Here is a 115,229-nt window from a genome sequence, read left to right on the forward strand (position 1 = left end):
GCTCCCAAGCACTGAGGATGTCACCTAGACAGGGGACGAAACGTCTGCAACACCCATTCCCAGCTCGGCGAACAGAACCACAACAGGAAGATGTGTAAGCTGAGAGAGGGCACAGAGGAGATTTACCTCGATGCTGCCTGGAATGGAGGGTATGTCTTAGGTTGAGGGAGCTAGGGCCTTTCTCATTGGAACAAAGAAGGATGAGAGGTGACTTTATAGAGGTATACAAGATGTTGAGAGGCATAGATAGAATGAATAGCTAGAGACTTTTTCCCCAGGTCAGAAATGTCTGTCATGACGGGGCATAATTTTAAGGTAATTGGAAGAAGGTTTAGGGGAGATGTCAGAGGTAGGTTTTTTACTCAGAATGATGAGTGCATGGAATGCACTTCCAGGGTTGGAATGAGAGTCAGATACATTTAAGGACATTTAAGCGACTGCTGAACAAGCACATGGACGGCAGTAAATTGAGGGGTGTGCAGGCTCTTCTCATCTTCAAGTTGGATAAAAGGCTGGTACAACAGCGAGGGCTGAAGGGTCTGAACTGTGCTGTATTGTTCTATGTTCTCGCTCCAGAACGATGCAGCAGCAGTATTGGAAGAACAAAATTGCATCAAACCCCTTGACACTTCCAGAGATGGGCACTGTCGCTGGAAACTCAGTTAAATTCTGCAGGCAATCAGGTGATAGCCAGGGTGGCGGCGGTGCGGGGGGGGCGGGGGAGGCAACAATCGGGGAAAAGGGTTTGAAACATTTTTTTATAAAACGCTTGGACAATGAAAGGACGGGTCTCCTTTTTGTTAACCCTGATTTGGTTTGAGTTTTAGCGAGCAGTCTGTCTGAAGCTACTGGGGCAAGAAAGGTTCCCTGATTCAACAAATGTTTCTGGCTGACTGTTTCTCACTTACAATTCCTGAAGAAGGGCTTATGCCCGAAACGTCAAATCTCCTGTTCCTTGGATGCTGCCTGACCTGCTGCGCTTTTCCAGCAACACATTTTCAGCTCTCTCACTAATGTCTCTCCTGTAAGAACCTGTGTTTGAACTGACCGTTCTTTTTTGCTGTAGGGGTGTGTTTATGAGAATGCTTCAGGAAATCTGAACAGCTCCTTTTTAAGTTGCGGGAAGGTTGTGACGGTTGGGTTTATAAATGGATGCTATTCTAAATTCTGTTTTCTTTTGCTTGTGTTTTCATGCAGAGGGTGGTGTATGGATGTAGTGAGCTGCCAAAAGAAGTAGTGGATGCTGGGACAGTGGCAATATGCAAAACCCTTGGGCGGCATGGTGGCTCAGTGGTTAGCACTGCTGCCTCACAGCACTAGGGTTCCCACGTTCGATTCCAGCCTCTGGCAACTGTGTGTGGAGTTTGCACATTCTCCCCATGTCTGCACGGGTTTCCTCCGACAGTCCAAAGATGTGCAGGTTCGGAGAAATTGGCCATGTTAAGTTGCCTGTAGTGTTAGGGTGGGTTACTCTTCGGAGGGTCGGTGAGAACTTGTTGGGCCGCAGGGCCTGTTTCCACGCTGTAGGGAATCTCATCAATAGGCACCTGGATGGGTGTATGAACAGGAAGGGTTTAGAGGGGTACAAGCCAAGTGCTGGCAAACTGGACGCGATTAATTTCGGATATCTGGTCAGCATGAATGAGTTGGACCAAAGGGTCAGTTTCCAGCACTTGGCCTATATCCCTCTCAACCATTCCTATTCATGTCCCCATCCAGATGCCAATTAAAAGCTGTCATTGTACCAGCCTCCACCACTTCTGGCAGCTCATTCCATACATGCATCACCCTCTGTATGAAAAGGTTGCCCTTTAGATCCCATTTAATTCTTTCCCCTCTCACCATAAACCCTCTGGTTCTGGACTGTGCAACCTCCAGGGAGATTATTTACCCTATCCATACCCCTCATGATTTTATAAGCCCATATAAGGTCACCCCTCAACCTCTGACACTCCAGGGAAAACAGCCCCAGTCTACTCAACCTCTCGGCAACATCCTCGTAAATCATTTCTGGTAGAGAAGTCAATGATTTGGGTTAATACCTGAAACACTGACTTCACTGCTGGTGCTGCCTGGCTTGCTGTGTTCTCCCAGCCTCCTGCTTGCCTACTCTGGATTCCAGCATCTGCAGTTTATTTTTGTCTCTAACGAACGGCAGAGCAGACTCGATGGGCTGAATGGCCTAACTTCTGCTCCAATGGCCTTGCAGGCTTAGGTTTGTGCAGATTGTTTCAGTGGGAACGTGCAGTCCTGGGCTCAACGAGCAGCAGCGCCCAATGGATCAAAGTTCATGGAATCACAGAATCCCTACAGTGTGGACACAGGCCCTTCAGCCCAACAAGTTCAAACTGACCCTCTGAAGAGTAACCCACCCAAACCCATTTCCCTACCCTATTACTTGACATTTCCCCTGACTAATACACCACACCTACACATCCCTGAACACTGGGAAAATTTAGCATCGCCAATCCATCCTACCTGCACACCTTTGGACTGTGGGAGGAAACCGGAACACCCAGAGAAAACCCACACAGGCACAGGAGGAGAATGTGCAAACTCCACACAGATAGTTGCCCCAATAGTGGAATCAAAGCTGAGTCCCTGGCACTGGGAGGCAATGCTACTCACCACTGAGCCACTGTGGGAGTGGGTGCAGTCCAACAGAAAACAAAACAAGCCCACCAACTCTCCCACTATCAGACTGGGCAGGAGGTTCAGTCCTGGGGGTGACCCACAGAATCCGATTGTTGGGAGCACTGGTGCCCCCGCTGGTGCCTCTGCAAGTTGCAGGACTGGGTGAAGGCCTTCCCACACACAGGGCAGCTGAAGGGCCGCTCGCCGGTGTGAACCCGCTGGTGCTTCAGTAAGTCAGAGGAATTGCTGAAGGCCTTTGCGCACTCAGGACAAGTGAATGGCCTCTCCCCGGAGTGGACCCGCCGGTGGATCACCACGTGGGAGAAATTGCTGAAGGCCTTACCACACTCGGGGCAACTGAAGGGCCTCTCCCTGGTGTGGACCCACCGGTGGGTCAGCAGGTTGGAGGCATGGGTGAAGGCCTTCCCACACTCAGGGCAGCTGAAAGGCCTCTCCCCAGTGTGGACCCGCCGGTGGGTCAGCAGGGCAGAGGAATCGCTGAACCCCTTCCCGCACTCTGGGCAAGTGAATGGCCTCTCCCCTGTGTGGACACTCTGGTGCCTCAGCAGGGAAAAGGCCTGGGTGAAGGCCTTCCCACACTTGGGGCAGCTGAAGGGCTTCTCCCCTGTGTGGACCCTCTGGTGGGTCAGCAAGGCGGAGGAACTGCTGAACCCCTTCCCGCACTCTGGGCAGGCGAACGGTCTCTCCCCGGTGTGGACACGCTGGTGCTTCAGTAGGTCAGAGGAATTGCTGAAGGCCTTCCCGCACTCGGAGCAGCTGAAGGGCCTCTCCCCTGTGTGGACCCGTTGGTGCCTCAGCAGGGTGTAGGAACTGCTGAATCCCTTCCCACACTCAGGGCAGGAGAATGGCCTGACCCCAGTGTGACTGCGCCGATGAGCATCCAGGACAGACGGGACATGGAAGCCTTTCCCACAGTCGCCACACTTCCAAGATTTCTCCACGGGGAGGGATTCCTCGGGTTTCTCCATGGCTGAAGCTTCAGCGGTACACAAACACATGTACAGTCCCTCCCCACCGTGAATTCCTCTTTCCAGGCTGGATAACTGTTTTAGGTTCCACACTCAGTGCGCTGTAACAGTAGGATCTCTCATTCCGTCCCACTGATGCTGAAAACGTACTGAAACAGGGACCAAAAAACTTTGCTCCTTCTCACAGAATCTTAGTCAAAACTCGTTACAGGCCCAATGGACTGAACGACTGTCAGACATTGACGTGAAATTGAGGACAGCAGACGCTGGAGAGTCAGAGTCAAAAAGCGTGGAAAAGCACAGCAGGTCAGGCAGCATCTGAGGAGCAGGAGAGTCGGTGTTTTGGGCATAAGCCCTTCATCTGTTGATTTTTAAACTTCAGTTTTCAGATCAAATACTCTGTAAAAAGAGATTACAAAAGTCATCATTGTCACTGAGACGGTCTATAGCCTTAAAACTTGTCTTTAAACATTTAGACTAAATGTAATGCTGAATTATAGAACACATTTATTGCACTAGAAAATAGACAGACAGCAAGGCTCAGAAAAGGGGGAATCTTAAAGAATGCAAAAGACAGGGACACCTGGACTTACCAAGTGCTGTAAGACAATTAAGAATGTTTGCCTTAGCATTGGTGAATCTGTATGAACAGGACACCAAGTGATAACATTCACAGCCGTCCCCTTGTGAAATTAATGAGAGTGTTTGATTCTGACCCTGAAACGAAACTTGGTACTATCAAAAGCTTTGTAATTAACGGTCAGTTGCTGTCAGTTATAATGGATTCTTATACCCCTTGCAAACAGGGCAGTCACAGAGAAAATAAATCTTTGCTGTTACAAAACCCTGACCTGAGAGTTCAAAAGGACACCAGTTTTGTGCTGAGGCTGTTGAATCCAGTAGAAAATTAACTCTTAGTGCTTAGCTGCTATGGATTGAATTTAATTGCGCTTCGAGACTTTTTGGTGCTTTTGAGTAGCCAATTCTGGTTCTGAAATGCAAACTCTGTAAAAGGAAATATTGATAAAGCTTTAACTTACTTGCTGTTTTTCCAGACCTTACAGACTGCCCCACTGTCAATTCTAACTAATCAGATCTTATGTCTTACTTGAATTTCAATCACAAACTTGAAAAGAAGGCATGTTTCATTCGAAGACGAATGAATCAGTTTAAATGAAACCTCACGGTAACATCTCAGCCTCAGGGACAGAATGATTTAGGGCTTAAAAAGCAGGAGTCTGCTCCCAGCTTAGAAATTTATTCTAGGTTGAATATTGAAGAGATTCTTGCACAATGTGTCGGGAAGCCATTTTATGATTGAACATTTGCCCTCCTTACTAAGAAGCTGTTTTATAAAACAACTGTATCTGACATGTGAGCTGTGCGAGGTTACCTTGTGAACTCTCCAATTAGCTGAGACTGGTACCTCTTCATGAGAGGAGTTTATCTCGCTCGCAGGCGCCTAACTCAGCTGTTTTTCCCACCTGACGAATGGCTTCGGGCCTGTAGGAGTGATTAGTCAAGCTTCACAGATCTGTCAATGAGCTTTTCTTCCTTATGAATTATTGTCTTTCACTGTTATCTGTCTAATTAAGAACATGCAATTCCTTTTTCAAATTTTTGTAGAAAGGAAGCCACTTTGTATCAATACATTGGAGTCGCCTGCTGGGCATCTGGACAGCTGGTAACCTACTCTCTTAGATTATTAGAACCTAGTTAGTGTAGTTTATAGGTATCAATGTTATGTTGTCACAGTGATGCTATTAGTGAATAAAGGGGATAACTAAAATTATACTAAACTGTCCATAACAGGTTTTTATTCCAGACTTCCAAACAGTATGATTTCCGGGACGAACCAAGAGAGAGGCTTTACAGATCTGAGTCCACAAGGGATTCCGTGGGCGGTCTCAAATCTTCACTTTGACATCAGTCCAGGGTAGAAATTCACAACAAGCAATTCTTTTTCTGCAGAACAAATCTTTTCTTTTGTTATTCCACAAAATTGAAAGCACCATCCCACTCTCTTTCCCCCCCCCCCCCCCCACCCCCCATCCATTCTCACTCCACTCTAATTCTCCTGAAGGGTGCTAATTCAGGATCTTACAGGGCCAAAAAAGTAAAAACATCTCTTTAGAATAACTCTACCTGAAAGTTAACATCTTTCACAACATTGGGATACTGCTCAGTGTGAGCAGATCTGATTTTGGGAAGCAAAGAAAAACTGTATAAATTCAGGATAAACCTGCAATACAGCGTCTTTAGAAACGACCAGGCACGGGGTCAAGGCATTGACACCAACACCAGAGAGAAACTAAACATACAGACATGGCAAACCATCAGGCTTTAATCTTTCAGAATGGGTTGTAAGTATCATTAATATGTAAATCTCAGAACTTCTTACAAATCACCTTCTCGAGATAACTTAAGGTTTGTAACGAAAGGTGACATCTCAACTCAGACAATGCATTAAAGGTATGAGGTCACAGTCAGTCTGTATCCCAATTTTGAATCTGACAGGTTCTGTTTCCAAAGTGAAATTTACAAAATATTATATGCATGTACTGCCTGCATTGACTGCCAGCAGATTGCGCATTTTTTGAACAAAATCAAATTTTTGGATCAGAAATTGGCTAGCTGAAAGAAGACAGAGGGTGGTGGTTGATGGGAAATATTCATCCTGGAGTTCAGTTACTAGTGAGGTACCACAAGGATCTGTTTTGGGTCCACTGCTCTTCGTCACTTTATAAATGACCTGGATGAGGGCATAGAAGGTGGGTTCGTAAATTCGCGGATGATACTAAAGTCGGTAGAGTTGTGCATACTGACTAACGATGTTGCCAGTTACAGAGGGACATAGATAAGCTGCAGAGCTGGGCTGAGAGTTGGAGTTTAATGTGGAAAAGTGTGAGGTGATTCACTTTGGAAAGAGCAACAGGAATGCAGAGTACTGGGCTAATGGTCAGATTCTTGGTAGTGTAGATGAGCAGAGAGATCTCTGTTTCCAAGTACGTAGATCCTTGAAAGTTACCCAGGTTGATAGGGCTGTTAAGAAGGCATACGGTGTGTTAGCTTTTGTTGGTAGAGGGATTGAGTTTAGAAACCATGAGATCATGCTGCAGCTGTCCAAAACTCTGGTGCGGCCAGATTTGGAGTATTGCGTACAGTTCTGGTCACCGCATTATAGAAAGGATGTGGAAGCTTTGGGAAAGGTTCAGAGGAGATTTACTCGGATGTTACCTGGTATGGAGGGAAGGTCTTAGGAGGAAAGGCTGAGGGGCGTGCGGCTGTTTTCTTTAGGGAGCAGGTTGAAAGATGACTTAAGTGACTCAAGATAATCAGAGAGTTAGATAGGCTGGACAGTGAATGCCTTTTTCCTTGGGTGGCAATGGCTAGCACGAGGGGATATAACTTTAAATTGAGGGGTGATAGATATAGGACAGATGATCAGAGGTAGTTTCTTTACTCAGAGTAGTAGAGGTGTGGAACGTACTGCCTGCAATAGTAGTAGACTCGCCAACTTTAAGGGCATTTAAATGGTCATTGGATAGGCATATGAATGAGAATGGAATAGTGTCGGTTAGATGAGCTTCAGATTGGTCCCACAGGTCGATGCAATATTGAAGGCCAAAGGGTCTGCACTGTGCTGTAATGTTCTATGTATCTCTAAATATAATTCTGCAAATACAAATTCACCCTCTACACTTGTATGCATGTGTGCGTGCATGAGAGAAAGCAAATGTCGATGTCTATGCTGTTTGTCTCTATGTCTATTTTGATAACAAATGCTTTATTTCTGTAAATGTTGTTATAAATCAGAGTTGGGTACTAATAGTTAGATGTAAGGGAGAGAGAATTCCTCAAGTTAGGTACCATAAGAATCCAATCCATCTGAAACTGCAGATGTTTGGACTGTGGGAGGAAACCGGAGCACCCAGAGGTAAACCGCACAGACAGAAGGGGGAGAACATACCAAAATTCACACAGACAGTCACGAGAAGATGGAATCAAATCGCTTCTAACAATTCTCCCACACCTGCAAAACCCTGAACACTGTGGGTAATTTAGCAGGGCCAATTCACCCTAACCTGGGCAAAGATAAAAATCACATGACACCAGTCCAACAGGTTTATTTGGAAGCACTAGCTTTTGGAGCGCTGCTCCTTCATCAGGTGGTTGTGGAGTATAAGATCATAAGACACTGAGTTTACAGCAAAACACTACAGAGTCACGCCACTGAAATTATACATTGAAGCACCCTGGATTGTAAAGTCTTTCATCCTTTAGAATGAGTTGCTGGTGTCATTAATATGTAAATCCCAGAACTTCTGATAAGACACCTACTCGAGATAACTTAAGGTTTTATTAGAAAAGATGACAACTCAACTCAGACAATGCATTAAAGGTGTGAGGCCAGAGTCTGTCTGTATCCCAGTTTTTGAGTCAGACTGATTCTATTTCCAAAGTGGAATTTATAAAATATTCTATGTATTGTCTGCCTGCAGATTGTGCATTTTGCTCAAAAAATGCACCATGTATCTGCAAATACAAATTCACCCCATAGACCTGTGTGTGTGTGTCGCGCACATGAGAGAGAGAAAAAGTCTCGTTCCATACTGTATTGCACAACAGATGCTTTATTTCTGTTGATGTAAATATTGTTATAAATCACAGCTGGGTACAAATACTTAGATGTAAGGGAGAGAGAATTCTTCAATTAGGGCACTATAAGAATCCTGGCAGACCCCTATTTCTAGTTTACTTGCCAATGAACAGACACAAGCACCTATTTAATTCTAATTTTTCGCCTTTTCTGTTATATTTTCTGGTATGATGATATTCTGTGTGTGGATGATCTACAGGCTGGGAGATTGTAGGTTGGACTTTGATTGAATGAATGATTTATTGTTCCAGAAGGTGTCAAAGGAGGTTAAAGCTTCAGCAGAAATGAAGCACAGCTGAGAACAGACAACAACTGTGTGGGAACAGGAAGATCAACCAAGGACAAAGAAACCAGGACCTGAAATCCGAGCTGACACCAGACTGCCCTGTGGTCAGTGCTTTGATTAGCAGTGTCACCACTCTACCTTTACCTAGCTTCCCATTCGACTTGAATGCCACATCTCCCCTCAATATTTAGGATCCACTCCTTGTCACCCTGAAGCTATGTCTCTGTAAGGAGTCTCAGATCATAATTATTCTCTTCAATGTGAGTAGTCAATTCATTCATTTTTGTTACGTTGCAGCGCTATTACGACACGGGTAACCCCCTCTGCTAAATTAAACCAGCAGTATAGAGATAATTCACCCCATGCAGTAATATGTTAACGTTCGAGAGGCAAAGAACTATCCCAAAGGTAAATATTTAAAGTGAAAATTTAACAACTTTACTCTTTACGTCCAACAGAGAATTTTAAAACTCACAAAAATGCCCGGTTTTATAGTCCAAACATCGGATCATTTTATTGGTGTTAATATTATCAAAATACTTAATTCAAACTTGATTGGACTTTGGTATTTTGGGCAAAATTTAAACTGATTGGCCAAATTTAAATTTGTTTGTGCCTCATGGCGACCCAGTTGCTCTATTTGTGTTGACCAAATATTACATTCCCATCTTGTTTAGAACATTTTGTTCTGCTCGATTTGTTAACTCTCTTCAAGGTACAGTACCTCTACCCCTTCATAACAAGCACACAGTCAGATACTGACCTTTTAGTTTTATTGTTTGTAATGTTTTGAATCCAGTTTTAATTGCTGGTACATTTAGTCTCCTTGTTCCTTTCTATTGTTCTCTGATGTCCATTTTCCACATCACTAGATTGCTTATCTACCTTGATTCGGATTGGCCTTACTAAATTGCCCATAGTGCCCAGGGATGTACAGGTTAGGTGGCTTAGCCAATGGGAAAGGCAGGGTTATAGTTTTGTCATAATAGAAGCAGGAGTAGGCCATTTGGCCTGTTGAGCTGCTTCACCATTTATTAAAATCGTGGCTGATCTATCCATCATCTCAGCTCTTCTTACTTGCATTATCCCGACTACCCTTGATTCCCTGATGGGTGGGGGCGGGAGCAGGATGCTCTCTGGAGGGGTCAGAATGGACTTGATGGGCTGAGTGGCCTGCTTCCACACTGTAGAACTTCTATGATTTACCGCAGTTGTGTTTGCCTCAGATCACAGCTCCCAGAATCTCCCACCTTCTGCAAATCAAAAGACAAGTCCCCCCCGCCCTCTTGTATGTATGTTATCTAAACATACGCTTAATCATTTCTAGTGAACACAGCCCACGCCTCCCGCTGCTGCCTGTAACCTTTACAATGCTGATGTAACAATGCTATTCCTGCAGTACTGAAAACTGTAAGGCTTCTAACAATACCAGTTACTCATTCACCGCTCCTGATGGACAGCATTGGAAACAAAACATCGAAGGCTGACAGAAATGAGCAGTTTAACTCAAAATTCCACCTAGCCCTTCACTGGGCACCCCAATCAGCACACTGTCCTTACTGCTGGTAAGCCTTAAAGCTCTTCACCCCCACAGTGCAATGAATTCCCACATTCCACCAAAATCCTAGAAGTACTCATGTACTCAGTTGCTGTCTCACCAATTAAATATTTCATTGTAACTTCTTCTGCTTCCAGTAAAGGCAAAACATCTTTGAAAGCTGCTCTGAAAGTCCACTCTTCACAACAACACTTCTGTTTTCATGCAAGATGATTAAAGTCATACAGCACAGAAACACAGCCTTCGGTCCAACTCATCCTTGCTGACCAGATATCCTAAACTCATCTAATCCCATTTGCTAGTATTTGGCCTGTATCCCTCTAAATCCTTCTTATTCACATACAACGTTTAAAAGGCATCTGGATGGGTAATTGTAGCAGCCTCCCCACTTCCTCTGGCAGCTCATTCCAAACATGCATTACCCCGTGTGAAAAAGTTGCCCCTCAGGTCCGTTTTAGATCTTTCCCCTTTCACGTGAAACCTATGCCCTCTAGGTTTGGAGTCACCTACCATGGGGAAAAGAGTTTGGTTGTCCAATCTATCCATACCCCTTATAAACTTCTTTAAGGCCACCCATCAGCCTCCAATGCTCCAGGGAAATTATCCCTGGCGTATTCAGCATCTTCCTATCGCTCAAACCCTCCAACTCTGCCTACATCTTTGTAAAGCTTTTCTGAATCCTTTTAAGTTTCACAACATTCTTCCAGAGGGCGGCAACTGGAATTGCACACAGTTTTCTAAAAGCGGCCTAACATGACCTCCCAACCCCTGTACTCAATGCTCTGACCAATAAAGGAAAGTGTACCAAATGCCTTCTTCATTATCCTGTCTCCCTGCAATTCCACTTTCAAGGAATTATGAACCTGCAAGGACACTTTGTTTAGCAACACTCCCCTTTAACTATGTAGGTCGTGCCCTGATTTGCCTTACAAAATGAAACTCCTCACATTTATCTAAATTAAACTCATTTTGCCACTCCTTGGCCCATCAGCCCATCCGATCAATTCTAATTTATATTGAACTTTGTTTCCTCTCTCATCCCCTAAAAGCTGAGAATCTCCATCCCACACACACTTCCTCCATTCTGACTTTGCTGAACCTAATTCCTGCTGTAACTCATCCTGAAGGGTGTGGTTCATCCTGATTAACAGACTCTCACTCGGGGAAGGTGGAGATCAAATTGAAACAGACAGAATTCTGACTGGCCTGGACAGAGTTCAGGGGAAGATGTTCCTATTTATAGGAGAGTCTAGGACCTGAGGGCACAGCATCAGAGTAAAAGGAATATCTTTTAGAACAAAGATAAGGTGAAACATTTTCAGCCGGTGAGTGGTGAATATGTGGAATTCATTGCTACAGAAGGCTGTGGAGGCCAGGTCACGGAGTAGATTTAAGATGGAGATAGATGGTTCTTGAGTATCAAGGGGATCGAGGGTTACAGCGAGAAAGTGGGAGAATGGGATTGAGAAACTGATCAGCCAGAACTTAATAGTGGAGCAGCCCTGATGGGCTGAGAGGCCTAATTTCTGCTCCTGTGTTTTATGGTCTCTTGCTGTCCTGGACTAGGAGTGTGCAAATTGGGAGCAGGAATAGGTCATTTAGCCTGTCGGGTTTGCACCAGCATTGAACAGATCATAAGTAGATATGATCTAAAGGGTAAAAACAAGGACTGCAGATGCTGGAAACCAGAGTCTAGATTAGAGTGGTGCTGGAAAAGCACAGCAGGTCAGGCAGCTCCTCGGATGCTGCCTGAGCTGCCATGAATATACCTACATTCAGGTTAATAGGCTGGAATTTTTTCCACTGGAGCAGAGGAGGATTATAAAATCGTGAGGGGTATAGATGAGGTGAATGTCCAAAATCCTTTCTCTAGGCTGGGGCTTCAAGACTACGGAGCAAATTTTGAAAGAAAGAGAGGAGAAAGATTATAAAAGGACATGAGGGTCTCCATTTATTCCGCCCCCAAGAGAGTGGTTTGTGTGTGGAATGAATTTCCAGACAAAGGGGAGGATGCAGATACAGTTAGAACATTTAAAAGACATTTGGATTAGTACATGAATGATGAAGTTGATTTTAAATAAATGTGAAGCACTGGATTTTGGAAAAGCAAATCAGAGCAGGACATATACAATTTATGGTAAGGTCCTGGGGCGTGTTGCTGAACAAAGCGGCCTTGGAGTGCAGGTTCATAGTTCCTTGAAGGTATGCTTTCCTTTATCGATTACAGCACTGAGTAAAGGAGTTGGGAGGTAGGTGAACCTCTAAGGGGAGCCTTTTCACACAGTAGTGTATATATGAAATGACCAGCCAGAGGAAGTGGTGGAGACTGGTATAATTACAGAATTTAAAAAGGCATTTGGATTGGTCTATAATAGAAGGGATATGGGCCCGGGGCTGGCAAATAGACTACATTAGAATAACTGGTAGGCATGGACAAATTGAACCAAAGGGTCTGTTTCTGTGCTGTACATCTCTATGATTCCAATATAAAAGATTCAGAGGGATATAGGTTTAACACAGGCAGGTGGGTCCAGTTTAGTTTGAGAACATAGTCAGCGTGGATTAGTTGGACTGAAGGGTCTGTTTCTGTAACTGATTTGTACTGGTCTTGCCTCCCCCATAACCATCACTTCTTTGTTGTTCGAAAATCAGATGAACTCAGCCTTGGATATATTCAGTTACTCCCAAACTGCAGGAAGGCGTCCCCACTTCTCAACTCAATTCCTCTTGCTAATATCCCACTTGCCTTGCTCACTACTTCCTGCACTTGTCTGACAACTTGCACTGACTGGATCAGAAGGACGCAGAGACTCCTTTGTACATCCACACATCATTTCTGATGCAAGGCTCGAGCCTGAAATGTCAATTCTCCTGTATTTTCCATTGAAAAGAGACCTGGACTAACTTTCCCAGAGTCTCTCCCCTCCCTGGATTCACTCCGTTTCCCTTCAGTTCCTGAATGGAAAAGGGGTTGAGAAAAGAGCGTGCTGTACTCACAGATGTTGGACAGAGGAAGGAAGTTGCAGTCTGGGGTGAAGCTCAATCTTCATTCAGAGAGAGAGGAGCAGCAGCAGCAGCAACTTCAGAAGTTCATGGTCCTACTTCCGCATCCAGACAATGGGTTTGCCGTGATTGGCAGGAGGACCAGTCTCCATCCGGTCCTCCAGAGCTTCTCATTGGTCCATCAAAACAAGATCACGGAGTGTTTCCGCCTTTTGCGTGAGTATGCGTAATGTTTTGCTGACACCGTGGAACATGCGCACTGGGTTGCTGACACCGAGTAGCATGCGCAGTACGGAGATATTGGCATTACTGACAGATTTTCAAAGCTAAAATTCACACAATGCCAGGTTTTAGTCCAACAGGTTTATTTGGAATCACTAGTTTTCTAAGCGCTGCATCTTCATCGGTTGGTTGTGGAGCAGAATCATAACACACAGACTTTATAGCAACAGGATTGCAGTGTCATGGGATGTAATATTAAACAACTTCAGCTGACCTCTACCACTTTTTAGAATGACCATGCTAGTTTTGATTCCTACATCTGTAAATCCCAGAACTTTTCAAAAGTTACGTTCTCAAGATAGCTTTTAACAATAGGTGTCATCTCAATCAGATAATGCATTGAAGGTGTTAAGTTAAAGTTTGTCTGTGTCCCAATGTTAGGTCAGGCGGATTCTATTTCTATCGTGGTATTACAGAATCTTACGTGTATGCGTTTTTGTGCAAAATAAAATGCGATTCTGCAAGTACAAATTCAACCCACAAACTTGTGTGTGTGTGTGTGTGTGTGTGCGCGCGCGCAGGAGAAACCGAGTGAGCATGTGTGTGAGAGAGAGTATAATGGGGTATAAGTCTGTGAGAGGGTGTGTGTGTGTGAGTGAGTGAGTGAGAGAGAGAGAGAGAGAGTAGTGGCGTCACCTGTAGTGTGACATGAACCCACCAGTCCTGGTTGAGGCCACCTCCATGGGTATTGAACTTGGCTATCAGTCTCTGCTCAGCCACTTTCCTTTTTTGCCTATCCTGAAGTCTACCTTGAAGGATGGTCACCCGAAGGTCCAAGGTTCAACTGGGAGGGAACACTCCTGGCTGGTGATTGTTGTGCAGTGTCCATTCATTTGTTGCTGTAGCCTCTGCTCGGTCTCACCAATATACCAAGACTCAGGGCATCGTTGCCTGCAACGTATGGGGTAAACAATGCTGGCTGAGTCACATGAGTACCTGCTGCACTCATGGTGGGTGGTGTCCCCATGTGTAATGGTGGTAAGCGTGTCAACACTCTGATACGTCTTTCATCATCCGCCGTGACAGAGTTGTATCGTGTTGTCCTGAAGGCTAGGTGGTTTTCTGCGAACAATTATCTGTTTAAAGTTTGGTGGTTGTTTGAAGGCGAGAAGTGGAGGCATGGGGAAGGTCTTGGCGAGGTGCTCATCCTCATCAATAATGTGTTGCAGGCTGCGAAGAACGTGGCGTAGGGTTTCGGCTCCTGAGAAGTACTGGACAACAAAGGGTACCATTTTGGTTGCAGCTCATGTCTGTCTCCTAAAGGAAGTCATTACAATTTCTTGCTGTGACACAATGGAACTGGCAGTTGATGAGTTGAGCAGTGTACTCCGTTCTAATGAGAGCACGCTTGTGTAAAGTGTCTGTCATGTTCCTCCTCACCTGAACAGATCCTGTGTATGTGAAGGGCTTGTCCAGAGGGAATGGCTGTTTTAATATGTTTCACTAGAGAAGTGTAGCACTGTCAGGTTATCCGTGGGTTTGCGGTATAGAGAAGTGCTGAGATACCCATCCTTGATAGAGCTGCATGTGTTCAAAAATGAGACAGATACTAAATAGTGTGACGAGTGTGATGGTGGGATGAAACTTGTTAATACCACAGTATTGTTGTTTCAGTGACTCCTCACCATGGGTCCAGAGGAAGAAATGTCATTCATATATCTAGTGCATAGTGTTGGTTGGAGGTCCTGTGCAGAAAAGAAGCCTTGTTCGAACCTGTGCATGAAAGCGTTGGCATACTGGAGTGCAAATTTGGTCCCCATGGCTGTTCCATGTGTCTGGATGAAGAACTGGTTGTTAAAGGTGAAAATGTTGTGGTTGAGAATGAAGCAGATGAGTTGTTGGTATTGAGTACTGAGGCTGTTACCATGATGCCATGATTGTGAGGAATGCTGTTGTAGAATACGGACATGTTCACGGATTCAACTCGTCTGTGGATGCTGAGCTTCTGGAAGGATTGCATCAGAAGTCTTGATGAATGCTGTCAGTTCACGGTTGTGCTCTTTGGTCAGATCTTCTGGTAGTTGCCTGTCGTGTTCCTGTTCAGTTGTTTGTACACTTCCTTGCAGAACTGAAAATGTGCTGCTGGAAAAGCGCAGCAGGTCAGGCAGCATCCAAAAAGCAGGGGAATCGACATTTCTGGCATGAGCCCTTCTTCAGGAATGAGGAAAGTGTGTCCAGCAGGTTAAGATAAAAGGTAGGGAGGAGGGACTTGGGGGAGGGGCATTGGAAATGCGATAGGTGGAAGGAGGTCAAGGTGAGGGTGATCGGCCGGAGAGGGGGTGGGGACGGAGATGTCAGGAAGAAGATTGCAGGTTAGGAAGGCGGTGCCGAGTTTGAGGGATTTGACTGAGACAAGGTGGGGGGAGGGGAAATGAGGAAACTGGAGAAATCTAGGTTCATCCCTTGTGGTTGGAGGGTTCCTAGGCGAAAGATGAGGTGCTCTTCCTCCAGCCGTCGTGTTGCTATGGTCTGACGATGGAGTCCCAGGACCTGCATGTCCTTGGTGGAGTGGGAGGAGGAGTTGAAGTGTTGAGCCACGGGTGGTTGGGTTGGTTAGTCCGGGTGTAGGTTAGTGGGGTGGTAGGTGAGGACCAGTGGGGTTCTGTCCTGGTGGTGATTGGAGGAGCGGGAAGTGGAGGAGATGCGGTGGAGAGCATCATCGATCACGTCTGGGGGGAAATTGCGGTCTTTGAAGAAGGAGGCCATTTGGGTTTTACTGTATTGGAACTGGTCCTCCAGGGAGCAGATGCGGCGGAGACGAAGAAATTAGAAGTATGGAATGGCGTTTTAAAAAGACATGAGGGGCACCTTTTTTATTTTAAGACAGAGAATAGTTCTCATGTGGTATCAATGTCCAGAGGAGGTGGTGGATGCAGATGTTTAAAAGGCATTGGGATAATTACATAGAGTCATAGAGATGTACAGCACGGAAACAGACCCTTCGGTCCAACCCGTGCCTGCTGACCAGATATCCCAACCCAATCTAGTCCCACCTGCCAGCACCTGGCCGATATCCCTCCAAACCCTTCCTATTCATATACCCACCCAAATGCCTCTTAAATGTTGCAATTGTAATAGGAAAGGTTCAGAGAGTCTGGACCAAACACTGGCAGGTGGGACTAGTTTAGTTTCAGAACACAGTCAGCATGGACTAGTTGGACTTAATGGTCTGTTTCTGTGCTGTATGACTCTGTAACTGTTCTATACTGGTCTTAAAACCAGTTTCTTACCTTCCCCAATACCCATCCACTTCTTTGTTCTTCAAAGTCAAATGAACTCAGCGTTGAATACATTCAATGACTGACCTAACTGCAGGAAGACATCCCCACTTGTGAACTCAACTTCTCTTGCTAATATATCACTTGCCTTGCTGATTGCTTGCTGCTCCTGTCTGACAACAGACAGTGACTGGTGTAGAAGGACGCTGAGGCCCCTCTGTCCATCCACACATCATTCCTGATGAAGGGCTCGTGCCCAAAACATTGAATCTCCTCCTCCTCAGTTGCTGACTGACCTGTGGTTTTCCAGCGCCACACTTTTCAACTCTGATCTCCATCATCTCACTTTCGCCACATCTCAACAAATCACCAGTTAAACAATGCGCCTCTTCTCTGCGTTTTTTAATATCAAAAGCTTTAGATTGTGTCAATTCATTTGCCATGTGTTTGCAAATTGAAACACAGACCTGGATCAACTTTTCTAGAGTCTGTCCCCTCCCCCACGCCTCAATTCACTCTTTCCTTTCAGTTGCTGCATGTTAACAATTGAACCCCAGAATGAAACAAAAAATAGAAAAAGTGGTCATAAACAGACTGTTGTACTTACAAAAGTTAGACAGAGGAAGGAAGTTACAGTCTGGGGTAAAGTTCACAGAGGAAGGAGCGGCAGCAGCTTCAGACCTCACGGTCCAATCGCCACATTTCGACAATGGCCGGCTCTGATTGGCAGGAGGACCAGTCTCTTTCCGGTCCTCCAAGGTTCTTCATTGGTGAATGGAAAGGAGCTGACGCACAGTTTCTGCGGGCACCAAGGAACGTGCGCAGTGTTTTGCTGACACCGGCGGTCATGCGCAGTGCTTGCTGACACCGCGGAGCATGCTCAGTATGCAGGAAGTTGTTACAAAATTTAAAGTTAAAAATCACAAAACACCTGGTTATAGTCCGACAGACTGATTTGGAAGCACTAGCTTTCAGAGCGCTGCTCCTTCACCGGGTGATTGTGGAGTGTAAGATCGTAAGACACAGAATTTATGATCTTATACTCCACACCCGCCTGATGAAGGAGCGGCGCTCCGAAAGCTAGTGCTTCCAAACAAGCCGATTGGACTGTAACTTGCTGTTGTGTGATTTTTAACTTCGTACACCCCGGTCCATCACGGGCACCTCCACATCATGACAAATTTTAAGTGTCCAACTGCGAATACGAGAGAAAAATACCAAAGCAATTTTTTGTCGAAATGTTTTTTTCCCTGCGCCTTGACATGTTATTCCTTTTGCATTTTGTCTGGCTGCTCAATGTTTCTGTCCTTTGCCCAGGGTAGAGGTATTCCAAAACTACAGGGTATAGGTTTAGGGTGAGGGAAAAAGATTTTAAAAGATTTAAAAGACTAAGAATATAACATACATCCCTTACAGTGCGAAGGTGAGGACTGCAGATGCTCGAGATTAGGGTCGAGACTGTGTGCTGGAAAAGCACAGCAGGTCAGGCAGCATCTGAGGAGCAGGATATTCGATGTTTTGGGCAAAACCCTTCATCAGAAAATAGCCATGGGGAACTGGCTTAATCGAGTTGGTCTGGGTGGGATGCTGTTGGGAAGGTCGGTGTGAATGGCCTGCAGGGATGATATGCCTTAGCCATGCTTATATTGAAAAAGGATTGCCTTAAATCTGCTATGGGACGAGTGGGTTCCAGTTCGTGGGACACTGACACCAGTCCTGGGAAAGGTGGGATTTGTGCTGTCTCTCGCTTCACATTCTGCCCCTTGTCCATTTTCTCCCCACCCACTGCCCCCTGCCCTTTCTCCCCTTTTCACACTGCACCCCGATTCTCTCCCCAACCCTCTGAACCCCGGTCATTCTCTACTCCCCAACCTCTGCCCCTCTCCATTTCTCTCCCTTCTCCACCACCACCAGTGCCCCCGCCCGTCCTTTCTCGTGCCTCAGCCCTCTTTGATCTAGTGGCCGAGCAGAGGCTGATAGCCAAGTTTAGAACACATGAGGATGGCCTCAGCCGAGACCCTGGGTTCATGTCACACTACAGGACACCCAGCTACACAATACACTCTCACACACATAAGCACACTCTCTTACATACTCACACGCTCGTGCAGACCCTCTCTGATAGACCTGCTCTCTCTCAGACACACAGTAATACATCCCCACACTCAAACCCACGCACACACCATCTCAGATGCTTATATTCCATCTCTCTCTCTCTCTCACACACACACACACATATCATACCCAGCATGCACACGCAAACTCACCCACTCTCTCTCATGCATGCACTCACATATAGAAGTCTTTGGGGTGAATCTGCGTTTGCAGGATTATATATTTGGAAGTAGAACCAGTCTCACTCAAGATAAGGATGCAGACAGACCCTACCCTCACCGCTTTCATGCATTGTCTGACCTGAGGTGTCACCACCTTTTATTGAACCTTAGGTTACCTGGAGAATGTGACTTTTAGAAAGTTCTGGGATTTACAGATGAATGAATCGAAATCTACAACCCGTTTTAAAAGATGAAAGACTCAACAGCAATCTAGGTTTCTTCAATATATCATTTATGTTGCATAACACTATAATCTTTTATTCTATATTCTGTGTCTTATGATCCTCCTCCACAGAAACACAGGTCCAAGGAGATCTGTCCCAACTTTCCAACCTACCTTCATTGCTGACACTCCTCAGGCACGGCACCATTCACGTCAACCTGTTCATACCCTGAGACCAACGAGCTACATGCCATGGGCGCAGCCAGCTCCAGAAGCAGCTGAGACTTGCTCAGCACGAAATACATTGTACATTGCTCCCAGAATTTCAAGCAGCAACGAGTTTCAAGAACATCTGCTTTTCAATCTGTCTCCCTGCTCCCAGAACACTGCTGTTTGTCCCGTCCCCAGGGACCGGGCTCTCTCCACTAGCGGATAATTAATCCATTTTGTTTCTACTTGCAAGCTGTGCTGGTGGAAGGCAGAGCCCATTCGCTCTTCTGCTCTCTCTCACTATCACATGGGGTAGGAGACGTCATTGACAGAATGCATCAAATGACAACTTTGAACTTGTTCCAAAGGTCTGTTATCGGTGATGTGATGTGATATCGGGGCAGACAGAAATGGACACCGGAGAGTCTTCCCACAGGTAAATTGATACGAGTGCCTTCTTGTGCAGCCTGTTTGCTGTTCAGAATTTGCCTTGTCACAGCAATCCTGCAGAAAGTATTTTATTACACAGGCGTCTGTTTCTTTACCGCAGGAAATGGACAAAAAACAGCAAGTCATGTGTTTCAACTTCACCAGTTCATTACCATCTGAGAGAAGAGGTTTCACACTTGAGGTCAGAACACACCGACAGAAGAGGACAAGACAACTCAGAGCTCCACAAGGGTGCCAGCGCAACTGTGTAAATCTGACCCGAACCACTCCCTGCAGGAAAACGTTCTTCATAATGTCATTTTTCCTTCCTTTCCTCAAGACTCTGCCTAATTGTTAGCGATCCTTTCAGGCGTGGTAACATTTTCACTGTATTATTTTCTCATGTCTTGGAAAACGTCAACTGGGCCAGATTTCACACTTATGTTCTCCAAGGAGAACTGTCCCAACTTTCCAATCTGCCTTCATTATTGACATTCCTCATACACGGCACAATTCACGACAACCTGTCCAGCGCTATCTCCAATCACGTCAGTTCCCCTCTTCCTGAAATTTCACTCTCAGATTTGAGCAATAACGCAGCTGGAGGATTCATTCAGACTCGGATTGTGTGGGCGAACAATCTGCAATACCTGTTCTAACTTTGAACAAGAGTTTCCCTTTGCTGTGTTCGCTGCATTGGTAGTTCAGCCCCATCCCCTACTTCTGTCAGTCCTATCTCGTATAACGAAGATGCTTATGTGGAAAAGTGATCTAGCACTTTTGCTCTTCTGCTGTCTCCCTCTCTCTGAATCCCTCGGGTGAGAGGTGTCAGTTTGACTAAACAGGTCTTGATTTTGTGGTTGCCTGCCACTTTAACACACCTCCCTGTTTCCGGGCCAACATATTTGTCTCAGGCTTGCAGCAGTGTTCTAGCTCCAGATTAAAGAACAACGCCTCAATTTCCACTTGGAGACCTCATAGCCCTCCGGTCTTCAATATCGAGTTCCATAACTTTAGGGCCTGAACTCCCCCATGTCCTTGACCCCCTATCACACAAACGACTCCTTGTTATCACCTCGTCTGCTATGACACACTACGAATTGTGAGCCACGAACAGTCTCCATTAACAGTTATTTGCCCTCTCACGCGGATCGTTATTCACTCCTACGTCCATCCTACTGTTCTCTCTCTGAGCTGGCGGCAAACACAGCAATGTACATTGGAGACTCTGAGCCAGCTGAAACTTGCTCACTATGAAATACGTTTGAGATTGCTCTAAGAACAAAGAGTTTCTCCAACAGCTGCTTCTCATTCAGTCTCCCTGCTGTTGTTTGTCACGTCCCCAGGAACCGGGCTCTCTCCACTGGCAGATAATTCAACCATTTTGTTTTGAAACTCTTCTATGACACCCGAGCGGCCAGTGACAAGCGTTACCCTCCTCACCATAGGATGCAGAGAACAGGAGAATACCACGCAGAACTCCACGAGTGTATCAACTCGACTGTGCACATTGGGCCAGTATATCACTGTGAAATATTTATGCCCAAGCTCTTTCCGGAAGCAGATGAGAAGGCGAGGTGCAGAACAGAGCGCTGTTATACGGGAAAGCTGCTAAAGACGACATTGAGTGAATAGGAGAGAATGGGTTATGGTCCCAACACGCACCCGTTATACCGGGGGTTATACTTCGGGTCCACTTTTCCTTCACTCGCAACACCCCACACCCACCTCCCATAGTGCCAAGTCGCTTTCGCCAGCAACCGCCGAATATGTGACACCTGCCCATTTACCTGCTCCCACCTGAATATCCGAGGGCTCAAACATACCTGCCAGGTGAAGCAGTACTTTTGCCACAACCTATTCCACTGCATTCGCTGCTCACAGTGTCGTTTCCCCAATGTAGCATGAAGCATAAACTGAGGAAAAAGGCCCTGACCTTGCGGTTGTCTGCCACTTTAACACATCACCCTGTTCCCTGACCAACATCTCTGTCTCAGGCTTGCAGCAGTGCCACTAACAGTCTCCATGAACAGTTATTCGCCCTCTCACGCGGATCGTTATTCACTCCTACGTCCTTCCTATTGTTCTCTCCCTGTGCTGGCGGCAAACACAGCAATGTACATTGGAGACTCTGAGCCAGCTGAAACTTGCTCAGTGTGAAGTACATTCCACATTGCTCCAAGAATTGCAAGCAGCAAAGCGTTTCCAGAACTTCTGCTTGCCATTCTGTCCCCGGGGCGCTGATGTTTGTCTCATCCCCAGGAACTGGACTATCTCCACTGCTCGATAATTAAAGCAGTTTATTTCTACTTGCACGTTGTTCTGGCGGGTGGGGAGGGATGTAGGGTTGGGGGCGGGTAGAGTCCATTCGCTCTTCTGCTCTCTCTCTCTCTCTCTCTCACTCTCTGAAACCCTTGGGGTGAGAGGTGTCAGTTGCATTAATGCGGGGAACATGAACAACTTTGATTGTGAACTTTCTCCAAAGGTCTGTTATCGGGGAGATAGAAAGATGCTGTGCTGGCAGGACAGAGAGAACTGGACACCGAGGACTCTTCGCCCAGGTCAATTCACATTGTTGTGCAGCCTTCTTGGTGTTCAGAAATCGTCTTCACGCAGCAATCTTACGGAAAATCTATTGCAAAGTGGACATCGCTTTCTTTGCTGCGACCGCGCAGCAGTTAACATCTGAGCCCCAAGTGTCCCAGATGTAGAGAATCCGAGTGAAACCTTCACTCACTGAGAGTCCTCCCCACGGCCCTGAGCTGAGGGACTGCAGGCAGTCCAACACGGAAGGGACGGTTAAAAATGAAGCAATTTTGCTCCCTCAGCCTCTCTGTCCCAGAGACAGGCAGTGGGACGGCATAAACACGTAGCACCATTCTCGCGCAGACACAAGCCGTTCAGCCCATCGAATCCACGCCGACTGCCTGTGTCTCTCTCTGAGGTTATTCACAATCGGTGGGATCCGTCCTAATCGTGAGGGAACTGTGTCTGAGTCGTGATGCGGTTTTTGACATGCTTGTCATTCACGTCTGAACCAGGGTGGCGAATTACTGCAGGGAATGGACGAAACCGCAAGACATTTGTTTCAACTTGACCAGCTGATTGGCATCGCAGAGAACTGGTTTTGCGATTCAGTTCAGAGAAAACCGCCGAAGAACAGAATGCCACTGCGACTTCTAAAACCACGGTCCTTGAATGGAGTGGATTTGGCAAGTGCATGGATATGCGACATGCCATTCAGAAGAGAGAATCGATCCAAAGGAAATCAGCTCGAAGTAGCATTAAGCAACAGCAGAGGATGGTTTTGATCCATCGACCTCTGGGGTATGGGCCCAGCACGCTCCCGCTGCGTCACTCTGCTGCCACGCTCCGGGCCCTGTCCACAGAGCACTTCAGGTTTTCATCTGGCACGCGGCTCGCACGTTCGAGACTGATGTCAAAGACCTCCGCTGCTGTCGTGTGATATGCTGTTTCGCAGACGTACGGAGGCTGTGTAAATAGAAACGTTTTCACTAAATTCCCACATTCTGTTGGTCGAACTGTGATTTCACACTGAATCACAACATGTGGCGCAGCGCAGACGGAGGCCATGCGGCCCACCTTCGCTCTGCTGGTTCTATACTTCAGTCAACGTGTGTCTATTCGTTTCATTCTCTCGCATTCTCAGCGTAAATCTGCACATCTGAACGTGACCACCGAATTCCCTTTTGTGTTCATTGAATCTTCCTCTTTGTCAATGTCCGACAGGGACTTACTGACACTAACCACTCCCTGTACGAAAACGTTCTTCCTCCTGTCACTTTTACTTGTTTTCCTGGTGACCTTAAAATTCTGCCGAATCGTTGTGGACCTTTCAGGTGTGGGAACATTTTCACAACATTATTTCCTGTTTCTAGGTCCCTCATGACTTGGAAAACTTCGGTTCTCCGAGGAGAGCTGTCCCAATTTTCCAATCTACCTTCATTGCTGACATTCCCCAAACACCGCACAGCTCACGTCAACCTGTTCGACACGACATCCAACCATTTCACTTCCCTGTTTTCTGCCTTGTCCGTACTCCAGACAGCCCAACCTCGTTTCACCAAGGTGCTTTTTGAGAAAATTAATCAGGCAGTTTTGCACAAGTCAAGTTTTAGAAAAACCTCGGGCTCGTCCGGGATTTGAACCCGGGACCTCCCGCAACTCAACACAGTAAGGCACCCTAAGCGAGAATCGTACGCCTAGACCAACGAGCCAGCGAGCCGGCGCGCGATGAATGCCCCACACCGCTTGAGTGACCTGAGACGTGCTCACTATGAAATACATTTGAGATTGCTCTAAGAATTGCTAGCGGCAAAGAGTTTCTCCAACAGCTGCTTCTCATTCAGTCTCCCTGCTGCTGTTTGTCACGTCCCCAGGAACCGGGCTCTCTCTACTGGCAGATAATTCAACCATTTTATTTTGAAACTCTTCTGTGACACCCGAGCGGCCAGTGACAAGCATTACCCTCCTCACCATGGGATACAGGGAACAGGAGAATACCACGCAGATCTCCACGAGTGTATCAACTCGACTGTGCACATTGGGCCAGTATATCACTGTGAAATATTTATGTCCAAGCTTTTTTTCGGAAGCAGATGAGAAGGCGAGGTGCAGAACAGAGCGCAGTTATAAGGGAAAGCTGCTAAAGACGACATTGAGTGAATAGGAGAGAGTGGGTTATGGTCCCAACACGCACCCGTTGTGCCAGGGGTTACACTTCGGGTCCACTCTTCCTTCACTCGCAACACCCCACACCCACCTCCCATAGTGCCAAGTCGCTTTCGCCTGCAACCGCCGAATGTGTAACACCTGCCCATTTACCTGCTCCCTCCTGAATATCCAAGGGCTCAAACATACCTGCCAGGTGAAGCAGCACTTTTGCCACAACCTAGTGCACTGCATTCGCTGCTCACAGTGTCGTTTCCCCAATGTAGCATGAAGCATAAACTGGGTGACTGCTTCGCAGAACATCCCGGTTCTGCCCGCAGGAAAAAGGCCCTGACCTGGCGGTTGTCTGCCACTTTAACGCAGCACCCTGTTCCCTGGCCAACATCTCTGTCTCAGGCTTGCAGCAGTATTCTAGCTCCATGCCAAACTTTTCCTTTGATTCTTCTCCTACGCAGACGTGTGAGAGGTCTTGCGTTCAAATCTCAGACGAGCCACCGTTTCTTATCTCGTCCAAAACTGAATGGTCAATTTTCTCAAAAAGCACCTTGGTCAAACGAGGTCGGGCTGCCTGCAGTACTAACGGGGCAGAAACCAGGGAAGTGACATCATTGGCGGTGACGTTGAACAGTTTGACGTGAGTGGTGCAGTGTTTGAAAAATGTCAGCAATGAAGTTACATTGGAAATTTGTGACAGCTCTCCTCGGAGAACGAAAGTTTTCCTAGTCATGTAGGATCTAGACTCCGGAAATAATGTTGTGAAAATGCTCCCACGCCTGTGTCAGAGATCCCGGGTGCCAATCCCAGGCAAACTTTGAGCACAAATGCCCGGACAATTTTCTCAAAAAGCCGCTTCGTTAAATAAGATCGGACTGCCTGAATTAGGGATGGGCCAGAGCTCCAATTGCAGTGAATACGCGAAGGGAAACATTTGTTGAAAGTGAACACAAGGATTGCAGATTTTTCGCCTGCGCTATCCGACTCTGAGTGAATCCTGCAGCTGCATTACTGCTTAATTCTGAGGGTGATACTTCAGGAAGCAGGGAAGTGAAGGGATTGGAGACAGCACTGAACAGGTTAAAGTGAACGAGGAATGTCAGCAATGAAGGGAGACTGGAAAGTTGGGGCAGTTCTCCTTGGAGAACAGAAGGCTGAAAGCTGGCCTGATTGAAGTTTTCCACGTCATGGAGGGGTCTAGACAGATGAAATAATGTAATGAAAATGCTCCCAGACCTGAAAGGAACGAGAACGATTTGGCAGAGATTTAAAGTCATCAGGAAAAGAAGTAGAAGTGACATTAGGACAACCGTTTTCGCACAGGGAGTGGGGTCAGTAAATCCTTGTCTGACAGTGACAAAGAGGCAGATTCAATGGACACAAAAGGGAATTCGGTGGGCATGTTCAATGTAACAATGTGCAGATTTACAGGGAGAAGTTGACGGAATGATACAAATAGGGACACTTATTTATTATGGTGTCGAACCAGAAGATCTAAGGTGGGTTGCATGGCCTCAGTTTGCGCTGTCACACATTTTGTGATTCTGAGTGAAATCGGAGTTGGACCAACAGAACGTGGGAAGTTTGACAACGGGTATATTCTGCCCAACAGGCTACTCCATCACAGCAATGAAGGTGTTTTGACATCATTCTCGAAGGTGCATGACACAATGCAGATTCAAAACCGAGTATTCCTTTGAATCACTGAATAATTTGTTTACAGTTATTCAGTTGAGGTGAGTGGAGTTGCGCATTGGGAGCCACTCCAGTTGATAGGTCGAAGCCGTTTTCTCCTGTGTGATAGTCCCACCAGCACTCCAATTTGCTGTTCTTCCAGTCAGTAGATGCAGATTACTGTCCCATACTGATACACGGGCCACGATGACCCAGCTGTGGTGACAGGCTTGTGAAGGTCTGAGTGCTATTCTCATGTTCTCTGTCGGACTCCTATGATCCGAATCATCAAACCTCTCTTCTCCGAGATCGGAATAAACTGGTGAAGGTGAAACACATCTGTTGTGGTGTGTTCCATGCGCAGGAGGCCCTGCAGTAATTCCCCACGCTGTTTCACACAGCAGCATCCTCCCGCTCAACTACACTTGGCTAAAAGCTGATTGAACCAAATCGATATCCGCCACTGGGTTTTACTGACACAGTTTATAAACTCCAGGCTAACCGAAAATGTGGAGAGGGGCCGTCAGACTGTGGTTTCCGCTCCTGCTGTTGAATAAAGATCACTTTAACTGTGTCCAGTGAGAGGAAATGATTCGTTGTTGTTGGAAAACATTTCTATCTGAACTCGCTGTCACTCTGCTATAACAGGAGGAGCTGGGATCTAGAACATAGAACATAGAACATAGAAGGATACAGCGCAGTACAGGCCCTTCGGCCCTCGATGTTGCGCCGACCGATTCCTACCTAACCTATACTAGCCCAATAACTTCCAAATGCCTATCCAATGCCCGCTTAAATGACCATAAAGAAGGAGAGTTCACCACTGATACGGACAGGGCATTCCATGAACTCACAACCCGCTGTGTAAAGAATCTACCCCTAACATCTGTCCTATACCTACCACCCCTTAATTTAAAGCTATGTCCCCTAGTAACACCTGACTCCATTAGCGGTAAAAGGTTCTTAGTATCTACCCTATCTAAACCCCTAATCATCTTATACACTTCTATCAGATCTCCCCTAAACCTTCTCTTCTCCAATGAGAACAGCCCCAAGTGCCTCAGCCTTTCCTCATAAGATTTTCCTACCATTCCAGGCAACATCCTGGTAAACCTCCTCTGCACTCGTTCTAAAGCTTCCACATCCTTCCTGTAGTATGGCGACCAAAACTGCACACAATACTCCAGATGAGGCCTCACTCATGTATCTCCTGATACATTGAAACATCAAGCTGGAAGTCTCTAGATTATGTTGTAAAGGTATCGGTATAATGTTATTCACACCACGCTGTCACCAACTGAATGAAGGGGCTGCGTGTTTAAATCCCGTGATGAACAGTTTGTGTTTGACTTCTCACACTGGGGGAGCTGAGCATTTACCCAAACACTGGGCACACCACCTCCCTGACACAGTGTTCACAAATAAGCTGACAGCAAAGCTTCACGTGTGATCGAAAGTTTCTGGAAAAAAAAATTGACTCAACAGATATCCAGAGTGAACGTACTCCTTTCCTGATTTGAAGTGCAAGAAGATGACTTCGGTGAGCGTGACGTGATTTGAACACGCAACCTTTTACTCTGGAGTCAGACGCGCTACCGTGGCGCCACAAGCTCACCGCAAGCGTCTAGCCTCTATTTCATGATTAAGGGAAATGATCGCACTACAATGATTTTACGTTATGAGTAACAACGGAGATCAACAGTTCATGTCTGTTCTGTTTCTCCCCTATCTCCTCCTGTCTGTCGAAACAATTTCCAACTCTCTTTCAATAAAAAGATGACAAGAAACAGAGCCATCATTAACTTTTGAACTGGAGAAGGTTTCTTGTGAAATTAGCTTGAGGCTTGAGGTATGCAAGGTCAAGAGAACTTAGGTAAAACACGGAAACGCTATCCTCATTAGCAGACAGTGAAAGGATTACAAGACGCAAATTAAGCATTTTCGACAAGTGATACAGGGGACTGGGAAGATAAGCATTATAAACTGTGAACGACAGTGTTCTGAAGCACAACACACACATTCAAAGACTGAAAACATTCAGGTCCTGATTAATCAGATTGCATTGTGGTGCTATTCTGCAAAACATCCACTTGCAATGTCCTACAAAAGATTAAACAAAGCCCTTCAACAACCAAAGATAATCACCGTCACTGCTTCCCTTCCACAGTCCCAACTTTGTGAAGCAGTATCTTTCACTGGCAAAGGAAGCATCCTTGTCCTCAGGCGCCTGCTTCATTTCGATCACGATTTCATGTCCCTCACTGTTCTAGTCTCATTTGCAGACACTTGGCTCATAGCCTCAAAAGAAGCTCTGCGGGTATCTGCTTGTTCCACCCGAACAGGCGGTGGGTTGCAGATTCCCACCAGTCCCAATGTGAGTGAAATAGTTTTCCCACTCCACTGACTTGAATCTTAAAGAAGAAGCCGGGGAGCAAGCTCCCTTTCTTTTCGACGACATTTCTCATTTTGTAGTCGGCAGGGGTCACACCTGCGTGGGGAAACCGCAATGGGTTTCAAGTCCATCGCATTAACCACTCAGCCCACGAATACAGAACTACACTGACAGCTTCACTTCCCAGATCTGTCTGCCTGTGGAGCTGAGAAAGAGTGAATCATCGCAGAGTTTGTTTGAATCCATTCACTTCAGTGATTCGAAAGGGTTAAATATCTGCACACGGCGAGTCTAGGTGTTTCATCGCAAAAGATGAAATGAACTTTCAGTTAAAAACAAATCTAGAAATTTCAGGAGGAACGGAGAAGGTCAGGCAACATCTATGGAAAGAGAATCAGACGCAGCATTTCAGAATTCCGTTTTCTCCGACAGGTGCTGTCAAACCTGCCGAGTTTCTCTTTTTTGTCTCGGGTTCTCAGCATCCGCAGTCCCTCACGTTAGACAATAATACAATTCAGAAACCCCATTGTGGAGAAGGTTTCCGCTCGGATAACATTTTCCTGACCCCATTAAAGTGCACACAGTCGCGAAGCCAAGGAAGAGGAAAAAAAACTAAGCGTCCCTGGGTGGGTTTGAACCACCAACCTTTCAGTTAACAGCCGAACGCGCTGACCAATTGCGCCACAGAGACAGGGGATGTCGGGCACTGCGCCATCGCTTAGGGGAGGTTATTAGTGAATTCATAATTCAGCCTGCCCCGCCTAGAATTACAATTGTCGTCTATCACTTTTACTTTTCCTGAATACTGCCTGGGACATTCATTGTGGAGACACCGGGGACAGTCTGATCACACCCTCTGCAGACACATCCATGTCACGAGGAACTAGTTTTCTTCCTCCGGGACCGTCGCCCTTCGAGCCTTTCAGTGTTTTGCCTGTTCCCGAGTTCCCTCATTGGCTCGGAGGCGAGAAGGGGTTTGAATTCCTGATGTGCACGAACGACAATTCTTTCAATGTCTCAGATCAGTTCATGTTCCGAGAACATCAGAGTCAATCTCCCGGCCTCTTCAACACGGGGACGGTGTCTGGACTGTCTCTGCTCAGTCGGACGGTTCATCTTTCATTCTCATCTAAATCCGCTTCCCAAAGACTTTCTGAAGGTTCACAAAGCTGGAGACTGGGATTTCTGTTTTGCTTCATGAACATTTTTCCATTTCCTAACTGACAATATTTTGCCAAAATCTCTTCCCAAGTGTACGCCATGCTTCATTTCCAGGGATGAGGAATTTCCAATGTGGGGAGACATTCCCAAGGTTGGGAATGTTCGCTTTGGAGCAAAGAAGTTTAACTGGAGATTTCCTGGGGCTGTTGGTAATGATGGGAGAAGAAGCGGTGGGAATGGGCAGATTAATGATCAGAAGAACCAATTGCCACTAACCAGAGTCAGTTACCAGAGGACAGAAATTGAAGTCCTTGAATGAAAAGCAGCACTTGTGCCTAATAAACACAGAGAATACTGCAGAAAGCCAACAGGTCGTGTATCATCTGTGGAAAGGTAAACAGAGCTGACGTTTTGAGTCTGGCACGCTGTTTGTTCCGAACACGAGTTTCCTGCATGGAAATCAATTCCCAGACATGAGAAAACGGGACTTTATTGAGACGGGTTTTGTGAAGTTTGAGCGATAATGCAAACAACAGGAAGTCATTTAAAATCGCCAGCGAAGAAAGCATAGTCAGCAGGTTACCACCCTGGGCGGGGGAGCCCCAAAGGATCTCCACGCCAGCACTTTAAATGTTCGGCCACAACTACACGCCCGAAGTTGTGGTCAAAAATTTCTCATGGAATTGCTCTAACCTCGTAGGATATGTGGAACAGTCGATATTCCGCAACTACACTGGCACCACCTCCCACCTTTTCCTCCGCTACATCGATGACTGTATCGGCGCTGCCTCGTGCTCCCACGAGGAGGTTGAACAGTTCATCAACTTTACCAACACCTTCCATCCCGACCTCAAATTCACCTGGACTGTCTCAGACTCCTCCCTCCCCATCCTAGACCTTTCCATCTCTATCTCGGGCGATAACCGACTGACTCCCACAGCTACCTGGACTACACCTCCTCCCACCCTGCCCCCTGCAAAAACTCCATCCCATATTCCCAATTCCTTCGTCTCCGCCGCATCTGCTCCCAGGAGGACCAGTTCCAACACCGCACAGCCCAGATGGCCTCCTTCTTCAAGGACCGCAGATTCCCCCCAGACGTGATCGACGATGCCCTCCACCGCATCTCCTCCACTTCCCGCTCCTCCGCCCTTGAGCCCCGCTCCTCCAACCGCCACCAAGACAGAACCCCACTGATTCTCACCTACCACCCCACCCAACCTCCGCATACAACGTATCATCCGCCGTCATTTCCGCCACCTCCAAACGGACCCCACCACCAAGGATATATTTCCCTCCCCTCCCCTATCAGCGTTCCGCAAGGACCACTCCCTTCGTGACTCCCGCGTCAGATCCACACCACCCCCCACCAACCCTACCTCCACCCCAGGCACCTTCCCCTGCAACCGCAGGAAATGTAAAACTTGCGCCCACACCTCCACACTCACTTCCCTCCCAGGCCGCAAGGGATCCTTCCATATCCGCCACAAGTTCACCTGTACCTCCACACACATCATCTATTGCATCCGCTGCACCCGATGTGGCCTCCTCTATATTGGGGAGACAGGCCGCTTACTTGCGGAACGCTTCAGAGAACACCTCTGGGCCGCCCGGAGCAACCAACCCAACCACCCCGCGGCTCAACACTTTAACTCTCCCTCCCACTCCACCGAGGACATGCAGGTCCTTGGACTCCTCCACCGGCAGAACACAACAACACGTCAGCTGGAGGAGGAGCGCCTCATCTTCCGCCTGGGAACCCTCCAACCACAAGGAATGAACTCAGATTTCTCCAGTTTCCTCATTTCCCCTCCCCCCACCTTGTCTCAGTCGGTTCCCTCAACTCAGCACCGCCCTCCTAACCTGCAATCTCCTTACTGACCTCTCCGCCCCCACCCCACTCCGGCCTATCACCCTCACCTTGACCTCCTTCCACCTATCCCACCTCCATCGCCCTCCCCCAAGTCCCTCCTCCCTATCTTTTATCTTAGCCTGCTTGGCTACTCTCTCTCATTCCTGATGAAGGGCTTATGCTCGAAACGTCGAATTCCCTATTCCTGAGATGCTGCCTGGCCTGCTGTGCTTTAACCAGCAACACATTTTCAGCTGTGATCTCCAGCATCTGCAGACCTCATTTTTTACTCTAATAAAAGGGACATTAACAACATCGATCTGAAATTGGATACGGTACAAGAAAAGGAGCCATCACTAACAGTTGGCTTTTGAACTGGAGAATGTTTCTCGTGAAATTAGCTTGAGGCTTCAGGTATGCAAGGTCAAGATAACTTAGGTAAAGCACTAATTAGCAGACAGTGAAAGGATTACAAGACGCAAATTAAACATTTTCGACAAGTGGTACAGGGGACTGGGCAGATTAATATTATAAACTGTGAACAACAAAGTTCTGGAGCACAACACTTACATTCAAAGACCGAAAACATCCAGATCCTGATTAATCAGATTGCATTGCGGAGCTTTTCTGCAAAACATCCACTTGCAATATCCGACAAAAGAGTGACAAAACCCATCCCTGTCAGCCCAGGATAGAAAATCCGAAGGGATGAAGGTTTGCTTATTTTCTGAAGATTCACAAAGCTAAGACTGGGTTTTGGTGATTGTTTCCTTTCCACTCCCAGGAGCCGCAGTGGTTGAGGCGTTGAGTTGGGGAAAGTAAAATGTGCCCGTGAGCAGCGTGTGAGGCTGTTTCAGCTTCCCCTTCATCTGACAGCGCTGTGACTTGACTCCGATGTTCTCAGAGATATTTATTGACGGGAGACAGTGGATACAATTTGCATTTTGGAAAACACTGATACTTTCCTCATGTTCAGAATTAAAAGTGTAATTATTCATGGGATGGAGCAGAATCTAACGGATTGGCTCGTTGATTTAACTGTAGACATATGTTGCTTCATATGGTGTATATTTGATGTTAGTCACTGTTATAAAAGCTTTGTGGCTATTGTTTTTCACATTCTAATCGAGCACTGAAGTTATATTCTGTATTTCTTGTCATCTTTTTTAATCGAATAGGACAGCAGAAAGTCATTCAGCAACTTTACTGGTTTGTTTTTCTCATGTAGCCTTGACATTTCATTGTCATTGTCCTTGATTCCTCCCACCATATCGCCTGCATATAAACCGACATTTTCCCAATCACCATCAGTTCTGTGGAAGGGTCACCGGCAACTCCTGTTTTTTGTTTCTGATATACAGCATCCGCAATTCTTTCAGATTTTCATTGAGAGTTGGAAATTGTTTCGAGAGACAGAAAGAGAGGGGGGAGAAACAGAACAGACATGAACTGTTGATCTCCGTTGTTACTCATGACGGAAAATCTTTGCAGTGTGATCACTTCCCTTAAGTATGAATAGAAGCAACGCGTGCACTGTGAGCTTGTGGCGCAATGGTAGCGCGTCTGACTCCAGATCAGAAGGTTGCGTGTTCAACTCACGTCAGGCTCACTAAAATTTGGCTTCTTACGTTTCACCTTCAAGAAAGGATTGTGCTCCCTCCATACATTTGTTGAGCTAAGTCTCCTTTGCGGAAACTTTCGATCCCACCATCAGCAAATTCTTTCCTCTCACTGGACACAGTTGAAATTATCTTTATTCAACATAAGGAGTGGAAACTACAGTCTGACGGCTCCTCTCCACATTAACGGTGAGCCAGAATTTTATAAACGGTGTCACTAAAATACTGTGGCGGACACTGATTTGGTTCAATCGTTTTTATTTGCCAAGCGTAATTCACCGAGAGGATGCTGCTGTGTGAAACAGCGTGGTGAATTACTGCAGGGCCTCCTGCACATGGGACACACCGCAACTGATGTGTTTCACCTTCACCAGTTTATTCCTACTCTCGGAGAAGAGAAGTTTGATTATTCGGATCATAGGAGGCCGACAGTGAACAGGAGAATAGCACTCAGACCTTCACAAGCCCATGTATCAGTATGGGACAGTAATCTGTATCTACTGACTGGAAGAACAGCAAATTGGAGTGCTGGTGGGACTATCACACAGGAGAAAACGGCTTCGACAGATCAACTGGAGTGGCTCCCAATCCGCAACTCCGCTCACCTCAACTGAATAACTGTAAACAAATTACTCAGTGATTCAAATGAATCCTCAGTTTTGAATCTGCATTGTGTCATGCACCTTCGAGAATGATGTCAAAACACCTTCATTGCTGTGATGGAGTATCCTGTTGGGCAGAATATATCCGTTGTCAAATTTCCTCCATTCTGTTGGTCCAACTCCGATTTCACTCGGAATCACGAAATGTGTGACAGCGCAGACTGAGGCCATGCAGCCCACCTTAGCTCTGCTGGTTCAAAACAATATGTAAATACGTGTCCCACTCTGTCGCCTGTTCTCTGTAAATCTGCACATTGTTACATTGAACATGTCCACCGAATTTCCTTTTGTGTCCATTGAATCTGCCTCTTTGTCACTGTCAGACAGGGATTTACTGGCCCCACTCCCTGTGCGAAAACGGTCTTCCTAATGTCACTTTTACTTATTTTCCTGATGACTTTAAATCTCTGCCAAATCGTTCTCGATCTTTTCAGGCCTGGGATCATTTTCACTGCATTATTTCCTCTGTCTAAAACCCTCATGATGTGGAAAACCTCAATCAGGCCAGCTATCAGCCCTCTGCTCTCCAAAGAGAGCAGCCCCAAACTTTTCAATCTCCCTTCATTGCTGACATTCCTCAGGACGGCACCATTCACTTCAACCTGGTCAGTGCTGTCTGCAATCACTTCACTTCCCCGCTTTCTGAAGTATCACCCTCAGAATTGAGCGTAATGCAGGTGGAGGATTCATTCAGACTCGGATTGCGCGGGCCAAAAATCTGCAATACTTGTTTTCACTTTCAACACGTGTTTCCCTTCGCCGTGTTCTCTGCAATGGTGGCTCCACACCGTCCCTAATTCAGGCAGTCCGATCTTATTTAAGAAGCGGCTTTTTAAGAAAATTGATCGGGCATTTTTGCTCATGTCAATTTAAGAAATGAGAGTTCGCCTGGGATTGGAACCCGGGAACTCTCACACGGCTGCATATACTAGAAGACCCAAAGCTAGAATCATATCCCACACTAACGAGCCCCTAGCCATGGGTGCAGCCACCTCCTGAAGCAGCTGTGACTTGCTCAGTACGAAATACATTGTACATTGCTCCCAGAATTGCAAGCAGGGACGAGTTTCAAGAACATCTGCTTCTCAATCTGCCTCCCTGCTCCCTGGACGCTGGTATTTGTCCCATTCCCTAGGGACCGGGCTGTCTCCACTGGTGGATAATTGAACCATTTTGTTTCTACTTACAAGCTGTGCTGGTGGAAGCCAGAGCCCATTCGCTCTTCTGCTCTCTCTCTCTCTCTCTCTCTCTCTCTCACTATTACGTGAGGCAGGAGAAGTCAGTTACAGTCATGCGGAGGAAATGGGCAACTTTGAACGTGTTCCAAAGGTCCTGTTAACGGAGAGATAGAAAGATGCTGTGCTGTCCGGACAGAGAGAAATGGACACCGGAGACTCTTCCCTCAGGGAAATTGGTATGAGTGCATTTTTGTGCAGCCTGCTTGGGGTTCAGAATTTGTCTTGACACAGCAATCCTGCAGAGTGTCTTTTGTTACACGGGCGTTGGTTTCTTTACTGCAGCAAATGCACAAAAGCAGCAAGTCATGTGTTTCAACTTCACCGGTTCATTGCCATCTGAGAGAAGAGGTTTCACACGAGATCAGAAGACAGCGACAGAGAACAGGACAAGACAACTCAGAGCTCCACCAGGGTGCCAGCGCAACTGTATAAATTTGACTTGCGGATCGATGTGACATATTTAACTCAGATACCCGAAGTTTTGGGAAGCAAGGTAAGGGAGAGAGCAGAGCGCCGTGATACGGGAAAGCTGCTAAAGATGACATTGAGTGAATAGGAGGAAATGGTTTCGCTTCTGGGTTATCATCCCAGCATGCACCCGCTGTGCCATTCTCCTGCATTGCACGGCAGCTTTTCCAGAGAAGTATTCAGCTTTTCATCTGGCGTGTGACTTGCAAGTTCGAGAATGACGTTAAAAGATCTTCACTGCTGTAGTGTCATGTGCTGTTGTGCAGACATGTCATCAATGTGCAAATATAAACTCAGAGAGCAATGTACACTAGAGACTCTGAGCCAGCCGAAACTTGCTCAGTATGAAGTAGATTCCACATTGCTCCAAGTATTGCAAGTAGCAAAGAGTTTCCAGAACTTCTGCTTGTCATTCTGTCCCCGGGGCGCTGATGTTTGTCTCATCCCCAGGAAGTGGACTATCTCCACTGGCGGATAACTAAACCAATTTGTTTCTACTTGCACGTTGTTCTGGGGGGCGGGGGTTGGAGGACAAGAGTTCATTCGCTCTTCTGTTCTCTATCTCTCAATTCCTTGGGGTGAGAGGTATCTGTTACACTAATGCGTGGGAAGTGAGCAACTTTGATTGTGAACTTGCTCCCAACGTCTATTATCAGGGAGATAGAAAGATGCTGTGCTGGCAGGACAGAGAGAAATGGACACCAAGGACTCTTCGCCCAGGTAAATTCACATTGTTGTGCAGCCTTCTTGGTGTTCAGAAATCGTCTTCACGCAGCAATCTTACAAAGTGGGCATCGCCTTCTTTGCTGCGACTGTGCAGCGGTTAACATCTGAGCCCCAAGTGTCCCAGATGAAGAGAATCCGAGTGAAACCTTCACTCACTGACAGTCATCCCCACGGCCCTGAGCTGAGGGACTGCAGGCAGTCCAACACGGAAGGGATGGTTAAAAATGAACCACTGTTGCTCCCTCAGCCTCTCTGTCCCATATAAAGGCAGTGGGACGGCATAAACACGTAGCACCATTCTCGCGCAGGCAGAAGCCGTTCAGCCCATCGAGTCCATGGTGACTCTGTCACTTGTCTCTCTTTGAGGTTATTCACAACCCGTGAAATGCGTACTAATGGTGGGGGACTATGTCTGAATGGTGATACCGTTTGTGACATACTGATCGGCTTGTCATTCACGTCCGAACAGGCGTGGCGAATTACTGCAGGGAATGGACGAAACTGCAAGGCATGTGTTTCAACTTTATCAACTCATTGGCATTTCACAGAAGTGGTTTTGCGATTTAGTTCATAGGAAACCTACGAAGAATAGGGGAAATCCACTCAGACCTCCAAAAAGCATGTTACTTGAACCGCGTGAGTTTCGGAATGATACTCCAGACCCTCAGGAAGTCGATGCAAAGGCAAGATACAAAACAAAGTTCCATGACAAGGGGCAGCTTCGATTCATCGACTGCTGGTTTAGGGGGCCAGCACACTCTCGCTGTGCCACTCTGCATCTACTCTCTCTGTCGCTTTCCACAGATCCCTCCAGCCTTTCGTCTGGCACGCGGCATGCACGTTCGAGCCTGATGTCAAAGACCTCCACTGCTGTCGTGTAATATGCTGGTGCGCAGACGTATGGAGGCTGTGCAAATAGAAACTTTTTTTCTAAATTCCCACATTCTGTTGGTCGAACTGTGCTTTCATTCTGAATCACAGCATGTGTCACAGCGCAGACGGAGGCCATGCGGCCCACCTTCGCTCTGCTGGTTCGAAACAGTAAGTAAATGTGCCTGTCTATTCGTATCATTCTCTTGCCTTCTCCATGTAATTCTACACATTGTTACTTTAAACATGACCACCAATTTCCCTTTTGCGTCTATGCCTCTGTGTAAATGTCAGATCGGGATTTTCTGACCCCAACCACTCCCTGTACGAAAGCATTCTTCCTAATGTCACTTTTAGTTCTTTTCCTCAAGACTTTCAATCCCAGCCGATCCTTTCAGGCGTGGGAGCATTTTGACTACATTACTTTCTCTGTCCAGACCCCGCATGACTTGGTAAAGTTCCTTCAGGCCAGATTTCAAACTTCCGTTCTTCGAGGAGAGCTGTTCGCATTTTCTAATCTAGCTTTATCACTGACATTCCTCAAACATCGCACCACTCACGTCAACCTGTTTAACGCTATCTCCAATCATTTCACTTCCTTGCTTTCTGCACCACCCGTACTCCAAGGAGCCCAATCTCGTTTAACGAAAGTACTTTTTGTGAAATTTTTGAAAGCACTTTGGTACAAGCCATGAAACGCGGGCTCGTCCTGGATCTCTCGCAAGTCTGTGTAGAAAAAGACCCAAAGCGAGAATCATATCCCGAGACCAACGAGCGACACATCGAACCCCCATCCATCCCCGCCCTACCTCTTGAACCAGCTGAGTCTTGCTCAGTGTGAAATACATTTGACATTGCTCTCAGAATTGCAAGCGGCAAAGAGTTTCCCGAACAGCTGCTTCTCATTCAGTCTCCCTGCTGCCGTTTGCCCGTCCCCAGGAACCGGGCCCTCTCTACCGGCAGAAAATTAAACCGTTTTGTTTCTAAACTTTTCTCTGACACCGGAGTGACCAGTGGCAAGCATTGCCCTCCTCAACATCGGATACACAGAAAAGGAGAAGACCCCGCAGACCTCCACGAGTGTGCCATCTCACCTGTGCACATTGGGCCAGTATATCAATGTGAAATAATTATGTCGAAGATCTTTGGAAAGCAGATCAGAAGACGAGGTGCTGAACAGTGCGCCGTCATACGGGAAAGCTGCTAAAGATGACATTGAGTGAATGGGACAGATAGTTTCCCTCCTGGGTTATGCTCCCATCACGCACCCGCAGACATATCTCCGACGTGCAAATCGTATAAACTCTGTCGAAGTTCCCACATTCCGTTTTTCGAACTGTGATTTCGCTCAGACTCACACAATTTCAACACTCGCAATGTTCAAACTTTAACAATATGCTTTTAGATATACCGCTGCCCAGATTCGATTTCCGGGCAGGAAAGAAATTTATAGTATAGCTGTCAGCCAGTACCGGCATCTCCCTGGTGGTCTAGTGGTTAGGATTCGGCGCTTTCACCGCCGCGGCCCGGGTTCGATTCCCGGTCAGGGAAGCCGTTTTCAATAGATTTTTCGGCTACCCATTCTCCTTAAATGTGCTGTACAGTTACTTGTTGGTCTTCGTAGTGACTGGCTGCTGCAGTGTGTATGGCTCGTTGAAATAGGGTCCTGATTCAGGCTTGTTTTTATGTTGAGGGATGATTACTCCTGTAGCTAAGTTCTTGGTTCGCGTGTGTTGTCTTCCTGTAGACGCTGTTTTGAATATTACCATTGACTGTTCGCTCTACTGTGATATCGAGAAATGGCACTTTGCTGTTGTTCTCCTATTTTGTGAATTTTATGCCAGTAAGGAGATTGTTGATGGTGTTGTAGGTTTCCTCTAATTTGTTTCAGTTTTTGATGACTGTGTCATCGCTGTAACTGACCCAAAGTTTGGGTTGGGTCGTTGGAAGGGTTGTTTGTTCGAGTCTCTGCATTGTTGCTTCTGCTAGGAATCCTGATACTGGTGGTTTCATGGGTGTTTCATTGATTTGTTTGTAGGGCTTGTTACTGAATATGAAGTGTTTGGTTAAGGCACAGTTCCATGCGCTTGACAGTGCTATCTTTGCTGATGAAGTTGGTGCTGTGTTTGTGTCTTTGGTTCTTCGAATAGTTTCTTCAGTTTTCTTTGGCCACGTTGATGTTAATGGATGTGAACCGGGCTGCTTTGTCAACCGACATCATTATTCCATCCTCTTCTATCTTCGGGTCATTGATGTTCAGGAATTCTTGGGTGGAGTAAATGGAGTGGCGTGAATCTTCGACTTGGTGTTTTAGTCTTCAGTGGAGGCCTTTGACTGGTCTGTATATTGGTGTTCCAAGTAGTGAGACTATGGCCTGAGGGGTTCTCCTGGTTTGAAGAGGAGGAGAACAACAACAAAGTGCCATTCTTAGATGTCACAGTAGAGCGAACAGTCAATGGGGAACTTCAAATAGCATCTACAGAAAAACAACACACACAAACCAAATACTTAACCACAGAAGCAATCATCCCAACACCCACAAACGAAGCTGCGTCAGGACATTATTTCAACGAGCCATGACACACTGCAGCACAGAGAAATTAGGAAGAGCACAAGCGAAATACGTATATAGTGTATTTAAGGAGAATGGGTACCCAATAAACCCAGTCCGCCGATTTCTCAGTGATGCTTCCAAGCTGACTCTCAAAAATTCGGTTTGTCCTCCATTCTTTCCTGTTTGTTTTTTGTGCGTTTTGAAAGCTTTTGGAATCCTCTGACTGAGTATTGGATTGGGAAGTTATGTTGTGGTTGTAGAGGACATTGGTTAGACCACTTTGGGTTAATATTGAGTGCAATTCTGGTCTCCCTCCTATCAGAAGGATATTGTGAAATTTGAAAGGGTTCTGAAGCACCAATGGGTCCACAGAGGGGAAAAGGCCCTTCTGCTGCCCTCAGTGTGGGAAGGCCTTCAGCAATTCCTCAGCCCTGCTGAGGCACCAGTCCGTCCACACCGGGGATAAGCTGTTCTCCTGCCCCGAATGTGGGAAGGGCTTTACCCGCTCCTCCACACAGCTGATGCACCAGCTGGTCCATACGGGGATGGGGGTGGGGTGGAGGGAGGAGGCCAATTTGCTGCCCTGAGGGCGGGAAGGCCTTCAGCAATTCCTCCTCCCTGCTGAAGCATCAGTGTGTCCACACTGGGGAGATGCCCTTCAGTTGGTCCGAGTGTGGGAAGAGATTCATGTTTTCCTGCAACTTGCAGAAGCACCTGAGCGGGCACCAGTGCTCCCAGCAATCAGATCCTACCGGTGACGCTGCCTTGGGTCACCTCCCAGGACTGAACCTTCTGGCAGTTCTGACACTGGGTGCAGTGGGAGAGTAGGTGGGCTGTTTTTGTTTTCTGCTGGACTGCAATTGCCTCCCCTGCACCCAACAACCACTAGGACTAGGTTAATTTAGGATATCAGGTCAGCATGGACAAGTTGGACCGAAAGGTCTGTTTCAATGCTGTACGTGTCTCTGCCTACTGGTCCTGATGTAAGTTTAAAATAGACTCCAAGTAACTTGGAATTTTTCAATCTTGTTGAGCTCACCTCCTGAAAAGTTTCAGATGAATGCCTCTGAGCGATACTGTTTAAACATGCTAAGTTAGACAAAATATCCCATCAAGTTCAACACAAACGCAGAGTTGAAGAAGTCAGAAGTCAGAACACCAAAACTGGTCACAACATTCCAGGTGCAGCTTCATCCACGTCCTGTATAATTACAACATAACTTGCCAACATCTATACTCAATTCCCTAACTGATGACGGCCAGTGTGCTGAAACCTTTCTTCACTGCCTTGTGTACCGATGTTGTCAGAGATATAGGATCTACTTTAAACTGATCCACAATCCAGCTGCTGGGAGCACAGAACCAGAGTAGTGCTGCGTGAGTGTGCTGGGCAGATAACCTTGAGGTCGATGGCTAAAAATCAAGTGATGTCTCTGTAAGCTGCTTTCATTTGCAAAGGTGCTCCGTTCTGTATCTTGCCTTTGCATCTGTTTCCCAAAGACTTCTTCAATGGAGGAGTGGCAGCTGGAGCCCAGGGGTTCAACAACCCCCCGGAACTGGAGGAAGGTCCAAGCTCCAAGAAGCGGGGGGTAAGGCTGGAAGCTGGATTTGCGAAAGGCTTGCATTTTTTACTCATTTAAATGGTACCTACTGTATGGGGCTATGGTTTACATTAAAACCGGAGGATCATATCAGAGTGTTTATATTTAGCTGTGGTAGTTGGTAAAATACACTCCCTGGAGGAGCACCTTCTATGATGCTGCATTTCTTGCCTTCTGCCCTTCCCCCATTTTTTTTATCTCCCATCTTGATTTTATATTGTTTTTGGTCAAATTTAATTTCATATTAATCAGACTTGGTATTCACTGTGTGCTATTAATTTGTTTGTTCGAATATTGTACGTCAAAATTGTTGGTGTAATTTCATTTCTGATGTCAGAGTTTGACATTGAATGTGTAGGTGTGAATCCCAGTAAGTTGTGAAAATAAATCAAGAACTTGCGGTTTTTAACAAAAACAGCAGTTCGCTGATATTCATGGCATTATCTCATTTGGGTGTGATGATTCAAATCTGACCAACAAACCGTTTCATGCAGTCACACAATTTAATTAAATTTTTCTTTAATTTAATGAAAGAAAATAACTCTGGCAGGCTAAGATTTGTGCGATGTATTCATAAGTTAATGGCCATTGCTCACAATATGGTCTCATCCACATTGGGGACACTGGATGCCAACAAGCGTAACGTTTCAGGGAACAGATCTGGGTCACTGACACTAAACGACCAACGGCCCTGTGGCTGAACACTTAAACTCCCCTCCCATTCCACCAAGGACATTCAAGTCCTGGGCCTCCTCCACTGCCAAACTCTTTATCCCCGACGCTTGTAGGAAAAACACCTCATCTTCTGCCTTCGGAACCTCCAACCACATGGGATCAATGTAGATTTCGTCACTTTCCTCATTTCCTCTCTCGTACCTTGTCTCAGATCCAACCTTCCAATTCGACACCAATCTCTTGACCTGTCAAACCTGTCCACTTTGCTTCTCACCTATTTGCTCCACCCTCATCTCTGACTTATCACCATCAATTGCTGCCTCCATCTATCTATTGCACTCCCAGCTACCTTCCCTCCAGCCCCACTTCCTTCCCATTTATCTCTCAGTCCCCTTGGGCCACCCTTTATTCCTGATCAAGAGCTTATGCTCGAAACCAAGACTGTGATGAAGCAACATCCTCAATAAATAGGAAATAGCTCCCATGTCAGATTTCATCCCCTCTTCTGTTTCCCAGTTCTTTCAGAAATAAGAAAATTCTTTTTCTTCCACTAGAAAATGATCTTCCACTTTGCGCTGTCTGAAGTGTTATGCCACACCATTACTTCAGCCACCTTTTAAGAATCCTTTCAACCTGTTTTTCTAACAATTGTGGAGGTGACCAAAAGCAAGCATTTCACTCCTCCTCAATGTCCCATTTCTCCTCCTATGAGCCGTTGTGTCATGTTGTCTATGTTACATGCAGCCGAGTGCACTTGGTTTCTGAATTGAAATTGGCCATTGAAGTGAACAGGATTAATGTTTATCGATGGCTAATTGTGTTTGCACTAACTGTTATTATCCACCAATACCATGTCTTTTATTCCACCAAAACTGGAAATAATGATCTGTATTTATATTGCAGTCGGATGTAGAAAATCATTCCAGCGATCTTCCCGTTATTATAGATTACTGAGGCCATAACAGCATTGCGCGGCAGTTTGATGTGACTAAAACTTGGATGGAAAGAATGTAGATTGATGAGATGTCAAAATGGCCGAGTCTCTGGCCACAATCGATCTGTCTGGCTTGGTTATATGAGTGGCGGCTCTTCAAGAGCAATTTCCACTCCATCACTTCAACCAGCAAGAGGAGATAAGTGTGAACACAACATTCCAACTGTGACATACGCGCATTGCTTCGATGTTATTGATCAAAATCCTGGAACTCGATCCTGAACCTTCATTATAGACCACATCATATTTGTGAAGCAATTTAAGAGGCAGCTCATCACCACTTTTTCAAGGACAGTTTGGGAAGACTTGCTGGCAGAGCCAATGATATTCACATGATATTGGAGACAGTCTAACCGTATGGATACATGATTGGCTAGCCAATGATGCAGCACGGATAAGAGGCATGTTCAGGATCGCAATTTGTAACTAGCAATGTGGCACAGGGATCAGGGCTGGGGCCAAAATTATTTGCAATATGTATATGGATTACTTGGAAAAGTGAAGTGAATGTACTATTGCCAAGACTGCAGTAGAGACAGTTGATGGGAATGCAGATGCTGAGGATGACATGGAGAGGGATATCGACAGGTTAAGCAAAAGGTCTGGGCCTTTTAGCTGAGGGAAGATATACTGATATTGGAGGCAGACTAGAGAAGGTTGACCAGGACGATATCAGGAATGGAAATAATGTCTTATAAGGAGAAATGAATAGGTTGGGCCTGTGGTTATTAGAAGTTAGAAGGTTTCGAGGTAACATTATTGTCACAAACAAGATTCTGAGGAGACGTGACAGGCTACATGTTGGAAAGGTTACCCTTGTGGGTGAGTTTAGAACCTGAGGGAATAACTTGCAAATAAGGGATTGCATATTCAGGACAGCTGTTGAGCCTGGATTGTTAAGTGCATTCAAAACTAACTTTTTTTTAATCAGAAAGGGAATTGAGATTATGGGGAAACAGCAGGAAAGTGAAGTTGATGTTTCCCAGAATAATAGTGGGAGACAAAGTGCGACATCCCATGAATAAATAAAGAAAAATATTCAGGAGAACACTTTCATTGAAGGGAAGACTGGGATCTAGTGATAATGATTGAGCAACCCAGAGATCAAGGTCTTCTGAGAACACAAATTGAAATCCTATCATGGCTTCTGGTAGAATTTATGTTCAACTAATTAAAAGATCTGAAAGTGAGAGTTTCTCTCGGTCTTGGCAAACAGGAAACAGTTATTCACTAAAATAATGAATTGCAGATGTTGGAGATCAGCAACAAAAGGCAAAATTGCTGGGGAAACTCAGCAGGTTTGGCAGAATCTTTCGAGAGATGTTTTGAATCCAGTCACGTTTTGAAGGACCACTGGACTCAAAGCAGTAACACTGTTGTCTCTTCATAGATGCTACCAGAACTGTTGTGTTTCTCCAGAAACTTTCTTTTTTAAGGCAGGAAACCTACCATTCATGAACCCTGCATGCATGTATGCACGTGCGTGCGCACGCGCACACACACACACACACACACACACACACACCTTGTGACTCCAGACCGACTATAATGTGGTTGACTCTCAACTGCCTTCTAGCATGTAGTCACAATTACTCTGTCCAAGGGCCATGAGGGTTAATGAGCAAATGTTGGATGTGCTCACAATTATCACATCCCACAGTATATTTTCTCATAACTGAAGAAAAACATAGATTAATGAAGGACAGCCAAAACAAACTGCTATGTGAAAGTCATGCCCAACTAACCTGATTTGCTTGTAGTTATATTTTTTTAAATCGTCTTCAGAGAGGACATTGATTACACCACTGTTGGAATACTGCATGCAATTCTGGGCTCTCTGCTACAGGAAGGACGTTGTGAAACTTGAAAGGATTCAGAAAACATTTACAAGGATACTGACAGGGTTGGAGGGTTTGAGCTACAGGAAGAGGCTGAATCGACTGGGGTCATTTTCCCAGAAGTTTTGAAGGATGAGGGGTGACTTTATAGATGTTTATAAAATCATGAGGGCATGGATAGGGTAAATTGAAAAGGTCTTTTCCCTGGGGAGGGCGAGTCCAGAACTAGATTGCATAAGTTTAAAGTTATTGGCAAATGGAGTTTAATAAAGCTAAGTATGAGGTCTTACATTTTGTATAGTCAAACCAAGGTCGGATTTACATGGTGAATGGTATGACCTTGAGTGTCGTTGAACAGAGAGATTTTGAAGTTCAGGTTTTGTCACACTGGACTTCATCAGTGATGGCATTCAGTATAAGATACCAAATTAGAGGAGAGACATGCACCAAATATTAACGCCTACCAACAAGCACCAAATCTGTTTCATATGCAACATTTTGAATCAAGAGATCTCGGGTTACGGGTTTTTAGTTCCTAGAAAATGGAGTCGTGGGTAGACAGGGTGGTGTAGAAGGCTTTTGGCATGCTTGCTTTCATTGGTCAGAACATTGAGCACAGGAGTTGGGACGTCTTGTTGCAGCTGTCACACATGCCGCACAACAACGAATCGCATGGCCCTGTCCCCCCTCTGACTGGTTGTCACTTTGAATATCTGGGGGAAGATTAGACCCACACTCCTGTGTTTGGCTCATATATACTTATCCAAATAATTTTAAACATTTTAACATTAGCTGCATCCACCACTTCCTCTGACAGTTCATTCCATACCTTCAATGTAAAAGAGGTTCCCCCGCCCTCGTCCATTTTAAATCTTCTCCCTCTCATCTTAAAAATATACTCCCAAATTTTGAACTCCCTGGTTATTCAACTTATCTTTGTCCCTTATGATGTAACAAACCTCCATAACCTCCACCCACAACCTTCTACACTCCAGTGAAAAAAAAGTCCCAGCCTATGCCGTCTATAAATCATTCTGGCAACATCATAGTTAAAAAAGGTGAGCTTTAAGAATTGACTGAAAGGGCAGTGAAGATTCAACCAGCTGACAGCGGATCTGAGATCACATGTAGATCAGATCAGATCAGGTTTGGACAGCAGGAAACCAGATAAGATTTTTACAACAAACCACAACGGTTTCATCATTAGACTTTTAATTCCAGATTTCTATTGAATTCAGATTCCACCATCTGCCGTGGCAGGTTATGAACCCAGGTCCCCAGAACATTACTTGGGTGAATAGTCTGCTGACAATAAAGGCGGCCATTGCCTCCCCTGAACACATTGGCATATTGTGTTATTGTGTTTAGAGGTAACAGAGGAGCAAGAGGTTTCAGCAGCTGCTACGTTGTTGATATTACACAAGGGAACATCAGCGCTCTCAGTAATGGCACATACTGAAGCCAGGACACTGTATCAGAGTTGAGGGCTCGGGAACCATAAGCAATAGGAATAGGAAAATGCCATTCAACCCCTTGAGCCGACTTCTCCATTCAATAGAATTGTGGCTGATCTGACATTCCCCACATGCACTCTCCTGCTCTTTTCCTGTAACTATTCATCCCCCAACTGATCATGAATCTATCGATCCTAGTTTTAAATGTAACATGAAGGCTGTCAACAGAGTTACTGGGATGGAGGAAGGGTGGCCTCAGGTCGAACTTGGGGACGAACACAATGCCTTCACACTTCACAATATATAACTAAGGGAATTTTTATAGTTTATAGTTAAAAATTCCTGAAGAAGGGCTCATGCCCGAAACGTCGATTCTCCTGCTCCTTGGATGCTGCCTGACGTGCTGCGCTTTTCCAGCAACACATTTTCAGCTCTGATCTCCAACACCTGCAGTCCTCACTTTCTCCTCGTAAATTACAAAAGAAACCTAGCACAAAATACCAAAATGTGGAGCAAAAGCTCCCATCAACACCCTCTGTCTTCTACCTTCTAGCAAGTTCTGTATCCAAATGGCTAGTTGTCCCTGCATTCCATGCGATTAAACCTTGCTCACCAGTCTCCCATGAGGACCCTTGATGAACGCCTTCCTGAAGTCCATATAGATCACGTCCATCGCTCTGCCCTCATTAGTCCACATTGTACTTCTTCAAAAACTCAATCATGTTCGTGAGACATGATTTCCCAAGCATAAAGTCATGCTGGCTATCCCTAATCAATTTTTGCCTTTCCAAATAGATGTAAACCCTATCTCTCATATTTCTCTCCAAAACCTTGCCCTTCACGGATGTCTGGCTCACTGGTCTATAGTTCCCTGGCTTTTCCTTACCACCTTTCTTAAATAGTGGCACCATGTTAGCCAACCTCTAGCCTTCTGGCACCTCACCTGTGACTATTGATGATACAAATGTCTCAGTGAGAGGCCCAGCAATCACTTCCTCAGTTTCCCACCGAGTTTTAGTGTACTCCTGATCAGGTCCTTAGGATTTATCCACTTCTATGCTTTTCAAGATATGCAGCAATTTCTCATCTGTAATATGGACATTTTTTCAACATGTCACCATCTACTTTCTCACATTCTATATCTTCCATGCCCTTGTCCATAGCAAACACTGATGCACAATATCCGTTCAGCATCCACCGCCTCCCCCCCATCTCCTGCAGCTCCACACAAAGGCCGTGTGTGGAGGGGCCCTATTCTCTCTCTTGTTATCCTTTTGTCCTCAACGTATATATTTAAAAAACCCTTTGGGTTACCCTTAACTCTATTTTCCAAAGCTATCTCATGTCCCCTTTTTGCCCTCATGATTTCCCTCTTATGTATGCTCGTACTGCCTTCATACTCTAAGGATTCACTCGATCGCTCTGTCGATACCTGACGTATGCATCCTTCTTTATCTTAACCAAAATCTCAATTTCTCTAGTCATCCAGCATTCCCTACACCTAACAGCCTTTCCTTTCACCCTAACAGGAACATACTGTGTCTGGACTCTTGTTATCTCATATTTGAAGGCTTCCCATTTTCCAGCAGTCCTTTAACCTGCGAACAACTGCCCCCAATCAGCTTTTGAAAGATCTTGTCTAATACCTGAGTCTTCATCCAATTTAGAACTTCAACTTTTAGATCGGATATATTATTTTCAATCACGATTCTAACGTTAATAGAATTATGGTTGCTGACACTTAGGTTTTGCACCCTCGCCAGTCTGTACATCCACATTTAGAATTAGAAAATTTCCTTGTACAGGCTCAACAAATTCCTCTATTTGGCGGATAATTAAATGGACAGGAGTTATACCTGGGGTCAACTCTTCCTTCATTCCCATCAACCCAACCCCATTCCCACCCCAATAGTCCAACAGCACTTTCCCCTGCAAGCGCCGAATGTGTGACACCAGCCCATTTACCTGCACCCTCCTCACTCTCCAAAGGCCCAAACTTACCTTCCAGGTGAAGCGGCACTTTACCTGCACTTACCACAACCCAGTCTACTGCATTTGCTGCTCACCTTGTGGTCTCATCTACAATGGGGAAAACGAAGCATAGGTGACTGCTGCACAGAACATCTACGTTCTGCCCGCAAAAAGGACCCTGAGATTCCAGTTGCCTGCTAATTCCACACCCCACCCTGTTCCCTGGCCGACATCTCTGTCTCAGGTTTTCTGTAGTGTCCCAGCGAAGCTCAGCACCAGCAGAACGAAGAGCACCGAATATTACACTTGGAGACAATCCATCCCTCCGGTCCCAATATCGAATTCAGTAATTCTAGGGCCTGAACTCCATAGTGTCCTCGTCCCTTCCATACAAACCAAGCCTTGTTATCACATAGTCTGTCATTACACACTACTTATTCCTAGCCACGAACAGTCTCCATTCACCCTCCCACGCGGATCGTTATCAACTCCCTTTCCTGTTCAACAGTTCTTCCCTCGCTTTAGGGTCTGTCCTAATTTATGATTTACTGCATCCGCCTTCCTCCCACAATATCTCCTGCATATAAACTAACGTTTTCCCAATCACCATCAATTCTATGGAAGGGTCATCTGCAAATACTGTTTTTTTTTGTTTCTGATCTACAGCATCCACAGTTCTTTCAGCTTTTTATTGACGTCGAGTTGGAAATTGTTTCGAGATACAGAATGAGAGGGAGGAGAGACAGAACAGACATGAACTGTTGATCTCCGTTGTTACTCATAACATAAAATCATTGTAGTGCGATCAATTCCCTTAAGCATGAATAGAGTTCCTGAGCTGTCTGTGAGTTTGTGGCGCAATGGTAGCGCATCTAACTCCAGACCAGAAAATTGCATGTTCAAATCGCATCAAGCTGATTGAAGCCTAAAATGTGTTGCTGGTTAAAGCACAGCAGGTTAGGCAGCATCCAAGGAACAGGAAATTCGACGTTTCGGGCCAGAGCCCTTCATCAGGAATGAGGAGAGGGTGCCAGGCAGGCTAAGATAAAAGGTAGGGAGGAGGGACTTGGGGGACGGGCGATGGAGATGTGATAGGAGGTCAAGGTGAGGGTGATAGGCTGGAGTGGAGTGGAGGCGGAGAGGTCAGGAAGAAGATTGCAGGTTAGGAGGGCGGTGCTGAGTTCGAGGGAATTGACTGAGACAAGGTGGGGGGAGGGGAAATGAGGAAACTGGAGAAATCTGAGTTCATCCCTTGTGGTTGGAGGGTTCCCAGGCGGAAGATGAGGCGCTCTTCCTCCAACCGTCGTGTTGTTATGTTCTGGCGATGGAGGAGTCCAAGGACCTGCATGCCCTCGGTGGAGTGGGAGGGAGAGTTAAAGTGTTGAGCCACGGGGTGGTTGGGTTGGTTGGTCCGGGCGTCCCAGAGGTGTTCCCTGAAGCGTTCCGCAAGTGGGCAGAATATAGAGGAGGCCACATCGGGTGCAGCGGACGCAATAGATGATGTGTGTGGAGGTGCAGGTGAATTTGTGGAGGATATGGAAGAATCCCTTGGGGCCTTGGAGAGAAGTAAGGGAGGAGGTGTGGGCGCAAGTTTTGCATTTCCTGTGGTTGCAGGGGAAGGTGCCGGAAGTGGAGGTTAGGTTGGTGGGGGTGTGGACCTGACGAGGGAGTCGCAAAGGGAGTGGTCTTTGCGGAACGCTGATAGGGGAGGGGAGGGAAATATATCCCTGGTGGTGGGGTCCGTTTGGAGGTGGCGGAAATGACGGCGGATGATACACTGTATACGGAGGTTGGTGGGGTGGTAGGTGAGAACCAGTGGGGTTCTGTCTTGGTGGCGGTTGGAGGGGCGGGGCTCAAGGGCGGAGGAGCGGGAAGTGGAGGAGATGCGGTGGAGGGCATCGTCGATCACGTCTGGGGGGAATCTGCGGTCCTTGAAGAAGGAGGCCATCTGGGCTGTACGGTATTGGAACTTGTCCTCTTGGGAGCAGATGCGGTGGAGACGAAGGAATTGGGAATATGGGATGGCGTTTTTACAGGGGGCAGGGTGGGAGGAGGTGTAGTCCAGGGAGCTGTGGGAGTCAGTCGGTTTATAGTAGATATCTGTGTTGAGTCGGTTGCCCGAGATAGAAATGGAAAGGTCTAGGAAGGGGAGGGAGGAGTCTGAGACAGTCCAGGTGAATTTGAGGTCGGGATGGAAGGTGTTGGTAAAGTTGATGAACTGTTCAACCTCCTCGTGGGAGCACGTGGCAGCGCCGATACAGTCATCGATGTAGCGGAGGAAAAGGTGGGGTGTGGTGCCAGTGTAGTTGCGGAAGATGGGTGACTGTCTGTGAGGAATTTGCACATTCTCCCAGTGTCTGCGTGGGCTTTCTCTGGGTGGTCCTGTCCAAAGATATGCAGGTCTGAGGTTTGATGAAGGCCTTCCTGCACTTAGAGCAACTGAACAACCTTTCCCCCATGTGGACCCACCAGTGGGCCAGCAGGTCAGAAGAAAGAGCAAAGCCCTTCCTGCACTCGGGGCAGAAGAACGGCCTCTCCTCGGTGTGGACCCACTGGTGTCTCAGCAGGTGGGAAGAACTGCTGAAAGCCATCTCACACTCAGGGCATGAGAACAGCCGTCCCGGGTGTGGACCAACTGGTGTGTCCGCATGGCAGAGGAATCACCAAAGGCCTTCCCGCACTCAGGGCAGCAGAAGGGCCTCTCCTCTCTGTGGACACATTGGTGCTTCAGAACCCTTTCTAATTTCACAATGTCCTTCTGATAGGAGGGAATCCAGAATTGCACATAATATTCCAAAAGTATTCCACAATATTCCAGTGTCCTGTCCAGCCACAACGTAACTTCCCAACTCCAATACTCAAGTCAGAAGATTGCGGAAGTTTTTAAAACTCACAAAATCAAACATGAAAAAATGGAAGGACAAACCGAATTTTTGAAGTCAACTTGGAAGCATCATTGAGAAATCGGCGGACTGGGTTTATTAGGTACCTGTTCTCCTTAAATACACTATATACATCTTTCTCATCGGCTCTTCGTTGTTCACAAAACCAAGCTGAGTATCGTTGATCACATTATTCCTATCCAGATGTTCATAAATCCTATCCCTTACAATTCTCTCTGAGACTTTGCCCACAACAGAAGTGAGACTCACTGGCCTATTGTTACTAGGGTTATCCCTACTCCCGTTCTTGAACAAGGGAACCACATTTGCTATCCTCCAGTCTTCTGGCACTATTCCTGTAGACAACGAAGTCATAAAAATCAAGGCCAGTGGCTCTGCAATCTCCTCCCTTGCTTCCCAGAGAATCCTAGGATATATGCCATCAGGCCCAGGGGACTTAACTATTTTCACCCTTCCCAGAATTTCCAATACCTCTTCCCTACATACCTCAAAGCCATCCATTAAAATTAATTGTGACTCAATATTCACATCGGCAACAATGTCCTGTTCCTGAGTGAATACTGATGAAAAGTATTCATTCAGTGTCTCCCCAATCTCTTCGGCCTCCATGCGCAACTTCCCACTACTATCCTTGACTGGACCTATTCCTCCCCGAGTCATTCTTTTATTCCTGACATTCCGATAGAAAGCCTTTGGGTTTTCCCTAAACCTACCAACCAGGGACTTTTCATGTCCCCTCCTTGCTGCTCTTAGCTCTCTCTTTAGATCCTCCCTGGCTACCTTATAACTCTCAATCGCCCCAATTGAACCTTTCACGCCTCATCTTTACATAGGCCGCCGATTTCGCTTTAACAAGGGATTCCAATTCATTATTAAACCACGGCTCCCTCGCATGACCCTTTCCTCCCCGCCTGACAGGTACATACGTATCAAGGACACTCAATAGTTGATCCTTGAACAAGCTCCACATATCGATTGTGCCCTTCCCTTGAAGCCTACTTTTCCAAGCCATGCATCCTAAGTCATGCCTCACCGCATCATAATTTCCCTGCCCCCGCTATAACTCTTGCCCTACAGTGCACACGTAACCTTCTTCACCACCAGAGTAAAAGTCACCGAATTGTGGTCACTGTCCCCAAATTGCTCACCTACCTCCAATTCTAACACCTGGCCTGATTCGTTACCCAGAACCAAATCCAGTACGGCCTCACCTCTTGTTGGCCTGTCAACATATTGTGTCAGGAAACCCTCCTGCACACATTACACAAACACCGACCCATCTAAAGTACTCGAGCTATAGCTTTCCTAGTCAATATCTGGAAAGTTAAAGTCCACCATAACAACCACCTTATTACTTTCACTCTTCTCCTGAATCACCCTCACAATCCTTTCTTCTACGTCTCTAGGACTATTAGGCCTGCAGAAAACTCCTAACAGGGTGACCTCACTTTTCCTATTTCTAACCTCAGCCCAAACTACCTCAGATGGCGAGTCTTCATCCATCGTCTTTCCACCGCTGTAATACTATCCTTGACAAGCAGTGCCACACCTCCCCCTCTTTTACCCCCACCTCTGACCCTACTAAAACATTTAAACACTGGAACCTGCAACAGCCAATTCTGTCCCTGTTCTACCCATGTCTCCGTAATAGCCACAACATCGAAATCCCAGGTCCCAACCCACGCTGCAAGTTCACCTATCTTATTTTGTATACTTCTCGCATTGAAGTATATACACTTCAAGTCACCTTCCTGTTTAGAGGCACCCTCCTTTGAGATTGATGCCATGTTCCTAACCTCCCTACACTCAAGGTCCTGCACCCTAAAGCTACAGTCTAGGTTCCCATGTCCCTGCAGAATTAGTTTAAACTCCCCCAAAGAGCACCAGCAAACGTCCCCCCAAGGATACTGGTGCCCCTCAGGTACAGGTGTAGACCATCCTGTTTATAGAGGTCCCACATTCCCCAGAAAGAACCCCAGTTATCCAGATACCGGAATCCCTCCCTCCTGCACCATCCCTGTAGCCACGCATTTAACTGTTCTCTCTCACTATTCCACGACTCGCTATCACGTGGCACAGGTAACAAACCAGAGACAACAACTCTGTTTGTTCTAACTCTGCACTTCCAACCGAGCTCCCTGAAAGCCTGCCTAACATCCTCATCCCTCTTCCTACCTATGTCGTTGGTGCCAATGTGGACCACGAATTCGGGCTGCTCCCCTCCCCTTAAGGACCTGGAAAACACGATCAGAGACGTCACTTACCCTTGCACCTGGAGGCAACATACCAATCATGAGTCTCTCTCGCCCACACAAAACCACATATCTGTGCCCCAAACTATCGAGTCCCCAATAACTCTTGCTCTGCTCTTCTCCAACCTTCCCTTCTGAGCAACGGGATCAGGCTCCGTGCCAGAGGCCTGAACCCCATTGCTTACCCCTGGTAAGTCGTCCCCCCAACAAGTATCCAAAATGGTATATTTGTTCTTGAGGGGAATGACCGCAGGGGGTCGCTGCACTGGCTGCTTTCGCCAAGTCCCCCTCACTGTCACCCATCTGTCTGCAATCTTTGGAGTTACTACTTCCCTAAAGCTCCGATCTATGACCACTCTGCCTCCCGAATGATTCTAAGTTCATCCAACCCCAGCTCCAGTTCCCGAACACGGCCTTGGAGGAGCTGGAGATGGGTGCACTTCCGGCAAGTGTAATCAGTAGGGACGACAAGCAATGCCACACCTCCCCTTCTTTTACCCCCACCTCTGACCCTACTAAAACATTTAAACACTGGAACCTGCAACAACCAATCCTGTCCCTGTTCTACCCATGTCTCTGTAATAGCCACAACATCGAAATCCCAGGTACCAACCCACGCTGCAAGTTCACCTATCTTATTTCGTATTCTTCTCACATTGAAGTACATACACTTCAAGTCACCTTCCTGTTTAGAGGCACCCTCCTTCGAGATTGATGCCATGTTCCTAACCTGCCTACACTCAAGGTCCTGCACCCTAAAGCTACAGTCTAGGTTCCCATGCCCCTGCAGAATTAGTTTAAACCCCCCCCCTCAAAGAGCACTAGCAAACGTCCCCCCAAGGATACTGGTGCCCCTCAGGTTCAGGTGTAGACCATCCTGTTTATAGAGGTCCCACCTTCCCCAGAAAGAACCCAGTTATCCAGATACCGGAATCCCTCCCTCCTGCACCATCCCTGTAGCCACGCATTTATCTGTTCTCTCTCACTATTCCTCAACTCGCGATCAAGTGGCACGGGTAACAAACCAGAGACAACAACTCTGTTTGTTCTAACTCTGCGCTTCCAACCTAACTCCCTGAAAGTATGCATAACATCCTCATCCCTCTTCCTACCTATGTCGTTGGTGCCAATGTGGACCACGACTTCGGGCTGCTCTCCGATCCTGTTAAGGACCCGGAAAACACGATCAGAGACATCACGTACCCTTGCACCTGGAGGCAACATACCAATCGTGAGTCTCTCTCGCCCCCACAAAACCACATATCTGCGCCCCAAACTATCGAGTCCCCAATAACTCTTGCTCTGCCCTTTTCCAACCTTCCCTTCGGAGCATTGGGAACAGGCTCCGTGCCAGAGGCCTGAACCCCACTGCTTACCCCTGGTAAGTCGTCCCCCTTACAAGTAGCCAAAATGATACATTTGTTCTTCAGGGGAACGACCGCAAGGGGTCGCTGCACGGGCTGCTATCTCCAAGTACCCCTCACTATCACCCATCTGTCTGCAATCTTTGGAGTTGCTACTTCCCTCAAGCTCCGATCTATGACCCCCTCTGCCTCCCGAATGATTTTAATTTCATCCAACTCCAGCTCCCGTTCCCAAAGACGGACTTGGAGATGGGTGCACTTATGGCAAGTGTAATCAGCAGGGACGACCATGGCATCCCTCACCTCAAACATGTTGCAAGAGGAACATTGCACTGTCTTCACTGCCATCCCTCTAAAAGTAACCTTTAAAAAAAACTAGATCTGAAGAATAGAACAAGCAAAATGCAGCACTTACCTGCTTACCATAACGGATCTTATTATAAGGTTAGAGGAGGAGGGCGGGTGGGAGGGACTACCACTGTAGTGCCTCGGGTTACTCTCCTGCGCGCATTTGTAGGAAGAAAAACCTACCCAGGTTAGCTTGCGCTACACCAGCTTCCGGGTCCACTCCGCGCTTTTTTGCAATAAAGGCGCGCAGGAGAGTCCCGCAGATGTGACTTGACTCTAAGTCTCCCCAATGTTCTCGAGATCGCATCGGGAGCAATGGACACAAAAAAGTTACCTTGATGGATGCACCGGTGAATGTCTTCTTCCTGCTGTAGCCCAGGTTCGATTCCCGGGCAGCGAGGCCATTTTCAGCAGAGCTACAAGGACGGCTTTGTGTCTCCCTGGTGGTCTAGTGGTTAGGATTTGGCGCTCTCACCGCCGCGGCCCGGGTTCGATTCCCGGTTAGGGAAGCTGTTTTTAGCTGGCCTACGGGCTGTCCATTCTTCTGAAATGCGCTTTACAGTTGTTTATTGATCTTCACCGTACCTGGGTGCTGCAGTGTGATGTAGCTCGTTCAAATCGCATCCTGATGCAGATTTGTTTGAATGTGTTGGGATGATTGCTCCTGCAGCTACAAACGAGTGAACAGTCTTCACTCTGTCGACGGAGCAGGTCGGGGCTGCTTGGCAGTGTCTGTTTGTAGACGCGGTTACGTGTGTTTTACAGTTTTAATTTAATTTTTCTTGTATCCATCAATGTAAGTTTCTGTGTCCATTGCTCCCGATGCGATCTCTATAACATTGGGGAGACAGGAGAGTCAAGTCACATCTGCGGGACTCTCCTGCGCGCATTTATAGGAAGAAAAACCTACCCAGGTTAGCTTGCGCTACACCAGCTTCCGGGTCCACTCCGCGCTTTTTTGCAATAAAGGCGCGCAAGAGAGTCCCGCAGATGTGACTTGACTCTAAGTCTCCCCAATGTTCTCGAGGTCGCATCGGGAGCAATGGACACAAAAAAGTTACCTTGATGGATGCACCGGTGAATGTCTTCTTCCTGCTGCAGCCCAGGTTCGATTCCCGGGCAGCGAGGCCATTTTCAGCAGAGCTACAAGGACGGCTTTGTGTCTCCCTGGTGGTCTAGTGGTTAGGATTTGGCGCTCTCACCGCCGCGGCCCGGGTTCGATTCCCGGTTAGGGAAGCTGTTTTTAGCTGGCCTACGGGCTGTCCTGCGCGCATTTGTAGGAAGAAAAACCTACCCAGGTTAGCTTGCGCTACACCAGCTTCCGGGTCCACTCCGCGCTTTTTTGCAATAAAGGCGCGCAGGAGAGTCCCGCAGATGTGACTTGACTCTAAGTCTCCCCAATGTTCTCGAGATCGCATCGGGAGCAATGGACACAAAAAAGTTACCTTGATGGATGCACCGGTGAATGTCTTCTTCCTGCTGTAGCCCAGGTTCGATTCCCGGGCAGCGAGGCCATTTTCAGCAGAGCTACAAGGACGGCTTTGTGTCTCCCTGGTGGTCTAGTGGTTAGGATTTGGCGCTCTCACCGCCGCGGCCCGGGTTCGATTCCCGGTTAGGGAAGCTGTTTTTAGCTGGCCTACGGGCTGTCCATTCTTCTGAAATGCGCTTTACAGTTGTTTATTGATCTTCACCGTACCTGGGTGCTGCAGTGTGATGTAGCTCGTTCAAATCGCATCCTGATGCAGATTTGTTTGAATGTGTTGGGATGATTGCTCCTGCAGCTACAAACGAGTGAACAGTCTTCACTCTGTCGACGGAGCAGGTCGGGGCTGCTTGGCAGTGTCTGTTTGTAGACGCGGTTACGTGTGTTTTACAGTTTTAATTTAATTTTTCTTGTATCCATCAATGTAAGTTTCTGTGTCCATTGCTCCCGATGCGATCTCTATAACATTGGGGAGACAGGAGAGTCAAGTCACATCTGCGGGACTCTCCTGCGCGCATTTATAGGAAGAAAAACCTACCCAGGTTAGCTTGCGCTACACCAGCTTCCGGGTCCACTCCGCGCTTTTTTGCAATAAAGGCGCGCAAGAGAGTCCCGCAGATGTGACTTGACTCTAAGTCTCCCCAATGTTCTCGAGGTCGCATCGGGAGCAATGGACACAAAAAAGTTACCTTGATGGATGCACCGGTGAATGTCTTCTTCCTGCTGCAGCCCAGGTTCGATTCCCGGGCAGCGAGGCCATTTTCAGCAGAGCTACAAGGACGGCTTTGTGTCTCCCTGGTGGTCTAGTGGTTAGGATTTGGCGCTCTCACCGCCGCGGCCCGGGTTCGATTCCCGGTTAGGGAAGCTGTTTTTAGCTGGCCTACGGGCTGTCCTGCGCGCATTTGTAGGAAGAAAAACCTACCCAGGTTAGCTTGCGCTACACCAGCTTCCGGGTCCACTCCGCGCTTTTTTGCAATAAAGGCGCGCAGGAGAGTCCCGCAGATGTGACTTGACTCTAAGTCTCCCCAATGTTCTCGAGATCGCATCGGGAGCAATGGACACAAAAAAGTTACCTTGATGGATGCACCGGTGAATGTCTTCTTCCTGCTGTAGCCCAGGTTCGATTCCCGGGCAGCGAGGCCATTTTCAGCAGAGCTACAAGGACGGCTTTGTGTCTCCCTGGTGGTCTAGTGGTTAGGATTTGGCGCTCTCACCGCCGCGGCCCGGGTTCGATTCCCGGTTAGGGAAGCTGTTTTTAGCTGGCCTACGGGCTGTCCATTCTTCTGAAATGCGCTTTACAGTTGTTTATTGATCTTCACCGTACCTGGGTGCTGCAGTGTGATGTAGCTCGTTCAAATCGCATCCTGATGCAGATTTGTTTGAATGTGTTGGGATGATTGCTCCTGCAGCTACAAACGAGTGAACAGTCTTCACTCTGTCGACGGAGCAGGTCGGGGCTGCTTGGCAGTGTCTGTTTGTAGACGCGGTTACGTGTGTTTTACAGTTTTAATTTAATTTTTCTTGTATCCATCAATGTAAGTTTCTGTGTCCATTGCTCCCGATGCGATCTCTATAACATTGGGGAGACAGGAGAGTCAAGTCACATCTGCGGGACTCTCCTGCGCGCATTTATAGGAAGAAAAACCTACCCAGGTTAGCTTGCGCTACACCAGCTTCCGGGTCCACTCCGCGCTTTTTTGCAATAAAGGCGCGCAGGAGAGTCCCGCAGATGTGACTTGACTCTAAGTCTCCCCAATGTTCTCGAGGTCGCATCGGGAGCAATGGACACAAAAAAGTTACCTTGATGGATGCACCGGTGAATGTCTTCTTCCTGCTGCAGCCCAGGTTCGATTCCCGGGCAGCGAGGCCATTTTCAGCAGAGCTACAAGGACGGCTTTGTGTCTCCCTGGTGGTCTAGTGGTTAGGATTTGGCGCTCTCACCGCCGCGGCCCGGGTTCGATTCCCGGTTAGGGAAGCTGTTTTTAGCTGGCCTACGGGCTGTCCATTCTTCTGAAATGCGCTTTACAGTTGTTTATTGATCTTCACCGTACCTGGGTGCTGCAGTGTGATGTAGCTCGTTCAAATCGCATCCTGATGCAGATTTGTTTGAATGTGTTGGGATGATTGCTCCTGCAGCTACAAACGAGTGAACAGTCTTCACTCTGTCGACGGAGCAGGTCGGGGCTGCTTGGCAGTGTCTGTTTGTAGACGCGGTTACGTGTGTTTTACAGTTTTAATTTAATTTTTCTTGTATCCATCAATGTAAGTTTCTGTGTCCATTGCTCCCGATGCGATCTCTATAACATTGGGGAGACAGGAGAGTCAAGTCACATCTGCGGGACTCTCCTGCGCGCATTTATAGGAAGAAAAACCTACCCAGGTTAGCTTGCGCTACACCAGCTTCCGGGTCCACTCCGCGCTTTTTTGCAATAAAGGCGCGCAGGAGAGTCCCGCAGATGTGACTTGACTCTAAGTCTCCCCAATGTTCTCGAGGTCGCATCGGGAGCAATGGACACAAAAAAGTTACCTTGATGGATGCACCGGTGAATGTCTTCTTCCTGCTGTAGCCCAGGTTCGATTCCCGGGCAGCGAGGCCATTTTCAGCAGAGCTACAAGGACGGCTTTGTGTCTCCCTGGTGGTCTAGTGGTTAGGATTTGGCGCTCTCACCGCCGCGGCCCGGGTTCGATTCCCGGTTAGGGAAGCTGTTTTTAGCTGGCCTACGGGCTGTCCATTCTTCTGAAATGCGCTTTACAGTTGTTTATTGATCTTCACCGTACCTGGGTGCTGCAGTGTGATGTAGCTCGTTCAAATCGCATCCTGATGCAGATTTGTTTGAATGTGTTGGGATGATTGCTCCTGCAGCTACAAACGAGTGAACAGTCTTCACTCTGTCGACGGAGCAGGTCGGGGCTGCTTGGCAGTGTCTGTTTGTAGACGCGGTTACGTGTGTTTTACAGTTTTAATTTAATTTTTCTTGTATCCATCAATGTAAGTTTCTGTGTCCATTGCTCCCGATGCGATCTCTATAACATTGGGGAGACAGGAGAGTCAAGTCACATCTGCGGGACTCTCCTGCGCGCATTTATAGGAAGAAAAACCTACCCAGGTTAGCTTGCGCTACACCAGCTTCCGGGTCCACTCCGCGCTTTTTTGCAATAAAGGCGCGCAAGAGAGTCCCGCAGATGTGACTTGACTCTAAGTCTCCCCAATGTTCTCGAGGTCGCATCGGGAGCAATGGACACAAAAAAGTTACCTTGATGGATGCACCGGTGAATGTCTTCTTCCTGCTGCAGCCCAGGTTCGATTCCCGGGCAGCGAGGCCATTTTCAGCAGAGCTACAAGGACGGCTTTGTGTCTCCCTGGTGGTCTAGTGGTTAGGATTTGGCGCTCTCACCGCCGCGGCCCGGGTTCGATTCCCGGTTAGGGAAGCTGTTTTTAGCTGGCCTACGGGCTGTCCATTCTTCTGAAATGCGCTTTACAGTTGTTTATTGATCTTCACCGTACCTGGGTGCTGCAGTGTGATGTAGCTCGTTCAAATCGCATCCTGATGCAGATTTGTTTGAATGTGTTGGGATGATTGCTCCTGCAGCTACAAACGAGTGAACAGTCTTCACTCTGTCGACGGAGCAGGTCGGGGCTGCTTGGCAGTGTCTGTTTGTAGACGCGGTTACGTGTGTTTTACAGTTTTAATTTAATTTTTCTTGTATCCATCAATGTAAGTTTCTGTGTCCATTGCTCCCGATGCGATCTCTATAACATTGGGGAGACAGGAGAGTCAAGTCACATCTGCGGGACTCTCCTGCGCGCATTTATAGGAAGAAAAACCTACCCAGGTTAGCTTGCGCTACACCAGCTTCCGGGTCCACTCCGCGCTTTTTTGCAATAAAGGCGCGCAGGAGAGTCCCGCAGATGTGACTTGACTCTAAGTCTCCCCAATGTTCTCGAGGTCGCATCGGGAGCAATGGACACAAAAAAGTTACCTTGATGGATGCACCGGTGAATGTCTTCTTCCTGCTGTAGCCCAGGTTCGATTCCCGGGCAGCGAGGCCATTTTCAGCAGAGCTACAAGGACGGCTTTGTGTCTCCCTGGTGGTCTAGTGGTTAGGATTTGGCGCTCTCACCGCCGCGGCCCGGGTTCGATTCCCGGTTAGGGAAGCTGTTTTTAGCTGGCCTACGGGCTGTCCATTCTTCTGAAATGCGCTTTACAGTTGTTTATTGATCTTCACCGTACCTGGGTGCTGCAGTGTGATGTAGCTCGTTCAAATCGCATCCTGATGCAGATTTGTTTGAATGTGTTGGGATGATTGCTCCTGCAGCTACAAACGAGTGAACAGTCTTCACTCTGTCGACGGAGCAGGTCGGGGCTGCTTGGCAGTGTCTGTTTGTAGACGCGGTTACGTGTGTTTTACAGTTTTAATTTAATTTTTCTTGTATCCATCAATGTAAGTTTCTGTGTCCATTGCTCCCGATGCGATCTCTATAACATTGGGGAGACAGGAGAGTCAAGTCACATCTGCGGGACTCTCCTGCGCGCATTTATAGGAAGAAAAACCTACCCAGGTTAGCTTGCGCTACACCAGCTTCCGGGTCCACTCCGCGCTTTTTTGCAATAAAGGCGCGCAAGAGAGTCCCGCAGATGTGACTTGACTCTAAGTCTCCCCAATGTTCTCGAGGTCGCATCGGGAGCAATGGACACAAAAAAGTTACCTTGATGGATGCACCGGTGAATGTCTTCTTCCTGCTGCAGCCCAGGTTCGATTCCCGGGCAGCGAGGCCATTTTCAGCAGAGCTACAAGGACGGCTTTGTGTCTCCCTGGTGGTCTAGTGGTTAGGATTTGGCGCTCTCACCGCCGCGGCCCGGGTTCGATTCCCGGTTAGGGAAGCTGTTTTTAGCTGGCCTACGGGCTGTCCATTCTTCTGAAATGCGCTTTACAGTTGTTTATTGATCTTCACCGTACCTGGGTGCTGCAGTGTGATGTAGCTCGTTCAAATCGCATCCTGATGCAGATTTGTTTGAATGTGTTGGGATGATTGCTCCTGCAGCTACAAACGAGTGAACAGTCTTCACTCTGTCGACGGAGCAGGTCGGGGCTGCTTGGCAGTGTCTGTTTGTAGACGCGGTTACGTGTGTTTTACAGTTTTAATTTAATTTTTCTTGTATCCATCAATGTAAGTTTCTGTGTCCATTGCTCCCGATGCGATCTCTATAACATTGGGGAGACAGGAGAGTCAAGTCACATCTGCGGGACTCTCCTGCGCGCATTTATAGGAAGAAAAACCTACCCAGGTTAGCTTGCGCTACACCAGCTTCCGGGTCCACTCCGCGCTTTTTTGCAATAAAGGCGCGCAAGAGAGTCCCGCAGATGTGACTTGACTCTAAGTCTCCCCAATGTTCTCGAGGTCGCATCGGGAGCAATGGACACAAAAAAGTTACCTTGATGGATGCACCGGTGAATGTCTTCTTCCTGCTGCAGCCCAGGTTCGATTCCCGGGCAGCGAGGCCATTTTCAGCAGAGCTACAAGGACGGCTTTGTGTCTCCCTGGTGGTCTAGTGGTTAGGATTTGGCGCTCTCACCGCCGCGGCCCGGGTTCGATTCCCGGTTAGGGAAGCTGTTTTTAGCTGGCCTACGGGCTGTCCATTCTTCTGAAATGCGCTTTACAGTTGTTTATTGATCTTCACCGTACCTGGGTGCTGCAGTGTGATGTAGCTCGTTCAAATCGCATCCTGATGCAGATTTGTTTGAATGTGTTGGGATGATTGCTCCTGCAGCTACAAACGAGTGAACAGTCTTCACTCTGTCGACGGAGCAGGTCGGGGCTGCTTGGCAGTGTCTGTTTGTAGACGCGGTTACGTGTGTTTTACAGTTTTAATTTAATTTTTCTTGTATCCATCAATGTAAGTTTCTGTGTCCATTGCTCCCGATGCGATCTCTATAACATTGGGGAGACAGGAGAGTCAAGTCACATCTGCGGGACTCTCCTGCGCGCATTTATAGGAAGAAAAACCTACCCAGGTTAGCTTGCGCTACACCAGCTTCCGGGTCCACTCCGCGCTTTTTTGCAATAAAGGCGCGCAAGAGAGTCCCGCAGATGTGACTTGACTCTAAGTCTCCCCAATGTTCTCGAGGTCGCATCGGGAGCAATGGACACAAAAAAGTTACCTTGATGGATGCACCGGTGAATGTCTTCTTCCTGCTGCAGCCCAGGTTCGATTCCCGGGCAGCGAGGCCATTTTCAGCAGAGCTACAAGGACGGCTTTGTGTCTCCCTGGTGGTCTAGTGGTTAGGATTTGGCGCTCTCACCGCCGCGGCCCGGGTTCGATTCCCGGTTAGGGAAGCTGTTTTTAGCTGGCCTACGGGCTGTCCATTCTTCTGAAATGCGCTTTACAGTTGTTTATTGATCTTCACCGTACCTGGGTGCTGCAGTGTGATGTAGCTCGTTCAAATCGCATCCTGATGCAGATTTGTTTGAATGTGTTGGGATGATTGCTCCTGCAGCTACAAACGAGTGAACAGTCTTCACTCTGTCGACGGAGCAGGTCGGGGCTGCTTGGCAGTGTCTGTTTGTAGACGCGGTTACGTGTGTTTTACAGTTTTAATTTAATTTTTCTTGTATCCATCAATGTAAGTTTCTGTGTCCATTGCTCCCGATGCGATCTCTATAACATTGGGGAGACAGGAGAGTCAAGTCACATCTGCGGGACTCTCCTGCGCGCATTTATAGGAAGAAAAACCTACCCAGGTTAGCTTGCGCTACACCAGCTTCCGGGTCCACTCCGCGCTTTTTTGCAATAAAGGCGCGCAAGAGAGTCCCGCAGATGTGACTTGACTCTAAGTCTCCCCAATGTTCTCGAGATCGCATCGGGAGCAATGGACACAAAAAAGTTACCTTGATGGATGCACCGGTGAATGTCTTCTTCCTGCTGTAGCCCAGGTTCGATTCCCGGGCAGCGAGGCCATTTTCAGCAGAGCTACAAGGACGGCTTTGTGTCTCCCTGGTGGTCTAGTGGTTAGGATTTGGCGCTCTCACCGCCGCGGCCCGGGTTCGATTCCCGGTTAGGGAAGCTGTTTTTAGCTGGCCTACGGGCTGTCCATTCTTCTGAAATGCGCTTTACAGTTGTTTATTGATCTTCACCGTACCTGGGTGCTGCAGTGTGATGTAGCTCGTTCAAATCGCATCCTGATGCAGATTTGTTTGAATGTGTTGGGATGATTGCTCCTGCAGCTACAAACGAGTGAACAGTCTTCACTCTGTCGACGGAGCAGGTCGGGGCTGCTTGGCAGTGTCTGTTTGTAGACGCGGTTACGTGTGTTTTACAGTTTTAATTTAATTTTTCTTGTATCCATCAATGTAAGTTTCTGTGTCCATTGCTCCCGATGCGATCTCTATAACATTGGGGAGACAGGAGAGTCAAGTCACATCTGCGGGACTCTCTTGCGCGCCTTTGTAGGAAGAAAAACCTACCCAGGTTAGCTTGCGCTACACCAGCTTCCGGGTCCACTCCGCGCTTTTTTGCAATAAAGGCGCGCAGGAGAGTCCCGCAGATGTGACTTGACTCTAAGTCTCCCCAATGTTCTCGAGATTGCATCGGGAGCAATGGACACAAAAAAGTTACCTTGATGGATGCACCGGTGAATGTCTTCTTCCTGCTGTAGCCCAGGTTCGATTCCCGGGCAGCGAGGCCATTTTCAGCAGAGCTACAAGGACGGCTTTGTGTCTCCCTGGTGGTCTAGTGGTTAGGATTTGGCGCTCTCACCGCCGCGGCCCGGGTTCGATTCCCGGTTAGGGAAGCTGTTTTTAGCTGGCCTACGGGCTGTCCATTCTTCTGAAATGCGCTTTACAGTTGTTTATTGATCTTCACCGTACCTGGGTGCTGCAGTGTGATGTAGCTCGTTCAAATCGCATCCTGATGCAGATTTGTTTGAATGTGTTGGGATGATTGCTCCTGCAGCTACAAACGAGTGAACAGTCTTCACTCTGTCGACGGAGCAGGTCGGGGCTGCTTGGCAGTGTCTGTTTGTAGACGCGGTTACGTGTGTTTTACAGTTTTAATTTAATTTTTCTTGTATCCATCAATGTAAGTTTCTGTGTCCATTGCTCCCGATGCGATCTCTATAACATTGGGGAGACAGGAGAGTCAAGTCACATCTGCGGGACTCTCCTGCGCGCATTTATAGGAAGAAAAACCTACCCAGGTTAGCTTGCGCTACACCAGCTTCCGGGTCCACTCCGCGCTTTTTTGCAATAAAGGCGCGCAAGAGAGTCCCGCAGATGTGACTTGACTCTAAGTCTCCCCAATGTTCTCGAGGTCGCATCGGGAGCAATGGACACAAAAAAGTTACCTTGATGGATGCACCGGTGAATGTCTTCTTCCTGCTGCAGCCCAGGTTCGATTCCCGGGCAGCGAGGCCATTTTCAGCAGAGCTACAAGGACGGCTTTGTGTCTCCCTGGTGGTCTAGTGGTTAGGATTTGGCGCTCTCACCGCCGCGGCCCGGGTTCGATTCCCGGTTAGGGAAGCTGTTTTTAGCTGGCCTACGGGCTGTCCATTCTTCTGAAATGCGCTTTACAGTTGTTTATTGATCTTCACCGTACCTGGGTGCTGCAGTGTGATGTAGCTCGTTCAAATCGCATCCTGATGCAGATTTGTTTGAATGTGTTGGGATGATTGCTCCTGCAGCTACAAACGAGTGAACAGTCTTCACTCTGTCGACGGAGCAGGTCGGGGCTGCTTGGCAGTGTCTGTTTGTAGACGCGGTTACGTGTGTTTTACAGTTTTAATTTAATTTTTCTTGTATCCATCAATGTAAGTTTCTGTGTCCATTGCTCCCGATGCGATCTCTATAACATTGGGGAGACAGGAGAGTCAAGTCACATCTGCGGGACTCTCCTGCGCGCATTTATAGGAAGAAAAACCTACCCAGGTTAGCTTGCGCTACACCAGCTTCCGGGTCCACTCCGCGCTTTTTTGCAATAAAGGCGCGCAAGAGAGTCCCGCAGATGTGACTTGACTCTAAGTCTCCCCAATGTTCTCGAGATCGCATCGGGAGCAATGGACACAAAAAAGTTACCTTGATGGATGCACCGGTGAATGTCTTCTTCCTGCTGTAGCCCAGGTTCGATTCCCGGGCAGCGAGGCCATTTTCAGCAGAGCTACAAGGACGGCTTTGTGTCTCCCTGGTGGTCTAGTGGTTAGGATTTGGCGCTCTCACCGCCGCGGCCCGGGTTCGATTCCCGGTTAGGGAAGCTGTTTTTAGCTGGCCTACGGGCTGTCCATTCTTCTGAAATGCGCTTTACAGTTGTTTATTGATCTTCACCGTACCTGGGTGCTGCAGTGTGATGTAGCTCGTTCAAATCGCATCCTGATGCAGATTTGTTTGAATGTGTTGGGATGATTGCTCCTGCAGCTACAAACGAGTGAACAGTCTTCACTCTGTCGACGGAGCAGGTCGGGGCTGCTTGGCAGTGTCTGTTTGTAGACGCGGTTACGTGTGTTTTACAGTTTTAATTTAATTTTTCTTGTATCCATCAATGTAAGTTTCTGTGTCCATTGCTCCCGATGCGATCTCTATAACATTGGGGAGACAGGAGAGTCAAGTCACATCTGCGGGACTCTCCTGCGCGCATTTATAGGAAGAAAAACCTACCCAGGTTAGCTTGCGCTACACCAGCTTCCGGGTCCACTCCGCGCTTTTTTGCAATAAAGGCGCGCAAGAGAGTCCCGCAGATGTGACTTGACTCTAAGTCTCCCCAATGTTCTCGAGGTCGCATCGGGAGCAATGGACACAAAAAAGTTACCTTGATGGATGCACCGGTGAATGTCTTCTTCCTGCTGCAGCCCAGGTTCGATTCCCGGGCAGCGAGGCCATTTTCAGCAGAGCTACAAGGACGGCTTTGTGTCTCCCTGGTGGTCTAGTGGTTAGGATTTGGCGCTCTCACCGCCGCGGCCCGGGTTCGATTCCCGGTTAGGGAAGCTGTTTTTAGCTGGCCTACGGGCTGTCCATTCTTCTGAAATGCGCTTTACAGTTGTTTATTGATCTTCACCGTACCTGGGTGCTGCAGTGTGATGTAGCTCGTTCAAATCGCATCCTGATGCAGATTTGTTTGAATGTGTTGGGATGATTGCTCCTGCAGCTACAAACGAGTGAACAGTCTTCACTCTGTCGACGGAGCAGGTCGGGGCTGCTTGGCAGTGTCTGTTTGTAGACGCGGTTACGTGTGTTTTACAGTTTTAATTTAATTTTTCTTGTATCCATCAATGTAAGTTTCTGTGTCCATTGCTCCCGATGCGATCTCTATAACATTGGGGAGACAGGAGAGTCAAGTCACATCTGCGGGACTCTCCTGCGCGCATTTATAGGAAGAAAAACCTACCCAGGTTAGCTTGCGCTACACCAGCTTCCGGGTCCACTCCGCGCTTTTTTGCAATAAAGGCGCGCAAGAGAGTCCCGCAGATGTGACTTGACTCTAAGTCTCCCCAATGTTCTCGAGATCGCATCGGGAGCAATGGACACAAAAAAGTTACCTTGATGGATGCACCGGTGAATGTCTTCTTCCTGCTGCAGCCCAGGTTCGATTCCCGGGCAGCGAGGCCATTTTCAGCAGAGCTACATGGACGGCTTTGTGTCTCCCTGGTGGTCTAGTGGTTAGGATTTGGCGCTCTCACCGCCGCGGCCCGGGTTCGATTCCCGGTTAGGGAAGCTGTTTTTAGCTGGCCTACGGGCTGTCCATTCTTCTGAAATGCGCTTTACAGTTGTTTATTGATCTTCACCGTACCTGGGTGCTGCAGTGTGATGTAGCTCGTTCAAATCGCATCCTGATGCAGATTTGTTTGAATGTGTTAGGATGATTGCTCCTGCAGCTACAAACGAGTGAACAGTCTTCACTCTGTCGACGGAGCAGGTCGGGGCTGCTTGGCAGTGTCTGTTTGTAGACGCGGTTACGTGTGTTTTACAGTTTTAATTTAATTTTTCTTGTATCCATCAATGTAAGTTTCTGTGTCCATTGCTCCCGATGCGATCTCTATAACATTGGGGAGACAGGAGAGTCAAGTCACATCTGCGGGACTCTCCTGCGCGCATTTATAGGAAGAAAAACCTACCCAGGTTAGCTTGCGCTACACCAGCTTCCGGGTCCACTCCGCGCTTTTTTGCAATAAAGGCGCGCAAGAGAGTCCCGCAGATGTGACTTGACTCTAAGTCTCCCCAATGTTCTCGAGATCGCATCGGGAGCAATGGACACAACAAAGTTACCTTGATGGATGCACCGGTAAATGTCTCCTTCCTGCTGCAGCCCAGGTTCGATTCCCGGGCAGCGAGGCCATTTTCAGCAGAGCTACAAGGACGGCTTTGTGTCTCCCTGGTGGTCTAGTGGTTAGGATTTGGCGCTCTCACGGCCGCGGCCCGGGTTCGATTCCCGGTTAGGGAAGCTGTTTTTAGCTGGCCTACGGGCTGTCCATTCTTCTGAAATGCGCTTTACAGTTGTTTATTGATCTTCACCGTACCTGGGTGCTGCAGTGTGATGTAGCTCGTTCAAATCGCATCCTGATGCAGATTTGTTTGAATGTGTTGGGATGATTGCTCCTGCAGCTACAAACGAGTGAACAGTCTTCACTCTGTCGACGGAGCAGGTCGGGGCTGCTTGGCAGTGTCTGTTTGTAGACGCGGTTACGTGTGTTTTACAGTTTTAATTTAATTTTTCTTGTATCCATCAATGTAAGTTTCTGTGTCCATTGCTCCCGATGCGATCTCTATAACATTGGGGAGACAGGAGAGTCAAGTCACATCTGCGGGACTCTCCTGCGCGCATTTATAGGAAGAAAAACCTACCCAGGTTAGCTTGCGCTACACCAGCTTCCGGGTCCACTCCGCGCTTTTTTGCAATAAAGGCGCGCAAGAGAGTCCCGCAGATGTGACTTGACTCTAAGTCTCCCCAATGTTCTCGAGATCGCATCGGGAGCAATGGACACAAAAAAGTTACCTTGATGGATGCACCGGTGAATGTCTTCTTCCTGCTGCAGCCCAGGTTCGATTCCCGGGCAGCGAGGCCATTTTCAGCAGAGCTACAAGGACGGCTTTGTGTCTCCCTGGTGGTCTAGTGGTTAGGATTTGGCGCTCTCACCGCCGCGGCCCGGGTTCGATTCCCGGTTAGGGAAGCTGTTTTTAGCTGGCCTACGGGCTGTCCATTCTTCTGAAATGCGCTTTACAGTTGTTTATTGATCTTCACCGTACCTGGGTGCTGCAGTGTGATGTAGCTCGTTCAAATCGCATCCTGATGCAGATTTGTTTGAATGTGTTGGGATGATTGCTCCTGCAGCTACAAACGAGTGAACAGTCTTCACTCTGTCGACGGAGCAGGTCGGGGCTGCTTGGCAGTGTCTGTTTGTAGACGCGGTTACGTGTGTTTTACAGTTTTAATTTAATTTTTCTTGTATCCATCAATGTAAGTTTCTGTGTCCATTGCTCCCGATGCGATCTCTATAACATTGGGGAGACAGGAGAGTCAAGTCACATCTGCGGGACTCTCCTGCGCGCATTTATAGGAAGAAAAACCTACCCAGGTTAGCTTGCGCTACACCAGCTTCCGGGTCCACTCCGCGCTTTTTTGCAATAAAGGCGCGCAAGAGAGTCCCGCAGATGTGACTTGACTCTAAGTCTCCCCAATGTTCTCGAGATCGCATCGGGAGCAATGGACACAAAAAAGTTACCTTGATGGATGCACCGGTGAATGTCTTCTTCCTGCTGCAGCCCAGGTTCGATTCCCGGGCAGTGAGGCCATTTTCAACAGAGCTACAAGGGCGGCCTTGTGTCTCTCTGGTGGTCTAGTGGTTAGGATTTGGCGCTCTCACCGCCGCGGCCCGGGTTCGATTCCCGGTTAGGGAAGCTGTTTTTAGCTGGCCTACGGGCTGTCCATTCTTCTGAAATGCGCTTTACAGTTGTTTATTGATCTTCACCGTACCTGGGTGCTGCAGTGTGATGTAGCTCGTTCAAATCGCATCCTGATGCAGATTTGTTTGAATGTGTTGGGATGATTGCTCCTGCAGCTACAAACGAGTGAACAGTCTTCACTCTGTCGACGGAGCAGGTCGGGGCTGCTTGGCAGTGTCTGTTTGTAGACGCGGTTACGTGTGTTTTACAGTTTTAATTTAATTTTTCTTGTATCCATCAATGTAAGTTTCTGTGTCCATTGCTCCCGATGCGATCTCTATAACATTGGGGAGACAGGAGAGTCAAGTCACATCTGCGGGACTCTCCTGCGCGCATTTGTAGGAAGAAAAACCTACCCAGGTTAGCTTGCGCTACACCAGCTTCCGGGTCCACTCCGCGCTTTTTTGCAATAAAGGCGCGCAAGAGAGTCCCGCAGATGTGACTTGACTCTAAGTCTCCCCAATGTTCTCGAGATCGCATCGGGAGCAATGGACACAAAAAAGTTACCTTGATGGATGCACCGGTGAATGTCTTCTTCCTGCTGCAGCCCAGGTTCGATTCCCGGGCAGCGAGGCCATTTTCAGCAGAGCGACAAGGACGGCTTTGTGTCTCCCTGGTGGTCTAGTGGTTAGGATTTGGCGCTCTCACCGCCGCGGCCCGGGTTCGATTCCCGGTTAGGGAAGCTGTTTTTAGCTGGCCTACGGGCTGTCCATTCTTCTGAAATGCGCTTTACAGTTGTTTATTGATCTTCACCGTACCTGGGTGCTGCAGTGTGATGTAGCTCGTTCAAATCGCATCCTGATGCAGATTTGTTTGAATGTGTTGGGATGATTGCTCCTGCAGCTACAAACGAGTGAACAGTCTTCACTCTGTCGACGGAGCAGGTCGGGGCTGCTTGGCAGTGTCTGTTTGTAGACGCGGTTACGTGTGTTTTACAGTTTTAATTTAATTTTTCTTGTATCCATCAATGTAAGTTTCTGTGTCCATTGCTCCCGATGCGATCTCTATAACATTGGGGAGACAGGAGAGTCAAGTCACATCTGCGGGACTCCCCTGCGCGCATTTGTAGGAAGAAAAACCTACCCAGGTTTGCTTGCGCTACACCAGCTTCCGGGTCCACTCCGCGCTTTTTTGCAATAAAGGCGCGCAAGAGAGTCCCGCAGATGTGACTTGACTCTAAGTCTCCCCAATGTTCTCGAGATCGCATCGGGAGCAATGGACACGAAAAAGTTACCTTGATGGATGCACCGGTGAATGTCTTCTTCCTGCTGCAGCCCAGGTTCGATTCCCGGGCAGCGAGGCCATTTTCAGCAGAGCTACAAGGACGGCTTTGTGTCTCCCTGGTGGTCTAGTGGTTAGGATTTGGCGCTCTCACCGCCGCGGCCCGGGTTCGATTCCCGGTTAGGGAAGCTGTTTTTAGCTGGCCTTCGGGCTGTCCATTCTTCTGAAATGCGCTTTACAGTTGTTTATTGATCTTCACCGTACCTGGGTGCTGCAGTGTGATGTAGCTCGTTCAAATCGCATCCTGATGCAGATTTGTTTGAATGTGTTGGGATGATTGCTCCTGCAGCTACAAACGAGTGAACAGTCTTCACTCTGTCGACGGAGCAGGTCGGGGCTGCTTGGCAGTGTCTGTTTGTAGACGCGGTTACGTGTGTTTTACAGTTTTAATTTAATTTTTCTTGTATCCATCAATGTAAGTTTCTGTGTCCATTGCTCCCGATGCGATCTCTATAACATTGGGGAGACAGGAGAGTCAAGTCACATCTGCGGGACTCCCCTGCGCGCATTTGTAGGAAGAAAAACCTACCCAGGTTAGCTTGCGCTACAGCAGCTTCCGGGTCCACTCCGCGCTTTTTTGCAATAAAGGCGCGCAAGAGAGTCCCGCAGATGTGACTTGACTCTAAGTCTCCCCAATGTTCTCGAGATCGCATCGGGAGCAATGGACACAAAAAAGTTACCTTGATGGATGCACCGGTGAATGTCTTCGTACTGCTGCAGCCCAGGTTCGATTCCCGGGCAGCGAGGCCATTTTCAGCAGAGCTACTCGAGAGGCTTGGTGTCTCCCTGGTGGTCTAGTGGCTAGGATTTGGCGCTCTCACGGCCGCGGCCCGGGTTCGATTCCCGGTTAGGGAAGCTGTTTTTAGCTGGCCTACGGGCTGTCCATTCTTCTGAAATGCGCTTTACAGTTGTTTATTGATCTAAACCGTACCTGGGTGCTGCAGTGTGATGTAGCTCGTTGAAATAACATCCAGATGCAGATTTGTTCGTAGATGTTGGGGTGACTGCTTCTGCATTGAATTAATGTCTGACGTGAGGGAATGCGGATGCTGAGAAGCCGAGACAAAAAGAGAAACTCGACAGTCCCTGTCGGAGAAAACGGAATTCTGAAACGTTGTCTCTGATTCTCATTCCACCGATGTTGCCTGACCTTCTCAGTTCCTCCTGCAGTCTCGTGCTTTGTTTTTAACTGAAAGTTCATTTCATCTTTTGCCATGAAACACCTAGACTCGCCGTGTGCAGATATTTAACCCTTTCGAATCACTGTGAAATGATTGGATTCAAACAAACTCTGCGATAATTCACTCTTTCTCTGCTCCACAGGCAGACAGACCTGGGAAGTGAAGCTGTCAGTGTGGTTCTGTATTCGTGGGCCGAGTGGTTAATGCGATGGACTTGAAATCCATTGCGCTTTCCCCACGCAGGTGTGGACCCCGCCGACTACAAAATGAGAAATGTCGCCGAAAAGAAAGGGAGCTTGCTCCCCGGCTTCTTCTTTAAGATTCAAATCAGTGGAGGGGGAAAAATATTTCACTCACATTGGGAGTGGTGGGAAACTGTAACCCACTGCCTGTTCGGGTGGAACAAGCAGATACACGCAGAGCTTCTTTTGAGGCTATGAGCCAAGTGTTTGGAAATGAGACTAGAACAGTGAGGGGCTGGAAATCGTGATCGAAATGAAGCAGGCACCTGAGGACAAGGGTGTTTCCTTTGCCAGTGAAAGATACTGCTTCACAAAGTTGTGACTGTGGAAGGGAAGCAGTGACGCTGATTATCTTTGGTTGTTGACCTTGTGACTGTTCCCATTGCTGCGCATGTCCGTGTTAACGTCAGAACTCTGCAGCATGGTGGCGTAAGATACGCAAAGGGCCGGGGCGCAATGGATGACGCATCTGAGTCCACCTAACTGTTTGAAATGCAGCTCACAGCTTCTTCACACACCCCAATTAATCTTTCTCATTGTCCTGAAGCCGGCAAACGGTTTGAATTCCCGATCTGCGGGAATGAGAATCTTCTCATTGTCTCGCGTCAATAAATATCTCTGAGAACATCGGAGTCAAGTCACAGCGTTGTCAGATGAGAGGAAGCTGAAATAACCCCACACGCTGCTGACGGGCACGTTTTACTTTTCCCAACCCACCGCCCCAACCACTGCGGCTCCTGGGAGTGGAAAGGAAACAATCACCAAAACCCAGTCTTGGCTTTGTGAGTCTTCAGAAAATAAGCAAACGTTCATCCCTTCGGATTTTCTATCCTGGGCTGACAGGGATGGGTTTTGTCACTCTTTTGTAGGACATTACAAGTGGAAGTTTTGCAGAAAAGTACCACAATGCAATCTGATTAATCAGGACCTGGATGTTTTCGGTCTTTGAATGTAAGTATTGTGCTCCAGAACATTGGTGTTCACAGTTTATAATACTTATCTTCCCAGTCCCCTGTATCACTTGTCGAAAATGTTTAATTTGCGTCTTGTAATCCTTTCACTGTCTGCTAAAGAGGCAAGTGTTTGCGTGTTTTACCTAAGTTATGTTGACCTTGCATACCTCGAGCCTCAAGCTAATTTCACGAGAAACCTTCTCCAGTTCAAAAGCAAACTGTTAGTGATGGCTCTGTTTCTTGTCACGTATCCAATTTCAGATCGATGTTGTTAATGACCCTTTTATTCCTTCAGATCCACGTTTCGCTCGATCCACAGGGCTAGAACAGAACTGTCACCAAATACATTTACCAATCTACATTCATCCTAACGATTGTCCAGAGACAGTCCAGACAACGTCCTCTTGTTGTAGAGGCCGGGAGATTGACTCTGATGTTCTCGGGGTATGAACTGATCTGAGACATTGAAAGAATTGTCGTTCCTGCACATCAGGAATTCAAACCCCTTCTCTCCTCCGAGCCAATGAGAGAACTCGGGAACAGGCAAAACACTGAAAGGCTGGAAGGGCGACGGCCCCGGAGCACAAAGCTAGTTCCTCGTGACATGGATGTGTCTGCAGACTGTCCCCGGTGTCTCCACAATGAATGTCCCAGGCTTTATTATGTAAAAGTAAAACTGATGGACGACAATTGTAATTCTCGGTGGGGCCGGCTGAATTATGAACTCACTAACAGCCTCCCCTAAGCGATGGTGCAGCCCACACTCGCACGTGCCTCTGTGGCGCAATTGGTTAGCGCGTTCGGCTGTTAACCGAAAGGTTGGTGGTTCGAGCCCACCCAGGGGCGGTGTGTTTGCTGCCCGTTCTTGGCTTTGAAACCGTCCGCTTTTAATGGGGTCAGGAAAATGTTCCCCAAACAGAAATCCTTTCCCCAAAGGGGTTTCTGGATTGAATTAATGTCTGACGTGAGGGAATGCGGATGCTGAGAAGCCGAGACAAAAAAGAAACTCGACAGTCCCTGTCGGAGAAAACTGAATTCTGAAACGCTGTCTCTGATTCTCATTCCACCGATGTTGCCTGACCTTCTCAGTTCCTCCTGCAGTCTCGTGTTTTGTTTTTGACTGAAAGTTCATTTCATCTTTTGCGATGAAACACCTAGACTCGCCGTGTGCAGATATTTAACCCTTTCGAATCACTGTGAAATGATTGGATTCAAACAAACTCTGCGATAATTCACTCTTTCTCTGCTCCACAGGCAGACAGACCTGGGAAGTGAAGCTGTCAGTGTGGTTCTGTATTCGTGGGCGGAGTGGTTAATGCGATGGACTTGAAATCCATTGCGCTTTCCCCACGCAGGTGTGGACCCCGCCGACTACAAAATGAGAAATGTCGCCGAAAAGAAAGGGAGCTTGCTCCCCGGCTTCTTCTTTAAGATTCAAATCAGTGGAGGGGGAAAAATATTTCACTCACATTGGGAGTGGTGGGAAACTGTAACCCACTGCCTGTTCGAGTGGAACAAGCAGATACACGCAGAGCTTCTTTTGAGGCTATGAGCCAAGTGTTTGGAAATGAGACTAGAACAGTGAGGGGCTGGAAATCGTGATCGAAATGAAGCAGGCACCTGAGGACAAGGGTGTTTCCTTTGCCAGTGAAAGATACTGCTTCACAAAGTTGTGACTGTGGAAGGGAAGCAGTGACACTGATTATCTTTGGTTGTTGACCTTGTGACTGTTCCCATTGCTGCGCATGTCCGTGTTAACGTCAGAACTCTGCAGCATGGTGGCGTAAGATACGCAAAGGGCCGGGGCGCAATGGATGACGCATCTGAGTCCACCTAACTGTTTGAAATGCAGCTCACAGCTTCTTCACACACCCCAATTAATCTTTCTCATTGTCCTGAAGCCGGCAAACGGTTTGAATTCCCGATCTGCGGGAATGAGAATCTTCTCATTGTCTCGCGTCAATAAATATCTCTGAGAACATCGGAGTCAAGTCACAGCGTTGTCAGATGAGAGGAAGCTGAAATAACCCCACACGCTGCTGACGGGCACGTTTTACTTTTCCCAACCCACCGCCCCAACCACTGCGGCTCCTGGGAGTGGAAAGGAAACAATCACCAAAACCCAGTCTTGGCTTTGTGAGTCTTCAGAAAATAAGCAAACGTTCATCCCTTCGGATTTTCTATCCTGGGCTGACAGGGATGGGTTTTGTCACTCTTTTGTAGGACATTACAAGTGGAAGTTTTGCAGAAAAGTACCACAATGCAATCTGATTAATCAGGACCTGGATGTTTTCGGTCTTTGAATGTAAGTATTGTGCTCCAGAACATTGGTGTTCACAGTTTATAATACTTATCTTCCCAGTCCCCTGTATCACTTGTCGAAAATGTTTAATTTGCGTCTTGTAATCCTTTCACTGTCTGCTAAAGAGGCAAGTGTTTGCGTGTTTTACCTAAGTTATGTTGACCTTGCATACCTCGAGCCTCAAGCTAATTTCACGAGAAACCTTCTCCAGTTCAAAAGCAAACTGTTAGTGATGGCTCTGTTTCTTGTCACGTATCCAATTTCAGATCGATGTTGTTAATGACCCTTTTATTCCTTCAGATCCACGTTTCGCTCACAGGGCTAGAACAGAACTGTCACCAAATACATTTACCAATCTACATTCATCCTAACGATTGTCCAGAGACAGTCCAGACAACGTCCTCTTGTTGTAGAGGCCGGGAGATTGACTCTGATGTTCTCGGGGTATGAACTGATCTGAGACATTGAAAGAATTGTCGTTCCTGCACATCAGGAATTCAAACCCCTTCTCTCCTCCGAGCCAATGAGAGAACTCGGGAACAGGCAAAACACTGAAAGGCTGGAAGGGCGACGGCCCCGGAGCACAAAGCTAGTTCCTCGTGACATGGATGTGTCTGCAGACTGTCCCCGGTGTCTCCACAATGAATGTCCCAGGCTTTATTATGTAAAAGTAAAACTGATGGACGACAATTGTAATTCTCGGTGGGGCCGGCTGAATTATGAACTCACTAACAGCCTCCCCTAAGCGATGGTGCAGCCCACACTCGCACGTGCCTCTGTGGCGCAATTGGTTAGCGCGTTCGGCTGTTAACCGAAAGGTTGGTGGTTCGAGCCCACCCAGGGGCGGTGTGTTTGCTGCCCGTTCTTGGCTTTGAAACCGTCCGCTTTTAATGGGGTCAGGAAAATGTTCCCCAAACAGAAATCCTTTCCCCAAAGGGGTTTCTGGATTGAATTAATGTCTGACGTGAGGGAATGCGGATGCTGAGAAGCCGAGACAAAAAGAGAAACTCGACAGTCCCTGTCGGAGAAAACTGAATTCTGAAACGCTGTCTCTGATTCTCATTCCACCGATGTTGCCTGACCTTCTCAGTTCCTCCTGCAGTCTCGTGTTTTGTTTTTGACTGAAAGTTCATTTCATCTTTTGCGATGAAACACCTCGACTCGCCGTGTGCAGATATTTAACCCTTTCGAATCACTGTGAAATGATTGGATTCAAACAAACTCTGCGATAATTCACTCTTTCTCTGCTCCACAGGCAGACAGACCTGGGAAGTGAAGCTGTCAGTGTGGTTCTGTATTCGTGGGCCGAGTGGTTAATGCGATGGACTTGAAATCCATTGCGCTTTCCCCACGCAGGTGTGGACCCCGCCGACTACAAAATGAGAAATGTCGCCGAAAAGAAAGGGAGCTTGCTCCCCGGCTTCTTCTTTAAGATTCAAATCAGTGGAGGGGGAAAAATATTTCACTCACATTGGGAGTGGTGGGAAACTGTAACCCACTGCCTGTTCGAGTGGAACAAGCAGATACACGCAGAGCTTCTTTTGAGGCTATGAGCCAAGTGTTTGGAAATGAGACTAGAACAGTGAGGGGCTGGAAATCGTGATCGAAATGAAGCAGGCACCTGAGGACAAGGGTGTTTCCTTTGCCAGTGAAAGATACTGCTTCACAAAGTTGTGACTGTGGAAGGGAAGCAGTGACGCTGATTATCTTTGGTTGTTGACCTTGTGACTGTTCCCATTGCTGCGCATGTCCGTGTTAACGTCAGAACTCTGCAGCATGGTGGCGTAAGATACGCAAAGGGCCGGGGCGCAATGGATGACGCATCTGAGTCCACCTAACTGTTTGAAATGCAGCTCACAGCTTCTTCACACACCCCAATTAATCTTTCTCATTGTCCTGAAGCCGGCAAACGGTTTGAATTCCCGATCTGCGGGAATGAGAATCTTCTCATTGTCTCGCGTCAATAAATATCTCTGAGAACATCGGAGTCAAGTCACAGCGTTGTCAGATGAGAGGAAGCTGAAATAACCCCACACGCTGCTGACGGGCACGTTTTACTTTTCCCAACCCACCGCCCCAACCACTGCGGCTCCTGGGAGTGGAAAGGAAACAATCACCAAAACCCAGTCTTGGCTTTGTGAGTCTTCAGAAAATAAGCAAACGTTCATCCCTTCGGATTTTCTATCCTGGGCTGACAGGGATGGGTTTTGTCACTCTTTTGTAGGACATTACAAGTGGAAGTTTTGCAGAAAAGTACCACAATGCAATCTGATTAATCAGGACCTGGATGTTTTCGGTCTTTGAATGTAAGTATTGTGCTCCAGAACATTGGTGTTCACAGTTTATAATACTTATCTTCCCAGTCCCCTGTATCACTTGTCGAAAATGTTTAATTTGCGTCTTGTAATCCTTTCACTGTCTGCTAAAGAGGCAAGTGTTTGCGTGTTTTACCTAAGTTATGTTGACCTTGCATACCTCGAGCCTCAAGCTAATTTCACGAGAAACCTTCTCCAGTTCAAAAGCAAACTGTTAGTGATGGCTCTGTTTCTTGTCACGTATCCAATTTCAGATCGATGTTGTTAATGACCCTTTTATTCCTTCAGATCCACGTTTCGCTCGATCCACAGGGCTAGAACAGAACTGTCACCAAATACATTTACCAATCTACATTCATCCTAACGATTGTCCAGAGACAGTCCAGACAACGTCCTCTTGTTGTAGAGGCCGGGAGATTGACTCTGATGTTCTCGGGGTATGAACTGATCTGAGACATTGAAAGAATTGTCGTTCCTGCACATCAGGAATTCAAACCCCTTCTCTCCTCCGAGCCAATGAGAGAACTCGGGAACAGGCAAAACACTGAAAGGCTGGAAGGGCGACGGCCCCGGAGCACAAAGCTAGTTCCTCGTGACATGGATGTGTCTGCAGACTGTCCCCGGTGTCTCCACAATGAATGTCCCAGGCTTTATTATGTAAAAGTAAAACTGATGGACGACAATTGTAATTCTCGGTGGGGCCGGCTGAATTATGAACTCACTAACAGCCTCCCCTAAGCGATGGTGCAGCCCACACTCGCACGTGCCTCTGTGGCGCAATTGGTTAGCGCGTTCGGCTGTTAACCGAAAGGTTGGTGGTTCGAGCCCACCCAGGGGCGGTGTGTTTGCTGCCCGTTCTTGGCTTTGAAACCGTCCGCTTTTAATGGGGTCAGGAAAATGTTCCCCAAACAGAAATCCTTTCCCCAAAGGGGTTTCTGGATTGAATTAATGTCTGACGTGAGGGAATGCGGATGCTGAGAAGCCGAGACAAAAAAGAAACTCGACAGTCCCTGTCGGAGAAAACTGAATTCTGAAACGCTGTCTCTGATTCTCATTCCACCGATGTTGCCTGACCTTCTCAGTTCCTCCTGCAGTCTCGTGTTTTGTTTTTGACTGAAAGTTCATTTCATCTTTTGCGATGAAACACCTAGACTCGCCGTGTGCAGATATTTAACCCTTTCGAATCACTGTGAAATGATTGGATTCAAACAAACTCTGCGATAATTCACTCTTTCTCTGCTCCACAGGCAGACAGACCTGGGAAGTGAAGCTGTCAGTGTGGTTCTGTATTCGTGGGCCGAGTGGTTAATGCGATGGACTTGAAATCCATTGCGCTTTCCCCACGCAGGTGTGGACCCCGCCGACTACAAAATGAGAAATGTCGCCGAAAAGAAAGGGAGCTTGCTCCCCGGCTTCTTCTTTAAGATTCAAATCAGTGGAGGGGGAAAAATATTTCACTCACATTGGGAGTGGTGGGAAACTGTAACCCACTGCCTGTTCGAGTGGAACAAGCAGATACACGCAGAGCTTCTTTTGAGGCTATGAGCCAAGTGTTTGGAAATGAGACTAGAACAGTGAGGGGCTGGAAATCGTGATCGAAATGAAGCAGGCACCTGAGGACAAGGGTGTTTCCTTTGCCAGTGAAAGATACTGCTTCACAAAGTTGTGACTGTGGAAGGGAAGCAGTGACACTGATTATCTTTGGTTGTTGACCTTGTGACTGTTCCCATTGCTGCGCATGTCCGTGTTAACGTCAGAACTCTGCAGCATGGTGGCGTAAGATACGCAAAGGGCCGGGGCGCAATGGATGACGCATCTGAGTCCACCTAACTGTTTGAAATGCAGCTCACAGCTTCTTCACACACCCCAATTAATCTTTCTCATTGTCCTGAAGCCGGCAAACGGTTTGAATTCCCGATCTGCGGGAATGAGAATCTTCTCATTGTCTCGCGTCAATAAATATCTCTGAGAACATCGGAGTCAAGTCACAGCGTTGTCAGATGAGAGGAAGCTGAAATAACCCCACACGCTGCTGACGGGCACGTTTTACTTTTCCCAACCCACCGCCCCAACCACTGCGGCTCCTGGGAGTGGAAAGGAAACAATCACCAAAACCCAGTCTTGGCTTTGTGAGTCTTCAGAAAATAAGCAAACGTTCATCCCTTCGGATTTTCTATCCTGGGCTGACAGGGATGGGTTTTGTCACTCTTTTGTAGGACATTACAAGTGGAAGTTTTGCAGAAAAGTACCACAATGCAATCTGATTAATCAGGACCTGGATGTTTTCGGTCTTTGAATGTAAGTATTGTGCTCCAGAACATTGGTGTTCACAGTTTATAATACTTATCTTCCCAGTCCCCTGTATCACTTGTCGAAAATGTTTAATTTGCGTCTTGTAATCCTTTCACTGTCTGCTAAAGAGGCAAGTGTTTGCGTGTTTTACCTAAGTTATGTTGACCTTGCATACCTCGAGCCTCAAGCTAATTTCACGAGAAACCTTCTCCAGTTCAAAAGCAAACTGTTAGTGATGGCTCTGTTTCTTGTCACGTATCCAATTTCAGATCGATGTTGTTAATGACCCTTTTATTCCTTCAGATCCACGTTTCGCTCACAGGGCTAGAACAGAACTGTCACCAAATACATTTACCAATCTACATTCATCCTAACGATTGTCCAGAGACAGTCCAGACAACGTCCTCTTGTTGTAGAGGCCGGGAGATTGACTCTGATGTTCTCGGGGTATGAACTGATCTGAGACATTGAAAGAATTGTCGTTCCTGCACATCAGGAATTCAAACCCCTTCTCTCCTCCGAGCCAATGAGAGAACTCGGGAACAGGCAAAACACTGAAAGGCTGGAAGGGCGACGGCCCCGGAGCACAAAGCTAGTTCCTCGTGACATGGATGTGTCTGCAGACTGTCCCCGGTGTCTCCACAATGAATGTCCCAGGCTTTATTATGTAAAAGTAAAACTGATGGACGACAATTGTAATTCTCGGTGGGGCCGGCTGAATTATGAACTCACTAACAGCCTCCCCTAAGCGATGGTGCGGCCCACACTCGCACGTGCCTCTGTGGCGCAATTGGTTAGCGCGTTCGGCTGTTAACCGAAAGGTTGGTGGTTCGAGCCCACCCAGGGGCGGTGTGTTTGCTGCCCGTTCCTGGCTTTGAAACCGTCCGCTTTTAATGGGGTCAGGAAAATGTTCCCCAAACAGAAATCCTTTCCCCAAAGGGGTTTCTGGATTGAATTAATGTCTGACGTGAGGGAATGCGGATGCTGAGAAGCCGAGACAAAAAAGAAACTCGACAGTCCCTGTCGGAGAAAACGGAATTCTGAAACGCTGTCTCTGATTCTCATTCCACCGATGTTGCCTGACCTTCTCAGTTCCTCCTGCAGTCTCGTGTTTTGTTTTTGACTGAAAGTTCATTTCATCTTTTGCGATGAAACACCTAGACTCGCCGTGTGCAGATATTTAACCCTTTCGAATCACTGTGAAATGATTGGATTCAAACAAACTCTGCGATAATTCACTCTTTCTCTGCTCCACAGGCAGACAGACCTGGGAAGTGAAGCTGTCAGTGTGGTTCTGTATTCGTGGGCCGAGTGGTTAATGCGATGGACTTGAAATCCATTGCGCTTTCCCCACGCAGGTGTGGACCCCGCCGACTACAAAATGAGAAATGTCGCCGAAAAGAAAGGGAGCTTGCTCCCCGGCTTCTTCTTTAAGATTCAAATCAGTGGAGGGGGAAAAATATTTCACTCACATTGGGAGTGGTGGGAAACTGTAACCCACTGCCTGTTCGAGTGGAACAAGCAGATACACGCAGAGCTTCTTTTGAGGCTATGAGCCAAGTGTTTGGAAATGAGACTAGAACAGTGAGGGGCTGGAAATCGTGATCGAAATGAAGCAGGCACCTGAGGACAAGGGTGTTTCCTTTGCCAGTGAAAGATACTGCTTCACAAAGTTGTGACTGTGGAAGGGAAGCAGTGACACTGATTATCTTTGGTTGTTGACCTTGTGACTGTTCCCATTGCTGCGCATGTCCGTGTTAACGTCAGAACTCTGCAGCATGGTGGCGTAAGATACGCAAAGGGCCGGGGCGCAATGGATGACGCATCTGAGTCCACCTAACTGTTTGAAATGCAGCTCACAGCTTCTTCACACACCCCAATTAATCTTTCTCATTGTCCTGAAGCCGGCAAACGGTTTGAATTCCCGATCTGCGGGAATGAGAATCTTCTCATTGTCTCGCGTCAATAAATATCTCTGAGAACATCGGAGTCAAGTCACAGCGTTGTCAGATGAGAGGAAGCTGAAATAACCCCACACGCTGCTGACGGGCACGTTTTACTTTTCCCAACCCACCGCCCCAACCACTGCGGCTCCTGGGAGTGGAAAGGAAACAATCACCAAAACCCAGTCTTGGCTTTGTGAGTCTTCAGAAAATAAGCAAACGTTCATCCCTTCGGATTTTCTATCCTGGGCTGACAGGGATGGGTTTTGTCACTCTTTTGTAGGACATTACAAGTGGAAGTTTTGCAGAAAAGTACCACAATGCAATCTGATTAATCAGGACCTGGATGTTTTCGGTCTTTGAATGTAAGTATTGTGCTCCAGAACATTGGTGTTCACAGTTTATAATACTTATCTTCCCAGTCCCCTGTATCACTTGTCGAAAATGTTTAATTTGCGTCTTGTAATCCTTTCACTGTCTGCTAAAGAGGCAAGTGTTTGCGTGTTTTACCTAAGTTATGTTGACCTTGCATACCTCGAGCCTCAAGCTAATTTCACGAGAAACCTTCTCCAGTTCAAAAGCAAACTGTTAGTGATGGCTCTGTTTCTTGTCACGTATCCAATTTCAGATCGATGTTGTTAATGACCCTTTTATTCCTTCAGATCCACGTTTCGCTCACAGGGCTAGAACAGAACTGTCACCAAATACATTTACCAATCTACATTCATCCTAACGATTGTCCAGAGACAGTCCAGACAACGTCCTCTTGTTGTAGAGGCCGGGAGATTGACTCTGATGTTCTCGGGGTATGAACTGATCTGAGACATTGAAAGAATTGTCGTTCCTGCACATCAGGAATTCAAACCCCTTCTCTCCTCCGAGCCAATGAGAGAACTCGGGAACAGGCAAAACACTGAAAGGCTGGAAGGGCGACGGCCCCGGAGCACAAAGCTAGTTCCTCGTGACATGGATGTGTCTGCAGACTGTCCCCGGTGTCTCCACAATGAATGTCCCAGGCTTTATTATGTAAAAGTAAAACTGATGGACGACAATTGTAATTCTCGGTGGGGCCGGCTGAATTATGAACTCACTAACAGCCTCCCCTAAGCGATGGTGCAGCCCACACTCGCACGTGCCTCTGTGGCGCAATTGGTTAGCGCGTTCGGCTGTTAACCGAAAGGTTGGTGGTTCGAGCCCACCCAGGGGCGGTGTGTTTGCTGCCCGTTCTTGGCTTTGAAACCGTCCGCTTTTAATGGGGTCAGGAAAATGTTCCCCAAACAGAAATCCTTTCCCCAAAGGGGTTTCTGGATTGAATTAATGTCTGACGTGAGGGAATGCGGATGCTGAGAAGCCGAGACAAAAAGAGAAACTCGACAGTCCCTGTCGGAGAAAACGGAATTCTGAAACGCTGTCTCTGATTCTCATTCCACCGATGTTGCCTGACCTTCTCAGTTCCTCCTGCAGTCTCGTGTTTTGTTTTTGACTGAAAGTTCATTTCATCTTTTGCGATGAAACACCTCGACTCGCCGTGTGCAGATATTTAACCCTTTCGAATCACTGTGAAATGATTGGATTCAAACAAACTCTGCGATAATTCACTCTTTCTCTGCTCCACAGGCAGACAGACCTGGGAAGTGAAGCTGTCAGTGTGGTTCTGTATTCGTGGGCGGAGTGGTTAATGCGATGGACTTGAAATCCATTGCGCTTTCCCCACGCAGGTGTGGACCCCGCCGACTACAAAATGAGAAATGTCGCCGAAAAGAAAGGGAGCTTGCTCCCCGGCTTCTTCTTTAAGATTCAAATCAGTGGAGGGGGAAAAATATTTCACTCACATTGGGAGTGGTGGGAAACTGTAACCCACTGCCTGTTCGAGTGGAACAAGCAGATACACGCAGAGCTTCTTTTGAGGCTATGAGCCAAGTGTTTGGAAATGAGACTAGAACAGTGAGGGGCTGGAAATCGTGATCGAAATGAAGCAGGCACCTGAGGACAAGGGTGTTTCCTTTGCCAGTGAAAGATACTGCTTCACAAAGTTGTGACTGTGGAAGGGAAGCAGTGACACTGATTATCTTTGGTTGTTGACCTTGTGACTGTTCCCATTGCTGCGCATGTCCGTGTTAACGTCAGAACTCTGCAGCATGGTGGCGTAAGATACGCAAAGGGCCGGGGCGCAATGGATGACGCATCTGAGTCCACCTAACTGTTTGAAATGCAGCTCACAGCTTCTTCACACACCCCAATTAATCTTTCTCATTGTCCTGAAGCCGGCAAACGGTTTGAATTCCCGATCTGCGGGAATGAGAATCTTCTCATTGTCTCGCGTCAATAAATATCTCTGAGAACATCGGAGTCAAGTCACAGCGTTGTCAGATGAGAGGAAGCTGAAATAACCCCACACGCTGCTGACGGGCACGTTTTACTTTTCCCAACCCACCGCCCCAACCACTGCGGCTCCTGGGAGTGGAAAGGAAACAATCACCAAAACCCAGTCTTGGCTTTGTGAGTCTTCAGAAAATAAGCAAACGTTCATCCCTTCGGATTTTCTATCCTGGGCTGACAGGGATGGGTTTTGTCACTCTTTTGTAGGACATTACAAGTGGAAGTTTTGCAGAAAAGTACCACAATGCAATCTGATTAATCAGGACCTGGATGTTTTCGGTCTTTGAATGTAAGTATTGTGCTCCAGAACATTGGTGTTCACAGTTTATAATACTTATCTTCCCAGTCCCCTGTATCACTTGTCGAAAATGTTTAATTTGCGTCTTGTAATCCTTTCACTGTCTGCTAAAGAGGCAAGTGTTTGCGTGTTTTACCTAAGTTATGTTGACCTTGCATACCTCGAGCCTCAAGCTAATTTCACGAGAAACCTTCTCCAGTTCAAAAGCAAACTGTTAGTGATGGCTCTGTTTCTTGTCACGTATCCAATTTCAGATCGATGTTGTTAATGACCCTTTTATTCCTTCAGATCCACGTTTCGCTCGATCCACAGGGCTAGAACAGAACTGTCACCAAATACATTTACCAATCTACATTCATCCTAACGATTGTCCAGAGACAGTCCAGACAACGTCCTCTTGTTGTAGAGGCCGGGAGATTGACTCTGATGTTCTCGGGGTATGAACTGATCTGAGACATTGAAAGAATTGTCGTTCCTGCACATCAGGAATTCAAACCCCTTCTCTCCTCCGAGCCAATGAGAGAACTCGGGAACAGGCAAAACACTGAAAGGCTGGAAGGGCGACGGCCCCGGAGCACAAAGCTAGTTCCTCGTGACATGGATGTGTCTGCAGACTGTCCCCGGTGTCTCCACAATGAATGTCCCAGGCTTTATTATGTAAAAGTAAAACTGATGGACGACAATTGTAATTCTCGGTGGGGCCGGCTGAATTATGAACTCACTAACAGCCTCCCCTAAGCGATGGTGCAGCCCACACTCGCACGTGCCTCTGTGGCGCAATTGGTTAGCGCGTTCGGCTGTTAACCGAAAGGTTGGTGGTTCGAGCCCACCCAGGGGCGGTGTGTTTGCTGCCCGTTCTTGGCTTTGAAACCGTCTGCTTTTAATGGGGTCAGGAAAATGTTCCCCAAACAGAAATCCTTTCCCCAAAGGGGTTTCTGGATTGAATTAATGTCTGACGTGAGGGAATGCGGATGCTGAGAAGCCGAGACAAAAAAGAAACTCGACAGTCCCTGTCGGAGAAAACTGAATTCTGAAACGCTGTCTCTGATTCTCATTCCACCGATGTTGCCTGACCTTCTCAGTTCCTCCTGCAGTCTCGTGTTTTGTTTTTGACTGAAAGTTCATTTCATCTTTTGCGATGAAACACCTAGACTCGCCGTGTGCAGATATTTAACCCTTTCGAATCACTGTGAAATGATTGGATTCAAACAAACTCTGCGATAATTCACTCTTTCTCTGCTCCACAGGCAGACAGACCTGGGAAGTGAAGCTGTCAGTGTGGTTCTGTATTCGTGGGCGGAGTGGTTAATGCGATGGACTTGAAATCCATTGCGCTTTCCCCACGCAGGTGTGGACCCCGCCGACTACAAAATGAGAAATGTCGCCGAAAAGAAAGGGAGCTTGCTCCCCGGCTTCTTCTTTAAGATTCAAATCAGTGGAGGGGGAAAAATATTTCACTCACATTGGGAGTGGTGGGAAACTGTAACCCACTGCCTGTTCGAGTGGAACAAGCAGATACACGCAGAGCTTCTTTTGAGGCTATGAGCCAAGTGTTTGGAAATGAGACTAGAACAGTGAGGGGCTGGAAATCGTGATCGAAATGAAGCAGGCACCTGAGGACAAGGGTGTTTCCTTTGCCAGTGAAAGATACTGCTTCACAAAGTTGTGACTGTGGAAGGGAAGCAGTGACACTGATTATCTTTGGTTGTTGACCTTGTGACTGTTCCCATTGCTGCGCATGTCCGTGTTAACGTCAGAACTCTGCAGCATGGTGGCGTAAGATACGCAAAGGGCCGGGGCGCAATGGATGACGCATCTGAGTCCACCTAACTGTTTGAAATGCAGCTCACAGCTTCTTCACACACCCCAATTAATCTTTCTCATTGTCCTGAAGCCGGCAAACGGTTTGAATTCCCGATCTGCGGGAATGAGAATCTTCTCATTGTCTCGCGTCAATAAATATCTCTGAGAACATCGGAGTCAAGTCACAGCGTTGTCAGATGAGAGGAAGCTGAAATAACCCCACACGCTGCTGACGGGCACGTTTTACTTTTCCCAACCCACCGCCCCAACCACTGCGGCTCCTGGGAGTGGAAAGGAAACAATCACCAAAACCCAGTCTTGGCTTTGTGAGTCTTCAGAAAATAAGCAAACGTTCATCCCTTCGGATTTTCTATCCTGGGCTGACAGGGATGGGTTTTGTCACTCTTTTGTAGGACATTACAAGTGGAAGTTTTGCAGAAAAGTACCACAATGCAATCTGATTAATCAGGACCTGGATGTTTTCGGTCTTTGAATGTAAGTATTGTGCTCCAGAACATTGGTGTTCACAGTTTATAATACTTATCTTCCCAGTCCCCTGTATCACTTGTCGAAAATGTTTAATTTGCGTCTTGTAATCCTTTCACTGTCTGCTAAAGAGGCAAGTGTTTGCGTGTTTTACCTAAGTTATGTTGACCTTGCATACCTCGAGCCTCAAGCTAATTTCACGAGAAACCTTCTCCAGTTCAAAAGCAAACTGTTAGTGATGGCTCTGTTTCTTGTCACGTATCCAATTTCAGATCGATGTTGTTAATGACCCTTTTATTCCTTCAGATCCACGTTTCGCTCACAGGGCTAGAACAGAACTGTCACCAAATACATTTACCAATCTACATTCATCCTAACGATTGTCCAGAGACAGTCCAGACAACGTCCTCTTGTTGTAGAGGCCGGGAGATTGACTCTGATGTTCTCGGGGTATGAACTGATCTGAGACATTGAAAGAATTGTCGTTCCTGCACATCAGGAATTCAAACCCCTTCTCTCCTCCGAGCCAATGAGAGAACTCGGGAACAGGCAAAACACTGAAAGGCTGGAAGGGCGACGGCCCCGGAGCACAAAGCTAGTTCCTCGTGACATGGATGTGTCTGCAGACTGTCCCCGGTGTCTCCACAATGAATGTCCCAGGCTTTATTATGTAAAAGTAAAACTGATGGACGACAATTGTAATTCTCGGTGGGGCCGGCTGAATTATGAACTCACTAACAGCCTCCCCTAAGCGATGGTGCAGCCCACACTCGCACGTGCCTCTGTGGCGCAATTGGTTAGCGCGTTCGGCTGTTAACCGAAAGGTTGGTGGTTCGAGCCCACCCAGGGGCGGTGTGTTTGCTGCCCGTTCTTGGCTTTGAAACCGTCCGCTTTTAATGGGGTCAGGAAAATGTTCCCCAAACAGAAATCCTTTCCCCAAAGGGGTTTCTGGATTGAATTAATGTCTGACGTGAGGGAATGCGGATGCTGAGAAGCCGAGACAAAAAGAGAAACTCGACAGTCCCTGTCGGAGAAAACGGAATTCTGAAACGCTGTCTCTGATTCTCATTCCACCGATGTTGCCTGACCTTCTCAGTTCCTCCTGCAGTCTCGTGTTTTGTTTTTGACTGAAAGTTCATTTCATCTTTTGCGATGAAACACCTAGACTCGCCGTGTGCAGATATTTAACCCTTTCGAATCACTGTGAAATGATTGGATTCAAACAAACTCTGCGATAATTCACTCTTTCTCTGCTCCACAGGCAGACAGACCTGGGAAGTGAAGCTGTCAGTGTGGTTCTGTATTCGTGGGCGGAGTGGTTAATGCGATGGACTTGAAATCCATTGCGCTTTCCCCACGCAGGTGTGGACCCCGCCGACTACAAAATGAGAAATGTCGCCGAAAAGAAAGGGAGCTTGCTCCCCGGCTTCTTCTTTAAGATTCAAATCAGTGGAGGGGGAAAAATATTTCACTCACATTGGGAGTGGTGGGAAACTGTAACCCACTGCCTGTTCGAGTGGAACAAGCAGATACACGCAGAGCTTCTTTTGAGGCTATGAGCCAAGTGTTTGGAAATGAGACTAGAACAGTGAGGGGCTGGAAATCGTGATCGAAATGAAGCAGGCACCTGAGGACAAGGGTGTTTCCTTTGCCAGTGAAAGATACTGCTTCACAAAGTTGTGACTGTGGAAGGGAAGCAGTGACACTGATTATCTTTGGTTGTTGACCTTGTGACTGTTCCCATTGCTGCGCATGTCCGTGTTAACGTCAGAACTCTGCAGCATGGTGGCGTAAGATACGCAAAGGGCCGGGGCGCAATGGATGACGCATCTGAGTCCACCTAACTGTTTGAAATGCAGCTCACAGCTTCTTCACACACCCCAATTAATCTTTCTCATTGTCCTGAAGCCGGCAAACGGTTTGAATTCCCGATCTGCGGGAATGAGAATCTTCTCATTGTCTCGCGTCAATAAATATCTCTGAGAACATCGGAGTCAAGTCACAGCGTTGTCAGATGAGAGGAAGCTGAAATAACCCCACACGCTGCTGACGGGCACGTTTTACTTTTCCCAACCCACCGCCCCAACCACTGCGGCTCCTGGGAGTGGAAAGGAAACAATCACCAAAACCCAGTCTTGGCTTTGTGAGTCTTCAGAAAATAAGCAAACGTTCATCCCTTCGGATTTTCTATCCTGGGCTGACAGGGATGGGTTTTGTCACTCTTTTGTAGGACATTACAAGTGGAAGTTTTGCAGAAAAGTACCACAATGCAATCTGATTAATCAGGACCTGGATGTTTTCGGTCTTTGAATGTAAGTATTGTGCTCCAGAACATTGGTGTTCACAGTTTATAATACTTATCTTCCCAGTCCCCTGTATCACTTGTCGAAAATGTTTAATTTGCGTCTTGTAATCCTTTCACTGTCTGCTAAAGAGGCAAGTGTTTGCGTGTTTTACCTAAGTTATGTTGACCTTGCATACCTCGAGCCTCAAGCTAATTTCACGAGAAACCTTCTCCAGTTCAAAAGCAAACTGTTAGTGATGGCTCTGTTTCTTGTCACGTATCCAATTTCAGATCGATGTTGTTAATGACCCTTTTATTCCTTCAGATCCACGTTTCGCTCACAGGGCTAGAACAGAACTGTCACCAAATACATTTACCAATCTACATTCATCCTAACGATTGTCCAGAGACAGTCCAGACAACGTCCTCTTGTTGTAGAGGCCGGGAGATTGACTCTGATGTTCTCGGGGTATGAACTGATCTGAGACATTGAAAGAATTGTCGTTCCTGCACATCAGGAATTCAAACCCCTTCTCTCCTCCGAGCCAATGAGAGAACTCGGGAACAGGCAAAACACTGAAAGGCTGGAAGGGCGACGGCCCCGGAGCACAAAGCTAGTTCCTCGTGACATGGATGTGTCTGCAGACTGTCCCCGGTGTCTCCACAATGAATGTCCCAGGCTTTATTATGTAAAAGTAAAACTGATGGACGACAATTGTAATTCTCGGTGGGGCCGGCTGAATTATGAACTCACTAACAGCCTCCCCTAAGCGATGGTGCAGCCCACACTCGCACGTGCCTCTGTGGCGCAATTGGTTAGCGCGTTCGGCTGTTAACCGAAAGGTTGGTGGTTCGAGCCCACCCAGGGGCGGTGTGTTTGCTGCCCGTTCTTGGCTTTGAAACCGTCCGCTTTTAATGGGGTCAGGAAAATGTTCCCCAAACAGAAATCCTTTCCCCAAAGGGGTTTCTGGATTGAATTAATGTCTGACGTGAGGGAATGCGGATGCTGAGAAGCCGAGACAAAAAGAGAAACTCGACAGTCCCTGTCGGAGAAAACGGAATTCTGAAACGCTGTCTCTGATTCTCATTCCACCGATGTTGCCTGACCTTCTCAGTTCCTCCTGCAGTCTCGTGTTTTGTTTTTGACTGAAAGTTCATTTCATCTTTTGCGATGAAACACCTAGACTCGCCGTGTGCAGATATTTAACCCTTTCGAATCACTGTGAAATGATTGGATTCAAACAAACTCTGCGATAATTCACTCTTTCTCTGCTCCACAGGCAGACAGACCTGGGAAGTGAAGCTGTCAGTGTGGTTCTGTATTCGTGGGCGGAGTGGTTAATGCGATGGACTTGAAATCCATTGCGCTTTCCCCACGCAGGTGTGGACCCCGCCGACTACAAAATGAGAAATGTCGCCGAAAAGAAAGGGAGCTTGCTCCCCGGCTTCTTCTTTAAGATTCAAATCAGTGGAGGGGGAAAAATATTTCACTCACATTGGGAGTGGTGGGAAACTGTAACCCACTGCCTGTTCGAGTGGAACAAGCAGATACACGCAGAGCTTCTTTTGAGGCTATGAGCCAAGTGTTTGGAAATGAGACTAGAACAGTGAGGGGCTGGAAATCGTGATCGAAATGAAGCAGGCACCTGAGGACAAGGGTGTTTCCTTTGCCAGTGAAAGATACTGCTTCACAAAGTTGTGACTGTGGAAGGGAAGCAGTGACACTGATTATCTTTGGTTGTTGACCTTGTGACTGTTCCCATTGCTGCGCATGTCCGTGTTAACGTCAGAACTCTGCAGCATGGTGGCGTAAGATACGCAAAGGGCCGGGGCGCAATGGATGACGCATCTGAGTCCACCTAACTGTTTGAAATGCAGCTCACAGCTTCTTCACACACCCCAATTAATCTTTCTCATTGTCCTGAAGCCGGCAAACGGTTTGAATTCCCGATCTGCGGGAATGAGAATCTTCTCATTGTCTCGCGTCAATAAATATCTCTGAGAACATCGGAGTCAAGTCACAGCGTTGTCAGATGAGAGGAAGCTGAAATAACCCCACACGCTGCTGACGGGCACGTTTTACTTTTCCCAACCCACCGCCCCAACCACTGCGGCTCCTGGGAGTGGAAAGGAAACAATCACCAAAACCCAGTCTTGGCTTTGTGAGTCTTCAGAAAATAAGCAAACGTTCATCCCTTCGGATTTTCTATCCTGGGCTGACAGGGATGGGTTTTGTCACTCTTTTGTAGGACATTACAAGTGGAAGTTTTGCAGAAAAGTACCACAATGCAATCTGATTAATCAGGACCTGGATGTTTTCGGTCTTTGAATGTAAGTATTGTGCTCCAGAACATTGGTGTTCACAGTTTATAATACTTATCTTCCCAGTCCCCTGTATCACTTGTCGAAAATGTTTAATTTGCGTCTTGTAATCCTTTCACTGTCTGCTAAAGAGGCAAGTGTTTGCGTGTTTTACCTAAGTTATGTTGACCTTGCATACCTCGAGCCTCAAGCTAATTTCACGAGAAACCTTCTCCAGTTCAAAAGCAAACTGTTAGTGATGGCTCTGTTTCTTGTCACGTATCCAATTTCAGATCGATGTTGTTAATGACCCTTTTATTCCTTCAGATCCACGTTTCGCTCACAGGGCTAGAACAGAACTGTCACCAAATACATTTACCAATCTACATTCATCCTAACGATTGTCCAGAGACAGTCCAGACAACGTCCTCTTGTTGTAGAGGCCGGGAGATTGACTCTGATGTTCTCGGGGTATGAACTGATCTGAGACATTGAAAGAATTGTCGTTCCTGCACATCAGGAATTCAAACCCCTTCTCTCCTCCGAGCCAATGAGAGAACTCGGGAACAGGCAAAACACTGAAAGGCTGGAAGGGCGACGGCCCCGGAGCACAAAGCTAGTTCCTCGTGACATGGATGTGTCTGCAGACTGTCCCCGGTGTCTCCACAATGAATGTCCCAGGCTTTATTATGTAAAAGTAAAACTGATGGACGACAATTGTAATTCTCGGTGGGGCCGGCTGAATTATGAACTCACTAACAGCCTCCCCTAAGCGATGGTGCAGCCCACACTCGCACGTGCCTCTGTGGCGCAATTGGTTAGCGCGTTCGGCTGTTAACCGAAAGGTTGGTGGTTCGAGCCCACCCAGGGGCGGTGTGTTTGCTGCCCGTTCTTGGCTTTGAAACCGTCTGCTTTTAATGGGGTCAGGAAAATGTTCCCCAAACAGAAATCCTTTCCCCAAAGGGGTTTCTGGATTGAATTAATGTCTGACGTGAGGGAATGCGGATGCTGAGAAGCCGAGACAAAAAAGAAACTCGACAGTCCCTGTCGGAGAAAACGGAATTCTGAAACGCTGTCTCTGATTCTCATTCCACCGATGTTGCCTGACCTTCTCAGTTCCTCCTGCAGTCTCGTGTTTTGTTTTTGACTGAAAGTTCATTTCATCTTTTGCGATGAAACACCTAGACTCGCCGTGTGCAGATATTTAACCCTTTCGAATCACTGTGAAATGATTGGATTCAAACAAACTCTGCGATAATTCACTCTTTCTCTGCTCCACAGGCAGACAGACCTGGGAAGTGAAGCTGTCAGTGTGGTTCTGTATTCGTGGGCGAGTGGTTAATGCGATGGACTTGAAATCCATTGCGCTTTCCCCACGCAGGTGTGGACCCCGCCGACTACAAAATGAGAAATGTCGCCGAAAAGAAAGGGAGCTTGCTCCCCGGCTTCTTCTTTAAGATTCAAATCAGTGGAGGGGGAAAAATATTTCACTCACATTGGGAGTGGTGGGAAACTGTAACCCACTGCCTGTTCGAGTGGAACAAGCAGATACACGCAGAGCTTCTTTTGAGGCTATGAGCCAAGTGTTTGGAAATGAGACTAGAACAGTGAGGGGCTGGAAATCGTGATCGAAATGAAGCAGGCACCTGAGGACAAGGGTGTTTCCTTTGCCAGTGAAAGATACTGCTTCACAAAGTTGTGACTGTGGAAGGGAAGCAGTGACACTGATTATCTTTGGTTGTTGACCTTGTGACTGTTCCCATTGCTGCGCATGTCCGTGTTAACGTCAGAACTCTGCAGCATGGTGGCGTAAGATACGCAAAGGGCCGGGGCGCAATGGATGACGCATCTGAGTCCACCTAACTGTTTGAAATGCAGCTCACAGCTTCTTCACACACCCCAATTAATCTTTCTCATTGTCCTGAAGCCGGCAAACGGTTTGAATTCCCGATCTGCGGGAATGAGAATCTTCTCATTGTCTCGCGTCAATAAATATCTCTGAGAACATCGGAGTCAAGTCACAGCGTTGTCAGATGAGAGGAAGCTGAAATAACCCCACACGCTGCTGACGGGCACGTTTTACTTTTCCCAACCCACCGCCCCAACCACTGCGGCTCCTGGGAGTGGAAAGGAAACAATCACCAAAACCCAGTCTTGGCTTTGTGAGTCTTCAGAAAATAAGCAAACGTTCATCCCTTCGGATTTTCTATCCTGGGCTGACAGGGATGGGTTTTGTCACTCTTTTGTAGGACATTACAAGTGGAAGTTTTGCAGAAAAGTACCACAATGCAATCTGATTAATCAGGACCTGGATGTTTTCGGTCTTTGAATGTAAGTATTGTGCTCCAGAACATTGGTGTTCACAGTTTATAATACTTATCTTCCCAGTCCCCTGTATCACTTGTCGAAAATGTTTAATTTGCGTCTTGTAATCCTTTCACTGTCTGCTAAAGAGGCAAGTGTTTGCGTGTTTTACCTAAGTTATGTTGACCTTGCATACCTCGAGCCTCGAGCTAATTTCACGAGAAACCTTCTCCAGTTCAAAAGCAAACTGTTAGTGATGGCTCTGTTTCTTGTCACGTATCCAATTTCAGATCGATGTTGTTAATGACCCTTTTATTCCTTCAGATCCACGTTTCGCTCACAGGGCTAGAACAGAACTGTCACCAAATACATTTACCAATCTACATTCATCCTAACGATTGTCCAGAGACAGTCCAGACAACGTCCTCTTGTTGTAGAGGCCGGGAGATTGACTCTGATGTTCTCGGGGTATGAACTGATCTGAGACATTGAAAGAATTGTCGTTCCTGCACATCAGGAATTCAAACCCCTTTTCTCCTCCGAGCCAATGAGAGAACTCGGGAACAGGCAAAACACTGAAAGGCTGGAAGGGCGACGGCCCCGGAGCACAAAGCTAGTTCCTCGTGACATGGATGTGTCTGCAGACTGTCCCCGGTGTCTCCACAATGAATGTCCCAGGCTTTATTATGTAAAAGTAAAACTGATAGACGACAATTGTAATTCTCGGTGGGGCCGGCTGAATTATGAACTCACTAACAGCCTCCCCTAAGCGATGGTGCAGCCCACACTCGCACGTGCCTCTGTGGCGCAATTGGTTAGCGCGTTCGGCTGTTAACCGAAAGGTTGGTGGTTCGAGCCCACCCAGGGGCGGTGTGTTTGCTGCCCGTTCTTGGCTTTGAAACCGTCCGCTTTTAATGGGGTCAGGAAAATGTTCCCCAAACAGAAATCCTTTCCCCAAAGGGGTTTCTGGATTGAATTAATGTCTGACGTGAGGGAATGCGGATGCTGAGAAGCCGAGACAAAAAGAGAAACTCGACAGTCCCTGTCGGAGAAAACGGAATTCTGAAACGCTGTCTCTGATTCTCATTCCACCGATGTTGCCTGACCTTCTCAGTTCCTCCTGCAGTCTCGTGTTTTGTTTTTGACTGAAAGTTCATTTCATCTTTTGCGATGAAACACCTAGACTCGCCGTGTGCAGATATTTAACCCTTTCGAATCACTGTGAAATGATTGGATTCAAACAAACTCTGCGATAATTCACTCTTTCTCTGCTCCACAGGCAGACAGACCTGGGAAGTGAAGCTGTCAGTGTGGTTCTGTATTCGTGGGCGGAGTGGTTAATGCGATGGACTTGAAATCCATTGCGCTTTCCCCACGCAGGTGTGAACCCCGCCGACTACAAAATGAGAAATGTCGCCGAAAAGAAAGGGAGCTTGCTCCCCGGCTTCTTCTTTAAGATTCAAATCAGTGGAGGGGGAAAAATATTTCACTCACATTGGGAGTGGTGGGAAACTGTAACCCACTGCCTGTTCGGGTGGAACAAGCAGATACACGCAGAGCTTCTTTTGAGGCTATGAGCCAAGTGTTTGGAAATGAGACTAGAACAGTGAGGGGCTGGAAATCGTGATCGAAATGAAGCAGGCACCTGAGGACAAGGGTGTTTCCTTTGCCAGTGAAAGATACTGCTTCACAAAGTTGTGACTGTGGAAGGGAAGCAGTGACGCTGATTATCTTTGGTTGTTGACCTTGTGACTGTTCCCATTGCTGCGCATGTCCGTGTTAACGTCAGAACTCTGCAGCATGGTGGCGTAAGATACGCAAAGGGCCGGGGCGCAATGGATGACGCATCTGAGTCCACCTAACTGTTTGAAATGCAGCTCACAGCTTCTTCACACACCCCAATTAATCTTTCTCATTGTCCTGAAGCCGGCAAACGGTTTGAATTCCCGATCTGCGGGAATGAGAATCTTCTCATTGTCTCGCGTCAATAAATATCTCTGAGAACATCGGAGTCAAGTCACAGCGTTGTCAGATGAGAGGAAGCTGAAATAACCCCACACGCTGCTGACGGGCACGTTTTACTTTTCCCAACCCACCGCCCCAACCACTGCGGCTCCTGGGAGTGGAAAGGAAACAATCACCAAAACCCAGTCTTGGCTTTGTGAGTCTTCAGAAAATAAGCAAACGTTCATCCCTTCGGATTTTCTATCCTGGGCTGACAGGGATGGGTTTTGTCACTCTTTTGTAGGACATTACAAGTGGAAGTTTTGCAGAAAAGTACCACAATGCAATCTGATTAATCAGGACCTGGATGTTTTCGGTCTTTGAATGTAAGTATTGTGCTCCAGAACATTGGTGTTCACAGTTTATAATACTTATCTTCCCAGTCCCCTGTATCACTTGTCGAAAATGTTTAATTTGCGTCTTGTAATCCTTTCACTGTCTGCTAAAGAGGCAAGTGTTTGCGTGTTTTACCTAAGTTATGTTGACCTTGCATACCTCGAGCCTCAAGCTAATTTCACGAGAAACCTTCTCCAGTTCAAAAGCAAACTGTTAGTGATGGCTCTGTTTCTTGTCACGTATCCAATTTCAGATCGATGTTGTTAATGACCCTTTTATTCCTTCAGATCCACGTTCCGCTCACAGGGCTAGAACAGAACTGTCACCAAATACATTTACCAATCTACATTCATCCTAACGATTGTCCAGAGACAGTCCAGACAACGTCCTCTTGTTGTAGAGGCCGGGAGATTGACTCTGATGTTCTCGGGGTATGAACTGATCTGAGACATTGAAAGAATTGTCGTTCCTGCACATCAGGAATTCAAACCCCTTCTCTCCTCCGAGCCAATGAGAGAACTCGGGAACAGGCAAAACACTGAAAGGCTGGAAGGGCGACGGCCCCGGAGCACAAAGCTAGTTCCTCGTGACATGGATGTGTCTGCAGACTGTCCCCGGTGTCTCCACAATGAATGTCCCAGGCTTTATTATGTAAAAGTAAAACTGATAGACGACAATTGTAATTCTCGGCGGGGCCGGCTGAATTATGAACTCACTAACAGCCTCCCCTAAGCGATGGTGCAGCCCACACTCGCACCTGCCTCTGTGGCGCAATTGGTTAGCGCGTTCGGCTGTTAACCGAAAGGTTGGTGGTTCGAGCCCACCCAGGGGCGGTGTGCTTGCTGCCCGTTCTTGGCTTTGAAACCGTCCGCTTTTAATGGGGTCAGGAAAATGTTCCCCAAACAGAAATCCTTTCCCCAAAGGGGTTTCTGGATTGAATTAATGTCTGACGTGAGGGAATGCGGATGCTGAGAAGCCGAGACAAAAAGAGAAACTCGACAGTACCTGTCGGAGAAAACGGAATTCTGAAACGTTGTCTCTGATTCTCATTCCACCGATGTTGCCTGACCTTCACAGTTCCTCCTGCAGTCTCGTGTTTTGTTTTTGACTGAAAGTTCATTTCATCTTTTGCGATGAAACACCTAGACTCGCCGTGTGCAGATATTTAACCCTTTCGAATCACTGTGAAATGATTGGATTCAAACAAACTCTGCGATAATTCACTCTTTCTCTGCTCCACAGGCAGACAGACCTGGGAAGTGAAGCTGTCAGTGTGGTTCTGTATTCGTGGGCCGAGTGGTTAATGCGATGGACTTGAAATCCATTGCGCTTTCCCCACGCAGGTGTGAACCCCGCCGACTACAAAATGTGAAATGTCGTCGAAAAGAAAGGGAGCTTGCTTCCCGGCTTCTTCTTTAAGATTCAAATCAGTGGAGGGGGAAAATATTTCACTCACATTGGGAGTGGTGGGAAACTGTAACCCACTGCCTGTTCGGGTGGAACAAGCAGATACACGCAGAGCTTCTTTTGAGGCTATGAGCCAAGTGTTTGGAAATGAGACTAGAACAGTGAGGGGCTGGAAATCGTGATCGAAATGAAGCAGGCACCTGAGGACAAGGGTGTTTCCTTTGCCAGTGAAAGATACTGCTTCACAAAGTTGTGACTGTGGAAGGGAAGCAGTGACGCTGATTATCTTTGGTTGTTGACCTTGTGACTGTTCCCATTGCTGCGCATGTCCGTGTTAACGTCAGAACTCTGCAGCATGGTGGCGTAAGATACGCAAAGGGCCGGGGCGCAATGGATGACGCATCTGAGTCCACCTAACTGTTTGAAATGCAGCTCACAGCTTCTTCACACACCCCAATTAATCTTTCTCATTGTCCTGAAGCCGGCAAACGGTTTGAATTCCCGATCTGCGGGAATGAGAATCTTCTCATTGTCTCGCGTCAATAAATATCTCTGAGAACATCGGAGTCAAGTCACAGCGTTGTCAGATGAGAGGAAGCTGAAATAACCCCACACGCTGCTGACGGGCACGTTTTACTTTTCCCAACCACCGCCCCAACCACTGCGGCTCCTGGGAGTGGAAAGGAAACAATCACCAAAACCCAGTCTTGGCTTTGTGAGTCTTCAGAAAATAAGCAAACGTTCATCCCTTCGGATTTTCTATCCTGGGCTGACAGGGATGGGTTTTGTCACTCTTTTGTAGGACATTACAAGTGGAAGTTTTGCAGAAAAGTACCACAATGCAATCTGATTAATCAGGACCTGGATGTTTTCGGTCTTTGAATGTAAGTATTGTGCTCCAGAACATTGGTGTTCACAGTTTATAATACTTATCTTCCCAGTCCCCTGTATCACTTGTCGAAAATGTTTAATTTGCGTCTTGTAATCCTTTCACTGTCTGCTAAAGAGGCAAGTGTTTGCGTGTTTTACCTAAGTTATGTTGACCTTGCATACCTCGAGCCTCAAGCTAATTTCACGAGAAACCTTCTCCAGTTCAAAAGCAAACTGTTAGTGATGGCTCTGTTTCTTGTCAGATGTGCAGATTTACGCTGGGAAGGCGAGAGAATGAAACGAATAGAGACACACGTTGACTTAAGTGTAGAACCAGCAGAGCGAAGGTGGGCCGCATGGCCTCCGTCTGCGCTGCGACACATGCTGTGATTCAGTGTGAAATCACAGTTCGACCAACAGAATGTGGGAATTTAGTAAAAACGTTTCTATTTACACAGCCTCCATACGTCTGCGAAACAGCATTTTACACGACAGCAGCGGAGGTCTTTGACATCAGTCTCGAACGTGCATGCCGCGTGCCAGATGAAAACCTGAAGTGCTCTGTGGGCAGCGGTCACACAAGCAGAGTGGCGCAGCGGGAGCGTGGTCGTTGGATCGAAACCGTCCTCTACTATTGTTCAATGCTACCTCGAGCTGCTTTCCTTTGGATCGGCGCTCTCTTCTGAATGGCATGTAGCATATCCGTGCACTCGCCAACTCCACTCCATTCAAGGGGCATGGTTTTAGAAGTCTCAGTGGCATTCTGTTCTTCAGCAGTTTTCTCTGAACTGAATCGCAAAACCAGTTCTCTGCGATGCCAATCAGCTGGTCAAGTTGAAACAAATGCCTTGCGTTTTCGTCCATTCCCTGCAGTGATTCGCCACCCTGGTTCAGACGTGAATGACAAGCATGTCAAATACCTCATCACGACTCAGACACAGTTCCCCAACGATTCGGACGGATCCCACCGATTGTGAGTAACCTCAGAGAGAGAGAGACAGGCAGTCGCCGTGGACTCGATGGGCTGAACGGCTTGTGTCTACTCGAGAATGGTGCTACGTGTTTATGCCGTCCCACTGCCTGTCTCTGGACAGAGAGGCTGAGGGAGCAAAACTGGTTCATTTTTAACTGTCCCTTCCGTGTTGGACTGCCTGCAGTCCCTCAGCTCAGGGCCGTGGGGAGGACTCTCAGTGAGTGAAGGTTTCACTCGGATTCTCTTCATCTGCGACACTTGGGGCTCAGATGTTAACTGCTGCGCGGTAGCAACAAAGAAAGCGATGCCCACTTTGCAATAGACTTTCCGTAAGATTGCTGCGTGAAGACGATTTCTGAACACCAACAAGGATGCACAACAATGTGAATTTACCTGGGCGAAGAGTCCTCGGTGTCCATTTCTTTCTGTCCTGCCAGCACAGCATCTTTCTATCTCTCCGATAACAGACCTTTGGAGAAAGTTCACAATCAAAGTTGTTCATGTTCCCCGCGTTAGTATAACTGACACCTCTCACCCCAAGGGTTTCAGGGAGAGAGGGAGAAAGAGAGAGAGAGAGAGCAGAAGAGCGAATGGACTCTACCCTCCACCAACCCTAAATCCGCCCCCCCCCCCCTCCTCCCAGAACAACGTGCAAGTAGAAATAAACTGGTTTAATTATCTACCAGTGGAGATAGTCCAGTTCCTGGGGATGAGACAAACATCAGCGCCTCGGGGACAGAATGGCAAGCAGATTTTCTGGAAACGCTTTGCTGCTTGCAATTCTTGGAGCAATGTGGAATGTACTTCACACTGAGCAAGTTTCAGCTGGCTCAGAGTCTCCAATGTACATTGCTGTGTTTGCCGCCAGCACAGGGAGAGAACAATAGGAAGGACGTAGGAGTGAATAACGATCCGCGTGAGAGGGCGAATAACTGTTCATGGAGACTGTTAGTGGCTAACAATACGTAGTGTGTCATAGCAGACGAGGTGATAACAAGGAGTCGTTTGTGTGGTAGGGGTCAAGGACATGGGGGAGTTCAAGCCCTAAAGTTCTGGAACTCGATATTGAAGACCGGAGGGCTGGAAGGTCTCCAAGTGGAAAATGAGGTGTTGTTCTTTCATCTGGAGCTAGAACACTGCTGCAAGCCTGAGACAGAGATGTTGGCCAGGGAACAGGGTGATGTGTTAAAGTGGCAGACAACCGCCAGGTCAGGGCCTTTTTCCTCCGGGCAGAACCGGGATGTTCTGCGAAGCAGTCACCTAGTTTATGCTTCATGCTACATTGGGGAAACGACACTGCGAGCAGTGAATGCAGTGGACTAGGTTGTGGCAAAAGTGCTGCTTCACCTGGCAGGTATGTTTGAGCCCTTGGATATTCTGGAGGGGGCAGGTAAATGGGCAGGTGTTACACATTCGGCGGTTGCAGGCGAAAGTGACTTGGCACAATGGGAGGTGGGTGTGGGGTGTTGCGATTGAAGGAAGAGTGGACCCGAAGTGTAACCCCTGGCACAACGGGTGTGTGTTGGGACCATAACCCATTCTCTCCTATTCACTCAATGTCGTCTTTAGCAGCTTTCCCGTATAAAAGCGCTCTGTTCTGCACCTCGCCTTCTCATCTGCTTCCGAAAAAAGCTTGGGGCATAAATATTTCACAGTGATATACTGATCCAATGTGCACAGTCGAGTTGATACACTTGTGGAGATCTGCGTGGTCTTCTCCTGTTCTCTGTATCCTATGGTGAGGAGGGTAATGCTTGTCACTGGCCGCTCGGGTGTCAGAGACGAGTTTTAACCTTCCCTTCCGTGTTGGATTGCCTGCAGGCCCTCAGCTCAGGGTCGTGGGGATGACTCTCAGTGAGTGAAGGTTTCACTCGGATTCTCTTCATCTGGGACACTTGGGGCTCTCAAAAAGCACCTTGATGAAACGAGGTTGGGCTGTCTGGAGTACGAACGAGGCTGAAAACACGGAAGTGAAATGGTTGGAGATAGTGTTGAACAGGTTGACGTGAGCTGTGCGGTGTTTGAGGAATGTCAGCAATGAAGGTAGTTTGCAAAATTGGGTCAGCTTTCCTCAGAGAACCGAAGTTTTCCAAGTCATGTGGGACCGAGAAAAAGGAAGATAAAATGACATTATAAAGGACGTTTTCGTGCAGAGAGTGGTTCGGGTCAGATTTCCACTGTTGCGCTGGCTCCCTTGTGGAGCTCTGAGTTGTTTCGTGCTCTTCTGTCGGTGTGTTCTGACCTCATGTGAAACCTCTTCTCTCAGGATGGTAATGAACTGGTGAAGTTGAAACACATGACTTGCTGTTTTTGTCCATTTCCTGCGGTAAAGTAACAGACGCCCGTGTAACAAAATACTTTCTGCAGGATTGCTGTGTCAAGGCAAATTCTGAACACCAAACAGGCTGCGCAAGAAGGCACTCGTATCAATTTACCTGAGGGAAGACTCTCCGGTGTCCATTTCTGTCTGTCCCGATAGCACATCACCTTTCCATTTCTCCCATAACAGACCTTTGGAACAAGTTCAAAGTTGTCATTTGATGCATTCGTGTCAATGACGTCTCCTACCCCATGTGATAGTGAGAGGGAGCAGAAGAGCGAATGGGCTCTGCCTTCCACCAGCACAGCTTGCAAGTAGAAACAAAATGGATCAATTATCCGCTAGTGGAGAGAGCCCGGTCCCTGGGGACGGGACAAACAGCAGTGTCCTGGGAACAGGGAGACAGATTGAAAAGCAGATGTTCTTGAAACTCGTTGCTGCTTGAAATTCTGGGAGCAATGTACAATGTATTTCATACTGAGCAAGTCTCAGCTGCTTCTGGAGCTGGCTGCGCCCATGGCATGTAGCTCGTTGGTCTCAGGGTATGAACAGGTTGACGTGAATGGTGCCGTGCCTGAGGAGTGTCAACAATGAAGGTAGATTGGAAAGTTGGGACAGATCTCCTTGGACCTGTGGTTCTGTGGAGGAGGATCATAAGACACAGAATATAGAATAAAAGATTATAGTGTTATGCAACATAAATGATATATTGAAGAAACCTAGATTGCTGTTGAGTCTTTCATCTTTAAAACGGGTTGTAGATTTCGATTCATTCATCTGTAAACCCCAGAACTTTTTAAAAGTCACATTCTCCAGGTAACCTAAGGTTCAATAAAAGGTGGTGACACCTCAGGTCAGACAATGCATGAAAGCTGTGAGGGTAGGGTCTGTCTGCATTCTTATCTTGAGTGAGACTGGTTCTATTTCCAAATATGTAATCCTGCAAACGCAGATTCACCCCAAAGACTTCTATATGTGAGTGCATGCATGAGAGAGAGTGGGTGAGTTTGCGTGTGCATGCTGGATATGATGTGTGTGTGTGTGTGTGTGTGTGTGTGTGATGGAATATAAGCATGTGAGATGGTGTGTGCGTGAGTTTGAGTGTGGGGATGTATTACTGCGTATCTGAGAGAGAGCAGGTCTATCAGAGAGGGTCTGCATGAGCGTGTGAGTATGTAAGAGAGTGTGCTTGTGTGTGTGAGTGTATTGTGTAGGTGGGTCTCCTGTAGTGTGAAATGAACCCAGTGTCTCGGCTGAGGCCATCCTCATGTGTTCTAAACTTGGCTATCAGCCTCTGCTCGGCCACTAGATCAAAGAGGGCTGAGGCACGAGAAAGGATGGGCGGGGGCACTGGTGGTGGTGGAGAAGGGAGAGAAATGGAGAGGGGCAGAGGTTGGGGAGTAGAGAATGACCGGGGTTCAGAGGGTTGGGGAGAGAATCGGGGTGCAGTGTGAAACGGGGAGAAAGGGCAGGGGGCAGTGGTTGGGGAGAAAATGGACAAGGGGCAGAATGTGAAGCGAGAGACAGCACAAATCCCACCTTTCCCAGGACTGGTGTCAGTGTCCCACGAACTGGAACCCACTCGTCCCATAGCAGATTTAAGGCAATCCTTTTTCAATATAAGCATGGCTAAGGCATATCATCCCTGCAGGCCATCACATCGACCTTCCCAACAGCATCCCACCCAGACCCACTCGATTAAGCCAGTTCCCCATGGCTATTTTCTGATGAAGGGTTTTGCCCAAAACATCGAATATCCTGCTCCTCAGATGCTGCCTGACCTGCTGTGCTTTTCCAGCACACAGTCTCGACCCTAATCTCCAGCATCTGCAGTCCTCACCTTCGCACTGTAAGGGATGTATGTTATATTCTTAGTCTTTTAAATCTTTTAAAATCTTTTCCCCTCACCCTAAACCTATACCCTGTAGTTTTGGAATACCTCTACCCTGGGGAATGGACAGAAACATTGAGCAGCCAGACAAAATGCAAAAGGAATAACATGTCAAGGCACAGGGGAAAAACATTTCGACAAAAAATTGCTTTGGTATTTTTCTCTCGTATTCGCAGTTGGACACTTAAAATTTGTCATGATGTGGAGGTGCCCGTGATGGACTGGGGTGTACCAAGTTAAAAATCACACAACAGCAGGTTACAGTCCAATCGGCTTGTTTGGAAGCACTAGCTTTCGGAGCGCCGCTCCTTCATCAGGCGGTGGTGGAGTATAAGATCATAAATTCTGTGTCTTACGATCTTACACTCCACAATCACCCGGTGAAGGAGCAGCGCTCTGAAAGCTAGTGCTTCCAAATCAGTCTGTTGGACTCTAACCAGGTGTTTTGTGATTTTTAACTTTAAAATCTGTAACAACTTCCTGCATACTGAGCATGCTCCGCGGTGTCAGCAAAGCACTGCGCACATTCCTTGGTGCCCGCAGAAACTGTGCGTCAGCTCCTTTCCATTCACCAATGAAGAACCTTGGAGGACCGGAAAGAGACTGGTCCTCCTGCCAATCAGAGCCGGCCATTGTCGAAATGTGGCGATTGGACCGTGAGCTCTGAAGCTGCTGCTCCTCCTTCCTCTGTGAACTTTACCCCAGACTGTAACTTCCTTCCTCTGTCTCACTTTTGTAAGTACAACAGTCTGTTTATGACCAATTTTTCCATTTTTTGTTTCATTCTGGGGTTCAATTGTTTACATGCAGCAACTGAAAGGAAAGAGTGAATTGAGGCGTGGGGGAGGGGACAGACTCTGGAAAAGTTGATCCAGGTCTGTGTCTCAATTTGCAAACACATGGCAAATGAATTGACACAATCTAAAGCTTTTGATATTAAAAAACGCAGAGAAGAGGCGCATTGTTTAAATGGTGATTTGTTGAGATGTGGCGAAAGTGAGATGATGGAGATCAGAGTTGAAAAGTGTGGCGCTGGAAAAGCACAGGAGGTCAGTCAGCAACTGAGGAGGAGGAGAGTCAATGTTTTGGGCACGAGCCCTTCATCAGGAATGATGTGTGGATGGACAGAGGGGCCTCAGCGTCCTTCTACACCAGTCACTGTCTGTTGTCAGACAGGAGCAGCAAGCAATCAGCAAGGCCAGTGATATATTAGCAAGAGAAGTTGGGTTCACAAGTGGCGATGTCTTCCTGCAGTTAGATCAGTCATTGAATGTATTCAACGCTGAGTTCATTTGACTTTGAAGAACAAAGTGGATGGGTATTGGGGAAGGTGAGAAACTGGTTTTAAGACCAGTATAGAACAGTTACAGGGTCATACAGGACAGAAACAGACCATTAAGTCCAACTAGTCCATGCTGACTGTGTTCTGAAACTAAACTAGTCCCACCTGCCAGTGTTTGGTCCAGACTCTCTGAACCTTTCCTATTACAATTGCAACATTTAAGAGGCATTTGGATGGGTATATGAATAGGAAGGGTTTGGAGGGATATTGGCCGGGTGCTGGCAGGTGGGACTAGATTGGGTTGGGATATCTGGTCAGCAGGCACGGGTTGGACCGAAGGGTCTGTTTCCATACTGTACATCTCTATGACTCTATGTACTTATCCAAATGTCTTTTAAACACTGTAACTGTACCTGCATCCACCACCTCCTCTGGACATTGATACCACATGAGAACTATTCTCTGTCTTAAAATAAAAAGGTGCCCCTCATGTCTTTTTAAAACGCCATCCCATACTCCTAATTTCTTCGTCTCCGCCGCATCTGCTCCCAGGAGGACCAGTTCCAATACAGTAAAACCCAAATGGCCACCTTCTTCAAAGACCGCAATTTCCCCCCAGACGTGATCGATGATGCCCTCCACTGCATCTCCTCCACTTCCCGCTCCTCCGCCCTTGAGCCCCGCCCCTCCAATCGCCACCAGGGCAGAACCCCACTGGTCCTCACCTACCACCCCACCAACCTACACCCGGACTAACCAACCCAACCACCCGTGGCTCAACACTTCCACTCCTCCTCCCACTCCACCAAGGACATGCAGGTCCTGGGGGCTCCATCGTCAGACCATAGCAACACGACGGCTGGAAGAAGAGCACCTCATCTTTCGCCTAGGAACCCTCCAACCACAACGGATGAACCTAGATTTCTCCAGTTTCCTCATTTCCCCTCCCCTCACCTTGTCTCAGTCAAATCCCTCAAATTCGGCACCGCCTTCCTAACCTGCAATCTTCTTCCTGACATCTCCGTCCCCACCCCCTCTCCGGCCTATCACCCTCACCTTGACCTCCTTCCACCTATCGCATTTCCAATGCCCCTCCCGCAAGTCCCTCCTCCCTACCTTTTATCTTAACCTGCTGGACACACTTTCCTCATTCCTGAAGAAGGGCTCATGCCAGAAATGTCGATTCCCCTGCTCTTTGGATGCTGCCTGACCTGCTGCGCTTTTCCAGCAACACATTTTCAGTTCTGCAAGGAAGTGTACAAACAACTGAACAGGAACACGACAGGCAACTACCAGAAGATCTGACCAAAGAGCACAACCGTGAACTGACAGCATTCATCAAGACTTCTGATCCAATCCTTCCAGAAGCTCAGCATCCACAGACGAGTTGAATCCGTGAACATGTCAGTATTCTACACCAGCATTCCTCACGATCATGGCATCACGGTAACAGCCTCAGTACTCAATACCAACAACTGCCAATCTCTGAGCACTGTCCTACAACTCATCCGCTTCATTCTCAACCACAACATTTTCACCTTTAACAACCAGTTCTTCATCCAGACACATGGAACAGCCATGGGGACCAAATTTGCACCCCAGTATGCCAACGCTTCATGCACAGTTTCGAACAAGGCTTTTTTTCTGCACAGGACCTCCAACCAACAATATACACTAGATATATGAATGACATTTCTTCCTCTGGACCCAAGGTGAGGAGTCACTGAAACAACGATCCTGTGGTATTAACAAGTTTCATCCCACCATCACACTCGTCACACTATTTAGTATCTGTCTCATTTTTGAACACATGCAGCTCTATCAAGGATGGATATCTCAGCACTTCTCTACACCGCAAACCCACGGATAACCTGACAGTGCTACACTTCTCTAGTGAAACATATTAAAACAGCCATTCCCTCTGGACAAGCCCTTCACATAAACAGGATCTGTTCAGGTGAGGAGGAACATGACAGACACTTTGAAGTACACAAACGTGCTCTCATTAGAACGGGGTACAATGCTCAACTCATCAACTGCCAGTTCCAATGTGTCACAGCAAGAAACTGTAATGACTTCCTTTAGGAGACAGACATGAGCTGCAACCAAAATGGTACCCTTTGTTGTCCAGTACTTCTCAGGAGCCGAAACACTACGCCACATTCTTCGCAGCCTGCAACACATTATTGATGAGGATGAGCACCTCGCCAAGACCTTCCCCATGACTCCACTTCTCGCCTTCAAACAACCACTAAACTTTACACAGATAATTGTTCGCAGAAAATCACCTAGCCTTCAGGACAACACGATACAACTCTGTCACGGCAGATGATGAAAGACGTATCAGAGTGTTGACACGCTTACCACCATTACACATGGGGACACCACCCACCATGAGTGCAGCAGGTACTCATGTGACTCAGCCAGCATTGTTTACCTCATACGTTGCAGGCAACAATGCCCTGAGTCTTGGTATATTGGTGAGACCGAGCAGAGGCTACAGCAACAAATGAACGGACACTGCACAACAATCACCAGCTAGGAGTGTTCCCTCCCAGTTGAACCTTGGACCTTCGGGTGACCATCCTTCAAGGTAGACTTCAGGATAGGCAAAAAAGGAAAGTGGCTGAGCAGAGACTGATAGCCAAGTTCAAAATCCATGGAGGTGGCCTCAACCAGGACTGTAGGTTCATGTCACACTACAGGTGACGCCACTACACTCTCTCTCTCTCTCACTCACTCACTCACTCACATACACCCTCACACAGACTTATACCCCATTATACTCTCTCACACACACATGATCACTCGGTTTCTCCTGCGCGCACACACACACAAATTTGTGGGTTGAATTTGTACTTGCAGAATCGCATTTTATTTTGCAGAAAAACGCATAAACGTAAGATTCTGTAATACCACGATAGAAATAGAATCCGTCTGACCTAACATTGGGACACAGACAGACTTTAACTTAACACCTTCAATGCATTATCTGATTGAGATGACACCTATTGTTAAAAGCTATCTTGAGAACGTAACTTTTGAAAAGTTCTGGGATTTACAGATGTAGGAATCAAAACTAACATGGTCATTCTAAAAGATGGTAGAGGTCAGCTGAAGTTGTTTAATATTACATCTCATGACACTGCAATCCTGTTGCTATAAAGTCTGTGTGTTATGATTCTGCTCCACAACCAACCGATGAAGAAGCAGCGCTTCGAAAACTAGTGATTCCAAATTAACCTGTTGGACTAAAACCTGGCATTGTGTGAATTTTAACTTTGAAAATCTGTCAGTAATGCCAACATCTCCGTACTGCGCATGCTACTCGGTGTCAGCAACCCAGTGCGCATGTTCCACGGTGTCAGCAAAACATTACGCATACTCACGCAAAAGGCGGAAACACTCTGTGATCTTGTTTTGATGGACCAATGAGAAGCTCTGGAGGACCGGATGGAGACTGGTCCTCCTGCCGATCACAGCAAACCCATTGTCTGGATGCGGAAGTAGGACCATGAACTTCTGAAGTTGCTGCTGCTGTTCCTCTCTCTCTGAATGAAGATTGAGCTTCACCCCAGACTGCAACTTCCTTCCTCTCTCCAACATCTGTGAGTACAGCACGCTCTTTTCTCAACCCCTTTTCCATTCAGGAACTGAAGGGAAACGGAGTGAATCCAGGGAGGGGAGAGACTCTGGGAAAGTTAGTCCAGGTCTTTTTTCAATGGAAAATACAGGAGAATTGACATTTCAGGCTCGAGCCTTGCATCAGAAATGATGTGTGGATGTACAAAGGAGTCTCTGCGTCCTTCTAATCCAGTCAGTGCAAGTTGTCAGACAAGTGCAGCAATAGTGAGCAAGGCAAGTGGGATATTAGCAAGAAGAATTGAGTTGAGAAGTGGGGACGCCTTCCTGCAGTTTGGGAGTAACTGAATATATCCAAGGCTGAGTTCATCTGATTTTCGAACAACAAAGAAGTGATGGTTATGGGGGAGGCAAGACCAGTACAAATCAGTTATAGAAACAGACCCTTCAGTCCAACTAATCCACGCTGACTATGTTCTCAAACTAAACTGGACCCACCTGCCTGTGTTAAACCTATATCCCTCTGAATCTTTTATATTGGAGTCATAGAGATGTACAGCACAGAAACAGACCCTTCGGTTCAATTTGTCCATGCCTACCAGTTATCCTAATGTAGTCTATTTGCCAGCCCCGGGCCCATATCCCTTCTATTATAGACCAATCCAAATGCCTTTTTAAATTCTGTAATTATACCAGTCTCCACCACTTCCTCTGGCTGGTCATTTCATATATGCACTATTGTGTGAAAAGGCTCCCCTTAGAGGTTCACCTACCTCCCAACTCCTTTACTCAGTGCTGTAATCGATGAAGGAAAGCATACCTTCAAGGAACTATGAACCTGCACTCCAAGGTCTCTGTTCAGCAACACACCCCAGGACTTTACCATAAAGTGTATAAGTCCTGCTCTGATTTGCTTTTCCAAAATCCAGTGCTTCACATTTATTTAAAATCAACTTCATCATTCATGTACTAATCCAAATGTCTTTTAAATGTTCTAACTGTATCTGCATCCACCCCTTTGTCTGGAAATTCATTCCACACACAAACCACTCTCTTGGGGACGGAATAAATGGAGACCGTCATGTCCTTTTATAATCTTTCTCCTCTCTTTCTTTCAAAATTTGCTCCGTAGTCTTGAATTCCCAGCCTAGAGAAAGGATTTTGGCCATTCACCTCATCTATACCCCTCACGATTTTATAATCCTCCTCTGCTCCAGTGGAAAAATTTCCAGCCTATTAACCTGAATGTAGGTATATTCATGGCAGGTCAGGCAGCATCCGAGGAGCTGCCTGACCTGCTGTGCTTTTCCAGCACCACTCTAATCTAGACTCTGGTTTCCAGCATCTGCAGTCCTTGTTTATACCCTTTAGATCATATCTACTTATGATCTGTTCAATGCTGGTGCAAACCTGACAGGCTAAATGGCCTATTCCTGCTCCCAATTTGCACACTCCTAGTCCAGGACAGCAAGAGACCATAAAACACAGGAGCAGAAATTAGGCCTCTCAGCCCATCAGGGCTGCTCCACTATTAGGTTCTGGCTGATCAGTTTCTCAATCCCATTCTCCCACTTTCTCTCTGTAACCCTCGATCCCCTTGATACTCAAGAACCATCTATCTACATCTGAAATCTACTCCGTGACCTGGCCTCCACAGCCTTCTGTAGCAATGAATTCCACATATTCACCACTCACCGGCTGAAAATGTTTCACCTTATCTTTGTTCTAAAAGATATTCCTTTTACTCTGATGCTGTGCCCTCAGGTCCTAGACTCTCCTACCAATAGGAACATCTTCCCCTGAACTCTGTCCAGGCCAGTCAGAATTCTGTCTGTTTCAATTTGATCTCCACCTCCCCCGAGTGAGAGTCTGTTAATCAGGATGAACCACACCCTTCAGGATGAGTTACAGCAGGAATTAGGTTCAGCAAAGTCAGAATGGAGGAAGTGATTGTAGGATGGAGATTCTCAGCTTTTAGGGGATGAGAGAGGAAACAAAGTTCAATATAAATTAGAATTGATCGGATGGGCTGATGGGCCAAGGAGTGGCAGAATGAGTTTAATTTAGATAAATGTGAGGAGTTTCATTTTGTAAGGCAAATCAGGGCACGACCTACATAGTTAAAGGAGAGTGTTGCTAAACAAAGTGTCCTTGCAGGTTCATAATTCCTTGAAAGTGGAATTGCAGGGAGACAGGATAATGAAGAAGGCATTTGGTACACTTTCCTTTATTGGTCAGAGCATTGAGTACAGGGGTTGGGAGGTCATGTTAGGCCACTTTTAGAAAACTGTGTGCAATTCCAGTTGCCGCCCTCTGGAAGAATGTTGTGAAACTTAAAAGGGTTCAGAAAAGCTTTACAAAGATGTAGGCAGAGTTGGAGGGTTTGAGCGATAGGAAGATGCTGAATACGCCAGGGATAATTTCCCTGGAGCATTGGAGGCTGATGGGTGGCCTTAAAGAAGTTTATAAGGGGTATGGATAGGTTGGACAACCAAACTCTTTTCCCCATGGTAGGCGACTCCAAACCTAGAGGGCATAGGTTTCACGTGAAAGGGGAAAGATCTAAAACTGACCTGAGGGACAACTTTTTCACACGGGGTAGTGCATGTTTGGAATGAGCTGCCAGAGGAAGTGGGGAGGCTGCTACAATTACCCATCCAGATGCCTTTTAAACGTTGTATGTGAATAAGAAGAATTTAGAGGGATACAGGCCAAATGCTGGCAAATGGGATTAGATGAGTTTCGGATATCTGGTCAGCAAGGATGAGTTGGACTGAAGGCTGTGTTTCTGTGCTGTATGACTTTAATCATCTTGCGTGAAAGCAGAAGTGTTGTTGTGAAGAGTGGACTTTCAGAGCAGCTTTCAAAGATGTTTTGCCTTTACTGAAGCAGAAGAAGTTACAATGAAATATTTAATTGGTGAGACAGCAACTGAGTACATGAGTACTTCTAGGATTTTGGTGGAATGTGGGAATTCATTGCACTGTGGGGGTGAAGTGCTTTAAGGCTTACCAGCAGTAAGGACAGTGTGCTGATTGGGGTGCCCAGTGAAGGGCTAGGTGGAATTTTGAGTTAAACTGCTCATTTCTGTTAGCCTTCGATGTTTTGTTTCCAATGCTATCCATCAGGAGCGGTGAATGAGTAACTGGTATTGTTAGAAGCCTTACAGTTTTCAGTACTGCAGGAATTGCATTATTTCATCAGCATTGTAAAGGTTACTGGCAGCAGCAGGAGGTGTGGGCTGTATTCACTAGAAATGATTAAGCATTTAGATCACATACATACAAGAGGGCTGGGGCGGGGGGGACTTGTCTTTTGATTTGCAGAAGGTGGGAGATTCTGGGAGCTGTGATCTGAGGCAAACACAACTGCGGTAAATCATAGAAGTCCTACAGCGTGGAAGCAGGCCAATCAGCCCATCAAGTCCATTCTGACCCCTCCAGAGAGCATCCTGCTCCCGCCCCTACCCTCAGGGAATCAAGGGTAGTCGGGATAATGCAAGTAAGAAGAGGTGAGATGATGGATAGATCAGTCACGATCTTAATAAATGGTGAAGCAGCTTAACAGGCCAAATGGCCTACTCCTGCTTCTATTAAGACGAAACTATAACCCAGCATTTCCCATTGGCTAAGCCACCTAACCTGTACATCCCTGGGCACTATGGGCAATTTAGTAAGGCCAATCCAAATCAAGGTAGATAAGCAATGTAGTGATGTGGAAAATGGACATCAGAGAACAATAGAAAGGAACAAGGAGAATAAACGTACCAGCAATTAAAACTGGATTCAAAAGATTACAAACAATAAAACTAAAAGGTCAGTGTCTGACTGTGTGCTTGTTATGAAGGTGTAGAGGTACTGTACCTTGAAGAGAGTTTAAAAATCGAGCAGAACAAAGTGTTCTAAACAAGATGAGAATGTAATATTTGGTCAACACAAATAGAGCAACTGGGTTGCCATGAGGCACAAACAAATTTAAATTTGGCCAATCAGTTTAAATTTTGCCCCAAAATACCAAAGTCCAATCAAGTTTGAATTAAGTATTTTGATAATATTAACACCAATAAAATGATCCGATGTTTGGACTATAAAACTGGGCATTTCTGTGAGTTTTAAAATTCTCTGTTGGACGTAAAGAGTAAAGTTGTTAAATGTTTACTTTTAAATATTTACCTTTGGGATAGTTCTTTGCCTCTCGAACTTTTACAGATTACTGCATGGGGTGAATCATCTCTATATTGCTGGTTTAATTGAGCAGAGGGGGTTACCCGTGTCGTAATAGCGCTGCAACGTAACAAAAGTGAATGAATTGACTGCTCACATTGAAGAGAATAATTATGATCTGAGACTCCTTACAGAGACATAGCTTCAGGGTGACAAGGATTGGATCCTAAATATTGAGGGCAGATGTGGCATTCAAGTCGAATGCGAAGCTAGGTAAAGGTAGAGGGTTGACACTGCTAATCAAAGCAACTGACCACAGGGTAGTCTGGTGTCAGCTCGGATTTCTGGTTTCTTTGTCCTTGGTTGATCTTCCTGTTCCCACACAGTTGTTGTCTGTTCTCAGCTGTGCTTCATTTCTGCTGAAGCTTTAACCTCCTTTGACACCTTCTGGAACAATAAAACATTCACTCAATCAAAGTCCAACCTACAGTCTCCCAGCCTGTAAACCATCCAGACACAGAATCATATTACCAGAAAATATAACAGAAAAGCGAAAAATTAGAATTAAATAGGTGTTTGTGTTTGTTCATTGGCAAGTAAACTAGAAATAGGGGTCTGCTAGGATTCTTATAGTGCCCTAATTGAAGAATTCTCTCTCCCTTACATCTAAGTATTAGCACCCAGCTATGATTTATAACAATATTTACATCAACAGAAATAAAGCATCTGTTATGCAATACAGTATGGAACTAGACTTTTTCTCTCTCTCATGTACGCGACACACACACACCCACACACGTCTATGGGGTGTATTTGTATTTGCAGATACATTGTGCATTTTGCTCAAAAAATGCACAATCTGCAGGCAGACAATACATGAAATATTTTATAAATTCCACTTTGGAAATAGAACCAGTCTGACTCAAAAACTGGGATACAGACAGACTCTGGCCTCACACCTTTAATGCATTGCCTGAGTTGAGTTGTCATCTTTTCTAATAAAACCTTAAGTTATCTCGAGTAGGTGTCTTATTAGAAGTTCTGGGATTTACATATTAATGACACCAGCAACTCATTCTAAAAGATGAAAGACTTTACAATCCAGGGTTCTTCAATGTATCATTTCAGTGGCATGACTCTGTAATGTTTTGCTGTAAACTCCGTGTATTATGATCTTATACTCCACAACCACCTGAAGAAGGAGCAGCGCTCCAAAAGCTAGTGCTTCCAAATAAACCTGTTGGACAGGTGTCATGTGATTTTTATCTTTGCCCAGGTTAGGGTGGATTGGCCCTGCTAAATTACCCACAGTGTTCAGGGTTTTGCGGGTGTGGGAGAATTGTTAGAAAGCGATTTGATGCCACCTTCTCGTGACTGTCTGTGTGAACTTTGGTATGTTCTCCCCCTTCTGTCTGCGCAGGTTACCTCTGGGTGCTCCGGTTTCCTCCCACAGTCCAAACATCAGCAGTTTCAGATGGATCGGATTCTTATGGTACCAAACTGGAGGAATTCTCTCTCCCTTACATCTAACTATTAGTACCAACTCTGATTTATAACAACATTTACAGAAATAAAGCATTTGTTATCAAAATAGACATAGAGACAAACAGCATAGACATCAACATTTGCTTTCTCTCATGCATGCATATAAGTGTAAAGGGTGAATTTGTATTTGCAGAATTATATTTTTACACACATAGAACATTACAGCGCAGTGCAGACCCTTCAGCCCTCAATATTGCATCGACCTGTGGAACCAATCTGAAGCTCATCTAACCAACACTATTCCATTCTCGTTCAGATGCCTATCCAATGACCATTTAAATGCCCTTAAAGTTGGCGAGTCTACTACTATTGGAGGCAGTATGTTCCACACCTCTACTACTGAGTAAAGAAACTACCTCTGACCATCTGTCCTATATCTATCACCCCTCAATTTAAAGTTATATCCCCTCGTGCTAGCCGTTGCCATCCAAGGAAAAAGGCTTTCACTGTCCAGCCTAACTCTCTGATTATCTTCTGTCTCACTTAAGTCATCTTTCAACCTTCTCCCTAAAGAAAACAGCCGCACGCCCGTCAGCCTTTCCTCCTAAGACCTTCCCTCCATACCAGGTAACATCCTAGTAAATCTCCTCTGAACCTTTCCCAAAGCTTCCACATCCTTTCTATAATGCGGTGACCAGAAACTGTACGCAATACTCCAAATCTGGCCGCACCAGAGTTTTGTACAGCTGCAGCATGATTTCATGGTTCTGAAACTCAATCCCTCTACCAACAAAAGCTAACACACTGTATGCCTTCTTAACAGCCCTATCAACCTGGGTAACTTTCAAGGATCTACGTAATTGGAAACCAGGTCCTCTCTGCTCATCTACACGACCAAGAATCTGACCATTAGCCCAGTACACTTCATTCCTTTGCTCTTTCCAAAGTGAATCACCTCAAGCACATTTCCACATTAAACTCCCATTTTGAACCTCTCAGCCCATCTCAGCATCTTATCTATGTCCCTCTGTAACTGCCAACATCCTTAGTCAGTATGCACAACTCTACCGCCTT

General features: G+C 47.1%; 1 protein-coding gene and 38 non-coding genes across 39 annotated transcripts; 37 read left to right on the plus strand and 2 right to left on the minus strand.

The window, feature by feature from the left end:
• Positions 1–2,714: 2,714 nt before the first annotated feature.
• LOC132807537 (gastrula zinc finger protein XlCGF8.2DB-like) lies at positions 2,715–3,738 on the minus strand. Its single transcript, XM_060821647.1, has one exon. It carries the CDS (start codon positions 3,651–3,653, stop codon positions 2,715–2,717), a length of 939 nt encoding a protein of 312 aa, XP_060677630.1. The 5' UTR covers positions 3,654–3,738.
• A 25,399-nt stretch (positions 3,739–29,137) lies between these two features.
• Positions 29,138–29,211, minus strand: trnan-guu (transfer RNA asparagine (anticodon GUU)). Its single transcript has one exon. It is a non-coding gene; the product is annotated as a tRNA-Asn (tRNA).
• Positions 29,212–33,070: 3,859 nt separating this feature from the next.
• trnaw-cca (transfer RNA tryptophan (anticodon CCA)) lies at positions 33,071–33,142 on the plus strand. The gene has a single exon. It is a non-coding gene; the product is annotated as a tRNA-Trp (tRNA).
• Positions 33,143–38,595: 5,453 nt separating this feature from the next.
• Positions 38,596–38,667, plus strand: trnae-uuc (transfer RNA glutamic acid (anticodon UUC)). The gene has a single exon. It is a non-coding gene; the product is annotated as a tRNA-Glu (tRNA).
• A 16,840-nt stretch (positions 38,668–55,507) lies between these two features.
• On the plus strand, positions 55,508–55,579 carry trnae-cuc (transfer RNA glutamic acid (anticodon CUC)). Its single transcript has one exon. It is a non-coding gene; the product is annotated as a tRNA-Glu (tRNA).
• Positions 55,580–56,234: 655 nt separating this feature from the next.
• On the plus strand, positions 56,235–56,306 carry trnae-cuc (transfer RNA glutamic acid (anticodon CUC)). Its single transcript has one exon. It is a non-coding gene; the product is annotated as a tRNA-Glu (tRNA).
• Positions 56,307–56,618: 312 nt separating this feature from the next.
• Positions 56,619–56,690, plus strand: trnae-cuc (transfer RNA glutamic acid (anticodon CUC)). The gene has a single exon. It is a non-coding gene; the product is annotated as a tRNA-Glu (tRNA).
• Positions 56,691–57,345: 655 nt separating this feature from the next.
• trnae-cuc (transfer RNA glutamic acid (anticodon CUC)) lies at positions 57,346–57,417 on the plus strand. Its single transcript has one exon. It is a non-coding gene; the product is annotated as a tRNA-Glu (tRNA).
• Positions 57,418–57,729: 312 nt separating this feature from the next.
• Positions 57,730–57,801, plus strand: trnae-cuc (transfer RNA glutamic acid (anticodon CUC)). Its single transcript has one exon. It is a non-coding gene; the product is annotated as a tRNA-Glu (tRNA).
• A 655-nt stretch (positions 57,802–58,456) lies between these two features.
• On the plus strand, positions 58,457–58,528 carry trnae-cuc (transfer RNA glutamic acid (anticodon CUC)). Its single transcript has one exon. It is a non-coding gene; the product is annotated as a tRNA-Glu (tRNA).
• A 655-nt stretch (positions 58,529–59,183) lies between these two features.
• trnae-cuc (transfer RNA glutamic acid (anticodon CUC)) lies at positions 59,184–59,255 on the plus strand. Its single transcript has one exon. It is a non-coding gene; the product is annotated as a tRNA-Glu (tRNA).
• A 655-nt stretch (positions 59,256–59,910) lies between these two features.
• trnae-cuc (transfer RNA glutamic acid (anticodon CUC)) lies at positions 59,911–59,982 on the plus strand. Its single transcript has one exon. It is a non-coding gene; the product is annotated as a tRNA-Glu (tRNA).
• Positions 59,983–60,637: 655 nt separating this feature from the next.
• Positions 60,638–60,709, plus strand: trnae-cuc (transfer RNA glutamic acid (anticodon CUC)). Its single transcript has one exon. It is a non-coding gene; the product is annotated as a tRNA-Glu (tRNA).
• Positions 60,710–61,364: 655 nt separating this feature from the next.
• Positions 61,365–61,436, plus strand: trnae-cuc (transfer RNA glutamic acid (anticodon CUC)). The gene has a single exon. It is a non-coding gene; the product is annotated as a tRNA-Glu (tRNA).
• Positions 61,437–62,091: 655 nt separating this feature from the next.
• Positions 62,092–62,163, plus strand: trnae-cuc (transfer RNA glutamic acid (anticodon CUC)). The gene has a single exon. It is a non-coding gene; the product is annotated as a tRNA-Glu (tRNA).
• A 655-nt stretch (positions 62,164–62,818) lies between these two features.
• trnae-cuc (transfer RNA glutamic acid (anticodon CUC)) lies at positions 62,819–62,890 on the plus strand. Its single transcript has one exon. It is a non-coding gene; the product is annotated as a tRNA-Glu (tRNA).
• Positions 62,891–63,545: 655 nt separating this feature from the next.
• trnae-cuc (transfer RNA glutamic acid (anticodon CUC)) lies at positions 63,546–63,617 on the plus strand. Its single transcript has one exon. It is a non-coding gene; the product is annotated as a tRNA-Glu (tRNA).
• A 655-nt stretch (positions 63,618–64,272) lies between these two features.
• On the plus strand, positions 64,273–64,344 carry trnae-cuc (transfer RNA glutamic acid (anticodon CUC)). The gene has a single exon. It is a non-coding gene; the product is annotated as a tRNA-Glu (tRNA).
• A 655-nt stretch (positions 64,345–64,999) lies between these two features.
• On the plus strand, positions 65,000–65,071 carry trnae-cuc (transfer RNA glutamic acid (anticodon CUC)). Its single transcript has one exon. It is a non-coding gene; the product is annotated as a tRNA-Glu (tRNA).
• Positions 65,072–65,726: 655 nt separating this feature from the next.
• Positions 65,727–65,798, plus strand: trnae-cuc (transfer RNA glutamic acid (anticodon CUC)). The gene has a single exon. It is a non-coding gene; the product is annotated as a tRNA-Glu (tRNA).
• A 655-nt stretch (positions 65,799–66,453) lies between these two features.
• Positions 66,454–66,525, plus strand: trnae-cuc (transfer RNA glutamic acid (anticodon CUC)). The gene has a single exon. It is a non-coding gene; the product is annotated as a tRNA-Glu (tRNA).
• A 655-nt stretch (positions 66,526–67,180) lies between these two features.
• trnae-cuc (transfer RNA glutamic acid (anticodon CUC)) lies at positions 67,181–67,252 on the plus strand. Its single transcript has one exon. It is a non-coding gene; the product is annotated as a tRNA-Glu (tRNA).
• Positions 67,253–67,907: 655 nt separating this feature from the next.
• On the plus strand, positions 67,908–67,979 carry trnae-cuc (transfer RNA glutamic acid (anticodon CUC)). Its single transcript has one exon. It is a non-coding gene; the product is annotated as a tRNA-Glu (tRNA).
• Positions 67,980–68,634: 655 nt separating this feature from the next.
• Positions 68,635–68,706, plus strand: trnae-cuc (transfer RNA glutamic acid (anticodon CUC)). The gene has a single exon. It is a non-coding gene; the product is annotated as a tRNA-Glu (tRNA).
• Positions 68,707–69,361: 655 nt separating this feature from the next.
• trnae-cuc (transfer RNA glutamic acid (anticodon CUC)) lies at positions 69,362–69,433 on the plus strand. Its single transcript has one exon. It is a non-coding gene; the product is annotated as a tRNA-Glu (tRNA).
• A 655-nt stretch (positions 69,434–70,088) lies between these two features.
• On the plus strand, positions 70,089–70,160 carry trnae-cuc (transfer RNA glutamic acid (anticodon CUC)). The gene has a single exon. It is a non-coding gene; the product is annotated as a tRNA-Glu (tRNA).
• A 655-nt stretch (positions 70,161–70,815) lies between these two features.
• trnae-cuc (transfer RNA glutamic acid (anticodon CUC)) lies at positions 70,816–70,887 on the plus strand. The gene has a single exon. It is a non-coding gene; the product is annotated as a tRNA-Glu (tRNA).
• A 655-nt stretch (positions 70,888–71,542) lies between these two features.
• On the plus strand, positions 71,543–71,614 carry trnae-cuc (transfer RNA glutamic acid (anticodon CUC)). Its single transcript has one exon. It is a non-coding gene; the product is annotated as a tRNA-Glu (tRNA).
• A 2,293-nt stretch (positions 71,615–73,907) lies between these two features.
• On the plus strand, positions 73,908–73,981 carry trnan-guu (transfer RNA asparagine (anticodon GUU)). Its single transcript has one exon. It is a non-coding gene; the product is annotated as a tRNA-Asn (tRNA).
• Positions 73,982–76,209: 2,228 nt separating this feature from the next.
• trnan-guu (transfer RNA asparagine (anticodon GUU)) lies at positions 76,210–76,283 on the plus strand. Its single transcript has one exon. It is a non-coding gene; the product is annotated as a tRNA-Asn (tRNA).
• A 2,234-nt stretch (positions 76,284–78,517) lies between these two features.
• On the plus strand, positions 78,518–78,591 carry trnan-guu (transfer RNA asparagine (anticodon GUU)). Its single transcript has one exon. It is a non-coding gene; the product is annotated as a tRNA-Asn (tRNA).
• Positions 78,592–80,819: 2,228 nt separating this feature from the next.
• trnan-guu (transfer RNA asparagine (anticodon GUU)) lies at positions 80,820–80,893 on the plus strand. The gene has a single exon. It is a non-coding gene; the product is annotated as a tRNA-Asn (tRNA).
• Positions 80,894–83,121: 2,228 nt separating this feature from the next.
• On the plus strand, positions 83,122–83,195 carry trnan-guu (transfer RNA asparagine (anticodon GUU)). The gene has a single exon. It is a non-coding gene; the product is annotated as a tRNA-Asn (tRNA).
• A 2,234-nt stretch (positions 83,196–85,429) lies between these two features.
• On the plus strand, positions 85,430–85,503 carry trnan-guu (transfer RNA asparagine (anticodon GUU)). Its single transcript has one exon. It is a non-coding gene; the product is annotated as a tRNA-Asn (tRNA).
• A 2,228-nt stretch (positions 85,504–87,731) lies between these two features.
• Positions 87,732–87,805, plus strand: trnan-guu (transfer RNA asparagine (anticodon GUU)). The gene has a single exon. It is a non-coding gene; the product is annotated as a tRNA-Asn (tRNA).
• A 2,229-nt stretch (positions 87,806–90,034) lies between these two features.
• Positions 90,035–90,108, plus strand: trnan-guu (transfer RNA asparagine (anticodon GUU)). Its single transcript has one exon. It is a non-coding gene; the product is annotated as a tRNA-Asn (tRNA).
• Positions 90,109–92,337: 2,229 nt separating this feature from the next.
• trnan-guu (transfer RNA asparagine (anticodon GUU)) lies at positions 92,338–92,411 on the plus strand. The gene has a single exon. It is a non-coding gene; the product is annotated as a tRNA-Asn (tRNA).
• A 2,227-nt stretch (positions 92,412–94,638) lies between these two features.
• Positions 94,639–94,712, plus strand: trnan-guu (transfer RNA asparagine (anticodon GUU)). Its single transcript has one exon. It is a non-coding gene; the product is annotated as a tRNA-Asn (tRNA).
• Positions 94,713–96,941: 2,229 nt separating this feature from the next.
• On the plus strand, positions 96,942–97,015 carry trnan-guu (transfer RNA asparagine (anticodon GUU)). The gene has a single exon. It is a non-coding gene; the product is annotated as a tRNA-Asn (tRNA).
• The last annotated feature ends 18,214 nt before the right edge of the window (positions 97,016–115,229 follow it).

The sequence above is a fragment of the Hemiscyllium ocellatum genome, assembly GCF_020745735.1.
Source record: "Hemiscyllium ocellatum isolate sHemOce1 chromosome 27 unlocalized genomic scaffold, sHemOce1.pat.X.cur. SUPER_27_unloc_18, whole genome shotgun sequence".
In the NCBI taxonomy this organism is placed as follows: Eukaryota; Metazoa; Chordata; class Chondrichthyes; order Orectolobiformes; family Hemiscylliidae; genus Hemiscyllium; species Hemiscyllium ocellatum.

What these genes read in the sequence shown, in the direction of transcription:
- LOC132807537 (XM_060821647.1), bottom strand. Translation starts at nt 3,653, where the DNA reads ATGTGTTTGTGTACCGCTGAAGCTTCAGCCATGGAGAAACCCGAGGAA.